The sequence below is a fragment of the Hippopotamus amphibius genome, chromosome 2 (genome assembly GCF_030028045.1).
Source record: "Hippopotamus amphibius kiboko isolate mHipAmp2 chromosome 2, mHipAmp2.hap2, whole genome shotgun sequence".
Lineage (NCBI taxonomy): Eukaryota > Metazoa > Chordata > Mammalia > Artiodactyla > Hippopotamidae > Hippopotamus > Hippopotamus amphibius.
In genome coordinates this window covers 137,796,978-137,941,156 of record NC_080187.1, presented here as the reverse complement: position 1 = coordinate 137,941,156, position 144,179 = coordinate 137,796,978, and the positions used below count along the sequence as shown (strand labels likewise).

General features: G+C 46.8%; 1 protein-coding gene and 1 non-coding gene across 2 annotated transcripts; both read left to right on the top strand.

The window, feature by feature from the left end:
- The first annotated feature begins 56,630 nt into the window (after positions 1-56,630).
- Positions 56,631-112,926, top strand: ST8SIA2 (ST8 alpha-N-acetyl-neuraminide alpha-2,8-sialyltransferase 2). Its single transcript, XM_057723738.1, has 6 exons — positions 56,631-56,728; positions 88,796-88,858; positions 90,912-91,040; positions 95,334-95,591; positions 98,627-98,920; positions 112,568-112,926. The coding sequence occupies exons 1-6, from the start codon at positions 56,631-56,633 to the stop codon at positions 112,851-112,853; spliced, it is 1,128 nt and encodes a 375-aa protein (XP_057579721.1). The 3' UTR covers positions 112,854-112,926.
- On the top strand, positions 77,846-77,981 carry LOC130847275 (small nucleolar RNA U109). Its single transcript, XR_009052056.1, has one exon. It is a non-coding gene; the product is annotated as a small nucleolar RNA U109 (small nucleolar RNA).
- Positions 112,927-144,179: the final 31,253 nt, after the last annotated feature.

The following is a 144,179-nucleotide window of genomic DNA, read 5'->3' as shown; positions in this document are numbered from 1 at the left end:
ACTACTGAGCTCACAAGCTGCAGCTACTGAACCCCGCGTGCCTAGAGCCTGTGCTCCACAATGAGAAGCCACTGCGATAAGAAGCCTGTGCACCACAGTGGAGAGTAGCCCCCCCTCACCACAACTAGAGAAAGCCGGTACACAGCAACAAAGACCCAACACAGCCAATAAATAAATAAATAAATAAATAAATAAATAAATAAATAAAAATAAAATTATAGGAATTAATTGTTCCTTACAAGATGGCTTCTCACCATTTACACACTGGTCCAAGTCACCACAATCCCTTACCTGGATTACCAATGAGGGATAACTCAATGCAGGGGAGAAGGACATTGGGTTTTGGAATGGAGCAGGCCCCTCTCACGAGTCCCCATGTGTGGTGTGATAATCATCTGCTCTTGTATCCGTCCTCCTCATTGAACTGTATTTCTAGTACCTGGCACACATGTGCATAAAATAAATGTTTAATTCATTGCTGAGTTGGAGATCATTCTACTTATTATCTGTATGCTTTGGGAAGTCAGGAAACCTCAGTTTTCTCATTTCTATTATCAGGATAGAAATGATAAAATCATGTCCCATATTTGCGATAAGGGTTAAATAGAACAATGCAGGGGGAGAAGCACCCAGTGTCTGGATCTGATGTGTGATGATATGTGTGTATGGGTGGAGGTCAGCTCAGGGATAACCCCAAATCTATCTAAAAACAGAGCTGAAGACACCAACTGGTCTGGAGCAGAGCTGATGCTTCAGCCTGGAGGAGATCCACAGGGACTAGTGCACCTGCCTAACACAGGAGTACAGATGCCTCAGGGGAATGCTGTCCCTAGCTTCCAAGGATCCCAGTGCTGATTAGCATGTGAACAGGGCCCTAATTAGACAAAAGCCCCAAAGGGAAAGGAAGGTGGAGTCTCTCCTCTGGTCCCTGGGCCTGCTCACCACATCTCTAACACCCATTTGATTCTACTCATTAGTGCATGAATGGGGCATTGGTTACCAAGCCAAGCTATTGTGCAGCCTTTCAATGGAGTGGCTTCATGTGGGGATTTATTGGTAATTAAGCCATGAATAAATGTTTTGCAAATGGGGTTTCTCCTGATGAATAGGAAGGGCTTTGGGAGCTGAGAAACCCTCAATGCTGGGACCATCCAGGCCTGCAATGTGTGCTTTCACTTCCACATAATTGTATGTTTGTCCACTTCAAGGCTGCCCAGGCCCCCGCTGGCAAATGACAACCAGTTACAAATGCAGGTCTACCCCTTGGGTTGTGTTCTTTCCTGGAAGAAGTGTGTGAAGTTTCTGGATTGTTTATCTTGGCTAGTACCAGCCCAGTGGCTCCCTCACGGCATCTCACCGGAGAGACACAGTGCACTGGCAGGGCCCATGGGGACTTCCAACCTCACAGAGAGTGCCACTTCTCCAGGGCACTGAGGAGGTACATTCAAGTTTCTCACAGGGTTTGGTCTGGCCAGGAGTTCTCACAGGGTGGTTACTCTTGCCCCTAGCAAGGTTCTCAACCTTGACACTATTGACATCTGGGGCCAGATGATTTATTGTGCAGAGCAAGCTGTCCTATTCATTGTAGGATATTTAACAGCATCCATGATCTTGAAACCAAGCAGGACACTGTGGGTCTCCTGGGCATGGAAGCCTTTCTGTGTCCCCTGTTCCTTGTTTGAAGGGAACAGACTCCAGCCTCCATGACCTTCCTGAGTTTCAAAGGGCAGATTCGAACCGTTGCTAGTCAGGGAAGGGAGGGGATGCAGAGACAAGGGAGGAGCAGCCAAGAAACAATGGTGCAGTCTTGAGGCAGGGTCCTGTTTCTGCCTCAAGGGATACACATAACAATATCTTTGAGCTCTTTTACAGAATTAAGCCCCCAATAAATGGAAGATATTAGCATTCTTCAGTCCAGAGAAGATCACAGTTTGATAACCTCATCAAGAGGCCACCTGAGGCCAGATTAAAGGAATTCAGGCCCTGCACACACCCTAATCCTTATCAGCAACCCTGCCCTTGAACCATTGCTATAAATCTCCTCACCAAATCCTCCTGGGTTGGGACACACAGTTTTGAGGGCCATGGGCCCACTGTGTCCCCCTTTGCATGGCAAAGCAATAAAGCTATTCTTTTCTACTTCACCCAAAACTCTCTCCAACATTTGATTCAGCACCAGTGCACAGAGGCTAAGTTTTTGGCATCAGTTTCCACCCACTAGATACCAATAGTACACTGAACAATAAAAATGCCAGCAGACATCGCCAAATGTCTCTGGAGGACAAAATTGCCCCCAATTAAGAACTGCTGTCCATACTAGAAAGGGTTTCCGAGTGATTTAGACAGAAATTCTGGACTTGCTTGGTGGGGGGGGGGGGGGGGGCGGGGGGTGGGGAATGTCTGTAGATTAACAATTTTTAAGGTTAAATTGTTTTAAACAATTTTTAAGGTTAATGAAGGAAAAATTTGTTTACAAAAATCCATTTATTCATGCCTTTGTGCATTTATCCTTGCTTCTTAGGCTACCTTCCTGTGCCAGGCACTGTTTCGGGTGCTGAGAGTTAGCAGAAAAAAAGACACACACGATCCCTGCTCTCATGCAGCTCGCCTTCTATATGGAAGGGGCAGACTGACTAAACAAGTCAACAAATAAATGGAATAATTTCAGGTTTAGTAAGTATTATACAGTTGAAATGATTGAGAGTAACCTCAATGAGGGAAGGAGTGGGTCACAATTTTAGATGGAGATCAGGGAAGCCTTGGATGATGAGATGGAGTCAGCCATGGGACTCTTCTGGGGGAGAGCTTTCCAGGCAGACAGAACAGGGAGGGCAAAAAAGAATGGGGGAGGGAGTTAGAGGGGATGGAGCAGCTTCAAGGAAGAGAAGAGGCTGCAGTGGCCGAGCTAAGGGCTAAGGTACAGGGCAGGATGTGGATAGGAGAGGAAGTTGGGAGACACCGTGATCTGGATGGTGTTTTATGTGCAATTACTTACTGCCACCATTACTCCTTCCTGTGGTTGGTCCCATGAGGACCTCCAAACCTTTCAGCCTACCACTCTCTTACTATCCACTACTCCAATTCTTTCTCTCCTTTTTTGACTTAAAGCCATGGCCTAGCACTAGTAACCCTCTTTTATACATCCTCAACTCCCTTCCTCTCTTTCTGACGCTGCACTTGCCTAACTAAATTTTAATCCTATTTAAATACTTGATGTTTGCCTTGAAAGAGCTAGATGTAGCTGGAGAGAAACACACAGAAGACTTGCCTGACTTGAAGGTATGTTCACAATCACAACTCTTGTCCATGCATTTAACCACTCTAGGAAAACTGAGTTATGGAGATTTAAAATGACATCTTGAAAGGCCGATGGTGAATAGTTTAGAAAGGCCCAACCTGAGAAAACAGTCTTCTGTAGAATACATTTCTGTTTCCTAACCTTTTCTTTGAAAGCAGAAGCTACTCTTGGCTATCACTCTACCAAATCTCAGATTCATTTCCTCGAGTAGCTGGAATGCAGAATAGCTTTGCAAATTGGTAATGTGGGATTTCTCCTCTTCTCCAATCCCCTCATACTTCATGATAAATCCCCTCTTACTTCATGACAAATCATTAAAGTGTTCTATAGCACATCACTGTGATGCCACATGAACTTCCATTACTGGTAAGTCCTCCATTGGTAGGAGGTTAGACGCCAAACATATTACTCATTATAAGATTAGTCACACATGCAGGGTTGGTGGTTGACATCTGTATTAGTTTCCTATTGCTGCTGTAACAAGTTACCATAGACCTCGTGACTTTGAAATAACACAAATTTATTCTCTTACAATTCTGGAGGCCAGAAGTCTGAAAACAGTCTTTCTGCACTAAAATCCAGGTATCCACAGGGCTGGTTGCTCATGGAGGCTCTGAGAGGAAAATCCATTTGCTTGCCCTTTTCAGCATCTAGTTGCCACCTGGGTTCCTTGGCTTGTGGCCCCTTCCTCCATCTCCAAACACATCGCTCCAATCACTGCTTCCATCATTATACCACCTTCTCTTCTGACTCTGTCTCTTTCTGCATCCCTCTTATAAGAACCATGCTGACTGTATAAGGTCTACTCAGATAATCCAGGATAATCTCCCCATCTCAAGATTTTTAACTTGATCACAACTACAAAGTCCCTTTTGCCAAGTAAGGTAATATTTATGGGTTTCAGGGATTAGGACATGGACATATTTGAGGGACTATTATTCAACCTACCAACAACATCTGTTCAGAGGGCATCTAAACCTGAGACTATTTCTCCGATAATATCCCTTGGCTTTTTCTTCAGGTCCAGTCACATTTAAAAAATCATGTAACCATGTCTCAGCCATCAATCAGAAGTCTGTCCAATAGTCATTTGCACTTCATATGGGTTACATCCTTTACTGGTAAGACCTAGCATCTGAGATTTGATTTTTCCCCCTTCATTTTTGAAACTGAAAATCGTAAATGTCACTTTGTTAGCAGGGTCTCAGTATAAATTAGAGAACATTTGTTCTAAGCACAGGGCTTAAATTAGGCCTTGACTTTCTGGATGCTCACTCTTATCGCCTCTTTTGCCAATCAGCTCTGGCCACTATACCAATGATGGGAACTAGAGCAAAGACAGCACTGCATACAACCGCACATTAGGCATGCCAGAGCAGCTCACAGTGTTTGTTTCTGTACCGGGGCCTGCAACAGATAAATCCCACGAACCAGATGACATTGAACATGTCAGGACTGACAATTCTCTGAGGCTGAGACACCCCAAACCACGGGAGATTGTAGCTATTACTGTGTCTTCTGGATAGGCTACAGTACAGGGAAGAAATGAACCTTTGGGGAAGCATGAGTTGGCTTATACCTGTGGAATCCAGGGACAGTGAATTTATTCATTCATTCACTCACTCATTCAATCAATAAATCATTCCTCACTAATTACAAGCTGATAGTACCCACTCAGTGCTGGTGCTGCAGAGATAAGAGGCAGTATTGTAAACATGAATTTAAGGTCTCATGAGGCTTGCTACTGTTTATTTAGAACTTGTTATGGACCAATCACACAGAGGCAACTTTTTGGAATGTAGTTCCAAATACTCCAGAGAATTTGCACCAGTCTTCTGATTCAGGAGGAATTGGTGGGTGGAGTGAATAGGGAGGGGATTCAGTCAAGAACAAGTTAAGTGAAATGTGGGTTCTGTCAGCCCCTGAAGCCTCTTTGGGGGCTTTGGGATATGTGCGTCACATCACCTCCCTCCAGGGTTAAGCAAGTGCTGATTCAAATCCCTGACTGAAAGGATTAAAAGGACAAGATTGTGTTATCTGTAGAGCAGTCTCACATTCAGTGTGTTTTGTACAATCGTTTCAGGGGAGCCCTGGACCAAGCTGTCCAGGGACAGGCCATCATCTGAAGATGGCCATTATCACAGGTCAAAACTCACATCTCAGAAAACGTGGTCCTATATCCGGGAAGCAGAAGGTAAGATGCATTTTATTCACATCACAGAGACAGAAAAACTCCCTTTCAGAAAAGGTGCTGCCAGGATCCGGTGTGCAAGGGTCACAGGGCAGACCCTTGTTGATTGTTGAGACAGGAGTGAAGACAGGGCCAGCTATTTTGAGCAGCAAAAGTGTAGTTATTTCCATGCATGGCCATTGATAATGGTAAATTAGACAAAAGCAAAGTGCTTCATGATGCCTGGCCAAATTATACTTCTGATGTGATCAAATTCTAATGTCAGCATCTGAAAGTCTAGAAAACTGGCTGAAAAATGCACGCCCCCCACCCTCAGTTACACTCCGTCTTGGAGGTCCTGGGCTGTATGGGAGACATGGTGATCTCTGGTCACTGACTGAGCTTCCCTCTGAACTATGTGTCCAGCTTTGATTGATGCCACTTCTTTCGAGAGAAAGAACAAAGCCAGGCCCACCTACAGCCCCCATCTTGGGATGGAGTCTCAGGGGCTCGACTTGGGGAAACTAGACAGTTTACCTGAAATAGCCAAAAGCAGAAAGATTTAGACTCTGTGCAAGATACATATGATGGGAAAAAAACTATGAATGACGGGGGTAAGAGGAAGCTTTTCTTATTCATTCATTCGGCATTTCATAAATATATTTTGAGCACTTACGCTGGGCCAGACTCTGCAACTAGTGATGGGAATTCAGTGGTGAACAAAACATGGGTCCTGCCTGTGAGCTCTTCTGGCTGATGGGCATCACGGTTTAGCATGAAAAGCCTGGGTCACTGTAGGGATAGCTGGTGGCTGCCTGTTCAGCATCCATTCCCAGCGCAACCCTCCCAAGCCATACTTCACTTTATTCTGGAGGCCCGGGGTTTGAGTAGGTATGATGCTCCTTCCAGCTCTGGAGACGGGCCCTGCTAGCTGAGGCTAATCACCACATCCACAACTGCAATCAGGCAACAGGGCCCCTGCCTGGGCCCCACACGTCAGCGTGCCCAGCTTTTGACCCCAATTCAAGCATGCGTTTTATTATAACGTGAGAGTCTGGGGGACTGAGGGGACAGACCCACAAGAAGCCTACAGCTCCCCTTATAGACGAGGCCCTTGGCATCCGCGGTCCACTTCCCAGGCCTGCACTGGCCTCTTGCCCACTTCTGTCCTCCCAGAGTCAGAGCATGCGGGCAGTGGGCAAATGCCTAGGCCAGATGTGGAGCTTAAACAGGAGGGCAGGTGTATACACGTGCATGTGTGCGGAAGCCCTTCACAGTGCGGATGGAGCATGGGGTGGACAAGCAAAGGGGTGGGCTGTTGCCTAGAAGCCCCTCTTCGTACACTTGCCGGGAAGCCATAAATGTTCATATAAGCCTAAGATATCCCATCTTCATCAACCCTGCAAATGGCTCAGGAGTGGGCAGGGAACCCAAGTTAATTCAATCAGGTGAACTTCAGGAATTTTGTGGATTGTGACAGGAGGAACCTTCTAGGACTAATCTTGCCTAGAGCCAGCCCTACCTCTGAAGGTTTGGGGGTTTGTAAGTCAATCAATCCCCTTTATCATTTAAGCCAGTTTAAACTGGAATTTCAATAGGGTATCAATCCCACATCTATCAGCAACAGCTGAGCTATTATGAGCCCACAAGTCATTTTTATCTCAACAGGGCTCAGTTTCTCAAACATACAATGAGGATGATAACATAAATGTTGCTGGGTGACTAGAAGGAATGAGAGAAACCATGAGTGGAAAAATTCGCCTAACCTGGCATAAAGTAGGTGTTTAGTAAATGTCACTTCCCTTTGGATCAATGTGGACTAGAGAACTCAGGTGAAACTTCTAGAGGAGTCTACGGCAGTCACTTTTGCATGCCACAAACCTTAACTAGGCCCCTCCCAGTCACCAGGTTCCACATTAGGGGGTAATATCCCCTAATGAATGAATGAATGGTGAATGAGTCAGAGGCCCTGCCCTTAACGGGCAGACAGGCTCATGGACTACAAAGGAGAGAGACAAGTCCTCAATCACATCGGCATGGGTGATGCTGTACTCATCTGTCATTCCCAGGAACTTCTCAGGGCCTGGCACAGAGGAGATGCTCCCCAGTGTCTGTTAAATGAATATGATGTGAAACAAATCAGGCCTTAAAGAACAGGTTGGATATGAATAAATAAAGAGAAATTTCATATGCATTTTACTCTTCTTTTGCTTTTTATTAACAGGAACCTAATTTCCATGGCTTCCACACACAGAGATTTCCTCTCTCCTGTGAAATTCAGAGATTAGATTCCAGGGCTACCATGGTGGCTTCATGGAACCCTTGCTTTTTCTGTCTTTCTACTTGGCTGTGTGTAGGCTTTCTGTCAATGTTTCCCCCAAAGGTCCTAGAAGGCTGCTACAGCTCCAGCCATTCTACCCATATTCCAGGTAGCAGTTAGGAGGAAGAGGAATAAGTGGAAAGACAAAAAGGGGCTTACCCCAGCTGTCCTCCTTCTCAAAGTTCCCTCCCTCTAAACTTCCACTTAAAATCATTAGCTAGAACTTAATTCTGTGACCACACCTATTGCAAAGGAAATGTTGTCAGCTAGGCACAGCAGTGTCTCCATAATACAGATCTATTGGCAGTAAAGACAAGGAGGATGGAGGTTGGGGAGAAAACCTGCTGCTATCACCCATGAGCACCATAAGAGCAGAGGTGAAGGTGATTAAATACAGATGCAAACTCATCTATAGGATGGATAAACAAGGTCCTACTGTAGAGCACAGGGAACTATATTCAATACCCTGTGATAAACCATAAGGGAAAAGAATATAAAAAAGAACATATATATGTATATATATACATATATATTTACTGAATCACTTTGCTGTACAGCAGAAATTAGCAAAACATTGTAAATCAACTATACTTCAATTAAAAAAAAAAAAAGATGATTAAATAGCCCATGACCAAGAGCAGGGAGAAGATAGATTTGGTTGGAGTGGAAGGAACAAAGAGGTAGTAAGTTAGGATTTCAAACTTTAGAATTAGAAATATCTAGAGGGCTGTTCCAATGCAGATTGCTGGACCCCACCTCCAGGGTTTCTCATTCAGGAGGTCTGGAGTGGAGCCCTCAAATTTTTCATTTCTAACAAGTTGGTGGATGATATTGATGCTTCTGGTCTAGGAACCACATTTTGAGAACCACTTTTGGATGAAGTTAGGACTTCATCCTCTGTGCAACATGCACCCCCTTAAAGCTTTTGAGTTGGGGAGGAAAACAATGAACTAACTGATTTATGAAGGCTTATCTGTCAGAGGACTGTAGGATGGGCTGGAGAGGGTAGAGATAGAGGCAGAGGCTGAGGCAGTGGGAAGGCAGGAATGAAACCAGCACGGGAGTTGTGTTTAGCTAGGCTTAACTGCATTATTTATGGCAATCCCATGAAGATGCTCACCTCCAAACCCCAACTTTATCAGCTGTGGGGAAACCAATCAAGCTAGCTGCCTTATGCCCAAAACAATGCTGGTATTGAAGGTGTATTAATATTGATGATTGGTGCTTTTTTAAAAAAAAAAAAAAAAAAAACCAAAGATGATATGATGATATCCCTGTCTCCATGTCCTACCCAAATGAAGCCCAAAGAAGTTTATATTGAAAATGAGAAGCAGCTGGGTGGGACTCACAAACAAATTATCAGGTCATGATTAGAAGACACAAGACGGCAGAGAGACACTAAGTCAATGCATCCTTATTCTTTGAAGAATTGAGTCTCCCCTGGTTTCTGTATGTTTTGCCCTCACCTGAGTTTGGGGTTTGCCGTTAGGACTGAAATACACAGGGAGGCAGGATAGCCAACTGAGGATTTGAACCACCTCGAGTTTAGCCGTGGTCCTCACTGTGAAGCAGGGTGGTGGCCAGTCTCTGGGAAAAGGCATCTTCTGGACACAGCTTGACAACCAGAATGTGGCTAGGTTTCAGCCCCCACTTGTCCACTTGGCCAAAGCCCTCATGCAGGACACAGCCTGTAGAACGGTAAGAGGTGGTCAGGCTGTGAGAGGCAATGTACCCTCAGGAGCCCTGGGTTTCTCCTCTATCAGATGGGATGGTAGGTAAAGGTCTCAGAGCTGTTGGACAGATTACGTGAAGTAAACCATATAAAGGACCAGGCATGGGGTTGGTGACCAAGAATGTCAATTTCCTTCCAGATTTCCTTTTGAATCAGTGAGGGCAGCCGGGTGGGTTAAGCCTCTTGGGCTACAAGGGAATCATCTGTTCCTCCAAATCTTGGCACAGCTGCCCCTGCTTGGCATTTGCAGTGGCGTGCCTGCTGCCTCTCCGCCAGCATCTCATTGTCTGGCAGGAGGAAAAAGCAAGGCGAGGCGCAGGACCGGAGACCAACTGAGCTCCCGCGGTCAGCACATTAGCTGATACTGCCAGCTTCAGGGGTCGCCAAGCCCCTGACTGCGAGCCTGAGATCCCAGTGCCTTCCCTCCCTTTTCATTAATTTCCTAAGCTCCAACGCCACCGAGAAATGCCCCGCCAGGTGCGGGGACGTCTTGAAACCTCTTTGCCCTACGATCCAGTGCATAGCAGGGTCCCTGCACGCTTGGCGCAGGTGCTGGAGAGGACAGGAAGGCAGGGGCACGGGCATCATTTCAGCAAGCCCTGTAGGTGTGAGGCGATGTGGAGAGCTTTCACCGCTGATGACTCTCTTTCTAAAGGGGCCAGCCAAGAGGCTGAAGCACCAAATCCCAATTAAGTCACAAAAGAAGTGGGAGCAGGTGGAGGATGAGAGGGGAGGGAGGCTGCCGCTGATTCTCAGAGTGCCACTTACCCTACTTGCCCAAGGCTGAGCCAGGCTTGCTGGATGGGGACTTTTCTGCTCTCAGTCCAGGAATAATTGTAACAAATGCTGAGCATCAGTCACGGGCTGGGCATGGGCGATCCAGAGAGGAATGAGACCTGGTGAGCAAGCTCACATCTGAGTCTGGGAGACAGACCTGCAAACAGCCCCTGGCCTGCAATATGGCAGGAGCTCTAATAGAGCTCAGTGGGGGCGAGGTGAGTACAGGAAGGAGGGGATGTCTATCTCTGCCTGCAGCGATGGGGAGGCTTCAGAAAGGAAGGGGCACTGGGGCTGATTCCTAAAGGATGGGCAAGAATTTGCAAGGCAGAGAAGGTGGGAATGGCTCTCCAGGGGCAGGAATAGCACGTAGCAGTCGGAGTCCTGAAAGGCGGTGGGGGTGGAGGAACAAGTAGGGTGATAAGGGCAGCAAGTAGTGAAACTGAAAAGAGTCTCATACTCTGACAGTCACGTCGGGGGAGCAAAGGAGGGAGAGGTCTCGTGGACCAAGAGCAAAGAGGAAAATCCTCACGCTGCTCTGTAACACACAAGCACGCATGCACGCATGCACTTTCCCCATCCCCATTTCATGGAGTTCCGGAAGGGCAGGATGGTAGGATAATGAACTTCTAGGAGTTGGGTGCTTGATAAGATTCCCAGGCTAGCAAGTGGGAGAGAGCAAATCCTAAACTCTGAGATCAGTGCAGAGGGTAAAGAGCTGGGAACAGGAGCTTACGTTAAAAGATCTGGAACAAAGCAGTGGAATAGGAGAAAAGAAGCTGGGCAGGAGGTAAGGATATCTAGGATTTTGCCATGCCTGGGGCTCTCTATCTGCATCTTATGCTGTATCGGTGACATGGCCCGATCCCCCACTAATTATCTGGATTTGTTTATTATCAGAGATCATCTGACCCGTGTCCCTGACCCATCCCTATATGTAGTTGTTAGCGCTGGTAAAGGAAGCAAGCAGGGAGCTACCAGGAGCATAAGGTCTAGGTCTTGTAGGTACAACGGTGTTTGAGTTCATGGTTATGGGTTATATAGGGTCTGGCCCAGCTCAAGGCTTGGAATGATGAGCGTAGGAACTAGATTCAGGGCTTGGAATAGATGTGCGATCATTCTCCAGCCAATCAGAGAAAACCAACATCATGCCAGTTTGATTTCCCCCAAAACTATGTGATGGAGAAAGACTACACAGGTGAGCCTCACCACTGACGTGAAGAAACATGTACCCGGGGCTTCTGCAAATAGGAACTGATTTTTCAGTGGGTATAGTGATGTCTAAATAGTCCAGATGGTGTCCCTGAGACCCTAAAGCACCATGGGCTGGGGAAAGATCATGGCAATTCAACCTAGTAAATATTGCTTGATGCCTGCTCTGAGGTAGCACTGTGCTTGCCACTGAGAAAGAGAAGAACAATACCAAGTCAGGCCTGGCTTTCCTGAAGCTTACAGTCTAGTTGGAAAACAGAAAATTAAACCTCACTTACCATCGACCCATGCTAAGTCTATGATTGAAGAAGCATAGGTAGCCTTGGAAAGCTATCCCAGGGACACATTAGGGGCTGTACAGGTGTGAAGGGTGTTCCAGGCAGAGGAAAGAGTATAGCACAGGTGAGAGATCACAGAGACTGGCACAGGTGAGCAGGGAGAAAAGTGCAGTACAGCTGGATGGAGGGCATACACTGGGCTGGGAGGTAGGTGCAGGCCCAAGTGGAGTCCCAAAGCCAGGATCAGAAGAATGGGTTTTACGTGGAAATTATGGGAAGACACTGGAGAAAGTAAAGTAGGGGAACAGCATCACCTTCTGGGGGAAATTACTCTGCCTTTTGGAAAAGGGGGCTAGAGGGTTGCAAGAGGGCAGGCAGGGCTTCCCTTGAGGGATTACTGTGTGGTTCAAGACAAGAGATGATTGGACCTAGATTTAAACATAGCAATGGAGGTGGAAGGAAGTTCAAAGACACCAGAGTCCTTTATAGAGATGTAAATTCTCAGGACCCACCCCAGACCTACTAAATTAGAACTTCTGGGGGTGTAGCCCAGGAGCCTGTGTTTTAACAAGCTCTCCAGATTGTTCGGATGCATGCTAACTTTTTTGAGACCCACTGAGTTAAAGGGTGATCATCAGAGACAAAGAAGCCTTTCCTCCGAAAAAGAGATTGAGTACCAGTAGCCAGCAGGATGTGTGGAGATCCAGGAAAATGTGTGAACTGGCATCCAAAGGAGGTGGTATTTTTGTAAAGGGAGTAATACTGCCAAAAGGTCAAATAAGGTAACGTCTACATCATTGGATGTAGTGACCACGGATGTTGGTCCTTTTTGCCCTTGACTAGAGCTCTTTCAATGGGGTGGTGGGATTACGATGGATTGTGGAGACCCAGGAGTGGGTAAAAATGAGGAAGTGGAAGCAAAGAGTAAAAACCACTATTTCAAGAAAAGAGGTGGACTTCCTAGGTGGCGCAGTGGTTGGGGGTCCACCTGCCAATGCAGGAGACACAGGTTCGAACCCTGCTCCGGGAAGATCCCACATGCCGCGGAGCAACTAAGCCCATGCGCCACAACTATAGAGCCTGTGCTCTAGAGTCCATGAGCCACAACTATTGAGCCTGTGTGCCACAACTACTGAAGCCTGTGAGCCTAGAGCCCGTGCCCCACAACAAGAGAAGCCACAGCAATGAGGAGCCCACACACCACAATGAAGAGCAGTCCCCGCTCGCCGCAACTAGAGAAAGCCCGTGTGCAGCAACAAAGACCCAACACAGCCAATAAATAAATGAACTAATTAATTAATTTTAAAAAAAGAGGGAAGAAGGATGGAACCAGCAGCTAGAGGGGAGGCATGGAGCCTAGGGAGTTTGTTTTGCATTTATTTCTACTTTTAGGGCAGAGATGACTTCAGAATATTTGAATGTGGAGGGAAAAGAAGCAGGAGAGAAGGAGAAGTTGAAGACATGGGGCCAAAAGGGGGATAGAGCAAGGGTGCAGAAGAGGCAGGAGGGAATGACGTCCAAAGCACAGGGGATGGAGTGGCCTCAGATGCAGAGGGAAAGGAGAAAAGTTCATTAAGGTATAAATCCGTTAGTAGGTGTGAGGAAGTCTGAGGACGTTTTGAGTTTTGAGGATGTTGGCTTGTGATGTCACTTTTCTGTGGAGGTAGAGTGTAAGTGAGATCATCTGCGGAGACAGGGTGGCTGTGGGTGTGATCAATCAAAGGTGCTGTGAAGAATGGGGACAGAGAGCCGACAAGAGAAAAGAGACATCGTCCTGGGAAGTGTCATAGCTCCACTTCTGGTTGAATATTGGGAATTCATCTTGGCCCCTGTTTGCAGGCTTGTGTGATTTTTTTCTTCCTTTCACAATGCTCAGCAGAACGGGCTAAGAGTTGCAGTGATGCATGCCTGGGGTTTTGCCAAGAAGGTGAGATGAAGGGGCTTGAGTTGAGGATGCTGCTGGCAAGAGAGTGGCTGACACTCTGGGTGGATCCCGGACTCTGGGCAGGAAGGATGGGAGTTGCTGATGGACAGAGGGAAATAAATAGGCCAAGTGACAGCTGTCGGAAAGAGGATGGGTGTAACTAGTGACACACGTGAGCAGAGATGGGGTTGTGATGAGACAATGGAATGTCTGAAACGTTGTTATTTCAGAGGTGGACTCTAATAGAAGCAGACCAGAGATACACTGGGAGGAAGGCAGTGTGTGGGAGGCCAGGGAGAAAGAGTGTGAGTTCAGGTCACCGATCCAAACAGGTCCAGATAAAGGGGCACAGTGAGGCCGGGAAGCTGAAAGACAGAGGGGCTGGGCCGTGGTCGCTGAGCTCTGGGGGGTGGGGGGCTGCCGGGGGGCCCCCTCAGAGGGGCGTGACGGGGTGTTCAAGAGGCACCCTCTTGATGGGAAGTACCAAGGCCCCCGGAGATGTGCTGCTCTCGCCTGACGCCTGACCATTGCCACAACGCACCACTGTGCCTGCTGTTAATGACAGCTGGTGTGACCTATCCAAATTTACATACCTGAACCCCCGTTTTAGAGACAGCAGGGATGGGGTGGAAGGAAATGGGTCATTGGCTATGAAAGGTAGCAATTTCCCAGCTCTTTCTCAACTCCCATTTCAAGGGGTTTCCCCTCCCCCTCCTCCCCCCCCTCCCCCCGCAAGCTAGCACTGAGGGCAGAGGGAAGCTGGTATAGCCTCACAGCAGTGAGGCGGGGTCCTCTGGTCACCCACCGTCCTCTGGGTCCTTGTGTGCCCTGCCGGGGGGTCCCTCCTCTCCCCTCCTCCCTGGGTTTCCTGTGCTGGTGCTTGCGAAGGGGCAACCGCTACTGTCTGTTTCTTGGGAATCCTGCTGAGGTCCAAGGTGACATCTGGCGTTCCTGCCAGTAGCCCCCACTTAGGTCCCCGCAGGCTGGGGCTACTTCCCAGTGATAGTCTAGACACTGGGATCTCTCAATATTTTCTGTCCCCCGCTAGGGGAAACAAGCAGGAACTTCCGGAGCCCCAGATGCCATGGGAACCAGGGAACAAGGGAGCTGAGCTCTCTCTTGGGGGCAAACGTCCCCAGCTGCCAGCCCGGCACCTTCTGTACGGGTCCATGCTGAGAGCAGGCCTTCCCTGAGAGGCTGCAGTTCTCCTGGGCTACCCTCTGGGAAACAGGGAGCAAGCCCTCCTGTTCTGGGACTCACCCAAATGATCAAATGTTTCTACAAATCCTCCTCAGTTTCCTCGAGGAGTTGGAGGGGGAAGAGAGCAAGGACATTTGTTTCAGACCCCTGGCTCTTCACCCTCCCCCGTTCTCTGCCCCCAGCAATGGTGGGCGCTCCATTTCCTCTTCCTGGCTCACAAGTCTTCCTTCCTCTGCATATTTGATCTTCCCTCCCTTTGAGCAATGAGAGCAGAAAAGCTAAAGGAAGAAAACTGGATTTCTGAGAAGATGGAGAACTTTGAGGGGTATTTTGAAAATATTATTCCAATTACACGAATAACCAGTAATAGTGTTTAGTGACTTATATATACTGTTTCATAAAACTGCAGAAAATCCCTGTGAGGTAGTGCTGTTATCAGCATTTCATAAATGGGGAAACTGAGGCTTTGCAAGGCTAATAACATGCCCAATATCACACAGCTAGTAAGTGATGGAGGGAGGCCTCCAACCAGGCCCATGCAATCTGCAGCCTGAGGTCTTAACCACTACTTTACTACACGGGCCTCAACTAGCCCACCCAGCCTCTGTCTCCAAAATTCAGAAACCATGGATCTCGTTTTCACTCTCTGTCCCTGGAGCCCCAAAGGTGGCACTTTCTGCATTTTCCCCTAACAGCGACTGAAGGAGGTAAAAAAATAGTTCACCATCTCTCCAGTGTCTGAACCATTGGGAAGGAGGATGGGGTTAATATGCATGTAGGTTGACCCAGATCAGTCGTATCAATTGTTAAAATATTGAAAATTGAACTGTTAAAATATTTCTATTCCAGCCTGTAAATAGCTGCTGTCTTCCAGCTCCATCTCCACCACTGCCCTGCCCAACTGCCATCCTTCAATGTCTCATTCTGGTTTGTTGGAATCCAAGCTACACACATTGATAAATATATTGAATATTAGTCCTAAAAGCAGAAAAGAGAAATTTTACCCTGCAAGGATTGGACATATATGTGTAAATGCTACCTCGAGCTATTGATGGTACCATAAAATAGCCATTGTCTATAACATTAGTGAAATAACTTGTGTGAAAGCACAGAACATAAAACCTAGCACATAGCAGGTGTTCACTAAACATTAACTGGACTATAATCTAAGTTACGTTGCTAAAAGTCTCCCTTGAGGGAGAGTTTGGAGCCCAGCAATTCCCAGAGTTGATGGAACTGATACTCATAGCAATTTTCATTTAAGTCCCTGAAGCAGAGATATGAATCAGATATGGCTAGAACTGGAGCATCTGAATAACTTAGCAAAAGGAAATTGCCTGGCCATCAGAACCACTGGACCGGAATGGAGACTAGCTAACAGGCAAAAGCGAAGTGAAATAGGAAAGAGATTTGTACCAACAGCAGAAGCCAATTGTACTCACCATGAGGTCCTCCCCGTGGACAGATGTTGGGTCCTGTCACTTACTGGGTGCTTTATCCTCTTTTAATCCTTAAATCCACTGTAGAAAGAGTTCCAGCATGCCCATTTTTTTAATAGTAACATTTTTTTTTCATTTATTTATTTGGTTTTACTGAGTCTTAGTTGTGGCAGGTGAGCTCCTTAGTTGTGGCATGCACATGGGATCTAGTTCCCTGACCAGGGATGGAACCCCAGCTCCCTGCATTGGGAGCTCAGAATTTTAACCACTGCACCACCAGGGAAGTCCCAGCATTCCCATTTTTGATGTTTGGAAATTGGAATTTAGAGAGGGTTGATAACTTGTCCAAGATCCATGGGTATCAAGACATGGAATTGGAGTAATCCCACTACTGGGCATATACCCAGAGAAAACCATAATCCAAAAAGAAACGTGTACCATAATGTTCATTGCAGCACTATTTACAATAGCCAGGACATGGAAGCAACCTAAATGCCCACCAACAGATGAATAGATAAAGAAGGTGTGGCACATATATACAATGGAATATTATTCAGCCATAAAAAGAAATAAAATGGAGCTATATGTAATGAGGTGCATAGACCTAGAGACTGTCATACAGAGCGAAGTAAGCCAGAAAGAGAAAAACAAATACTGTATGCTAACTCATATAAATGGAATCTAAAAAAATGGTACTGATGAACCCAGCAACAGGGCAAGAATAAAGATGCAGATGTAGAGAACAGACTTGAGGACAAGGGGTTGGGGGGGTAAAGGGGAAGTTGGGACAAAGTGAGAGAATAGCATAGACATATATAGACTACCAATTGTAAAATAGATAGCTAGTGGGAAGTTGCTGTATAACAAAGGGAGACCAACTCGATGATGGGTGATGTCTTAGAGGGCCAGGAGAGGGAGGGTGGGAGGGAGTGGTGGGAGGGAGGGGATATGGGGATATATGTATAGATACAGCTGATTCACTTTGGTGTACCTCAAAAACTGGTACAGGAATGTAAAGCAATTATATTCCAATAAAGAGCTTAAAAAACAAAACAAAACAAAACAAGCAAACAAACAAAAGACATGGAGTTGGGAATGCCATCGACTCTATCTGGATCTATAGCAGTTAGTCTGAGCACCTCCACCATGAGCTCAGGTGTTTCCCTTATACACTGCTGTGGTTTGTTTTAACAGACCCTTAGAAGGAAATCACAAAAGTAATGGTCCAAATATCCACATATTCCTAATTAGACATGTTTTTAGTAGAACTCACCTGCAATCCAGAGAGTCCAGCAAGGTCTGTGATGATGGGAAGAATAAAGAAGTGCAAAGAACCAAACACACACACCTACAGCTGCCAAGAGAAACAAGAAAGGAAGGTATAAGTTGACAAGACCCGTGACAACCACTCACTGCCTCGAGTGCTTCCATGCAGGTGGAGAATTGGATGGTGCCAAGGATATACTTTGCCAATGGATGGCATCCCTGGATGAGCAGGCTTGGTCTTGGTGCAGAAAGGAGCTGTGAACAATGGGGCAGATGAATGTCCGTGGTGAGGCTGGTGGCTGGATCAATGCAGTGGGAGCTTATGTTCCTGGACTGTGCGTGTTTGCAACAGGGATCAACACAGAGTGGGTGGGCTGAGGTGTAGACAGGATGAACTACAGGCTGGAGTCAATGTGTTCGCACAGCATCTCTGATGTCTAGCCTTTGCTGGTGTGTGTGTGTGTAGCTCTACATTGTCATCAAAGTGCTGTCTGAAACAGGATGGCTTTTTAATTGGATGAGGATTTTGAAGATCTGGGTCCCTGGATCCCACTCTGTCCATTAGCAGATGAAAGGGTGAGGTTACTTTTCTTTTTCTTTCTCCCTCAGTAGAATTAGCTACTTTCTAACTGGTCTCCCAGAGGCTGGATACTACTGTGTCCATGCTTGATTCCACTGCCTCAGATGCCTTTGTGAACACAGATCTGACTATGTTTCTGCTCAGAAATTATCTGAGGCTCCAACTGCTATAGTTTGTCCTCTGATGATATTCTGAGCATGGATATGTGGCCAAATAAGTTTGGGAGAGATGCTACAAATCAGATCCTCTCTTTGTGTTTCACAGTGTACAGTAGCATATTAAAGGAGTCTTTTTTCCTGTGTTTTGCGTTCTTCTTAATGAACTGGGCTACAGAAGTGTATTGTACTTCCTTTGCCCTTTAAAATATCTGCTAAAATCTCAAGACTATATCTCTTAGTATAAGCTTTGGAAAAGACCTGCCTAAAAGATAATATCCAGATTGAGTAACGACTTTCAAAACCTTCCATAATCTTGACTTAATATTCTTCAAACGTGGTTAAGAGTTCAGACTCAAGAATCAGATCCCAGTTCAAAACCCAACACTGGCATTTAATCCTGTGAAACCTTGGCCTTAATTCCTCTCCCATGCTGTGTCACGGGTTCCTTATCTATAACTGGTAATGACTGTGCCTTCCTTGAAGGGTTACTGTAAGGGACTGCATGAGAGAATGAATGTAAAGCTCATAGTAGAATATCCAGCCTACAGAAAGGACTCATGAATGAATTTCTATTATTATAATTATCTTTGATCCAGAAAAGAATGAGGCCATTTCTGAGCACACAGTATCTGGCTTCCTCTAAAACTTCTGCAGAATCGAGTAATCAAAGACTCCTGATAATGATAAAAATGGTGAAAACAAAAAAAAATGGTGAAAATAACTGACCAGGAGGCTGAATACATATGAAGACTTTTAGGGGTTTTTCAGCCCCATAAAAATAACTCGGCTACATGCCATAACTTACTATGAACATCACTGATTGTGAAGATTAGAAGACAGAAGATCTGCATTCTCAGGTCCTGGCCCTACCTATAACTTGGTGTGGGACCCTGGGCATGAGTCTTGGCCTCTGAGGGACTCAGTTTCCCCTTCTGCAAATGAGGACATTGGGGGCAGATGTCTAAGATGACGAAGCTCCCTATCAGCTCTAAGTGCAGGGGGTAACCCTCCTTCTCTGTTGCCTCAGACATGTGTTAATTCACTCCCAGTGTGGCATTTGCTGTCACTCTAAGAGCATCACACTGAGATCGACACACCAACTGTGTTGCCTTATATCACAAAGGACCACACTGGACCATCCGTTCCCCAGATCTGCCTGTGTGACTCAGGTCATAGCAGCAGAACCTTGCTCTGAACGTGAGGGTCAGCCAAAGGAAAGGCAGAAAGAAAAGGTTTTTCCTTTCTACTGATTTGGTATCTTTGTTTTGTCTGTGGTCCACTTGGCACCAATAAATGAATCCCTGAGGTGGCAGCAGTGATTGGAATTTTGATTTTATGATCTGACCATGTGGTAATCTCTGTAGAGGGATGATGGAGTCTCTGTTGGGTGAGACAGGTGACAGAGTACCTGGTTTGTTGGTCTATTTGACTATTTTAAGCTCTGACCAATTAAGAATTTCAGCCCACAAGGAAAGAGATCAGCTCTTTTAAATCTGGACCAGTGAATTTTTGTGTTTCTGTATTTACTTTTGACTTCTGGCTAAAGTTGTAGAACTGAAGCTATAAATTCTCTACATGACTGTTTGTCCATAAGTGAAAAAGGCCTTAACTTCTCATTTGTAAGAGTATAAAATGTTTTCCTACTTTTGGAGGATATTAATTATGTTTCTTAAATTATAGGAGCACCCTTCTGACTTGTTTATAAATACAAATCATCATATAAGTGGAGTATTCCTAAAATTCCCAGGAAATAGAAACATTGAATTTCTGATGCTTCAATGTGCTAGACTTGAAAAATCCATCCTACATAATTTGTTAGCTCAGGAACATTTAAGTGAACCAAACTCACATAATTACAGTAAATTCTGGCAAATCACAGTTCAAGAAGCACTAGCTATGTCTTTTCTCGGATTTGTCAGTGTTAAGTGTAATACAATAGTACTCGTATTGAGGTTTGTTTTACTTGGGTTTGTTTTCTCAACAAAAAAAATCTGACTCTCCTAAATTTGTATAGGTTTACTAATCAAATAAACTAACATTACTCCCAATGAGGTTTAAGATTATGAAAAATGTACATTTGCATCCGACTAAATTGTCATCATCTGATGAACTTTTCATATCAACAGTAATTATATTTTGTATTGAACCAGTTTAGGCATGATCTCCAACATCTTTAGGTGAAGTAGAACCTTGGACAAATATCAGAGTAAGCTAATTAATGGATAATTCTTAGATACCTGGATATTTTCAAAGTAAGATAGAATCAGACCTTGATTACAAATTACAATTTACAGTTTATGTGCTTTTGCTTCTTATTTTTATAAGCTATACAGCTAAATCTTTGTGTCGTGTTAATAAACAGGTTCATTTTAAAGTGCAAAAGTGGTGTCTGTGGATAAATAAAATTGTGTTGTATGTATCACAAGTTTTGTTAGTCAGCTAAGGTGCTCGTGTACAACAGACAGTCCTCGGTTACCTACCTCCAATTTTCTCCATGAAATAGAAGTTAGTGACTTTAGTTAGAAGTCATAATTAATATGGATGGTTGAGGCTAGACTAGGAGCCACAGTGACAGAAATACAAGTGCCTGTGTGCTTTCATTTTTTTAATGCAGGTCTGTTCCAAGATGTGAACGAGGATAAGGGAGGGACACAACTTAGAAAGTGAAACCTGTTTGCCTTGGTTCATAACACCCGGCTCTGAAAAGAAGCCATGAAAACGTTAACATTTTGACATAGTTCTCTCGGCTTTGAAGGGTTGGCTTCCTTGATTTACTGACCAATGCCATTATCCATAATATAAAAGAATATTCTTTACCTTCTGTGTAATCTGCCTAGATAGTAAAGATTTTTTTGTCTTACCACAATAATTTTCTATGTCTCTGTCTGAATTTTATGTTTATTATGTCCTTAATTACTAAAAAGCAGAGGTTCATCACATAAAAAGAGCTCAGATGCTTTATAAGCCTATTTTAAAATATTTAGTAGTCACTTTGATAAATAGGTAGCCAATTATCATTTTTCAAGCATCCAATGATCCTATCTTAATCAAGTATCCGAATCTCCTCTGACAACTCCTTAGATTTTTGTCTTCCCTAGATTGGATCACAATTTAGAAAAAAATAAAAATGTTCAGGGTATTTTCTACACCTATCTTTGAAAATTCCCAGTAGAACACTGGAAAATTACAAAGATTTATACTTTCACCTTATAAAAAGAGAGGTACTGAAAAACTAGGTTTGTTTGGTGTGATTCACTGATTCTTTGGTTGGATTCACTATTGTAAGGGATGCATTTGAAGAGCTGTCAAATCAGGAGGGCTGCTCTGTCTCCCCTGCCTGAGACATGGTCCTGTTTCCCAGTCTGGGCAACAATGAAAATGGCCTGGTTTCCTGCTTCTGTCATAGAGCTTCTATAGGATGAGGGGTTCAAAGGATTTGAGGGAGGAAGGTGTTCAGTGATTAGAATAAGCATGAAGACGAAACTTCTCTTAAGTTCCTTCTTTCCTCTCCATCTTCACAGGACTGCCTTTTTCCAGATGTTTCCTTCTATATGGAACCAGAGTGACCTGTATAAATCACAGACAGGCAGACTCACTTGGATGGATGAGTGGGCGGGTAGATGGGTGGGTGAATGGGTAGGTGGGTAGGTAGGTGGGTATGTGGATAGTTGGATGGGTAGGTGGGTGGGTAGGTGGGTGGCTGGATGGCTGGGAGGGTGGGTAAGTGGATGGATGGATGGATGGATGGATGGATGGATGGATGGATGGATGGATGGATGGATGGATGAATGGATGGATGGGTAGGTGAGTGGTTGGATGGGTAGGTGGGTGGGTGGGTGAGTGGTTGGATGGGTAGGTGGGTGAGTGAGTGAGTAGTTGGGTGGGTAGATGGGTGGTTGGATGGCTGGATAGGTGGGTAGATGGGTGGGTTAATGAGTAGGTGGGTGAGTGTGCTACAGCAGGGACTTGACCTTACACAACTGTGAGCAGTCCCTGTAAGGCTGTTGTCTGTCACTGCACTTGAAGTCCTCAAAACTGGCAGTCAGGCAGGGAAGTTGGAGGTAATATGAGGGAGAGCAAGGACAAGTTGGAACCCACAGGCTGGACTAAAACCTGTGTCAGCCTTGATGATCAGGCCACCTGCGGAAGCTGGCCTTAGTCCACAGGGAAAATTCAGCTGTTCCCACACACCTTAGGAAATTTTGTGGGTTTCTCAGGTTCTCTGCACGCTTTTGTCCAAGACACCATTTTGCTCCCATTGTAGCTTATCCCTGAATTTATCTGAGGGTCCTACTGAGTAGGCATCCCCCTGCTCAGCCTGAGGGGATGGTTCACAAGGACCCACACCTCTTTCCTCCTCTCTGAATGTTCTCTCCTCCCCTCAGGCTGTGGAGCTGTGGTCTAGTCTGTGTTTTCAGAAGGAAAAGAGCTGCTTGGCAAACAAACATTCTTCCAAAATTTTCCTGCCATTCTCTGGGGCAGTGGCTTTTTAATCTTTAAAGCCAAGTATACGATGTCTTTTCCTCCGGCTGTGTTGTGGTCATCCCTTTGTAGGGAGGTGGGGCGATCTGGGCTTACACCTGACTGCTGGGGCTGAGGGGTACAGAATGGGTGAGGGAGGGCAGAGAGAAAGCAGGCAGGACGTTTGGAGCTAATGGAGAAATTGAGTCGCATGGTACTCATCAGTTAATGCTCCAGAATTTTCTCTACCACAAAAATACTTTAAAAAAAGGGAGGGATTGCCTGGGTAATAATTTCAGCAAATACCTTACTCCTTTCCAGTAAAGAAACAAACCTCTTCCCAATATACCTACTATACCCACTGCCTTCGAATCTGCTGAGACAATGCCCTTGACTGTGAAAATAGCACACAGGCATGGTTGTTGGGATTGGAACCCACCATGGACCCTGAGAATCACTGCATATTCTTACCAAGGGTGCCAGGGATGCAAGGCACTGACTGGTCTTTACTTGGGCCACTTCTGATTAATCTTAAGTCATGAGATAGCATCTCTCTCCCCAAAGCCAGCTTTCTTCCCTTCCTTATAAAAGGGATGAATCCTCCAAGCACAGTGTAACATAATACATTACCTGTGAAGCAACCACCCAAGCCCACGTATGTCACTTCCTTTTACCTCCATGGGACTGCAGGTCATGGAGAACGGTACAAACATTAAGCTCTGGCTACAGATTTTGCCCTGGGTAATAAAGACCTTTGTCTCTGACCTGGGAGTGTCATGTCTTCTGCCAGCATCCATGGGACCGTGATGTGTTAGCTTGTAAGTAGGATAAAATCCCAGACCATTAGCAACTCTTTTCAATGGTGGCCTCTTCATGCCTTCTCCCAAAGGGTGCATGGATCACACTGACCACCACCTGTGTGTCTTAGTGTGACAGTGACAGGAGAGAACTATTTGATGGTGTCCTGGCCCACCATTGGTGCCTGGCTGATATGGGTACATTCTTGGTGGTTTTAGGATGAAGTTATCTACCAACGCACTCTGGCTCCTTCGCCTGCTGCTAGCAAATGCTCGCCATTCCCAGACTCCGTGCAGCCTTTCTAGATGAGATTTCAAACCTAATTAAGCGTAGCATTATCATTGTTTTTATCACATTAAGTTCCCACTTGGCCCACAGCAGCAGAGACCACAAAGTCAGCGCTGCATCTTTAAACGGAAACAACAGATTTTGGTTCAATTAAAAATTCATTAAAATGCAAATTAGTTTGTAAATTTTTTTCTTTCCTCCTGATGATTCCTCACCGTGGCTTTTTTTTTTTTTTTTTTCTCACTGTGGCTTTTTAATCATAGCTGGCACTGAAGGAAAGGTGAACCCATGACTAGAATGGAATAGAAAGGGAGAGCCGGAACTCTGGACCCCTCTCACTGGGGCAGGATGCGGATTCTCTGAGAGCCTTATCCCTTCTCCTCCCCCTCCTTCCCCGCTCCATCACTCCGTTTTCTCCCCAGAGGGGACTAGTTTCCTGGTTGCTCCCCCAGGCTTGACTGATAAACTCCATCTTCCTGATTTCCATCTCGCTGAACCTTAAGGGAAACACCAGGATTAAATGAATAATTAACCTTATCCGCCTACAGCCTCTGGCCATCCCGTCATATTTTGATCATGCTTTCAGGGAGCCTTCTCCACTAACAGGAGGTTGAAATGTGACTAGGGATCCCTGCAGTGATTTAAAATGACAGTTAACCCTCTCAAGTGCTTAGATAGGTAACCTCTTTGCCCAAATCCTACAAAATCACAGAGCCTACAGAGAGACATGTACAAACTAACAAAATATCTACTATGTAGAACACCTGTAAGGCTTTGCCCTCACTCTCTGACCAGGCTACACAGGAACCTAGTAAGCCCCCTACTGTTATGCCTGGCATGCCGGGGAAACTGAGGCCTGGAGATTTGGGGAGATACTTGCCCAAAGTCACATTACTAGAAAGTATTAGTCAAGACCTGAACCCATATCTCTTGGATTCCAAAGCCAGTGCTCTTTCCATTATATGAATTCCACGATACTTTGTTTCCATTTTCAGGGAGCTGGTCCAGCTTTTTATTTCAGGGATTGACTGGCTGTTACATCCAATGGCTCCTAAGACAGGTTGGATGTATGTATACACTGATGCTAGCTCTCAAGAAAACAGTGCCATGGCTCCTCAGACCCCAGGAGCGATGCTTTCTCGGTGCTACTGGCTGTGGGAAGCAGGAAGCTACTGCAAGTTCATTAGATGCCCCTGATTGCTGAGAACACATTCAGGAGGTATGGTAAATGCAACTTAATTGAGAACTAATTAACTTGTTATAGTTATCTCGTTACACGCCAATTAAATGTCTAAATATTCTTTTCTTCTCAGATAAAGGAATAGAAAGGAAAATCGGGGGTGAAACTGAATCTCCATTCAGATGGTAGGGCCTGCGTAGATAGCAACCCTGCTGGGGCAGCAATGGGACCTCGTGGTCCTGAAGCAGGAGTCAAGCTCATTAACATCATTTTAAAGGAAGATGTTCAAAGGCGTTGGGCAGATCCTGACTTTCAGAAGAAGTCTCCATTAAATCTGGTGTGAAATGGGATTTGTCCCCAAAGGCTCCAAGAGACAGGACCTGGCAAGGACTCTTTCTCCCACCCAGCTTCTCTCTAGCTATTTAAGGTTATGGGCATTTTATCCCTTTGTTTGCTGTTAATCTGTCCTTTTCTGTGAAAATCCAAGGAGACCTTCCACCTAACCTCGTGCTGTTATAAGGAGTATATTGCCAGGGCAGGGCTCCGTTTCAGCCCAGCTCTCATGTAATCATTTGCGCTTAATCTGTTTTCAGCCACAACATCATTTAATCCTCTCCTCTGCTGAGTTTCCAGAAGCTCTTCCAAAGAGCATCACCAGCAGTGGGGTTGCTGAGAGGTGCCTCCCTGGAGGACCAGGAACGAAAGGAAAGCTAAACGAATAAGTCTGCTCAAGGCACTTTACTTTCAGTCCTGATGTTTCCTGTTTAATTGTGTCTTTTTTTTTTTTTTTTTGGGGGGGGGGGGGGCGGTACACCAGTGTGTCTTTTTCAATCACCGAGAAAAGCAAAGCTGTTTCTTTCGGTCAGAAACTCAAATCAATATCCAGTCCTGGCAGACAAGGGAGTCGGTTCTCACTCTCACTGGCTCGTTGCCGTCGGAACTGATGGGCCAGTGAGTTTGGGCCGCCTTATTGAGATTGGTCGGCATTGCATGAGGAAAGGACGTATCTGGCTTTTCATCTTAATGAAATGAGGGCATGGCTGTTTGGAAACACTCCGCTTGACTCTCTCAACCCCTCCAGTTTGACAAAGAGTACCCTTTCCAGATCTTTCTGGTTCCTTGTCTTGCTGAAGACAGTCCCAACCACATCGTTCCCGTTGTGGGAACGTTTAACATTCTTCCTTTAACATCGTTTAACATTCTCCCTTTCTCACAGCCACTGATTATCTTCTGTTCTGGGGGCCAAGGGTGCTAACTTAATTTGCAGCATCCCTAGAGAGAAGTTAGGATGCTGAAGGCACGTTCTCTAAGGGGAGAGAACCTTGTTTGCCCTCAGGCTGGATAAAGAACCCTTCGTTCTGGCCTTTGTGAAGACAACAAAAGAATTCATGGAAAACGATGGGCCCACCCTGTGGAAAGAAAACCACTTACTATACAGTCAGCGTAGAGCAAAGTGTAAATAACATGCAGTGAGATTCTGATAGGAGTTTCCCATTTCGTCTCACTACAATACTAGGGCAACCCCTTTCTAATATCACTAAGAAGCTTGCCTGTCATCTGATTCATCTGGGTGTTTTGAAGTTTATTTTACCACCTAGGTTTGGCTACTTTATATCTGCTGTGTCTCCAGCCTCCTTCCTGTCGCAGTTCAGTCTGTGCTGGGACACGGCTTCTTTGTATGAAGCCCTCACTTGCTGCTATTTGCAGAAAACACTCCATCTCTGCTTATGCATTTGTTCAAAGTTCACTTTAAGTACAGAGTATTTATCAACTGTATTGCTCTGCAAAGCGCCTGCCGCCGGTTACTCATTATGGGGGAATGGCTTCTCTTCCTATTTTGCATGGCCCAGCAGCTTTCTGTCTGTGTTTCTCTCATTTGAGCGCTCTGTTTTCCTTGGCCAGCTGCCTCTGTTCTCAGCCTGCAACCTGATGACTGGCGGCATGTTTCAAACCCTCTACTCCTTGCGGGTGGGGAAGGTAACGACCACTTTGGGACTGACATTTAAAAGAGCTCTTCTATCTGGTGGAAATATGGTTACTGTATTAAAATCCTCCTGGCAGAAGCAGCATCCTGGTGAGGGAGGTTTAACTGAAGCTTTGGGGATGGAGGTAGAGGTGGGGGCCACAGGGTGGTGTGGTTTTTGCCAGACAGTGTCTCTCTCAACCCAGGCTGCCCTTGGGAATCCCCTGCACAGTGTTTGCAATTCTGACACCTCTGTCCCACCCCAGAGTTTCTGATTGAATTATTGGGGAGGAGGGAGACTGAATCATGGTCATTTCAAGTTGAGACTGAGAACCACTAGGCTAGAGGTTGGAGCCCAATCAGAGTCAGCAAGAAAAAGTGAGCTTCCCTTTCAGGGGAGAGCAGATCTCAACTTCAAGTCCAAAGGACCAGCAACAGGATTGGCCTCCACACTGGAAAGCCAAGAGTTCAAAGCGGGGCAGAAATGGAGCACAGTGTAAGGAAAGCCAACCAGGCAAGAGATGCAGGGATCCAGAGAGGCCTCTGCAAGGACTGTGGCTGGTGGGACTACAGCTCAGCCTTGAAGGCCAAGTTGTCTGGAGCCCCCAGTGCTCAGCTTGGCTTAATGTCTGAGGAAGGACCTGTAGGGGCCTGTGACTTCCTGCTTACAGCTCTTACATGGTACTTGGCACCATTCTGGCTGCAGCAGCTAATGGTTGAACCATTTCATACCACTGCTACACAGATTATATGACAAACATAATGGTGTAGAATCATAGTGTATTAGAGCTGGAGGAAATAATGTAGTCCAACCTCCTCCATTATATCAAAATCAGATCAGGACCTATTTCTTCTCTGCTCCACTATACAGACTTAAAAGACTTAAGTCAAATATTCCTAGAGGCAAGCAGAAATGGTTTGCATTTTTAGTAAGAAAGTTTCAATATCATCAACTCTATTATTGCAGAGTGGTGGGAAATGGGATAGCACCCCTAAATCAACTATTCCCAAACTTCAGTGTGCTTGAAACATGCCCAGGGTTGGGGGGGGAAGGTGTGCATGTTAAAAATGCAAAGTCCTCCAGAGAGTCTGATTCAGTAGGTCTGGGGCAGGACCCAGGACTCTGCATTCTTAATAGGTGAGATGCCCTATTATCCCGGGAATTCTGATGTACACTGTACCAAAGCCAGGTTTTAAGAAATACTGGTTCTCTGTGGTAGCCTAGGTGGGAGGGAAGTCCAGAAGGGAGGGGCTCTTTGTATGTGTGTGGCTGATTCATTCTGTTCTGCAGTGCAGGCTAACACAATGTTGTAAAGCAACCATACTCCAATAAAATTTAATTTAAAAAAAGAAGAAGAGATACCGGTTCAAGCTGTGAGAGCATCACCCAAATCCTGGGCAGGAGGAGCTTGGGTGATCTACACTGGGCTCAACTGGGCAAAATCTCTGGACTGTGGGTTGTCTTTGGGTGAGATTTATGTATGTTTCATACTCCTTAGACCAGTGGCTACCTGGGGTACATTCTTCTCGTGACCTGTCACTGGAGTGTGAGAGGCAAGCCAAACTAAGCATATTTAGGGCTTCTACTCATGTCATACCCAGTAACATCCCACAGCCAAGTCCAATATCAACAAGATGGGGAAAAAAATACTCTGCTCAATGGTCCAAACTACCACAGGGCTCCCTCCCAGACCAATGAAATAAAAACTGCTGGGGTGGGGTATGGGAACAGGAAAGCCCCTAAAATGTGCAGATAGGGTTGGGACTGCTTCTTCTAAAGGATGGTTCAGGTCCCAGGCAGTTACCTCTGTGTGATGGAACTACAGCCCTACATACTTGGAATAAAACATGAGAAGTAGCTCTGTGGTAATAGGATTGTTAATTAATGATAGAGAAAGTAATAAAAATCAAGCAAAGTGCATTATTTGTTCATATCAGCCCTTCATGTATTTGGATTCAGTTACCATGTTCTGCACAGCCGACCCCCAGCTGCTCTGAGCTGTATGCGGTCAATTTCACTGAACACTGTCCATGTGCCAGGCCATTGGTCTCACTCTTTCAATGCATTCTAGACAGTTTATGTGCACTTCTTAAAGTGGGGGTCCCCCAGAAAATCCCTCAGTGCTCCTGCTGTGGCCTTGGCTTGAAAGGAATAAAATCAGTCCCCTTGTCCTTGAGACCAAATTCCTGTCAATTCAGCCAAACTTCCAGGGAGGAAACAGCACCCGCTCACCCAGGTCAGGTGCAGTGACCCTGGCTCTGTGTCAAGGCCAGTCGCTCAGCCCTGCCTTTTGGTGTGGTCCCAGCTCTGCCTCCAACTCCCTGAGTTCTCTTGGACAAGTCACTTCTCAAGACCCCAGTTTCCTCATCTGGAAAAAGAATTCTGGAGACAGCCATGCCCTTCCCGCTCTGTACTTGGTAAATATGGGATTATGCAGGCCTGAGCATTGCCCTAGAGGACTGCTGTTATAATCAGGGGGCTTGAAGGAAGCCCAGACACTCACCTGGGGTTATTTCCCAGCAGCACTCTTGTGAAATGCTCAGGCAAAGGCTCGTGCCGCTCCAGAAAAATTAATTGCTTTGTTGCTGCTAATGGAACAAGCCACTAACCACATCCTCCCACATGTGCAGAGACTGGACTCCCAGCAAAGAAGCTCCCAGTAAGGAAGAGCTTTAACACAGCCTGGAGCAGGGCTGTGTAGGATGTGGTTACTTGGCTATGCGCCCACCTGCTGCAGCATCCAGGGAGCCTGCAGGCCTCACTCCCTTTGGCAGTAAAGCTCTGCCTTTGTAGGTACTTCTCACTGCTCCCTGCCTTCCCTTATCTCCCTGTACCTGAATACTTGGGATGGTGACATGAAGGTCAGTCATCCAACTGCCCTTACCCTAACCACGTCCCTGGGTGGCCTGTCCCTGCCTCCCTCTCTGTGCTTGTCTCTTCCTCTCTCCCCTGTCTTTGCCATATACCCATCATATCACCCTCCTGGACATTCCCAAAACACATCAACTTCTTTCCCTCTTTCCAGCCTGGACTCCTGGGGCCACAACCACACCCCCAGGACAGGTGTCTACTTCTGCACTAGCATCCTATCCCAACACCCTATGTTCTTTCTCCGATGTCAGCACCATGACCCTCTCTCCAAGCATGGGCTTGGAGTGATTCTCAGCCCCCTTTCAACAGAATCTATGGATAAGCCTCCCCCTGACAAAAAAAGGAAAAGCAATCCAACAGATTTATTTCTTTCAAACTCCAGGTTAAAAATTTGGAGCAGCACAGCATGTGTATGCACCATGGTCTCAGTTTAGACAAACTTACTAGATTTAGGAGGCTTATTTTCTCTTAAGGAGCTGTGCAGTGGCTTAAAAAGTGTATGATCATAAGTTTCATACTCATTAGCGTCATTTCTATGCTGCCAAATGCGTAATTCTGACTCACAGTTCCCACTGAACCTCTAAGCAAGAGGATTTATTTTATTGTTTCATTTTATTCATTGCTTTTCCTTCCCTCTCAGGGTTTCCCTAGGGATGTGTTATGGGCAAAATTTCACTTGTGATGCTGTTACAGTGACGGGAGCTGGGAATCTGGGTACCAGTCTCTGATTGGCTGGAACCTACATTTGGGTAGGATGAGGATGGTTTTTTGTTTGTTTGTTTGTTTGTTTTTCTTTATTTTGTTTTCCCTTATATGTCATTTATTGCTTTTCTCTTGCTGCTTTTTTTCAAGAACTTTTATTGAGATACAGTTAACAGACAATAAAAAGCATATATTTAGAGTGTACAATTTGGTATCCCAACCTCCGAATTTATTACCCCCCAACCCTCCCCGCTTTCCCCACTTGGTGTCCATATGTTTGTTCTCTACATCTGTCTCTCTATTTCTGCCTTGCATTTCCTCTTTCACAGTTGTTAGCATTTGCCTTATATATTGAAGTGCTCCTATGTTGGGTACATATATATTTATAATTGTTATCTGCTCTTCTTGGATTTAACCCTTGATCTTTATGTAATGTCCTTTCTTGTCTCTTTGTAACATTTTTTATTTTAAAGTCTATTTTATCTGATATGAGTATCATTACTCCAGTTTTCTTTTGATTTCCATTTGCATGGAATATCTTTTTCCATCCCCTCACTTTCAGTCTGTACGTGTCCCTAGGTCTAAAGTGGGTCTCTTGTAGACAGCATATATATGGGTCTTCTTTTTGTATCCATTCAGCCAGTCTGTGTCTTCTGGTTGGTGCATTTAGTCCATTTACATTCAAAGTAATTATTTATATGTATGTTCCTATTACCGTTTTCTTAATTGTTTTGTTTTTGTTTTTGTAGGTCCTTCTCTTCTCTTATGTTTCCTGCTTAGAGAAATTCCTTTAGCATTTGTCGTAGGGCTGGTTTGGTGGTGCTGAATTGTCTTAGCTGTTGCTTGTCTGTAAAGCCTTTGATTTCTCCATCAAATCTGAATGAGATCCTTGCTGAGTAGAGTATTCTTGGTTGTAGGATCTTCCCTTTCATCACTTTAAATATATCATGCCACTCCCTTCTGGCTTGCAGAGTTTCTGCTGAGAAATCAGCTGTTAACCTTATGGGAGTTCCCATGTATGTTACTTGGCATTTTCCCTTGTTGCTTTTAGTAACTTTTCTCTGTCTTTAATTTTTGTCATTTTGACTATTATATGTCTTGGCATGTTTCTCCTTGGGTTTATCCTGCCTGGGACTCTCTGCGCTTCCTGGACTTGGGTAGCTATTTCCTTTCCCATGTTAGGGAAGTTTTCAACTATAATCTCTTCCAATATTTTCTTGGGTCCTTTCTCTCTCTCTTCTCCTTCTGGAACCCCTATAATGCGAATGTTGGTGTGTTTAACAGTGTCCCAGAGGTCTCTTAGGCTGTCTTCAGTTCTTCTCATTCTTTTTCCTTTATTCTTTTCCATATCAGTGATTATCACCATTCTGTCTTCCAGCTCACTTATTTGCCCTTCTGAAGGATGAGGATGTTTTTAAGGAGGGCTGTGGCCCCAGCCAAAATGCTTCTAGCCAGGACAAAGGAAGTCTTACTTTCTAGAAAAAGTCACACCTCTGATTCCAGTGTCTAAACCTTAGCCCCAAGGTATTAGGACCTGCTCCTTCATATTTTGGTAGCAGGTATTTGCCTGCTAGCTTGGACAAACAATGTATTTTTCTTTTAACCTGACTATCCCCAAATTCATAAGTAGTCCCCATCATGAATAAGCAGTTCATAGAAGCAACATACAGAAAGATATTCACTCTCACATATAATGAAATAATTTGCCTTTAAAACAACAAAACAGAATTTTTTTCACCTGTCAGATGGCAAAGATCCACAAGTTTGATACAACACTATATTAGCAGGTGAGGAGAACATTTTGATGGGAGAGCGCATTTGCATAGCTCTTTGGCAATGGCCCCCAAAATGTAAAGTATATATGATCCCTGATTTAGCAATTCTGCCCCAGGACTCCGTAAGAGCTACAGTGGCCCATGGGAACATTTCTGGAAAAAACTCCATGCTTGTGCAGACTGGACTCACTGGGTTCACCTCAAGTGTGGAGAAAAGGAAATCCTCCTACACTGTTGGTGGGAATTTAAATTGGTACAGCCACTATGGAAAACAATATAGAAGTTCCTTAAAAAAACTAAAAATAAAGCTACCATATGATCCAGCAATCCCGCTCCTGGGCATATATCTGGAAAAGATGAAAACTCTAATTTGAAAAGATGCATGCACCCTAATGTTCATAGCAGCACTATTTACAATATCCAAGACATGGAAGCAACCTAACTGTCCATCAACAGATGAATGGATATATATATATATATATATATATATATATATATATATAATCTCCATTATAATGGATATATTGTATAATATATATATATACATATTATAATACATAATGGAACACTATGTATATATAAATAATATATAATGGAACACACACACACACACATATATATATAATGGAATACTACTCGGCCATAAAAAAGAATGAAATAATGCCATTTGCCTCAACATGGATGGACCTAGAGATTATCACACAATATAAGACAGAGAAAGACAAATATTATATGATATCTCTTTTTTGTGGAATCTAAAAAATAATGCAAATGAACTTATTTACAAAACAGAAACAGACTCACAGACATAGAAAACAAACTTATGGTTACCAAAGGGTAGGGGAGGGATAAACTAATAGTTGGGATTAACAGACATACACTACTATATATAAAGTAGGTAAACAACAAGGATTTACTGTGCATCACAGGGAACTATATTCAATATCTTGTAATAACCTATGATGGAAAAGAACCTGAAAAAATATATTATATATATATCTGAATCACCTTGCTGTATACCCAAAACTAACACAAGATTGTAAATCAAGTATAATTTAATAAAAAATAAAAATTTAACCTCAAATCTCAAAATGCACCCCAACCATGCTTAGCAATTCAACCACTCCTTCCTAGTCCAATGATGTTCTGTTCTACCAGATGACCAGATCATACAGGCCCCTCACTTCTTAAACCTCCAACTTCTTTCCACAGCAGACCCCTCCTCTGTCTTCATGGAGAAAGAGATGCAGATACAAACCGTTTCCCCAAGTTAAAGAATTGTGATAGGTCTACCATGGGGAGGGAAGGTAGCATAGGATTTGGCCACAGTTAGCCTCAGAGGTAAATGGGTTTACATGCCACATATCAGCATACACCTTTGGTCAGGTTATATAAACTCCCTGAAATTCAGTTTCTTCATCTATATAACCAACACCATGGAGGAAAGAGAAGACTCAAGAATGACTCCTAGGATTTTGACCTAAGCAACTGTATAGATGGTGGTACCATTAAATCAGATGGCAAAGGTTTAGGTCAGAGGCTCTCAAAATGTGAACCCTGGACCAGCAGCATGAGCATGATCTCACTCCCACCCCAGACCTACTGAATCAGAAACTCTGTGGTGGACCCAATGGTCTATTTTAACAGCATGTCCGGGTATTTCTGATGCATGTTAATATGTAAGGATGTATCAGAAGTGAAAGAATTTGAGGTATTTTAGACAGGGAAGGATTTAAGGTAGTAGGTGCTTACAAAAGCCTTCCAAGGGACAAAGAACACAGGACAGGGAAGGGTGCCCCTGCTAGCTTGGTTTACCTCCAGCTTACAGAGAGCAAGGAAGTTGTGGAAGTTCAGGAAACCTCTTGCAACAATTTCAGCTTCAGAGGTAGATGATTCATAGGAAAATGCTGGAGGCCACTGCAAAAGCTTTCATTTGCTCAAGTCCAGGAGGAACAATTATTCCTGCTTCTCTTGTTTCCTCCAAATCTCATACAAAGATTTCTTGTTGGTAGAGTCTAAACTGAGAACCCATCGTCAGGGATTTGGGGAAACAGAGTTGCTGGATTCCCAGCACCTGTGATGGGGGCAGATGGAAAGGGGAGGATGCTATTGGGTTCCCCACTGGTGCAGTGGGAAAAAACAAGAGTCTGTTTGGGTTGCTGATGAGCCATCAAAATGGAGATGTGAAGCAAGCAGCTGGGTTTCTAGACTGAACTTCAGGGGCAAGTCAGGCTGGAGATCTAAGTGTGAAAGCCCTCAGCCTGTAGATGATAGCTGGTCTTGAATCCTCAAGATGACATCGTTAGAGAAAGTGTGTTACTACAGAAGATCTGAAGAGACACAATTTGGCCAGAGGAAGAGGAAATGGTCAAAAACAAGAGAAGAAAGGGCCACCCAAGAAAGTGCTTTGTCTGGAAGCCTAGAGGGGCAAGTCTTTGAAGAGGAAAGAGGGGCCAATAGATGCTGCTGGGAGGTCTGATAAGATGGAAATAGAAAATGGACCCCTTAGTTGGCAAGACGGAAGCCATTGATGAGGTAGCTAAGAGCCACTTCAGAGGAACGGTGGGGCAAAGCACTCTTGGGAATTGGTTGGGGAGAAAATAAGCATAAAGGAAATGGAGACAGAGAATTGACAGCCCATTCAAGGACATTTGGTATGTAAAGGGACAGAGAAATGGGCCACCACCAGGATCTTGGTTATTTATAGGAAAAAACTGAATTTCAGAGAGTTTATATGATTTGACCAAAGTCTCATACAAATAGGTGGTATTTAAACATTTATCCCTGAGGCTGACTGTCACCAAATACTGTACTATCTTCCCTCACCCAGACGCGCCCTTCACAATTTTTCGTGTTCTTTCTTCCTCTGGGTTTGTTTTCCCATAGTTAATGGAAAGAAACTAAATTCCCTACTTACTCCTCAAAGCCTCTTGTCAGGAGGTGACTTTTCTTATTAGAAAAGAGATCTTATTAGACAGAAGCAGCCATGAGACCCCAGGCAGGTCTTCGTATCTTCAAAGCAAAAGACTTCTACTAATTCACTGCCAAAAGCACTTTCACAGAAAGAGAACATTCAAAGGGATAACAGGGAGAAGAAAGATAGACACTCCCACCCTTTGATTGTTTCAGGTTAATAAATCAGTATTTGTGCAAATGGATCGACTCTAATGGCCACATGAATCTAAGCCAGGCGCAGAAAAAAGAACTCCAAAAATGAGTATATGTGGAAAAGTCATAGCCACACTGGGATGGGGCTACAATCTGCCTGTCACTGTCTTCCTAAAGACATCAGATGGCATTACTTCCAGGGCCTGGGCCATCCGTTTGGCTGTGAAATCTAAATTCATCCTGTATTGATGCCAAATGCACTTGATGTAGTCAACCCAAGAGAGGATGAGAGCCAGTTGTGGTTTCCACAAAGGTGCTAACATTATCCACTGATCCACCGACTTACTGAATTTACCCCTTTCTAAGTAGATGTTTGAAATCTTGACCATATATGCCACCTTGCACCCTAGAAATTATAGCCAAATTAGTTGAAACAAATAATGAAGTCAGCAGAACTTGATATGATTTGAATTTCATCTTGAAATAAAAAACTGTCATTTTCTTTTTTTTTATTAATTTAGTTAGAAAAATAATGCATGAACATTCTAGGAAAAAAAAGAAAAATTACATTTTAGCAGTGCGGTGGACATGGAGATGCTGCCCCCAGATTCCCATTCAAGGAAAGACTTGTTGCCCCAGATGCTGGGTGTGCAGTCAGCAGGCAGCTCCAGATGTCAGATCCTGCAGTGTCTGCCGCAGCTCCTGAGAACCACCTTGCCCAAGAACATGCCCTTCCCAGGGGAGTTCATGCCCAGTGACTCATCACTGATGCCAGGTTATTTCAGCCCAATAGGGGACAACACTGATGGGGCCATGCATGCTTCAAAGCTCTCTGGGGGGTTGGCTAGGGCTTTACCAAGCCCACATGATAATGTTGTTCCTTCCTTTGCCCAATCATGTTGCCTCTCGTAGGTGTTGGGCCCCATTATAAACTTCCATCTTGGCATCTACTTGGAGAGAAACCAACCTGGGATAATTGGTACTAGGAGTGGTCCAGGAAAGCAGGCAATAGGATGAAGTCTTGGAGGATCACTGGCTGCTTGATTGGCAGTGAGGACCCCACAACTGGTGATAGGTACAATGCAGAGAGTTCAGTTGTTATAATCTCACTGTTGATGAGTTGAAACGGTGAGCCAGCTGAAGGGAATGCATTAGCTGGTGCAACTTAGCAAGAATGTACTGGGGTGGGGGTGGGGCATAGTAGCTATAAAGACAATGGATTGGATGGCTAAATTGTGAAGCACCATTGATACCCTAGAAAAAGTTCACAGAAAGCTTACAAAAGTCAACTGTGAAAGCCAGAGGACTTCCCTGATAGCCAAAAAAGAGGCTTTCATCTCCCGTAGTGAGAAGACAAAGAAAACTGAGGCCCAGGCTCAGGACTTCATTGAAGAGTGGACAAGAGTCACCCTAGCAAGGACCCCAGAAGATGGTGCCGACTTGCCACAAGGATGGCACCTAGAAGCATGGAGTAGTAATGGCTCAGGCTAAGTGAAGCTGAAATGCCAGAACCACATGGCCGATGTTGGAGAAAAGGATTCAAAGGCTCAGAGAAGTGGATGAGCTGGAATGGATATACAACGTAAAGCCAGAAGTTTCAACACATATTCCAAGGAAGTCTCAAAAAAGATACCATTTTCTAATGCCAACGGTTGGAGAGCACCAGCATCCCTAAAAAGTTCAGAGGTGGCTCTGCCCTGTAAGCCAGGGCTGGTGGAGGAGAGGCTGTTACAGAACTAGGCACACTGAGAACAATGGGGATGATGGAACCCTCGAGCAATAATGCCCAGGTGGACACAGTTATTCCGAAGAGTGCACAGTTATTGTGATAGGAGTGGCATCCAAGGGGGCTAGACTCACAGAAAATTCCTTTCGTGGAGACAAGTAACAGGACAAAATGTCACTAGAGGTGAGATAGATGGGCATCCAACAGTGGTACCATTAAACTTGTACCACCAGAAGAAAGCAAGGATAGAGGAGCAGAAGGCTGAAAGCGGTCACACCAATAAAATATCACACCCACATATCCATATTCTGGATCTGAACTAGTTTTCAGACTCAGACCAAATGACTGAAGAGATGACTTAGTCCCAGGAGGAAGGAGCCTACAACACCATGGCAAGTACACACAGTAATGACTTGCACAGTCCTTCCCCAAAGAGATCTATAGCCATTTACTCAGGTAGCAGTACACGGAGGAAAGGGGAACAGTTAAACATTTGGAGGACTGTTGGACATAAGTCTGAGCTAACGCTGATACCCAGAAACCTAAATCATCACTATCCTTCCCCCTCAGTTAGAGTCGGGGGGACCAGGGGACCAGGTGACAAGAGGAGTCCTGGCCGAGAGCTGACTTACAGCGGATCCATTGGGTCCATGGACCACCTAGCGGTCACTTCTGCAGGCTGCAGATGCGTGTTCGGGATTCATGTATTCGGGGCAGCCCCCACATAGGATTCTTGATCAGTGGGGTGGGAACTATCTTAATGGGGAAGGCCAAGGGCAAGCCTTGGAATGCTATCCTTGTTTGGAGGATAATTCTCCATAATTCTCCATAATTATGACATTTTTGCTTAACTTCTGAGCCAAGCACCCTGTATGACTCTTTCTACAACAGTCTTAGAAGGTAGAAATAGTGTCTCCAAGATAGAGACCCTCAGACATATTCCAGGATAATAAAATCTCTCTCTTTCCAGAAGATGTTCTTACCTTCTAGAGTAAGAAGGCTAATCTCTCTCTGGAGCGGGGTATGGGTGTGTTTGCCTGCAGCCTCATATAGGATTTCGTGTTTCCTAAACTCAATATTCCCTGCCTGTGACGTAGATGTGTGTGTGTAGCATCCACTAAGCTCACTCCACATCGCCCCATGGAGCTTGCAGGGCAATGGGAATCCATGCAAACATTTTGTGTCATGACAAATAAATAGGTTGTCTGAATACATTCTGCCTCTTTGTTCTCTCACCAATCAAAAGTGTGAAAGGGCAGAAAGCAAACCTTATGAACTGCTTGATCATTTGGCCTGACACAGCATCCCCCTCCAAAACAAGAGAGCAAATCAAAAAGAGGATCACATCCTGGAAAGGGTGGCAGGAATTGCTGACACTCTTAAAGACCTAAAGCAGGGGTTGGTAAATTGCAGCCCACAGGCCAAATCTGGCCCACCACCTGTTTCTCAAAATCAAGTTTTATTGAAACAGAGCTACTTGTTTGTTTACATATTGTCTATGGCTGTTTTTGCACGACAGCAGCAGAGTTGAGTAGTTATAATAGAGACTGTATGGCCACAAAGCCTAAAATATTTATTTATCTGGCCTTTTGCAGAAGGGTTTGCTGACTGCTGATCTAAAGATGTCAGAGTATGTGATCTCTGTAAATGCCTCAGTCTGGTCCCTGGAAGAAACCAGATGGATCCTGAAAGATGGCAATAAACTACCACAAACTCAACCAAGTAGTGGCCCCAGTTGCAGCTGTCATGCCAGATGCATTGACTTTGTTGGCTCAAATGAACATGGCCTCGGGTACGTGATATGTGGCCACTGATTCGATAAATGGATTCTTTTATACTCCTGCTGGAAAAGAGGATCTGAAACAGTTTACACTCACATGGAACAAGGAACAATATGCATTCATAGTTTTGTCCCAGGGATATATGAACTCTCCCTACACAAGAGATATGGATGTTTTGAATGTCCCACAAAACTACATATTCAGTCTATACTCTACATTGATGATATGGTGATCATTTGGGTCACAGAAGAAACCACTGGCTACACACTGGATGCTTTGATATGACACGTATGCTCCTGAGGGTGAAAGGAATAATCAGAGTCTGCCACACTGATACCATTTTTAGCGGTACAGTGGTCAGGGGCATGCAAAGACATGTCCTCCCAAGCAAAAGGTAAAGTATTGCATCTTATACCTCCCACCATGAAGAAGGAAGGAAGCACAGTGCTTGACAAAACACTGGTAGATTTTGTCAAGTTCTGTCAAGTTCTGTTCCAGCTCATAGACGGGGTGATATTAAATACTGTGTACTGTAGCCAGAGCCAGAAAGGACTTTGCAGCAAGTCTAGGCTGCAGTGCAAGCAGCCTTGCTACTTGAGCTATACAACCCAGCAGAATCCATGCTATTGAGTTGGTGGTGGTAGGAAAAGATGCTGTGGGAAGCAAATGGTAAATTCCAGTGAAATAACCACTGTGCAGAACCCAGGGTTCTGCAAGGTCATAGTCTCTGCAGTGGAGAATAATACACCTTTAGAAAACAGCTCCTGGTAGAGATGGAGCACCTGACCATGGAACACCAGGTGACCATGAGTCCAGAACTTTCCATCATGGTCTAAGTCTGTCATCATGTCCTCAGGTTGGACTGGTCCAGCAGCAGCCCAATGAAAATGAGTGAAATGAAACTGAACAATAGTTGGCCCAGAGGGCACAAGCAAGCTGTGTGAACAGATAGCCTAGATCCTCATCACATCACTCTCAGCTCAGCCTATGCAGGAGCCTGTATGACCAGCTGAAGGAGGAAAAACCCAAGCTTGGTTCATAGATGAGTCAGTGTTATGGGTTGATTATTTACGTCCACCCAAAATTCATGTGTTGAAGCGCCAACCCTCAATGTGATGTTATAAGGAGGGGGGGCTTATGGGAGGCGATGAGGTTTAGATGACATCATGAGGGTGGAGTCCCCAAGATAGGATTAGTCTCCTTATAAGAAGAGGAAGAGACACCAAAGCTTTTTCTCTCTGCCATGTGAGGATAAAGAGAGAAGGCAGCTGTCTGCAAGCCAGGAAGAAGGTCCTCACCAGGAACCAAATCTGCCAGCACCTTGATCTTGGACTTCCAGTCTCCAGAATGGTGAGAAACAAATGTCTGTCGTTTAAGCCACCCAGTCTATGGTATTTTGTTATAATAGCTGAGCTGTCTGAGACAGTCATCCTGATATGTGAGTACAAGCTGAAAGTGGATGGCCATTGCAGCTGCTCTAGAGCCTCACTCAGGGGTGGCCTTGAACATCAGAGGTGACGAAAACCCTTCCAGTGGGCGCTGCTTCTTGCAGTGCACCTCATCATTCGCTTTGGACAGTAGCAAGAATACATGTGTGAATAGTCCGTCTGTGTGGTCAGGAGTCTGGACAGAGAAAGATTTGGAGATTTAGGGCAAAGAAATCTTGGGTAGCTGCATGTAGATGACCATATGACAGTGGACACAAGGTATGAAGATCTTTATATCACATGTTAACATCTGCCAGAGAGCGCCCACCATGGAGGAGGCACTAAACTACCAACAGAACAAGATGACTCAGCCAGTTGAATCAGCCACCCTAGGTCACTGGCCACCTTAGAGCTGGCACAATGGGCACATGAATGAAGTGGCCAAGGAAGGAAGGGTGGAGGCTATGCATGGTCCCAACAGCATGGGATCCCACTTGCCAGGGCTGCTTAGCTACCGCTGCTACCCCATGTCTGTCTGCCAGCCACAGAGACCACCCTGAGTGCTGATGTGGCAACATACCTCAAAAACTACAACAGGCCACTTCTTCCTGAAGAGCTGGAGACTCCTTGTAAGAGGAACAGACATATATCCCAAGTACATGTTTGCCTTTCCTGCCCACGTGGCCTCAGTCTATCCAAGGGCTTAAAATGTGTGAGCCACCAACATGGGACCTTATAGAACACTGCATCATAACACACTTTGCAGCAGAGGAGGTGTGGAAGTTGACCCACATTGAATCACCTGGTCATATCACATAAGACGCCACCCAGAAGCTGCCAGCCTCATAGAGCCCATGGTATAGCTTTCTGAAGGCTCAGTTAAAGCATCAGCTTGGATGCAATACTCCCTAAGGATGGGGTGCCACTCTCCAGAATGCAGTATACACGTTGAGTTAAAGACTTTATACAGTATTGTGTGCCCAGTAGGAATAATGCATGGGTCTGGGAGCCAAGAGGTAGGAACAGGAATGGCTATATATAACACCCCTCCCAGTTACCCACTGAAGAACACTGTGCTTCTCATGTCTACAAAGCTGGATTCTTCAGAGCTACAGGTCCTGTTTCTCAGTGGAGGTGCACTTTTGCTGGGACCAAAGCAAGAGTCCCACTGAATTATAAGTTATGACTACCAACTGGCCACATCAAACTCTTTAGGTCCAGGGACCAACAGGCAACGTACAGAATCTCTATCTTGACAGGGGTAATTGTCCCTGCAAATGAGGAGGTAGAGCTCCAGGGGACCTACTGGGTGGCTTTTGGTCCCACCTTGCCAATTGTGAAGGTAAATGAATAAGTACAGCATCCCTGGCCCAAGAAATTCCTGGTGACCAAGGACTCAGACCTCTGGGTATTTTAGCAGGTGATCCCCTGAGACCAGCAGGAGTGTTAGCTCAGGGTGAGGGGACTCTAGGCCGGGTAGTGGTGGAGAGAACACCGAGTTCCAGGTGGAGCCCTAAGATGAGCGGCTGTTAGTTCTTTCTAATCGTCCTCCTTGAAGTTTCCCAAAGGAAGCGGGGAGCTCACTGGAATCTTGGTGAAGCTGCTCAAGAATGCATATGAAGAAGTGGATCTGGGTAGTGCAAATAGTGGACTGTGGACGGAGAGATGTCCACCAAGATTGCTGTGGAAGAAAGGTTTCTGCTGCTGCAGCTGTGGGAGTGCTGTTGGTAGACCACTTCTAACCATCACCTCCTTCAGGGTTGGCCTCAGCTGCAGAGTGACCTTACCCAAAGGCATGCCTTTCCAAGGCTAACACATCCAATTACCCACTGTGGGAAACATAAGCCTGGCCTTTTCCACCCAATGGTGGAAACTCCGATGGGCCAAATATGGTCAAGAGTTCCCTGTGTGGTTGGCCAAGCACAACTTGTCCCAACACGCATAGCAGCTCAATATCCCCCAGTCCAGCCTTGCTTCCCTTTCCTCTTTTCCATTGTGATCCACACAAGAATGAGTTGCTCAGGACCTGTCAAAGGAGGATATGCTGTCCGGTGTAGGAGGTGTGTTCTGCAGACAGCGCCCAGCTGTCAGCTCCTTACAGGTCTGTATCAGGGGGCAGAGGTCACTTCCTTCTCAGGGCAACCTTCACCCAGTGGCTGAGCAATAGGGCTACAGAGGCCCAGCCATTGTGACCCCATTCAAGACACATCTGATGGACAATATTGTCTCCAGAGCTCCCCTCTGGGTTGATGAGGCTTTACCAGACCTGCACTGTAGTTCACCACCTCCGTCTACCCAATCCCACTCCTCCTCCTTTCGCAGGTATTGATCCCTAAGAAGCATCTTATAACCGAAACTCTGTTTTAGTGCCTGCCTCCAGAGAACACAAACTGCAACAAAGGGGAGGAAAAATATGTGAATTAAAGTGACCCCAAATCGCAACCCACAACATAAACAGAGAGCACGTCTCAGAGATGGGATCACTCTGTCGTAAGTATGTGAAATCAGCCAAACACACTGTAAACTGTTAAGTCACCCTTCTGTTTATTCAACGTCAGTGTCAAAATCTCATATTTTTCATCAGAACAAAGTATAAAAGCTTGCCAGCATCACATCTAAGTGATTTGTAGCCCCCAAACATTTTAAGAATGCTATATTCACGCCATTCAGACATACTGACATCCAATAGTTTCTAGTATATACCTCCAGACCTCTTACCCTAGGTATTAGTTATCTATTAGTACCAAATTACCACAAACTTGGCAGCTTAAAACAATACACATTTATTATCTCACAGCTTCTGTGGGTCAGGATTCTGGACACCCTCTTTCTTGGAGTTTCCAACAGGCTGCAAACAACACATTGGCCAGGGCTGGGGTCTCATCCGAAGGCTCAACTGGGGAAGCTCACTCAATAGTTGCTGGCAGGATTTAGTTACCCATGGGCTATTGGACTGAGGGCTTCAGTTCTCCAGTGGCTGGAGGCTGAAGGCAGCCCTCAGTTCCTTGCCAAATGGGCCTTTCCAACATCGTGGCTGGCTTCATCAAAATGTGCATGCCAAGAAGGCAATAGAGAGAGTCTGACAGCAAGACAAAAGTCACAGTCTTTTGCAGACTAATTATAGAATTGAAATCCCCTTAATGTTACAGTGTTCTACAGGTAAGAAACAAGTTACTCAGTGGAAGAGGATTACACAAGGCCATGAATATCAGGACGAAGACATCCTTGGGCACCATCTTGGAAGATGCCCACTCCACCATACAAGGACATACATGTTTATGCTTTCAAAGTGGGATCATATAGCTTTACAAACTTCAACTTACTAAAATGCAACCGAACCTCTATATACACAAAAGTCACCTATTTATGATAGTTAAGGACTGCATAGTACTCCACTGAATAGCTGTCACATGATTTATTCATGAAACCCTACTGCCAGACAATAGGCTGTTTTCGATTTTCCATTTCTATAAATGATGTTGCTGTGAACATCCTTGTAAATACACATTTCCACACTCGTTTATATGTTACTTAGGAAAACATTTCTAGAGAGGGTGGAATTGTTGGGCTGAGGATATACTCTTTTTAAAGACTTTTATTATGTTATGAGATGTTTTTGACTGGTCTCCATTTAACGGGCTTAGATTGACAAAAGGCCTTCGTTCCTCTCTGTAAATTGTACTGCTACTCCCAGGGCGTGCCAGCTGTGCAGGAGCAGGCCTCCTTTTGGTAGGTCTGCCCACTTCTGTTCTTACTGACTATCAATTCTGCTATAGAACAGGTGTCCCATATAACACGACTTCCATTGTATCACTAAGTTGCCCTCCAGAGAAGTTGCTCCAAATTACCCTCCTGGGAACAGTACACGGGATTATCCCCCTCTATTTAAAATCTGTTATATGAGAAGGCACTGACCCATCTTCAATAAAGTGCACACATTCTAGGTTCTTTTCCTAGCAACGATGTGAGTTTCATGCAGATCCACTTCTTAGATGCCCCTGGAGCCAGGCACAGATCATCTAGTCTGTGTGAATCAGACTCGATGTTAAAACAACAGGGAGTGGTGGGCCCTATTGATAGCTGAAAAGCCTGTGGCCCACTAAAGGCCTTAAGACTCAAAAACATTTTACACTATTTTGCTGGCCCAAGAAAATATTTTCATGACTCAGTAAACTTGGACTGTGAGTTTATGATCCATGATTTATACTTGAGAGACACGGTGAAAAAATAGTTATTGTCTCTGAACGTGGAAAAAAGTAAAGCCAATTTTCTCATATAGGTGACCCTTAAGCCTTTATTTCAAAAATGCCACGCGAAATGGGCCAGCAGGAACTCCAAGATGGAAAAAGGGCATGAAAATTCATCAGCATCCTCTTCTTGGGAAGCAAAACTAGGTGTCATAAAAAGCGTAAATGAATGAACAAATGATGACAGCTTTTCTGGAGACCGTGTTCCCTTCCTCCTTACCTGCTTGACAGGAGCAGAGCTCTCTCACTTTCAGAACCTGGGAGTAATGAGAGATGCATTTATAAATACACCCACACTTGCTGTGAATCTCAGTAGCTTCACTCCACATCCCTGGAGGACTGACTATAGGAATCCATTAAGTTAATGAGGGGTTCGGTGCAGCTATATCTGTGCAACATGTGACAAGCATCACCCCATAATTGAATCAGGGATCTTTTGCAAAGACTCTGAGAGAAAAGCTTTGGCTTCAAGTTCTTAAAAATCAGAGCGGTGGACACAGAGCCGCGCACATAACGGGAAGATGTTTACTAGGACCTCGTGGCAGGTGTGTGAGCTGTGAGGACGCAAATGCTGTATTAATTTCACCCTCTTCCTCCTCCTTCAAGGAAGCGGATTTGCTGTTTTATATCCTTTCTTTGGCGGAGGGGAAGGGATGTCAAGGGAAAGACTGCTTTTTGGTCTAATTATGTCAGGATACCTGGGGAAAGTGGGGACCTTTCATATTTTTAACTTTTTGATTTAAACAGCTAGAAATGCACATCTTAGTGTGGTGCTGCCCAAGTCAGGAATAGTGCCAGGTGTTGATTTATTATTGATTTTCATTGATGGTGCCAGGTGTCATTCTATTATTGATTTTTGTTATTGTTTGAAGAACTGCTCAAATTTAATTTCTTCACCAAAGCCAGAAGGGGCATTAAGAAAAGGACTCCTCTGAAGAAATAAACTGGATTTTCCAACCAGATTTTGATGACCCACAACCACTCCGCCTCCTTCACTTGCTGGCCTTGGATACTGACTTCCAGAGATACTACCATGTCTACTTTTTCATCTCAATTCTAGTTACAATATGATTGAAACTAGCTTCTGAGACAGGTCAGTAAGCAAAATGTAAGATTCTTGCCCCTTTAGGCAATTTTCTCCTCACCATATTCCTACTCTCCCAATTTCCCTTTGGACTCTCCCTTGGCGCAGTATTTACCTGGCACTGGCTGAGCCCAGCCACACCACTTCATTTTGGGTACCCCACCCCATCTTGCACAGTTTCACCTGATGATTCCCCTCAGCTATCACAGCAGGACAACAAAAGCATCGGGGAGGGGGGGAGAAGCTTATCAAATGAATGGAAATGAAAGCATCCAGGATTGACTGCATAAAAGAAATCAAAGGACTGATAGAAAAAAAGTTCCTCCTTTTGTGGAACAGCCGTAAATTCACAAGTTGTATGAATGCAGAGTAAGGACTGATTCTGCAGGGACTAGTTTACAAACATCAAAACTATATTCCTATCCACATCTTCTTTGAAAATACCTTTTATAATATATTTTGTCAGTGAATGAGGATCACTTTTGAGTGGTTAACCACTCCCTACGGCAGCCCTCTCTTTACTGGCTTCTGAAAGCAAAACTGTAAAAATGGTTTTTTATTATCTAGCAAATTATGATGAATCATCAATATTATTGATACTTAAGAGTTTATCCTTTCAAACGGCTGCAGCGACCTTGGAACGATAATTCCTGCTTCATTCAAAGCATCTCCCTCTCACAATGGCTATCTGCGTACTGTCGTCCTGGGTCCTGGCTGGCATTTTGCCATCTGAAGGAAGAAAGAACCAAGTGCAGTAATCTTCTTAGTATTTACCTTTTTTCTTTAGCTATACTTTGGAAATAATAACAAAAATCTTTGTTGGATGTGATGTTTACATTTCTCTATTTTTAAAAATAGGTGCTGCTTAGTGATTTCTGATTCGTCGTTATTTGCGGTCAATTCCACTCTAGAAATGAAGGAAAAGAAGTTCTTTTCCTGCCAGCTTCCTCTTTCCCGTTGATTTCCTCGCCCAACACATGCCCCTAATGGAGCTTGAAATGAATGCAACTTTGCTTTTGTTTTCTCCCTTTGTTGGCATACCTCTGCCAGATGCCAGCTGTGGCCTGAGCCTGGGGCACTCAACCTGCATGAAGGAGTCTGCCCCTCCCAGTGGCTGGTACACAGAAGGTAAGGAAGGGCAGGGGAAGATGCCATTCCCTTTGCTAGGCCTGGAACCACAAGAGAGTCATGTCCTTTGAAATAAGCTGAACTACAGGGGGAGAAAATGTTTATAAAATGCATAAAAGCCAAGAAGTCACCAGTTCAGGTAGAAAAGTAGGATGACAGTTCTGGGAATGTGAAGAAGCGTTTGTTATAAAAGACCAGAGGAACTCACTTATATCTTAAAAACTACAAAATAAGAAATAGAGTTACAGGTGTAGAAAATAAACTTATAATTACCAGGGAATGGGGGGTAAATTGGAAGATGGGGATTGACACACACACACTATATAAAATAGATAACTAATAAGGACCTATTGTATAGCACAGGGAACTCTACTCACTACTCTGTGATGATCTATATGGGAAAAGAATCTAAAAAAGAGTGGATATATGTATATGTATAACAGATTCATTTTGCTGTACACCTGAAACAAACGCAACATTATAAATCATCTTTACTCCAATAAAAAGTATAAAAAATATAAGAATTACAAAATTCATCCCAAATGGTCCAAATGGGAATTACTCCCACAGAAGAAAAGGGAACAGGAAGGACATTGTAAAGAAAGTCTTCCGAGTTCTCCAGCTGTCACTGGGTGTCCCTTCCTTCCTGACCTTCCCTATACACTCAAGCAGCACAACACACACGCAGCTGGGTCAGTGGACGTGAAAGAGTTTGGCCAAGGACCTACGGGCACTTAGAGAGGTAAAATAACCTGTAGTGTGGCCCTTCTGGATCTGAGACCCCAGTTGTTTCCTTTTGGAAGAAGAGAACTGAAAAAGTAAACTGGCCTTCCTCATCTCTCCCGGACCCATACACTGCTATATTGGAAAAATCACGTGGCATTTCTCTGACTCAGTATGCAAGTAACTCAAGTGCTCACCACAGTGGCTGTTACGTGCCCAGTCTACCTCCAAGTGATGTAAGATGGCTAGAGGCTGCTCCCAGGGCCACTCAGGAATATTTACTAAACAGCTTTCAGACCAGAAGAGTAACCCAGCTCTCATCTGTCATCTTGGTGAATTTCCAGAAACCTAAGAAATGGACTGTGTTTCTCCCATTGGATCAAGGTTGTAGCTGGGGTTCTGTTCCTGACCAAAGACTTAGAAGCAAGTGAATCATAGCTGTCACCAATAATATGCTAATATAAAGGCAGGTACACAGCTACAAATCTTCATTCAGGATTCTCAAAATTATCTCCCTGTTGGTAAACTTTTAATCTAAGCTTCAATTATATGTGGGATTCCAATGTACTATGAAGAATATTTGTAACATAAAAACACTCAACTCTACTTGGTGGTAAAGATAGTCTTTCCAAAAAAATGTTCACTGTAATAAATGTTGCATAATAAGTAATGCCCTTTTAGAGTCTGGAAGAGTTTGAGACTATTTGGATTTAATAAATTTCTAAAAAAAAAAAAAAAATGTCTGGGGAAACAAATTACTGCTTTCTTTCTCATCTCAATAAATTTCCCCCTAGCAAAAAAAGAGGGTATTTCAAAATGTGTAGTGGTCACACAGCTGCATTTAAGGTGAGGATTATTCTTCTCAAAGAGAGCTGTGCACCGTAAGATGCCTTGAAGACCTGGCCAAGAGCTTTATTTGTGAAGGTTTGAAAAGAAAGAATGTTTTTATGATCTTCATGTTTCTTTCACCCTCCACCCCTCATTTTAACAGATTCTCAGTATTGTTGCCAGCATGAAACTACCATCAGCAGAACCTGAGCAATGGTGAGGAAGAGGGGAAGAGGCCACCTTGATCCCTGGGAGTTGCAAGATTTGGGGCACCATGTGGGCATTAAGCCACTGCCTTCTCTCCCTGCAGGTGGCTCTCTGAATCGCCCCTTTGCTCCAGAAGCTGAGGCTGGGCTGTGATGTAGAACCAACAGAGAAATCCAAGTTAAGTGATGATCAGTGATGTCAGGTGGGAAGGATATGAGAGGGAAGACACTTCAGGGCTCCCAGCACTAGTGGGGCAAGATTTTGTAGGCAGTGCTTTCCTTCGTTGGAAATTGCAATGTGAATATTAGGTAGATGCTTACAAAACATCAAAGAAAGATTGGAAATTGTTTGCAAAACCAATTTTCTTTACTTAATATGTGTGCTTATATTGGGTTATTGAGAAAGAATATTAGACTTCGGCAGAAAAAAAAATTCAGTGCAGAGAAAATAGGCACACAAATTTTAACGCCATTTTTCTTGATTACAGTCATTTATGATCATTGAAGAAAATTTATAAAACAGAGAAGTGTATGTAGAAAAACACAGGTCACCTCAAGTTTCACCATCCAGCAATAATCACTGCTCACATTTTATATATACCTTTCTAGTTTTGCACTATCCTAAATAACAAATAAAAGTCCATATGTGATGAGCACTTACTTTATGCTAGGATTCCATGTACTTTAGATACATTATCTTATACATTATGATTCTCACTGAAATTCATCAGGTATTGTTATTTTCCCACTTGATATTTAGGAGACTGAAACTTGAATCAAAATCATATAAGAAACTTGGTGTACCCCCAAAAAAATAATAAATAAATAAAATTTAAAAAAAATACAGTATAAAATTTCAAAAAAAAAATCATATAAGAAGCTAAGTGCTGAACAGTGATTTGTGTGATCTCGAAATGAACTCTAAACCAGAACTACTCAGTGTGGTCCATGGAGGACCAGTGCTGGTGTATGAATTGTCTGTTACTGATCCCTGCTGAGATAAGTACGGAAAGTCAAGAGAAGCGTGTAGAAACTTTTATAGCAATTTCACATTTGCAACATCTCTGTGTGTGGTCAGTGGCTCCCCTCGATGAAGAGGGTTTGAGGATGCCTGACACATACAGTGGGGAGCCCATGGAGTGGGCTGCATACTAGTCAGGCAGAAGGACAGTGGTCTGCAATCAATGAGAAATTTAAAACCAAACAAAAACCCTGGCCCTGCACCATGAATAGTTTGAGGAGCACTGCTGTTTTTAAATGCAGGTGTTATTATTCAGCTGTGGGGAGGCAAATGCAGCAGCAGATCCATCGAAAATATAGTTTGCTGCTCACAGTTCCAAGAGGAGGGGGCACAGCACGCTGTGCAGGGCCACCAGGGGAAGCACCAGCGTCAGTCAGGAAGCAGAAGGTGCAGGAAAAAAAGGTGGGCAAGAGCCTTTACTGTGGTTTTCCTGGAAAGGAACAGGGCAGGCAGGATAAGCAGGCTTCGGATTGGCTGGTGTACATAATGTCAACGGGTTCTGGGGCATAGGGGCTGTCTCTAGGTGTCTGGTACTGGCCTTAGGGTGTTTAGAACAAGGGGATAGTGGCCCAGTCTGTGACAGCCCCATAAAGAGGAAGTGTGGGTTGAGGTGTGGACCATGGATTGTTTAGCTTGCACATAAGAGGCACCATTCCAGGCAAATCCTTGACCATCTCTAGGAACTGACTACCCTGTGCAGGGCAGTCTCACCAGGGTCAGCAAGGACCCAGATACCAAAGCATTAGAATCAAAACATCTGCTTAATACAAACCACTACACTGCCTCCTAGGGTGAAAACAATGAAATAAAGCTAGGGAAACAGGGTGCTAAGAAACAGAAAATGCAACAACATGAAACTCAGCTACAGAAACAGCTCTGCTGCCTACACACACGCTTATTTCTGGTCAGCAACTTCCGGCAAGTCCTTGCTTCACACAATCATCTGAAGTCAGGCTTAATGAGGGTTTGTGTGCAGAGTTAGAGGTGGGAGAGAAAAAACCTGCCATGGTCTTTTCCATCCCCACTGTGGCAGAGCCTGCCAGTTGTCCCCCACATCTGTCCTTCCCTTCTTCCACGGTAGACTTCTTAGCTGAGCACATAGAAGGCCAGAATAAAGATTGGTTCACGCTTCCCTTGCAGCTGGGTGTGGCCACATGACAGTATTCAGGACAAAGGGGCAGAAGCATCATGTGGCCAGTTTCAAGAACCTTCTTTTTGTTTTTGTCTCTTTCTTCATTCTATTGCTTAGGACCTAGATGTGATGGGTCACAAGGAAAGGACCTCACCATAAGGATGGGAGAGAGGAAAACTAAAAGGCCCCGAGTCCCCAGGGACATTGGGGACTCTATGGCCAAACCAGCCCTGGCTATCTGCTTGGAGACTCCCACATGAGAGAGAGAAAACAAACAAACAAACTTGTTTTAAACAAGCCATTGGCATTTGGGGTTTACTGTTGCTTACAGCTAAATTTAATCCAAACTAATACACTCATAAAACCACTGGTCTCTGGATCCTTCCGCAACTTTCCCAATCTGCTTTGTCAACCTGACTTGGGAACTGGGAAGAGAAAATGTACAACCATAAAGAATACATTTGAAGAGAAGTAGAAGAGGACTCCTAAATGGACATTGTATATGAAACCCAGTTGAGGCCAAGGGGCACTCCCCTTTAACCAGTGTTTTGTGCTAAGATCCCTGCAGGTGGATATTCTGATGAACACTGCCATGGCTTTGAAGACTCTCCCATCTGGAGTTTACTTTAGAAATGGTATTTCACCAAGCCTGCTCACCAGGTTGATGTGACTGTGGCAGCTTCCTGGTGTCACTGGTCACTTGTGCTAGAAACTGCTGATTGTTAAATAGGGCCATCATTAAACATTAAAATGTATAAACTTACATTAAACAAATCATATTAAAAACAAAGACAATACATACTCAGAACGCATCACTTCCTAATTTTATTTTCTACGTTTTACCTATGTTCTTGAGATTATTTCATGTATGGTCAGTACATGGTAGAAATACTATATCAACTCTTCTCAATGTTGCCTTCAGTAAGGTGATGGTTGTGGCTTGAGATTGGCCATGGCTGGTACAGGTATTGAGTTGATTTCTACCACAATGGATAACAGAAGAGAAAGAAAGGTCCACATCCCTTGCGAATTTACAATCTCATTGAAATGTCATGAAAAACTAAATAAAATTGGTATGTGCAGGAGAGCTGGATTCTGTTCTCAGTTCTGAAATTAGCAGTAGGGCTGTGGTCAAGTCTCTTGGTCTCTGGGTCCCAGGGTTTTCCATTTGTAAAATCCCCCAGGACTCTAAGCGGCACAAGAGCAAAAACTGTGCCTACAGACCCCCACTACATCCCAGCCCTCTTGGCAAAGTTCCAGACTCATGATAGGTGATGCAGCAACCCTTGATAAGTAAATGAATGGCCAGGAGCTGTCTCTACCAATTCTTCCAGCTCTGAAAATATGGAGGTCCACGATCCAAACTGAGGCCAAGAGAAGTGATACAAGACTGAGTGCCAGGGATGGCTGACTCAGGCCAGCTTCCTCAGATGCCTCAAGGGGGGGCAGGGGGGAGGGGATTATACTGGACTCTGAGCAATGTTAGGTGAGCTGACTCAGAGAAAACTGATTCCATGACCAGTGTTAATTTCGCTGAAGCACTAGTCAGAACAAAGGAAAGACATTCTTTTTTTTTTTTTTTTTTTGACCATGAGAAAATATTTTTAATATGTATATCTGGCAAAGGACTGGTATCACAGATGCTTTTTTTAAACTGTATGACTCTATTTTGTTGTTCTTATTGTTAAACCCTTTTTTTTAATTGAAATATAGTTGATTTACAAAGTTAGTGTCAGATGTACAGCAAAGTGAGGTTTTTGTTTATCTTTGCCATCTAGTACCTGATTTCATGCTTTGGTTCAAAACCACCTTTAATATCATCTGAAGGATCAGAAAAATCCCAGCAAAAATTGAACCATTTCCCCACTCTCTGATATCACTTTCAATTCCCTGTGGAGCACATTCCCAAATCCCTTCCAAGATCTCTTGCTGATAATCCCAGAAACATTTACAGCAATTGCCTGGATATATTTCCTTCCTTTCTTTGGCTAATATACAATTTTGCCATTTACAAAAGCTACAAATGGAATGCAAATGTGTCCGTTTACTTTTCCTTGTTACCTTGGATTCTGATTTTGAAGGCTGAAAAGTTGTATTTCTGAGAACATTCAAATTTAGTGTAAATTTCAGAAAAGAAGGCAAGTTCTTTCAGCTATCGGGGGTGCACAAACAGCCTATTAGTCTGTTTCAGCTATGATATTTTACCTCTTTACACCCTCTCACCCCACACTGCCCTAAGTATAGCTGTTCATAGCTTCTGTTTCAGAAATGATGAAAAAGTCAGGTCATTACCACTTTGCAGTTTTTTAACATTCTAAACTGCTTTCGGAGAGTTCAAGGGTGTTAGGTACCAGGTCAGAGTTTTGAGGGAGATAACTATTGTTTATTATTGAGTTTTTAAAACAAGTTTAGATTGACTGAAAGGCCTAGGCTCTTCCACATGGAAAGACAAAGATTTAGATTTACAACCATGGTCTCTCCAGTGATGAAGGGTATGCAGGGAGTGAAGATAAATTTGTTCCTTGAATCCTGACTTCCCAGAACTAAGGGGATACAGTAAGAATCAAAGGCAATGCCAGCTTACAAATCCATTTAGAACTGCCTGGAGTGTTGGAGGGGGCCTTGGCAATCTGATCCCAGGAGTTGCTGAGGCCTGGGGGAGGCTGACTAAATTAAAATTTCCTCTCTGCCAGGTGAACCATCTTGCGTAATTTAGCCTCTATGAGCCTCAGTTTCCTCAAACGTAAAATGAAGAAGGTGGTACCCATGTGAAAGCATCACCAAGAGGATTCTTCATTATTCCCCAAGAAGTGGTTCTGGTGGGAAGTCTACATATCTGGGGGTGACAGGTAGGGGGATTTAGTTAGACATGTAAATAGTACATGCAGTTTTGGGATTATGCGAATTTCAGCTCTGGGTGGCGGTCCCCACTCCTAAGGTTGGCCCCTGGAAGGTGAAGCACGCCCTTAGCTGCCCCATGACTGGGTGTGACTCCACTTGGCCCCTTCAGCATTCTGCAAAGCTTCCTGCTCCCCTTTCCCTCATTAATACACACATCCCAGGGCCTGATAAGGTGCCTGGACAGCTAATAGGCTCTGTTAATTTGAGCTAAAATGTTAATGGGTGGTAATGACTTTTAATTTGCTGCCACTCCCATAAACTCCTGTATTTTAACCCAAATATTCAGTGACTTCGCTTAAAGAAATTATTACTGTGGGACCTTCCAGTTTCTCGGACAAACCAAGGTAGGAAAAAGTAATGTGCTTAAACAGAGGGGTCAAAAGGAGAGGAGGGGTCAGGATGGCCAAGTCAAGAGTGCGCCCACATGGCAGTTTACCCAACATCAGAGGATGTGACACTTCCAATCCAATCATCCTTCCTCTTTCCAGATCCCAGGAACAAACTCAGTTTTCAGAGAAAGCTGCAAGGGGCAGTGAATGTACACAGATCACTGTAAAAATAGCTGGCCCACGCGGATTCAAGCCTAAGTGCTTACAGACAGCTTGCCAGAGTCAACTATCACAAGGGTTCCCTATTATTCTCCGAGTAAAATCCCATCTCAGTGACTCTCAGTGCAAGGACAGCCTTCAAGTTACAAAGCTAGTGCTATTTCCCAGCAGATGTACTTGAGGGATGATCCTCTGTGGGTCTGGTTACAAGGATTTCTCTGTAAGGGATGGAACTGTTCACCAAGTTCCTACTCCTCCTGGCCATTCATAATGACTCCTCAAGTGAGTCCAAATGAGGACGCCTCTGAGGCTGGGATGATAACATGGGTCACCTAATACGAAATGGAAATAGACTCTGTTGTAGCAGTGCTTATAGCAGTGACATTTACCTGACCTGGGATGAATTTAGGATCATGGCAATCTCTCCATAATGTTCAGCATAGTAACAGTGTAGTTGGTAGAGAAGCAGAGAGCCAAGGAGAGAGAGGCCGGACAGTTTCTTCTTGTTTTTGGGGGTGACCTTATTAATCAATTATAAGCTATTCAAGAGACCATCGCTGTATTGTAAGCTCACATCCCCTACCATAACTACAAACTTGCAGTTCTGCCTTCCTCCTGAACCATGAACCACTAGAGGGCAGGAAACACGTGCCTCACTCTTCTTATGTTATCCCTAGCCTCCAGCACAAAGCCTGGCACAGGGTAGGTGCTCAATAAATATTACCAAGTGATGGAGTGAATGGATAAGTGACTGAAATATTGACTGTAGCATAACAGCTACATCCCAGTTCGTCCTCTCCCTATTCCGATACCCTGACCATTTATCTCAGAAAAACAAGGCAAAACAATCATAATTGCAACTCCTACACACAAAGAGGCAGAAGGACTCAGCACCGCCAGTGGTTTGGAGGGGAAATCAAAAAGGCCCTCTTACCAACCCAGGGTTCCTCTGAAGGGGCGTAGCCACGGCCAGCTCCTCTCCAAGCCCCTCTGGGATCTGACTCTGCACGGGTGGCCCTGGGGGCACAGCCAGTCTGCCTCTCCCACTCATTTGCCAGGACTTTACAGAGAGGACATTCCATATAGCTTCTCACTTTCATAACCAGCTGATCATTTCTAGGAAGTTTCCTGATTTCAGGACTGTTACAATTAGTGCAAGAAAAAGAAAATTTGGGTAATTATCTAATTCCAGTAAAACTTAATGGGGCCCTTCCCACCCCAGGCTAATGGTTGGTGAAAAATGTAATTTGAGTTAAGCTGTTTAAGGCTGGGAACGAGTAAAATATTCAGCACGGGGTGGGGCGGGGGATTACCCCTTGTGGGAGCCATATTTTCTAGCAAACCTTTAGATCAAGATAGCACTCTCGATGGGGTATTGATTTTGCCAGGAGAGGGCAAGAGCTGGGCGGATGAAGCCCAGCTCAGAATCAGCACCGTGAGAGCCCAGGCAGGGCGGGCGCTGAGTCTGCCATTGTGGGTAGAGCAGTCACTCCGGCAGCAGCTAGGGTTCTAGCCAAGGCTGCAAGAGCTCAGGCAGCTCAGGAAGCCTCTTTGGACCTGATCTCTTTGGATCTATCACTGGAGACCAAGATGACCGGCTGGAGGGGGTTGTTTCTCGCGGGTCGAACACCTCGCCCACAAATTGCAAACGGCATCTCTGCCGAAGTTGGCCTGTCTTGGGTATTTCTTCTCCTCTCCCCTTCCTCCACCACCCCTCCTAATCCTTCAACTGCTGAAACATCTGCCTGGCTGAAACGGCCTCCTCACCGCGAGCTGGGGGCTGTCCCCAGGTGTTGGTCTTTGTGTCGGGAAAACTTTGCAAGAAACCGAGGACTCTGGACAAAGAGCGAGCGAGGGAGGGCGTTTGCCAGCCGGCGGGGTACGCCGGGCGGTGCGCGCTCTTCCCTGGGCTCAGCTCGGTACCCGGACGCACGCGGTGCCCCGAGCCCAGCCCCCCTAAGCGGGGAGTGGCAGGCTCCGGCCACAACCCAGCGCACTCGGGAGCTGAAAGAAGCCAAGCGGGAGAAGCAAAGGCGAGAGGCTGGACACTGGAGTTGACTGGGGTGGGAGGAGGGCAGAGGCTCGGAGCGAAGCTGTCAAACTGCGCGCGGAGCCCCGCGCGGGGCGGGGGAGGGGAGGGGAGGGGAGTGGAGAGGAGGGGCGGACGGGAGCTGAGAGGGAGCGAGCGGGCTCGCAGCGCCTGAGCAACCCTTGTCTGCCGCTGTCGCCACCGCTGCCTCTGGCCCGGACTCGCCCGGAGCGCAGGGTGTCTGCCCCGCTGCGCGCCGCGCGCGGAGGCTCCGGAGCCTGCCGCTGCGCCCTCCAGCCCCAGCTCCTTGCGCCGGCCCGCGCGGGTCCCGGTGGGCGCCAACCCACCATGCAGCTGCAGTTCCGGAGCTGGATGCTGGCTGCGCTCACGCTGCTCGTGGTCTTCCTCATCTTCGCAGACATCTCGGAGATCGAAGAAGAAATCGGGTAAATAGCTGCGCCCGGGCCCGGGCCGAGCCCTGGCGGGATCTCTTCCCACCCTGGTACTCCGCATCCTCCCTCACACCCTCTTTGTGTGCGCCGCGCCCCCCTGTTGCTCCGCTGGAGAGGTGGGGGACAATTTTGGCCGGGGGTGGAGGTGCCGCGGGCCCGGGACTGTTTGGGGAGCGGAGGGTGGGGGCGCGGCTGCCGCGGGGAGTCCCCGGGCGGGGAGCACTGGCAGGCTCCAGCTGGCCCACGTAGGGGGGCAGACTCGCCCACCCTGCCCCCCTGCCTCGGCATGTCCGCGCGCGTTGTCGCCGGGGTCGAGGGAGGGCGCCGGGGAGTGTCTGGGGCGGTCGGAGGGGCCGAGAGTGGAGGAGGCAGGAGTTTCTTTGTCTCCAGCTCGGCCGCTTTCTCGCCTTAGCAAAGTGGGCAGGGGGCGCGCGGAGATCTCTGTGCTGGGGGGAGGGGATCCACGGGCCGGGGCGGACGGCGGGGGCTCTTCACGGGCTCCCGGGAGGGCGAATGTCCCCAGTACATACAGACACGCACACGCTGCTCCCGCCGGCCCGGGAGCCCAGTACTGGGGATTCGGCTGGCACTGCCAGAGGCGGAGCGCGCAGGGGTTAGCTGAGATCCCTTCCCCACCCTCACCTGCCTTTGGACGCTCAGGTAATTCCGCGGCGCCCCCTGTGTCCCCGGGTTCTTGTGCGCGCTCAGCGCGGAGACCGAGACCTTCTGGGAAAGTCTGTACCGCCATCCGCTCGACTTCGGGGTGGGGGTGGGGGGGCAGGCACGCGGTCAAGCCCTCGCTTTTCTCGCGATCTCTCCAGGGGTGGAACCGCGAGCCCCTGCCCTGGCGCGGGACTTGCAAGAGTGCGCACTTGCTGCGCGGGACGCACCCACTTTGGGTCCTGGAGGCTGAGACTCGCGCCCCGCCCCGCAGCCGCCCGCACGCTGGGCCGGCCCCTCTCCGCTTCAGCGCCACAAAGAGCCTCCAACCAGCGGTGGGCAGGTGCGGGGTTGGGGGCGGTGGGGGGAGACAGGGTTCTAAAGGGCCCTTTGGAGAGCCTACTGGCCCTGGGCAGAGAGCAAGTGAGGTCGCAGAGTGTGCAGAAAGTCCCTTCCTCCGTGGGGCTAGTTCCAAGCCATGCGCCCTCCGCTAGTCCCACGCCGCGTCCGCCCCTCCTTTGTCCCGTTTGTTGTTCCATTCACTATCAGAACTAGCTGAGGGCCCTCTAAGCTGACAGGTCCCTCAGAAGGGACATGTCAGCCCTGGTCCAGGATGCCAAGGAGGCCCTAAGGACTAAAACCTGGGGCAGGCGCCACTGCCTGCTCTCTCCTTTTCTCCCTGCCCCTTCCCATCTTGGCAACCCCAGAATTACACCTGTGAAGTCCGCTGCTCTTCACGACCCCCCTTTCTCTGCCTCTTCCTCCTCCTCCTCCTCCTCCTCCTCCTCCTCGGTTTCCCCAAGAGCTCATAAAACTTTCACAAATACTGTTCAGTGAATACCCAACGTGCTCCCACGCGGAGACAGAGTAATACTACTTTCCGCAGCTGTTTGCCTCAAAAACGTGGATCGGAAAGGAAATCCGGCAAGACAAGTCTTGGGGTGATGGAGGACGTGGTGAGGAGGGCCTTCCTCTCGGCTCCCTTACTCTTCCCCCAGAGGTGGGCTCTGCCTGGCCCAGACCACTTGCTGACCTTGACAGGTGAGGGAAGGACCTGCAGCTACCCATTGTTCTGCTATAATGTAGGAGCTGCACGCATTCAAGCATCCCTCGCTTGTCCATTCACTGAACTTTTCCTGAATTTCTTCTACAGGCCAGCTACTTTTAAGTTTTAAAATGCAATCAGGAGATCACTTCGCACATAATGCTGTGCTTTCCTGCCAAATGCATTGTAAAGCCCCCACTGCCCACATTCGGCTGTTCCAACAGGGTATCCAGAAATAAGCTCCAAAGCCTGAGCTAAGAAGGGCATTTACATATATATTTAAAACCCAGGGCTCTTCCGCTTGAATGTGTTTCCCAAGATCTATTTCATTGGGGGGTGGGGGGGGGGTGGGAGGGGTGAAGGGGGGGTTGCACACTGGGGAAAATTGTCAAACAGGTCAAATGTGTTATCTTCTGTGGCATTATCCCCCCTTCTGGTGCCCCTCACTTGACCAGTCCTAACCCAGGCCTGATACACCCTTCTCCCTTCAACTCCTCCTCCAGTCCCACCCCAAGCCTACCCCACACATAGTTAGCTCATCTGGGATTTTCCATGACTGGGGGAGGAAGGACAGAATCCCAACAGCCCCCATATCTGTTTTTCAAGCCAACTTTCAAGCTCAGTCACTTATTTAATCCTTGGAAGCACCCCAACTTTGAGCAGCCAGCGGGGGCTCAGTGCAGTAAGTGCCCTGGCACAGTGGCCAGTGAGGAGTGCCAGGAGTAGGGCACTTGTCTTCCTCATCCTATGCCTTGCCTTCCTGGGAGACCTGGAATCATACTGCAGACCATGGTGCTATTGTTGCTAAGGACCTATGCATCCTTCCCCAACTTGATATTGACCTGTGCTTGGGAAGATTGCAAATTACCTGCCAGTGCCAGTCTCTGGGAGAAAACAATGGTTCTGTAGAAGGATGGCTGTTTCTGGAAGGCAATGGAGGGACCCCGTGATCTGTTAGGAAGGAAGAAAGGGAGGGAGGGAGGAAGGGAGTAAAATTTTACTCTTTTTTTGGAATAAAATTTCCAAGGATTAATGAATGAGAAGTAAAAAAGGAAAGACAATTTCATGTGTATTGTCTGGAGAAACAAAACTGAGATACATTTTTGCTAAGCTCTTGATTCCTTTTTATTATAAAATAAGGCTTTTGATGTGGTGGTCTCAAAAGTTCCGTCCTGCCCAAGGAATCGTATAAGGGGTTGTGAAGGGCAGGGCTTTCTTCCAGGGGCTATTTCTCTAGAGACATGTCTCTTCCTAAGTGATGATTTTCAAAGTTCCATTTCTAACTTGCTTGCTTGGGGAAATGCTTCCCTGGGGCTGAATGAAAAAAGAAAATGTAAAAAGATGAGTTCTCTGCAAAGCATTCAAAGAGTGAATTCAAATTGTAAATCAGAGATTGGATGGAGCTTAGCTTTGGTAAAACAGCCCCCCACCCACTCATGCAGCACCCCGTATTTTAGAGTCAGTCGGACCAAGTCGTAAGCTAAGCTCTTTCTCTGATTATCCCCTGGACTTTAGTCTTGAGTGTAACCTTCCAGAGAGAGTGGTGGGCACCCCAGAACCTGACACACAGAAGGCATTCAGTAAACACCTATTGGATAAATATCCTTCTGGGGTCTGGCCCAGTGATGGTCACACGTGGCATCCTTAGGGAAGGCTGACACTCACAGAGCCTAAGGATGGGAAGGGGGTGTGGGGTTCCCCCTAAGAAACTTCCTCTCTTTTTACAATTAGGGTAATTTTGACCCTGAGAAGTAGCATCACTTAACCAAGATCACACCCTGGCTAGTTAGGGACAGGGCAAGCCTGCACACGTCTCCTCATTTATGACCCAATGTCCTAGTCCCCAAATGAGCACTCTAATCATAAAAGATTTACAGGACTGGTTAAAGAGGGAGTAGCTACTAGTAATAATAGAAATCGTGGCAGTGGTGAAGATGAAGTTGATGGTGTTCATTAACATTCATTGGTTTATTAAGCGCTTTCTATGAACCAAGAGCTATTCCAAGTGCTGTGTAGACATTAACACATGTCATCCTCATGGCAACCCAATGGTCACCAACTGGCGGTGCCAAGAGCTACTGCTGGTTGAGCACAAATAGTGCCAGACACTGTTCTTACTGCTTTAAAGCACTAGCTCACTCAGTCCTCGCCAAGCCTCTTGAAGCTAGGTATTGTGGCTCTCTTTAGTTCATCAGTGAGGAAACTGAGGCTCAGAGGGATTGTACCACTTGTTCATAATAAAGCAAGTGACCCTATTTCTATGAGAAGCCAAAAACCCTGCCTTGACTGCCCTGCTAGACTGCCCTGTCCTCTGAATTATTTGCCCCCTGCGGTAACATTACAGAATGGGTCTCAGAACTAGCCTTCCTAACTCATTTCCCAGCTTTCTTCCAAAGGCCCAGTTTTCCTAAGAGCCTGGTCTGACGTAGTAGTTACCTACCCTGCTCACCCCCAGCAGTTTAGAAGTAGAGAGGGTGAGTGATGAGGACTGGAGAAGGACTTGGGGCTCATCTCCCCAAAATGCCCTTCTGGTCCAGTCAAGTTCAGTGTGTTGCTATGGCCTGGCTTGCCAGACAAGCTCACTGGTCATGGGCCTGAGCATCTCAGACCCATAGGTGGGGCCTTGGGCTAAAGCTTCTGAAGGAGGGAAAACTCCCATTCCATTGCAACCCTGATTCTGATGTCTGTGGAACTCGCCTTCCTCACTTCTACAAGCCATATGATTGGGTATCCAGGGACCTGGACTAGGGGTGATAGTAAAGGTGCTTAATAACTGGTCCCTCTCAGGCACTGACCTATTCGAACGGACAGCTGACTGGTCAGAACAGATGCCGTGCAGTACACCAAGGCCAGCATCCCGGTACACCCCAAACATCAGACACTGTCTGGGGATGTAACAGACAAGGAGAGGCTAGCTCTGATCATTAGATCCGTGAGCTGGCAACTACTGCCATCAGCTGAGAATGAGGTGAGGTGCACCTTTCAGTGGTTGAGTCCAGATGGATGTAAAAGGAAATGACCTTGGCCAGTTGCAGTCCAGGCACTTCGTAAGAAACACACATATTTGCACGATATGACGCAACATTTTTTTAAAGCCCATTCTTCGCCCCGTTCCTCATGTACTTCACTCAAGTATAAACATGATTGGAGGATAAAATAGGACAGAAAGAAAGTCTGGTTTTTAACTGACTTGCTCCAAGTCCTTGTTGCCAACTGTTCCTAGCATCACATTTAAATTGTAAATAGATATCCATCTTAGAAACCAATTCACCACTCAGGGCCTCTTTCCCCTTGTAAAGCAGGGTTGCTAGGTTTTCAAATTGCTTAGGTTTTACAAATTGGGGATGTTGTAGATTGCAACTTATAAATACTTCTCAGAGAGGGTGGAATTCTATAAAGGCCCCCATTGCTTTTTAGCATGGCATTCAAGGTAATACATAATCTGGCCCCTGCCTCTCTCTTCAGCCTTCCTGAGCTCCAGCCATTCTGTATAGCTCATGGTTGCCTGGAATGTACCGTGACTTCATGTCTCTGTGCCTTTGCACATGCTCTTACTGCTTTCTGGAACAACCTCCTTGCACACACTATTCTTCCTGACCTCCCACGCCACCTGTCCTTCCTTCCCCTGCCTCCTCCTTTAAGGCTAAGGGCTCGTATCACCTCCTTTGCAAAGCATTTCAGACCCCAGACCTCCCTTGGACAGTCCGGGGGAGCTGCCTCTGCTGTGTGTACCCATAGCATCCCATCAGGACAGTGTCCAATGGAGATGGACTCAATGGTTATGTTTTATTTTCTCCCTTATCCCCGCCCCTGGTGGTAAATATATGGTTTAGTAAATAGAGCCCGTAAAGTATTTTTGGAATGAACAAACTCGGGCCTAGCACATGGCAAAAATAAGCATTCAGCCCTTCTGCCCGCAAAGGTCTACACGATTCTAATAAGTATTAAACACCCTCCACTTGCTCAGAAAGCCCCTTGCTTTTCCCAACATGTGTATCCACCGTGGAGGCCACAGCCCAGTTAAGGGCACCGTTTCCATTGTCTCAGAATGTCGTGGAGCAGGCCAATGGGAATAAAAGGACCTTTCTAGTCTGCAAGAGAGGAGGACCCAGTGGTAAGTTTCCCACTGCCAGTCCAGATACAAAGCAGAGATGTCGAGCCCCACCTCCAAGCCTCTGTCCAGCTCTTTTTCTCCAGAGAGCTCTTTCTAGCCCTTCCACCGCCAATAGTGCCAGTGCCCCCGCCATCCTCCTTCTGCCTGGAGAGGACGTGCCTGCTCTGTCCATCTTTATCACCTTAATGGCTTCCACACTGGCATTAAGAACAGACTTAACTTGGGGCCAATTCTTTCCCTCCAAGGGCTGGTCCCCAGAAAGGATGCTGAACAGAAAGGATGTGTTGTGTGTTGGAAACATTGAGAGAGTAAGAAATGAGAGGTCAGGTTGGTGTGTGTCATCTCAAAGACTTTCCCTATTAAACACTTTTAAGTGGTGCTATGATTTTCTAACACTAATCAAACCAGGGAATCGTGATGGGTCGGCCAAGACTTGTAGCAGCTGTGAGGACCCTCAATGGGATTCAGGAGCCTTGCACCTCTCAGCTGCCTCAAGCAAAAGCGAGTTCGAGAGGCAGATGAGAGGATACAGTGAAAAGCGTGAGGGAGGAGCAGGAACATGAACACCGCTAAGGAGGTGGGTCAGGTGGCCACCTCGCGCCAGGGGATGAGGACAGGTCCATCTCTCCAGGAGGAGCCCCAGGGTGAGATGCTTGGGTGCTGTCTGCGCGCAGGGAACCCATCCCCTGTGTCTGAGTGACTGTCGGTCTGGGGCTTGTCCTTAAGTGTGGAGATTAGTCACTCTCCTGGGTGGCAGCTGGGCTGGTTTTAAATTCTCCCCAGTCTCCTGCAATTCGTCACTAGGCTAGGAAGCCGCCCGGTGTCCTGACGGGACCTGTTTGTCCCAGCATTTTCTTAGCTTCAGCTGTCACAGACTCCGCAGTGGCAAAGGGAACTGCTCCAAGGGTGTCTGTATCACACATGGCAGGGGGCGGCTCCTCCGGACACTTCCAGCACTTGGGATCCTGATTCACTGCTCTTGGAAACCCAGCGTCCTGCCTTGCTGTGTGGGTGTATGTTTGAGTTCCGAAAATGCTCTGCAAGAAGGAAGCGCTCAGGTCTGTCACAGAGGTTCCCCAGCACTTTGCTATTATTATTGGAAGAACACGGAGACATGCAGCTCTGCCTCCTGGTCCCCCTTTGAGGCGCAAGACTACAATTTCTCCTCTTCCTCTTCGTTGGTGGCTGGAGGTTGAAATGACCCTGAGGTCAACACTTCCCAATGCTGATCTGCAGATGGGTTGGGATCCAAAAGGAAAAAGAAAAGAAAAAATAAAAACAAAAAACGCATCCTCCCCACAACAATTATGTTAGTTTCAAGTTTGCCAGCTGTCATTTCCCGAGAACTCTTCTATCTTTTGAGGTGATGTTCTTTTCTTCTTTTGGGTATTGATGTCCTTTCTTTCCTGATAGAGGGTGATGGTCGATAGTAGTTGTGACGTTTTTCCTAAACTGAGTCCCCAACCCCAATTTTTTGGAAATGTTATCCCTGAAATCTATAGTCTGGGGTCTGAGTCTACCTTGAAGAGTAAACAGAGGGCATCGCTTCTAGAAACAGGGGCTCATTCCTCATACATCTTTTCTTGGTGGAGGCTGATGCCAAGCAGAGAATAACAACAGTCTTTTTTTTTTTTTTTTTTTTTTTTTTTTGCGTGTCTGCTGTGTGCCACGCGATAGCCTAAGCACTTTAGCTCTGTTCTCACCTGTAATCTTCCCAACAATCCTACGAGGCCCGTATTGTTATCTTCATCTTACCATGAGGAACCTGAGGCATGGAACAGTTCAGTAACTTGGCCAAAGTCACACAGCTGGCCAGTTGCAGAGCTGGGATGGGAACCCAGATTCCAGGGATCAGGAGAGCTCTCCAAACCTGACACACGAAATGACATCCAGTGGGGAAAGCAGGTATGCTCATATGTCCAAAGGATAAAGCTTGAAAAGAGAGAGGTCTGTAGGAGAGAGAAAGCTGGGAAGCCCAACATTGCAAGAGAGCTCAGCAGACAGCAGACTAGGGGCAGGGCCAGAGTGGAATCTGGCAGCCCAGAAGGTGGATGAAATTCAGGGTGTTCAACTCCACGGCATCCTGTTTTGGAATGGTGTCCCCCCCCCCCCCCCACGCCACCTTCCCTCCTTCCCTCCCCTCCAGCCCCTTTCTTGTCCCCACCGGGTCTCATCAGAGTGGCTCTGGAGCGTATTTGTTTGACCAACTCATTTTAGGACACACACACACACACACGCACACATTGACGGAAGAGAAAAACAACACGAACAATTAAGGCCTGGAGGAAAGACAGAAGGGCTAGTGCAGTCGGCTTCCTGGAACCTGGCAGAAGAAGGAAAGAAGCAGGCGGGGAGGGGCAGCCTTCTCCAGGGAGATAGTACAGGCCCAGGGAGCCCGTTTCCTGGGAGCTGACATCGTGCTGAGAGCTGCATGGGGCACTCAAGCCTCACAGCTGCCATGTTTGCTCACCTGCAGGTGAGGAAATGGAGGTGCAGAGAGGTGCCGAGACTTGCTAAGGTCACACAGCCAGTAACAAGGACATGAGGTGCCAGCCAGGTGGGCCCGACACCATCACCCACGCTGTTCTTAGCAACTTATGTGTCCTGGAATCACCAGGCTGCCTGCTCCTGGTCCTCCTGCCTCCCACCTCCTGCCCTGGGCCATTTTCTGTACCACGAAGACAGTCTGCAAAGGGAAGCTGGAAACAATGGGACTTCAGGAAGGACTCGTGGCAGGTCAGATGAGCCTCCCAGGCACTGTGGCCACCGCGCCCTTGGGTGCAATGTTTCAGCCAACGTTGAGGAGGGGCCGATGCCCTTGAACTCTGTCCAGGGAGGTGTGGGCGCTTGCTGTTAGGTTTCCCATCTCCGATTTCAAGAACAAGAATATTGCCCGCGCTTGGAGGAGCAGTGCGCAGGATTAATTCACACCTTCTTGCTTAGGAAATGCCAGCGTCGCTTAAATAATGAAGCGGGGAGGCTAAGCTACCTGGAGGAAATGAGCTAGTACATTGATAGGGCAGGTGACTTCTGTTTGCTCTTCTCCTGTAAGCAGCAAAGCCCCTCCTACTGCACCTCTGAGGGTCCTGAAGTTTGGGAGTTGACTCTAAGTGGACTCCGCCTGATGTCCAAACTATACCCCAGTCCGTAGGTTTAGTTCCCAGGAGAGGCAAAGAAAAGGGCAAGAGAGAAACCCACAGTGGTGCCCAGGTCCTGGCCTGGGCAGGGAGCCTCTTAGACTGAAACATAAGGACACAGCTCACTGACAAATAGCCTCCTAAAGACGGGGGCCGTCCAACCTTGGGGGTGGAGGCTCCACAACCCCTTCCCCAGTGGGTACCGCCACCAAAGCTCTACCCTCCAGCATCAACAGAATGACTCCCTTAGGTCTTCACTGTAAATCTCTCCCAGCTGCCAGCCTGGGGCCTTCCTTTACCCCTGTCAGCAAGGGCTGGCAAGTCTTCCGTACAAGCCAGCCTCACTGCTCATGCCTTCGGACACTGGGCCACTCCTTTGGTGCCCCTGGGAGCTGCTATGGAAAGACTGAGGCTCTAATCGCTGATGAAACACTTACTACCCTTGTGACCTCAGGCAGGTGGCTTCACCTCTCTGACTCTCAGTTTCCTAATCTGTAGAATGGAGTTAATAGTGTCCAGCGCACAGTGTTCTGAGGAGTAAGTAAAATATAAATGATGGGAATGTAAAATGGTGCAGCTGCTGTGGAAAACAGTAAGGTGGTTCCTCAAAAAATTAAAAATAGAATTACCATCTGACCCAGCAACTCCGTGTCTGGAAGTCAAAAGCAGGGATTTGAACAGATATTTGTACACCCATGTTTATAGCAGTATTATTTGCAATAGCCAAAAAATGTCCATCAATGGATGAATGGATAAGCAAAATGTGGTGTGTGTATATATATATAGTAGAATGTTAGCCTTAAAAGGGAAAGAAATTCTGACACATGCTGCAACAGGGATGAGCCTTGAGGACGTTATACTAAGTGAAATAAACTGGACACAAAGTACAAATATTGTATGAGTCCACTTATATGAGGTCACCAAGAATAGTCAAATTCATAGACAGAAAGTAGAATGAATGGTAGTTGCCAGGAGCTGGGGGAGTGGGGAGGTACTGTTCAGTTGGCACGGAGCTTGAGTTTTGTCAGAGAATTCTGGAGGCTGGTTGCACAGCAATGTGAGTGTACTTAACATTACTGAACCGTACAGCTGAAAATAGTGAAAATGGTAGATTTTATGTGATGTATATTTTACCACAGTTACACACACACACACACACATACACACAAATGAAAGCAGCCAGAAGAGTGCCTGACAGGTGCTCAAGACACATTGATTTATTTGAAGAGCATAGTTGTAGTATTAACGAAGCAATATCCACGTGAGTACTATTTAATTCAAAAAATAATATAGTACCAAAAAGCATGGTGGGGAGGGAGTAGAGGGAGAAAAAGAGGAAGGGACGTAGACTAGAATTAGAGAAACACAAACCATTTCTTTGTTGTGAGTACATTTGGATACACTTGCTGGAGGGGGGTCCCAAATTCCCAACACCTGGGATTTAGGAACGTGGAAAGTGCAAACTTATACTTTTTGTGGACACTCTGGAAATACTTGTTGGCCTGCCTTCCTGTCTGACTTCAGTGGAGCGGCCCATACGGTCTTGTAAAAGTCCAACCTGCATGGAAGTCATGGAGTGGCTGGGGAGGGAAGCAGGGGGAAGGGAGGTGGGAGACCAAGGGTGCAGACAGCCCGGACCACCCCTCCCTCCCAGATGCAGGTTCCCAGCTGCCCCTTTTCTTACTGCCTGCATCAGAGTAGCTTTCATTCGTGTTCTTGGCTCAAGGGTGAATCTGAACAGAGAAGAGAGTCCCAAAATGCTCATCCCCAGAGATTTGGCTCCTGCTGGGCTGGGACCTGCTGAGATACAGCTGTCTTTCCCCTTTCAGGCTCGTGCCAGACAACTCCCATAAGACAACTGGAGTTGAGCGAGTACTGTGGTTTCCAGGGCAGGAAGTGCCAAAGCGGGGGGTTGTTACAAGCAGTGCTGGCCCCACCCCAGAGTTTCTGATTTGGCAGATCTGGGGTGAACCCTGAGAATTGGCATCACTAACAAGGTCCAGGGGATGCTCATATCTCCGGTCTTTCCCAGGACCGCCCTTCGAGAACCATTGGGCTGGAACCTTGTTAATCAGAGTGTGGTCCTTGGACCAGCAACATGGGCCTCACCTGGAGTTCTGGTAGAGCAAAATCTCAGGCCTTCTCCCCAGACCCACACCTGATGAAATTGAATCTGCATCGGAACAAGACCCCGGGTAATTTGTATACACACTCGCTGCTACAGAGCCCCAGCCTGAGGCAAAGACCTTGGCCCATTGAACCAGGGGACACTTGTGTGAGGACCCCTGTTGCCCATCAGAGTTGGCCTTGACCCTCAAGTGGATGTCATAAAAAATCAATAATGGTTATTATTACTGCTGGATGCCTGTGTGCATGCCAGGAGTTTTCATATGTTATTTCACACACTGATTATAAAACCCCAGGAAGAAACCATTTTATGGATGAGTACACTGAGACTCAGGTAAATTACCAGCTTGATAAACACAGAAAAAAGAACTGAATGGTATCAAGGTCTAGCTGGCCGTTTCCGGGGTGCCGAGGTTTAGGCCTGCAGATTAACCTACTTGTCTCCCTTCCCCCCTCCCACAAATGAGACCTGAGGCATGAAGTAAGGCAAGGAGAAATTTTGTTTTTAAATACACTTTATTTTCCATCTTTCCCATGAGGCTTTTTTTTTCTTTTTTTAAATCTTGATTTCAGAGTTAACCTTTTCTTTGCAACTTTCTTGGACAAGAAGGTCTTAAAAACTTTTTTTGGTTTGTTTTTTGTTTGTTTATTTGTTTTGTTTTGTTGGCCACACCATGTGGCATGCGGGATCTAAGTTCCCTGACCAGGCATTGAACCCATGCCCCCCGCATTGGGAGCATGGGGTCTGAACCATTGGACCGCCAGGGAAGTTCCAAGGGCAAGGAGCAATCTTAACCAAGGGTTGAAGTGATTTATTAAATGAGCTTAAGGAGGCTTCAATGTCTGTACCAGAATAACCTTGACTCAGTGCTGGAACATATGATAGACATTTCCAGAGAAGCTGGTCAGCCAAGTACTCCTTGACTGTGTCATTAAGACTCCTCATGAGCTTGGCTTGGATGTGATCATTCACACAGCCAATGGCCCCACTTCACAGCTGGCACACACGGTTACAGTTCCCTAGAGTTCTTGGGGTCCCTGAGTGGTTTTGGTGGCCTGCCCAGCCAGCAATCTAATTCCAAACTCCATTCTCAGTTATAAAAGGCAGAGAGATTGATGGGGGAGGCCTCTAGGGGCGATCGAAGGCAAGTAGAGGGGAGCCTTTTAAAACCAATGTGCTACTTCAGATAAAGACAGCCTCTGGGCAGGCTGGAAGCCAAGAATTTAATTGTATTTATTTTTTGCCATCACTTGCTATTTGGGGCAAGGGATATTGGTATTCTATTTCTGGTAGCGATATAAAGGTTCCTTTGATGATAAATTCATTTAAGTTTTTAAGTGAGTCGATTTAAAGAAAACTATTAAGTCAATAGAGTGGGATTAGCAAAACACATGACGGTAGACCCCCAAAATGACTGAAGTTGATGCCGTGATGATGTGCTTGCTTTACTTCTCTTTGTGACCATTATCTGCCCCCTTGGCAGCAAAGGCATGACAAGTCCTTGTAAAACTTCTATAGAGAGTAAGTGAGTTAATCTTCCAAAAAAGTACCTAGTTACAGAAATGATTTCTCATTGTATCTGGGAAATTGCCTGGTGAGCAAAAAAAGAATCCCCCAATGAGACGATCTTGTGGATGACTCAAAAGGCAAGGATGCTTGAGCCCCCACAACCCCCAGCAGCACCACTAGGTGAGACCCCCATCTTACAGTCTCCCGGCACTCTGTATTTCCTTTAACTGCTCCTCACAGTCCGTATTTCTTACCTGTGCCTTTCCTGCCTGCTAGATTGTAGCTTTAGGATGGCTAGGACCATGTCAGATCTGTGCTACGTTGTACTTTCAGCCCGTTGTGCAGTGCCTGGCAGAGAGTAAGCACTGGTTTGGAGAACAAAGGAAGGGAAGGAGGGAGGGCAGGAAGGAGGGGGTTAGTTCCAGAGAGAAGCTCAGAACGGCTCCTGCCACCTACGTTCTGCAGTCATTTATATATGCCTTTCCATGGCCAAAGGAGAGAAAATACAGTGGGTTATATGAGCCCCCATGTAATTGTCGGATTTGAAATCCATTGAGTTCCATCTTGTTTGTAGATGAAACCCCCTTTTCCCTTTTCCCGATTCTATGGAGAAAGACCAGCCCACTGTTAAAGTTTTCTTAGCAGGGTGATTCACGGTGCTATCCAAGCTCTTTGTGGCCTGGTACAGAGAAGCCAGAGGGCTGGAGGGATGTGGATGTGGCCAGAATTGGGAATCGGGTGCACTGGCTCCTGGCAGCCTGAGATCGTGCAGATAACAAGGAGATTAATAAGGGTCTGCAACCTCCTCCATCCTGTAGTATCAAGGAGGGTTTTTAAATCGATGCTGGTCTGGCCGGCTTAATGGTACCTAATCTTACCTTTTGAAGCTGGAACACTTGAGAGTTGAGATCAATTGAGATAAAATAAAGTAAAATGTGTTGACTTTTGGATTTGGGGTCTTCATCAGAGTCCTGTTATGTAGTGCTGTTTTTATTTTCTGTCTCAGAAATAGGCAGAGATTAGCCACTGGAAAGGGTTGTTCTGCCTGGACCAGGTGATGGTATATTTACTTCTGTTCTTCTTTTTTTCATCTTTCACAAGATGATTCTCCATGAAGGAAAGCTCCATTTCTGTCCTGTTCATCTCCATATACCCAGGGCATGTTGCATAGTAAATGCTCAATGACTGTATCTCAAATGCAGCATTTCAGCGTAACCAGCACAGTCTCTGCCATGTCTGCTGGAGAAGTCAGTCTGTTCCCAATTAGGTGAAGAAACAGAAGCCTTACAAGGCATCCCAGTGTCACTGGAGAAAAGCCTCAGGAAGGCTCCCTGGTACCTGGTTTCTGTGACTGTTACCATGATCCCTGTGTGGTTATCACAAAGCTGTGTGAGTAAAATGCATCTGATTCGTCACACACAAGGGCTCACAAGCCCTGTCTGAGATGCCGGTGACAAGCGAAGTGGTGAACCCAGAATGGAAAAAATGCTCGAGGAGTTTGTGGCCTGATGGAGGGGAGTGCTTGTGTGATGATGAGAAATGTGTCTGGGGTGAGTGAGAGTTGGGAGATATGACACCTCAAGGGCAGGCCTCAGTTTCCCCATCTGTCAATGAGGTTCAGCAAACCCACAGTTCTTCTCTAGCTCCGAAGCATCACCGCTGGGTACCATCCCTGTTGAGTGAGTCCAGACTCACTGGAAATAGCTAATCCTTTTGCTATTTCTAAATGCCTTGCCCTGAAATCTTAGAGCAGGGCAATAAATAGGTGCTGAGCTATTTTCACCTACCACCTGCTCTACATTTAAAAGGGAAAAAAGCCACTCTAAGGGAGGAGGGAGGCAAACTTACACACTGAGGATCTGCTACATGCTAGGCATCGTGGTGGATGCTTTCACATCTCAACAAAGCCTCTTGATGAACTGGCAAGATAGGCTCAATAGCATCCTTATTCCCAACCTCTCAGCACCACTTGGAGAATCATTCTATTACAGCAGGATGGGTGTTCCAGATAAATTATGCTCAATATGCCGTGTTTTAGAAAAGCATGTGAGTGTGTGTAATGAAATATAGAAAAGCTGGCATCAGTCATAGCTCAGTTGGAGCATTTCAGAAACTTTCTTCCTTTGGATATCAGGAAGATTCATTATCACCAGCAAGCATCTCAGCCTAGTGACAGTCCCTGTCCTCAGTGGTGAGCCCTGCCATATCATAGAGACCAAAATTGACAATATTGTGCTGATGGCTGGTGACAGACCTGTAGGAGCTCCGAAGAGTGAGTCCGCATATGGGACAGAGGGCAAGAGAGACATTTTCTGGAGGAGATGGGAGCAGGGTGGGACTTGAAGGAGTGGTCCAAGACTTAGCTGGAAGAAGAATGAATCTGCTGATCCAGTGGGGAGAATGGCCTGAGCCAAAGAAGGTTCAAGTGCACATCAAAGAGCAGTTCCTACCTTTGGGGCTTGGCTGGAGTGGGGGATTCAGGAGGACCTGAGGGTGGAGGAAAACAAGATAGGACAGGGGGTGCACAGCCAGGTTGTCAGGGGCTGGGGGACTCACACTTGATTCTTTGAGGGGTTGCTTTGGTCTAATCTGGGGTCCAAAGACCTCTAAAGAGTCTGTGATGGATTTCAGGAGATCCATGAACCTCTTGAAATGTTAGGCATTTCTCTGGGCAGAGGATGCATACATTTTATAGGATTCTCAAGGAAGTCCACAAAGCTGAAGAGGAACTGCTATGAGACCCTTGAAAAGTTTTGAACAGGAATCTGCGGACTGTATGTTCCTGGAAGGGCGGAAGCTGAGGACACTACCCAGGTCATCTATAGGAGCATCACGGGGGGTCTGGGCTGGGGGGCAGGGCGTATAAATGGAAAGGAAGAAAGGGTAGGGAGTCTTGGTTACAGAGAGGGAATGACAACACTCTGGGATTTTCAGCGATGGCTGATCCCACTGTGGGTACTGGAATCCAGAGGGGAAGTTGTGCCTTAAGGTCAATGGTGAATTTCACTTTAAATGTGGTGATTTTAAGATATGGAGTTCATCTATGTGTAAAAATCATTGAATCACCAATGGTTGGAGCATAGGGACAAAAGAGGCCGGCCAGCCCATTCCCCTGTATTTTCCAGATACAGCAATGAGACCCCAAGATGGGGAGGGACTTGTCCATGGTCACCTAGATGGTGGACAACTGTGACCAGTATGTAAGAGAATAATATTTAGGAGAGAGATCAGTGCTGAGATGGAGATCGGAAGCTGTTTGGAGGGAGACAGTTGAAGCCATGAATGTAGATGAAATCTTTAACATAGTAGAGACCCCAGGATTAAGCTTTGGTCTTGCCCTCATTTATACAGTTGGAAGGAGAAACCAAGGGAGCAAAGGCCATGGAGAAGGACAAAGAAGTGAGAGGAGAACCAAAAGACCAAAGCAGGGACCAAGGTTGGGGGGGGCGAGCGTCCCTGGCGGGAGGGTCCATGGGACGAGGATGCTCCAGGGCCACTCGCTGGGGCGTCAGCGGACTCCGGGTGACATTGAGAGACCTCTTTCCTTGGCGTGGTGAGGCGATGCGAAATTTCAGAGAGGTCCCTGATAAAGGGACTGTGATTCCAATCTGGCCTCGCTAGAGATTTGAGGAGCAAAGAAAAGCAGATCAGGAGCAAGGGGCAGAGACCAGGCAGGAGAAGAATATTTTACAAATAAAAAAGTGTGTTTGTAAAAATAAGGTAAAGAAACAATGAGGGGAGAGAGGAAAGAGGGAGAGGTTATATGAGACAGCCACAATCTTGAGGTGAAAGTGGGACCAATAAACAGAGGTGGGGGATGAAGATTCAGAGACCATCTTATGGGGCAAGGAGGGCCCAGAAGCAGCATGAATTTTAAACAAGGGAAGACTGGGACCCATTAACCCGACAGGCTCTTCTTGCTTTGGGGCCGTGGCTTGTGCAGACCCCTCTGCCTGTTGCTCTTCCCACAGCCCTTCCGAGGCTGCCCCCCCCCTCATATTTTAGGGTTCTGACAAAATGCCATCCACCCCAAACAGCTCTTCCCTGCCCACTCCCTAGTATACCCTCAGTTTCTAATCACTGCTTCTCCTGGATTTTTCTTAGCATCACCAGTGTAAGGATGGGCGGCTAGGATTCTATTCCTTTGCTGGAGTGTTTCCTGTGTATGTGTGTGTGTGAGTGTTTCTTATCTCCACATTTCAATTTTAAGCACCTTCAGACTGTCTTCATCCCCCACTGTGACCCCAGAGCCTAACCCGGGGCTCATCACATAGTAGGTACTCAATTAACGCACGCTAATTGGAACAAAAAGAAAAGGCAGACAAATTCAGCCATGACCTACTCTCTCTTCTCAGAAAAGTTTAATAGGAACAACAATAAAAATAAAATAAAAATAGCATCTGCCAAGCTGCTTATACGTCTTCATTATCTCTTTTACTCTTCACAGTTTACTCATTTTAAGGGGTGAGAAAGCTCCTTTTTTAAATACTCCACTAGCAGAGGTGGAGTTAGGGATCTTACCAAAGCCCGTGTTCTTTTTTTGCTGCCTCATTTTCTGACAGTGCTGCATCAAAGAGGCATTTCCATCAAGAAAACAAGAGGCTAGATGCCCTTCTTCCATCCCCTCTGCCAGGTGATGGGTAGGCTCTGTGTATCTGCTCCCCACGCCCCCACCCCACAGCATCGCCCGGTTCTGTGCAAGGCCTTCACGTGCAGGTGTTTTACTGTCTAGAAAAAGGGGTTAAATCTCCCTTCCACCTGTCCGTCCACTGCAGTCACATGGGAAGTCAGCAGGTACAGAATTCTCTTTGCCTCTTAATGATTCTAAACCCCAAGGAGGGGCCGGGGTGCCCCCCCCCTTCACCCTAGTCTTCTCCCCTGGCATTTTCTACAGGAAGGTGATGGTGGGAGAAATGGGAAGAGGGTGAGGCTCTGAAGCAGCCCCTCGATGCAGAGCCCTCAGTGACAACTGGAGCCACTGTCCCTTGGGCACCGTCCAGGGCCACCAGCCCGGACCCTGGAGGCAGGCAGGCCTGTGACAGTGGTGCCGCCTCAGGCCCCAGCCCACTCTGGGGGGCGGACTGATGCTTGGGGCAAGAGGAAAATCAAGGGAGGGGGGCTTCCTGTTAACCCATCTTTTTTCCTCTCCCTCGTGCTCGTTTAGAACAGAAACCATGTTCCCAGCCCTCTGCACAGCCCGAACTTCCTGTCCGAAGCTGCTGGGAACTTTCAAAGCTTTAGGGCCAAAGTCTCCTGGAATGAGGAGTAGGAACCAAGTAGGATGGGACAACCCCAGGTCCCTTGCACACTCCCCTTGTCCTGACTGGCTTCACACCTCCTCCTCTTAGCTGTGGCAGGTGACGTTACAGGCATGTCTGGAGTCAGGTGTAGTGTCCCAGGTACGATGACCGTCTGGCCCTGCTCTCTGGCTCCTCTTCTGGGTTTGCTTCCGTTATAGTACGCCCCCATTTTGGCTGAGCTCAGGTGTTCACCTCCACCCCACCCCCACCCCCACCTCTTGCACCAAGTTCCTGATTTGGAGATAATCCATCAGACAGAGCCAAGTTCAACTGCTGCCTCCAGCCCCTCCTCCCTGTAAACCCTTGGATATGATGCTTAACATCTCTAAGCAAAATGGGGGTCATAAAAAGGCCCATTTCATAGGGCTGCGATAGGGACAAAAGGAAAAAAATCCACAGTGAGGACTTGGTCCGTGTCTGCCCCCTGGTAAATGCCCCGGCAGTGTTAGCTCTGGAGATGGTCACTCCTCCAACTGTCCATCCGAACAGATGCCTGCTCAGGTCCCTATTCATGTATTATGTGCATGGTCCCTATGCCCATCTTTAGCCCATCCCCCGCCCACTACCAGCTGCAGTGAGGCTTGTTGGGTGAAGTCATTTTCCATGCCCTAAAGCAACAGGGCTGGAGTTCACTTTCTCCACCCCGAGCGCTGTCTCTGGGCTTTTCTCCAAGGTAATCAGAAAGCAGCTCACAGGGAGGACCCAAAGGGCAGAGCCTTGGACTCGTACAGAACATGGGGTGGGGAGGGGGGATGTGGAGGCCACAGCTGACACCTGAGATGTGAGAGCTGAGTATCCTTCCAGAGCCAAGGCTGGCTTGCTTTTAGTAGTCTATCAGTTGGTGATTCAGTCAGCAAGTCCCAGAAAGCACAGGGAGAACAGAGGTCCTGAATTTTCTTTTCCAGAATTTTTGTCTTCTGAATATTGTATGTGGGGCAGGGAGGACAGTGCCCCTGGGTGTTCCTCTTGTGCTATGGTTGATTTTATCAATAAGCATCTTGTCAGTTGTCATTGAAAGGGAACAAGGGACTAGTAACCCCTGCCACTTTCTGTGCAGCCTCAGGTCCTGTAGCCTTGCTGTGCTTGGCATAAGAGGGGCTTCTGAGTCAGGGAAGGTCATGGAGAAGGTGATATGAACTGAGTTTTGCTACCTGAGTAGAAGTGGGTCTAGGGATCACAAACTCAAATGTCTTCAAGGTCTAGGCAGGTCACTGTTAAATAAGTGAAACAGTTCAGTGTATTGGGGAGTGATGTGGACTGTGGGAAAATAGAGTTTATACCCTTCCCCCAACATGAGGCACGGCTGCTTCTCCTCTCCACCAATTACTATAGTTCAAGGTTGCCAGAGCTTCTGATTGCTCAAAAGAAGTCAAAACTTTAAGATATTTTATAATGATTAGTCCCTTGAGTTTTTATTATTGGCCTCTTAATCTTAAAAGATTTAACATTATGCAAGCCCCCCAAATACATATGTAGGCCAGATACGACCTGGGGCTGGCAAGTCATAAACTCTGAATTAAGTAAATGGAAAATAGAATAAAGGATTCTGGAGAGAGAGGATAACGTTCAAAGGCACAATCCTGTGGTCCGACTCACGCATTCCAGAAACTGCCCATTGCTTGGTGGAGTTAGCAGGTGGATGAGTGAGAAAGATGAGGACAAGGAGGGCCAGCTCAGAAAGGGTCTTGTGTGCTCTGCTAAGGAACCCAAACTTTATTTTGAAAGCAGCGGAGGAACCAGGAGAGTTTCAAGAAGGAAGCACCATGCTGCACTTTACATTTTGGAAATCTGGGCCCCACGTGGGAGCAGTTGGCAAAGACTGTCTCTCTGCAGACAGGGAGCTAAGATAGAAGCCACAGCAGGGAACCCGGGGGAAGGCATGTGGGCATGGCACCTGCTGTCCTCAGGTGGGAGAGTCTGAAGTCTGGGAGATTTTGGAGGGAAGACCTGGTGAGAGAGGGTGGGGAGTGTCCATAGCACACTGATTCTGCATGACTGGGTGGGTGCCATTCCCTGAGAGAACCCTGGGAGAGGGCCAGGTGGGGGTATGAGTGCCAGTCAGGTCTGCGGTCTGTGTGGGGGTATCTGGGCGCTCCTGTGATTCTGGAGCCTGGAGCTTGCTGTGCCTGAAGGTGCATCAGGAGTTTGAGCATGTAGATGAACAGTGGAAGCTGGGGCTTCATAAGGGCTAAGGGTGGGCTCTGAGCAACCCCGACATCTAGGGGAGGGGCCGGGGGGGAAGGGCTGGGAGGGAGCAGCAGGGAAGAGTTTCAAAGAAAACCTGGAGGACTGTTGACACTTGATGAAGGAGGAGGGAATCTAGGACCTAAGAGACATTTCGGGGTCCCGTTCAGGAGAACTGATGTGTCGTCAACCCACTCAGGGACCAGGCCAGACTCTGTGTCCCATCAGGGCTCTATCCAGCACAGCCCCATGCCCTGTGGACGGGCCACACCCAGGTCTTGGCAACATGACTGTCAGATGTGCCTCTCGTGCTATTTAGCTGAGCACTTCTTTGCTGAAGAAAAGAAAATGCACTAATTTAATCTCGGGCAGGTCTCCCCTCTAGGCGGGCACAGAGCCATCAGGCAGAGCGGCGGAGGCGGCAGGAATCATGGTTCTGCCACGGAAAACACATTCCATTTCTTCTGTCCACTGCTCCTTATTTCTCCCTAATGGACCGCGCTGGTGGAAGGCAGCTTCCCTAAGGACAGCTGATCCGAGAGGGCTCAGCAGTGGTTTCTTCTGATCCCGAAGGCAGTAGCCATCACCTTCCATAACAACACTGCAACTGACATTCACATCTGCCCAGGGCTTCTCGCTGTAATCCCACTACAGGACCTCGCTTTGCAAAGAAGGACATCAAGCCCTCGAGAGGCCAAGGGCTGCAAAGCTAAAGCCTGTTGGGAGCCAGAACTCCAGCCCCCTCACTGATGGTCCCGCCATCCTCCTTCCAGTGGTGACTGCTGGTCAGGGGGAGGCGGCATTTATCCAGGCCCAGCAGAGTGGGTAAGGAAGCAGAAGAAACGTGACTTTAAAGTACCCCCCCAATCCGGCTGCCCTCCAGGGGTTTTCTCAGGAAGAGGCTGCAGCTGTGTTAACAGGGACATGGCCTCTGAATGCGGGTCCATCAAGAAGTGAACAAAAAAGAGAGAAGAAAGGCCGACTTAAGGCAGAGGCCTTTCAAGTCCCAGCGAGGCGGGTTCAAGAGCAGAGCGTGGTATGTCGGACAGGCGTTCTGCTTCTCTTTGAGCACGGATTTATCCACACTGTGTGACATGAATGAAATGAGAAATTTTCAGGGCTGCCAACCTCTCCGTTAAGGTTTTGCAGTCGTATATTTCTCATACAATAAAAAAGTGGAAAACGACAGCCAGGGCTTGCACTGTGTCTGCAGCAGGAGGCTGCAGTGACTGTCAATAGTGGACACTAAGTGACGGGCCAGTGGAAGTGCTGTGGCTTAAATGTTTCTGTCCCCTCCCCCCCAGATTCGCGTGTTGGAATCCTAATGCCCAATGCGATGGTATCTGGAGTCGCGGCCTTTGGGGATGATTAGGTCATGAGGGTGGAGGCCTCATGAATGGGGTTAGTGCCCTCATAGAAGAGGCTTCAGAGAGACCCCATCACCCCTCCCGCCACGTGAGGATACAAGATGTCTGTGACCCAGAAAAGGGCCCTTATCTGGCCATGCTGGCACCCTGATCTCAGACTTCCAGCCTCCAGAACTGTGAGCAATCAGTGTTGTTTCTAAGCGTCCCAGACTGTGGTATTACGTTCTGGCTGCCCAAATGGACTAAAAGAGGATCGAATGAATTTTCATATAAAACTGTTTCCGAAGCGTAGCTTTTAATGGCTAGATCACATTTTATCCTTATTGGTGTGGTGCCAAGCAGAGAATCTGACTTGAATATCTTCCCAGTTAGCTCACCAAGTGTCTCACAACTACCTGTTGAGTAACCTTTGCTTCCTCTTACGTCTCTGGCACCTCCTTGACTTTGTGTTAAACCCATACATGCAGCAGGTGAAGGGCAGGGTGCAGGAGCCAGCGTCCTGCAGGCACACGTGGTTTGACTACATGCAACTTGAATCCCTGCTCTGCCAGTTTATTTGACGGGGGTGACCCTGGGCAAATCACTTAAATTTTTGAAGCCTGCATGTCCTATTTTTAAAACCAAAATATGAAAATTAATATGCTACTGGTACAGTACCTGGCACACAGTGGAGCTCAAACAAATGAAGTTATTGATAATTTTTGCTGTTCTCTTGGAATCCACATACCCTTCCTAGGGACGTGTTTTCTTAACATATCTGTTGGGGACTGGGATTGTCACCTGGGAATAGTGAAGCCATTGCTCTTGGGGGAGTAAATTTTGGTGGGGAGGGGGGTGGCAGGAAGCTGTTGAAAAAAAGATATTCAACCATATTTTGTATTTGAAAATCTTATAAAACTAATATTTTGTAAGAAAAATATTTTCTACATTTTGATAGAAAGTAACACTGGACAAAATCTTGTTTGGTGTGAATATAGAGAAAAATTGAGATTTTTAATTGGGGGGCACCCTCTGTCGGGGGAACGTAAAGAACCAAGGAGGGATTTTATGTCATTGTTAATGGAACCTTAAAGTGTTGAGAGGAGATGATTTAAAATAATGGATTTTCAGAGCCAGAAGGAATCTTAGAGATGCTCTGAGGATTCTAACCCTTCTCTTCATTTGGCATTGTTTATCATGTCTCTTCCCAGTAGCTTATTTCCTCCAGAGGGAGGTTTATCCAGGGCCACAGGATAAACCTCCCTCCGGAAGCCCCGGAAGGAGGAACCAGGAAGCCCCGACTTTACTTATCCAGGAAGGTGGACGTGCCACCGTCATCAAAGGTTGACAGAGCTCAAATGAGATGGGGACAGACATACCCATCACAAGGTGTTCATATAAGATCGCCTTTGATAGAGCATTGGGGACCTGAACCAGAATGGAGTGGTATGCGGAGAAAGTGAAGCGAGGAATCACAGAGAGTGTAGAAGTTTGGAAAGTGCTGGCGAGAGATAGAGAAGCAGCTGAGGGGCGTGTGGAAGGAAGATCAGGTCGTTTGTTGAAGATGAGAAAAGCAAAGATATATACAAATGCTAGTGGGGGTGAGTCAGCATCATGGCAGAGTCATAAGGCTCTGGTCTGAGCCAGCCTGCTGGGTTCGAATCCTGTCATCCCTACTTAGTAGCTGTGCAGATCTTCTGGGAAGGATTTTCCCCTTCTCTATGCTTCTGTTTCTTCTCATGTAGAAATGGATCATCATTTCTGCATCCTCGGGCTATTGTGAGACTTAAATGAACTAATATAAAATTTGTAGAACAGAGTCTGACATATACAAGGTCCAAGAAAAAGACCAGAATTGCTACACAGCTGAAAGGAAGCTGTAAATATACGGGGAAGAGAGAAGAAATAGTTGATAGACTAAGAATCGCCAAAGGCAAGAATAGATGCAATTCAGAGCACAGGTAGAGGTACCGAGTTTGGATAAGAGGACAGCTGGCTTCTCTGTTGTAACAAAGGATGGGAGGAAGCAGATTCCTTCTGTTTGTAAATACTCACTGACCTCTTATGATGTCCAGGCACTAGGGGTGCAGCCATCAACGAGACAGACACAGCACCTCCATCATGGATCTTACGTTCCTGGGGCCGAGGCAGACTGTGCATGCACTTCGTGATACGGTGCTGAGAAGATGAAAGGAGATGGGACTGGGGAGGGCCACAGAGGGGGAGTAGGACAGCAGATGCTGTATTAAATGGGATGGTCAGAGAAGGCCACTTTGAGAAGGTCCAATTTGAGCCAAGATTTGAAAAAGGGGGAAAGGGAGTAGTGAGCCATGGGGTATCTGTTGGAAAAATGTTCCAGGGGGAGGGAAGAGCCAGTGCAAAGGCTCTGGATCTGCAGCACTCCTGGCAGGTGTGGGTAGGTGGGCAGTGGTGGTGGGAGTGAGGCTGGGATTTCCCTTCTTCCTCCCTGAGCCATGCTTCTGGGATGGGGGCTGAAACCTCTTCTCTACGACGTAGGGATGGCTTCGGCTTTTTTGACTCATCTATTCACTTAGCAGTCCTCTTTAGAGCACGTTGGATGTGCAGGAGATGCGTGACCTCTGCCCCTCCATGGCAATACAGAGATGAGCAGGACCCTATCCCAGGCATGGCCCCAGTCTAGGGGCTGGTGGTGAAGCCACATGCTAGGTGAAGCTCAGTGGCAGCTGAATGTAGGGAGAACCTTGCTGCAGCTGTGACCAGGACACCAAGGCAGGTCAAGGGATGCTGGCTCACTATAAAACAGGGTCTTCAGAATGAGGGTAGGAGGGACTCTGAAAAGGCTGTATAGCCACAAACTACTTCCTGGAGAATTATTCTCTGCTGACAGCTTTCACCAGCTCCAGCTCAACCAACTGCATAGACAGGTATCGCCTCTGAGTTTTAACTGCCATGGTTTCTGGGGTTTTGAGTGGTCTAGATTTGGAATGCAGCATTCTCTTGGAAATCTTTGTATTATAAAGTCTCTGCTTTATAAGATGAATACAGATTGGAGGAGGACAAATACTGCATGAGTTTGCCATCCCAGTTCAAGTATCCTTTCTGGATGATGCCTCGGTTTACTCTGAATGTGTTCGGTACGGATGATAAATTATATGGTCTCTCTCCTGGCCGTTGGTGACAGTTTCATGATGAGAAAGAGAAAAGATCAGGAATACGTGTAATGGTAAATGCTTGGCATCCAAGTGGCTTGTTTACTTTTCTGATGTGCAGATGACTAGTATAAGAGACTCAGGAAATTGGCTGGCACCAAAGCCCTCAGTTCTCACGGATGTTTTCTGAGGTTGAGCAGATGGAAGAGCCAAGAGTGAACTGGTACCTTCTTGTACACCCATGGAAGCTGATAAACAAACAGAAGTTTGCTGAAATCACAGCCAGCGGATACATCAAACCAAGCTAATATTTAACATGAAGGAAGAGGGGATGGAAGAAGGAGGAGCTGAGCATTCAGTGAGGAGGGCATAAGAAGCCCATGAGCTTGTTGACGTAACCCTCTTGGTAGCACCTACAACACCCACGGAAGCCAAAGATCTCAATTGTCATGGAAACGCCATTGTCAAGGCTGAAACCTACACTGGTCTCTTCAGAGCTCTGTGCCCAGCAGTGTTCCAGTGTCTGCGAGGTCCAAGGGCTCCAGCGCAATAAGACCTGCTGAATAGGAAAAGGCACCTCAAAGACTGTTGAGCCCTTCAGTGAAGCTGTTAGACCTGCCCTGAGGAGCCGGCAGCTGAGTGGGTGGACCTGGAGGAGGGAAACAAACCGTGCCAGACATGGGTGGCACTGGGAATAAAGCTAAATTTGGTGCAAACATCATACCAAAAGTGTCGCTTGCTGCCTGTAAAGCTGAAGCTGCTGAGAGAGGACCCCCTGTACCCCCTGAGTCCTGGCTGGCAGTCCAGAAGTGACCGGCCTGTTCCAGTTTTCATTGTGATCCAGGGTAGTTCTCACACTGGTAACAGGCTGGCAGTGCAGGAGCTTGTGGTCCTCACTGTTGGTCACACTTAGCATCAAGGCTTAATTTGCCAGCAAAAAATTTCAGGAAGTTCCTAGCCAAGTAAGCTCTGGGCAGGAGAGCCCCTGAGCCATTCAGCTGGGCCCCCAGCACTTGAGCCCCCAGCACGTGTCACCCGGTGGGACTTCTGCTCCTGCCCTAATCACAGGTGCTCAATGATCCAGACACAAACACTTTGGAGGGGACTTTCCTTACCCCATCTCTGCGATTTTCTAGCTCCAGAGAATGGCCACATCCAAAGCCAGGCTTCTGACACATGCTACTACCTGGATGAACCTTGAAAATATTATATTAAGTCAAAGAAGCCAGGGGGACTTCCTAGGTGGTGCAGTGGTTAAGAATCCGCCTGCCAATGCAGGGGACACGGGTTCAATCCCTGCTCCAGGAAGATCCCACATGCTGCAGAGCAACTAAGCCTGTGTACCACAACTATTGAGCCCGTGTACGGAGACTACTGAAGCCCATGCACCTAGAGCCCGTGCTCCACAACAAGAGAAGCCACCGCAATGAGGATCCCATGCACCACAGTGAAGAGTAGCCCCTGTTTGCTGCAACTAGAGAAAGCTCTTGTGCAGCAACAGAGACCCAATGCAGCCAATAAATAAATAAATAAATTTATAAAAAAAAAAAAAGCCAGGCATAAAAGGACAAATATTGTATGATTCCACTTATAAAAAATATCTAGAGTAGACACATTCATAGAGACAGAAAGATGAATAGAATAGAAGAATAGAATAGAATAGAATAGAATAGAAAAGAATAGAATAGACGAGAATAGAATAGAATAGAATAGAATAGAATAGAATAGAATAGAATAGAATAGAATAGAATAGAATAGAATAGAATAGAATAGAATAGAATAGAATAGAATAATAGAATATCAGGGCTTGGGGGAGGAGGGATTGGGGAGCTATTGTTTAATGGGTATAGAGTTTCTATTGGGGGTGATGAAAAAATTCTAGAGATAAATACTGGTGAGGGCGCCACAAGATTGTGAATATACTGGATGCCACTGAATCGTACACTTAAAAAGGGATAAAATGGAAATTTTAGGTTATGTATATTTTACCACAAAAAAGAAAAAGTCTTAAAAAAAAAACACCCTTGGACCCTGTTGGAAGCCCTCGCCCTGTTCATGTGACTGACCTCAAATCATCCTTTTCCTTGCTTTTCTCCCCGCCATGTGTCTGTGGGGCCACATACTTATAATGTGTCTTTAGAGGATCCAGAGGCAGGAACCCCAGTGGTTTACGTGCACAAGGTGAAGGCACACGTTCAGTATCCTCCCAAAGCTGTGAACGAAGAGCCATCTGCAAATTTGTGACTTGTGCTTTAGTTTAATCTTCTATTCTCGGGACTAATCAACTGTTTAAGTTGTGTCCAGACTCTTAATTAAAGCTGTCAGCTCTTGAAAGTTCATTTACTGAGCCTGACTCTCCAGTGAGGAGCCAAGGATGCGGGAGATTCTAACACAGCTATGAGATCCCAACACACTGGAACATGACCTTACCTATAAACAACTGGGCTTGGATGAAGAGGCCAAACAGAAATTCAGTTTACAGGTTTGCTCATTGCTTTTCACTGAAAACAAATCTAACTTTGCATGTAATTATTTTTTTTAGCATGCCATTTTTATTTTTTGTCTTAGTTTACTGCTCGGAAAGAGTATCACGTCCATGGTAGAAAGGAGACTGACATCTTAAAATGTAGAGCTTTGGAGTAGTCAACCTCCTTCCTCACTATGGCTGAAAATATTGGGCAGGGTCAAGTGGACAGTGGTTATTACTAACATTATACCTTGTTTTACAGAGTTCTTTATAGTGTGCAAAGTGCTTTCCCATATATTCTCGCATTTGGATGATCTCAGCATCTTTGTTTCTATGATTTCAGAAGTTGATGAATTATCTTTAGCAAATTTTTCTCACCTGATCACCATCTGCTGTCACTCAACCAAGCAGGTATCAGCATCCCCCCATCACAAGGGATGTCAGCTTATTATAATAACAATGGAGGCAAAACCTAATTAGAAAAAAAGTCCCTTGCCAATTCATGCGATTCATTTTGAGCCAAACATCTGCAGCCTGAGTTTCTTCGTGAATGACGGTTTCCCCTGTTCTTTAGGTATCTGAGAGGTGAAACTGTGTCTTGTGCAGGTATAAATAATATGTGGGAACATGGCATGCAAACTGCAGGGAAGACTTCAGAGGAAAAGTCCTACTTAACATTGAAGTTAGGTTTGATTCACTGAGCCCCAGTTGGGCAAAGTATTATGCAAGGCTGAGAAGGTGAACAAGACAGGGTCCCCCTGTTTTAATATAGGCTTTATTATTATTTAGGTATGGTCAGGCCAACAGATCAGGAGATGACTGCCATTGAAAATGTAGTTTGTTATACTTCCAGATCCCAAGAGGGGTAGCACACCACACCGCGCAGGGCCACATGGAGTAGCACCAGGTCACTCAGGAGGCAGGGGCGGGGGAACTGTGGACAAGAGCCTTTATCGTGGTTTCCATAAGAAGGAAGGGTGAGGCAGGGTAAGCAGGCTTAGGATTGGCTAGTTTGGATAACTTCAGCCGACTATGGAGCATAAGAGCTGTCCCTGTTTGTCCGGGACAACTGTAACCCATGATTATGTCAGACCGGACAGATGCACAGGTGTCTGGTACCTAGCTCCAGGTGATTATGGCAGGTGGACAGTGGCCCAGCGTGTAAGATCCCAATAAGGGAGGGGGCGGGGATGTGGTTTGCATTTGAAAGGTGCCCTCCCAGGCCAGTTGTTTACTAGCTCCAGAAATTTGCTGACCCTGAGAGGAGCCATCTGTCCAGAGTCAGCAAGGCCCCAAATGTCAAAGCATCAGATAAAGAAAATAAAAGACATGGTTAATGCACACCATCCAGGGGCTTCCCTGCCAATGTGGCAAACAGCCAGGGCAGCTGAAACCAGAACCAAATCTCTAGACCTTGGTTTCTTCAACTATAAGAGGAAGAGTTTAGACTATGTAAATGACAAAATTTTCTTTCAAGTCTCCCATCTGTGATTCCATGAAATAATTAAATATGAAAAGGTGACACATGCTATAACAGAATGCTTTGGGAGGAGAAGGAAAGGTGTCTGAGAATTGAAAATTGGGGTGGTTTTTAGGGGAAGCACAGGTGTTATTGAGCTTGGGGTTTAGCGTAAGAAGGTGATGGGATGGGTTGGCTGGTGAGGGAGAGCAGGGGGAGGGGATTCATCTTCTCAGAGGCAAACAAGAGTCAGAGCAGAAGTTCTCAAACGGGGGCACGTTTGCCTCTGCACCCCAGGGGACACTTGGCAAGGTCTGGAGGCATTTGTGGTTGTCACAATTTGGGGGGTATGGGGAGGACTGCTCCTGGCATAAAGTGGGTAGAGGCCAGGGATGCTGCTAAACACCCTACAGTGCCCACCCCTCAACACCAACATTGAAATATCAATAGTGCTGGGGTGGGGAAACCCGGAGTCAGAGAAAGGGTTGGTATGAACAAGTGCATGGTTTGTGGTGCCCAAGTCAGCAGGACTGGGTGCTCCCCAGGACCTGGCCTGGAGGCGGGAGAAGAGAAAAAATAGTAGGAAGCAGTTGCTGCTCAGCATTGAGTCCTCTCCAAGCCCCTGGTTACGTGAAACCAGATAGATGCACAGATGCAGGGCTTACCTCACCTAGAGCCCCTCGGATTTCAGGAAAGACGCTGAACACAGTTTGTTGAGGTTTGCTGTTTGTATAAGCCGAATTTTAAATTTTTATGAAGTCACATCTGTCTGCATTTTCTCTTAGGATTTCTTCTTCCACTTCTGAATTTTAAAAGTCCTTCGCATATACTCCTCATCAAGATTTGATAAATATCCTCTTCCATTTTCTTACCAATTTCATATGGGCTGCCTTCTTTAAATATTTAACTGTTTAATTCAGTCTTTCCCTGAGGTGCTATAAGTATTCTTGGTGATAATGTAAGATGATTTTAGGAATTCCATCGATAAATATTTTTGTGGTGATGCTTTTGTGTTCTTTGCAAATGAGTATATAATCATGATATCAAACCCATAGTTTCACAGATGGCGTTGCACAGGTTAAGAAGTTTTTAAAAGATAAGTCAGTTTTAAAACTTAAGTAGATAGTAGCATGGGTGATAAAGTACGGCAAACTGCTGATAGGAATATGAGAATTACTAAAGTCTGAGAAACACTAGTTAAATCCACTTGAAGTTTATAAATCAGGGGACACTTACCTGATTTCCCTCCAACTCACCTCCAGATTATTAATCAGCTACTTCAAACCATTTATTGAATTTCTCGTTGATAATGATTTTTAAAAATCATACTTCAGTTCTCATGTGCAGCATTTCTGGATGGTCTTTTTTGTTCCATTAACCTTTCATTAGTCTTGAGCTATGAGCACACTTTTCATTACTGTACTTGACTTAATATCTGGTGCAGCAAGTCTTCCCTCCCCCCAAGGAGTGCTGATTTTGAGGACGGGGTCAGGGTCAGGGCATGTGAGAGGTCAGTGACATGCGGACAGCAGCGTGGTCAGGAAAGCCCTTGGGCTCTGACCTTAGTGGATTATGGTCACAGATCAGAGCTGGCCAGATATTCCCAGACTCTTGAATTAGAAGTGTGAGAGTTCAACCATCCCAAGGGGAAATGAAGAGGGACAAAAAAGAGATATTACACATTGATTTAAATGTGAAGAACCAATGATACTCTGTGTCGTTAAGAACTAGACTGGGTGTGATGAAATCTGAGACCTGAAGGTAGATCTGGGATGAGGCACTGGGTGAGTCACAACACCCTTCCTATTGCCTGGTCATCCGGCTATGAGGCAGAATACTTCCTGTTGCCAAATAATGTTGAAAAGACATTTCAGTCTATCAGGAAAAGACACACATGCATGCACACACGCACGCACGCAATATTATATCTACATGAATGCAAATCCTAAAGAAAGCAGATAGAAAAATCCAGATTTAAAACCAGTGAGGAGATACGCCTTAACTTCTCCCAAAGAGCTCATATTAAATCACAGGATCTTGGAGGGCCGAGACGGGGAGGGTCGGGGGGAGTTGCAGGAGGGAGGGGATATGGGGATATGTGTATAAATACAGCTGATTGACTTTGGTGAACCTCATAAGCTGGTACAGAGTGTAAAGCAATTCCAATAAAGAGCTTAAAAAAAATAAATCAACTATACTTCAATAAAATATATTTTAAAAAGTAAAAAAAAAAAAAAATCACAGGATTCTTTAAATACACAGTTTTTGCAGTGATTTTAATTGTTTCTCTGGAGTGTTCCAAGACCTTGACTGAAAGGCTAGATGGAACTTTTAAAAAATGATAGATGATAAATGATAGGTGATCTTATTTTGACACGGACGTAGAGAACAAACATATGGGCACCAAGCGGGGAAAGAGGGGGTGGGATGAATTGGGAGATTGGGATTGACACATGTACACTATTGATACTATGTATAAAATAGACAACTGATGGGAATATACTGTATAGCACAGGAAACTCTACTTAATGCTCTGTGGTGACCTAAATGGGAAGGAAATCCAAAAAATGGGATATATTTATCTGTATAGCTGATTCACTTTTCTGTACAGTAGAAACTAACACACCATTGTAAAGCAACTATACTCCAATAAAAATTAATTAAAAAATAAAATCACAAAAAAATAAAATATTATATAGCTCTCCAAAAAAAAGGGGAAAGTATGAAGAAATATCTCCTCAAACCATATATCCTATAAAATCATTTAGTTTAATAAAAATAATTAGTCTCATATACAGCTTTTAAAAAACACATACAGAGCACAAAGCAGGCTGGGTACCACGGGCAGATGGATTCTTCTCTCCCCTGGCCCAGTGTGATTACCAAAGCAGGGTGAAACTTCATGGCCCAATAGCCCCCATCCTGAATGGAATCTGACAGAATTGAAGAGATGGCGGGGCTGGAAAGGGCCTCAGAATGCTTTTTCTCCAAAAACTTATCCTCCAGAGGAAAAAGCAAAGGACCTCATTACTCACCCACCTTTTTTGCTGCCCCACAATGTGACACAACTTAATATTATTTTTCCTGCCACCAAAGAGTAAATCATTCTCACATTTGGTTGGAGGTCCTGGTTGGGTCAGTCAGGCCGCCTCTGTTCAGCTTCTGAAGTCTCAAGTTTGGAGAGAATGTGATGGACATCTTACTACAGGTGAGTGAAAGCAAGAGAAGACCTGGGCAGATGCTGAGTCAGGCAAGAGTAAATGCTGAGTCATGTGAAAGGGTGCTAGCCTGTGGGATTAACCAGAGGAGATCCATCCCAACGGAGTTTGTCTCAAAGCTCAAATGAAAGTCTCAAGTGGAAATCTTGGTGGAAATTGAAACAATGTTCAAGCAGGAGGCAGGGGAGGATCTGGGAGGTCTATTTCCCTGTAAAATGCTTAGGTTTGTGGCTGGTCCAGGATGTTGCCGGTATCCTCCCTCTGAAGTTCTCCAAGAGGGGGCTGCAGGATCTCCCCGCCACTGAAGAAAGCTTTGCAAAGAAGAGCTGGGTTTATAAATAATGCATTTCCTTTGTCTTGCAGGAATTCTGGAGGCAGAGGTACAATCAGATCAGCTGTGAACAGCTTACATAGCAAATCTAATAGGTTTGTAAATTAGATTTTGTGTTCATTTGTTTTTGCTGTAAGGCAGCTATTAATCTGCTTCTCCTGTTTGCTGGATGGTGCCCTTCTTACTTAGCAGATAGATCTGTTTCGTTTCACTTTGGCTTTGCATTTCCCTAATCACTTTTGGGGGGGGGGGGAGGGGGGGCTGTCGATAGAAGAGCCCATGAAATGGCCCAAGGTCTAAGACTGCAGAGATGGAAAATTCAGGTGGGTAAGAATCGCTTTCTGAAAAAGAGCCCACCCGCTTGGAAGCACGTGAGCTACCAATGAGCTTATTCATAACTTGAATTTTTGCCAAATAATGGAGACCCCAAAGGGAATCAGGACTCTCACCCAATTTCATTGTGGTGGATGGCTTGTCCAGGAGGTAAAGATGGAAAATAGAGCATTCAGGAACTTTGCTGAGACCTCTTAAAAATATTTAAGAAGTCAACTCAGAAATGTTACCTTTGATTACTGAAGGCGCACTCTAAATTCTAAGAGTGTTTCCTCGAATGACAGCCTTTGGCCAGAGGACAGCTTGATGCAGGAGAATGAGCAAATGCTTTGCAAGCCAACAGCCCTAGGCTTGCCACTGGCTCTGGTTGGACCATGCCTAGTCCGCATCCAGAGAATGTCTTCCTCTTCTATACCCTCTTTCGATAAATGGGGAAACTGAAGCTCAGAGAGATAAAGTGATTTGCCTATAGTCACACAACTTGTGAAATCTTTCCACTACACCCTCTGCTTCTGTTCATGAAAACAGCAAAAATTGCAAAGGGTCAGGTCTTCTGTTTCCTTTCATAGGCTCCCTTCAAGCCTGCAGGCTGGAGGAATATGTCTACCTTACTCAAAACCCTTGAGTTTTCTATTCTCTGCAAGAGTTACATATTTTTGAATCCCAGACAAGTAATATCAGCCAACAGAGTCAGAAATATTGGGAATGGAGGTATGTGGGGAGAAAGTGCACCCCCAAATAAATTTCTTCTCTACCTACAAAAAGCGAAATAGAGCATTGGGTTGAGAACTGTTAAAAGGATTTCATCTTTTTTAACTTGGCTGTTCCAAGATAAATGCAAAGGACATAGATGTTTGGTTTGAATTCTTTAAAGCTCCAGAATTTGGTATCACAAATCCACTTATCATTCTAACTGAGAGAATCTGCTGTCAGCACAGACAAAAGGAACTTGCAATGTGACCCACATGCATCTGTGTGCTTCCGGCAGAAGCAGGCTGGCTCCTACACTGCCTTTAGAGATGTAATTGTAACCTAGTTTCTCAGAAACCTACTAGCATAGATTTCAAGCATCTGAATTCACGCGGGGCCTGTAATGCCTGAGTCAGGTGGAAAAATAGTATGCACCTAGAATTACGATTGGCCCCGGGGCATTCAGAGCCAGTCAGCAACTTCATCCATCCAGGCTCCCCCAGGGTCAAAATGAAATTCAAATTCAACAAACACTTATTTATTGAGCACCTGCTATGTTAGACCACTGGGGAATATAGAAAGGAGTGAGGGAACTTCTCTGCTTACAGTCTAGTGGGAGAGAGCTACAGAGCACGAATAACTCTGGAACAAGGCAGATGTTTGAAGTGGCATCTTACAAATGAGGGATAATGAGATAAGGCTACATCCCATTGCCCCAGTATGAGTTTTTGTTTCCTCTTTATTAAGTTTGTAAACCATCTTATGATACTTGGTTGCTAATGTAACTGCTCTCCGGAGTTTCCCAAAAGCAGCTTGAAGAAGTATTACTATTCTGACACTGATGGCTAGGTTGCACTGGGAGGAAACATTGCGGGGTGGGGGTGGAGACAAAGATAGTTCATTACCCCCTTCCTGTCTCCCAGAATATATGTAGGTAATACCTGAGGGAGAGCGTTGGTGCATTCTAGAAGATAAATAGACTTCCTTCCCTTCCCAGGTAATAACTGCAATTTTGCTCCTCCGAAGAAGTTTACATTCAAGTGCAAAAACAAAACGATTAGACTTGTCATTGGCTTGCTAACAGATCATGTATCCCCTCTTCCCCTTTTTTCTCCCCCCTTCCAGAGCTGAAGTTGTAATAAATGGCTCCTCGTCGCCAGCTGTTGTTGACAGAAGTAATGAAAGCATTAAGCACACCATCCAGCCAGCCTCGGCCAAATGGAGACACAACCAGACGCTCTCTCTGAGGATCAGGTAGTGGTAATTACCTCTAGGACAAGAGACAGACTTGGCCTTCTTCGGCACAAGCCGGCAAATTGCCTCTCTCCATCATCTAAAGAAGTCAGGATAGAAATAGAATGTTTACCTCCCACTGAGGCAGGTTTCATCTCTAAGCGATCAATTGGCAATAAAAACTCCAGGCAAGCCCGGCAGCACAGCACGTGTGCAGCGACTCAGGCCGGGGAGGCGGCAGGAGCAACCGGCTGAGGTCCTGGGTTTGGAGGGAGTGAGGCTCTCGGGTCAGCAGCAGTGAGAGCCTCGGGGTGCATGGAGATCACACATGGCTTCTTCTCCCAGAGGATCCCAAAGCAGCAGTCCTTGCGTGGCATCCATCCCCACTTTCAGTGGTGATGGTCCTCCCATTTGTCTTTGGAGAGCTGTCCCCTTCCACAGTCCTTGTGGCTTGAGTAGGCAGCCCCTCTCTGATGACATGAAAATGAAAAGCCACACCTGGGCATCAGGTGACCCAGGAGCTGATGGGACACCTAACCGCAAAGGGAGAGGTCTGTTTTAGCCAGAGAGCCGCTCTTGACTTGATCTTTACAGAGTGATGTTTCCAGAGCAGTGTGTCATTGTTGGGTGGCGGGAATGGGGGACTGCAGGGAAGAGATTCCAATGTCAGCACTTTGGCCACTTGACTTTGACAGAGCTGTGATAGACCCAGCAAAGATGGGTCAGTATAACCCTTGCAGACATTGTGCTGGGATCCAAGGTGTGAATCAGACATGCTAGCGGGAGACACAGATGTGACAAAGATAGAGCACTACAGGGTGATGTACGCGTTAGGTGGTGTGGCCTCATATAAATAGGTGGACATAGATCACACTGAGGAGAGTGCTTCATTTTGTAAGGGGACTAAGAGGGCTGGCCAGGAAGGCCTTGCCAGGAGCAATGGGTTTTGAAGGACAATTAGGAGTTTGCCAGGCACGCCAGGCTGCCGCCTGAAGTCTGGGGTTTGTGCTCTGTGTGGCTGAGCACCCGTTGGGGGGAGGGAGTGGGGGTGATGAGGTTGATGCCGTAGCCAGGACGGGACGGGAAAGCCTTGACCATCACAGCCCACCTTCCCGGCCCATCATCACAGAGAGGAAGCTGAGAACAGGGGGGCTGGGGCACAGCGGTCAGCCTTGACCACAGCCACCAAAAGCGTCACCACACCGAGTGGGGAGTGCCCCCCCCCCCGGTTCTTGAGGCTTGGGTTTGGGACCTGAGGAGGTGCGGGGAGCAGAGAGGCGTGAGATTGGAGTCCTGGCAGCTGGGAAAGCATCCAGAAGAGCTGACTCCTGTCGCCACGGTTCTGGCACCCCTCATTCAGGGCTCCCTCTGAGGCCCCCTGGGTGGGCCCTTGGCCTTCATCTTACGCCCCAAGAGCTGCCAGCCTGTGTTAGTCACCCCTGGTGAGCAGCCCCGAGGAGCACTAGTCCTGGGGTGGCTGTAACAAAATTCCACCAACTTGGTAGCTTCAGACAAAAGAAATGTATCCTTTTATACTTCTGGGGTCCAGAACCCTGAGCGCTCCCTCTGAAGTCTCCAGCGGAGGATCTGTCCTTGGGCTTTCCAGCTTCTGCTGGCTCCAGGCATTCCCTGCCGTGTGGCCGCATCGCTCCAGTCTCTGCCTTGTCGTCACGTGGCCTTTCCCTGTGTCTGTGTATCCCTGCTCCTGTCTCTGATAAGGATACTTGTCGTTGGGTTTAGGGCCCATCAGGGTAATCAGGATGACCTCGAGATCCTTAATTTAATTATATTTGCAAAGATGCTCTTTCCAAATAAATCACCTCACAGGTTCCAAGCGTTAGGAGGTGGACATATATTTGGGGGGCCACTGTTCACCCTACTACACCACCTGTAAGTGAAACCCTCCTGCCAGTACAAGCCCACCTGCAATCTCCACTCACCCTTTCTCCCACCACTGGGTAGAGAAAAGCATATCTCCCCCCACCCCGCAACCCAGTTTCAGAGAAAACCAGACTGTGGTCTTGGTGGGGAGCCTGTGAACACAGACATCTCTGCAGGAACAACGTGCCTTCACCCAGGGGGGAAGAGGATTTCCTTCATCTTTCTTCAATTAGTCACCAAAATTATTCATAATATTCTGTGAGTGATTTGGAATGATGTTTAATAATTGGTAGCAGGACTTTCTAGGTGGCACAGTGGTTAAGAATCCGCCTGCCAATGCAGGAGACACGGGTTCCATCCCTGCTCCAGGAAGATCCCACATGCCACAGAGCAACTAAGCCTGTGCGCCACAACTGTTGAGCCTGTGCTCTAGAGCCCATGAGCCACAACTATTGAGCCCATGTGCCACAACTACTGAAGCCCATGCACCTAGAGCCTATGCTCTGCAACAAGGGAAGCCACCACAGTGAGGAGTCCACGCACCACAATGAAGAGTAGCCCTCACTCGCAGCAACTAGAGAAAGCCCATGTGTAGCAACAAAGACCCAACACAGCCAACAAAAAATAAATCCAATAAATAAAAAAATAAATAAATGTATATAAAAAAATAATAATTGGTAGCAATTTCTCCTAATTAGAAATTAAGTCACTCAAAGAGGAGTTTATCTATGGGCTTTCTGGGGGCTCTCTTTGCTTTTAAATACTCTGGGGTAATTGCAAAGCTTTCAGCAATTTCCAAACCATATTAGTTTGTAAAGTTGCGTATCCTGGGTAAAGCACTGTAAATAAAAACGATGTTTTCTGTTGTATCTCTGTTTTCCATCAAGAGATACAAATTATTTATCAAGAGAGGTTTCCCCTGCATGAAAGCACCAGACCCAGGTTATTAATAAGGCAAAACCAGTGGAAGAGGAGCATCGGGCCCTGTCAAGCATTCTAGCTGCCCCTTAGCAATCCCAGAGGCTCGCAAACCCGGACCCACCTTCGCGTCCCCTGCAGAGCCTTTGAAAGCGTGCTAAGACCTGGGTCACACTGAGAATCAGTATTTCTCAGGCATCAGCCTGGAGCTTCTGAATTCTTTATAGTTCCCCAAGTGATTGAATGTGTATCCTGCCAGGATGCATCACAGGTGGTGACCGTCTCAGATTGCACAGGCTCTCAGGGATCAGTGTTACCATCTGTGCAGTGGGGCAGCCACCTTGCAAATCCTCACGTTCGCAAAGCATGTGAAGGTCCTGTCCCTCTGGGGTTTGGTGGAAAAGAAGAATGGCATCAGTGTGTCTGTTCTAGATGGGGACTCGTTCACTGCAGGAAATGAAATTAATTCCAGCTGATCTGGGTACCAGATTTCTTTCTCTTGATGACTGGAATCATTTCTAAAAATTTGGGGGGCAGTTTACACAGTTTTTAAAGTAAAACCTCCAGTTAGGATCCTCACCTACCTGGGGACAGGAGTAAAACTGACCTGGTGATTCTGAGAAGATTCCTATCCTTTCTCTGACCACATCCCATCCCTTCTATGTCATTTGCTAGATTATTCTGGAACTTTCCCCCTAAATCGAAGTCACCTTGGAGCCTAGAGAGCTGCACTTTGATCACCTTTGTTCTGAAAAAACACAAAGCAATGCTGCTTTGTGGGACTAGAGAGGTATCAATATTTACAAACTCCAAACTAGACAGCAGTGAGGAGAGCCAAGGAGACATGGCACAGAAAGGACCAGTGCACGGACGGCAGGCCATGTTCTCAGTCCTGCAAAGGAGGAGTGGTTGACATACTTCACAGTGGGCACACCTCCATTCACCCCCTGGGAGGCCCCTATGCCCAGAGAAGTATCAATAGGATGCTATTGATAGGGCCCTGTGCCCAGGGAAGAAAATAGGTTACTGAGGAATGAGGGACACCTGTCATCCCGGTGTCCAGTCCCTAATACAGGACTGCCTGTCAGATGGTGGGGAATCCCTGAATCCTGCTCAGAGCGGGGAGTGTGACATAGGATGACCACGGTCTGGGGTTGCTGAAGACGCGGGGACACGGTTTGTCCCTGGGGCACAGCGCTTTCAGTCTAGGCAAACCAGGACAGCGGGTCCCCCTTCATTCCAGGGCCCTTTGTGATGAGCTCACATGGAATCCTAATGAAGTCACTTCCCCAGGTAGACATCCTGTCTCCTAGAAAGAGGGCGTGAGCACAGCCACCAGACTGGCCTCTGGGCCGTTTTGCCAGTCTCTGCCTGGAACCCGTTCTCGGAGGTCAGATGCTCCTGTGTGCAGGGCTGCAGCAGCCCTGCAAGGTGACCGAGGAGAGGAAAAGCCGGGTTGGCAGAGGGCAGCCGGCAACAGGAGACTTTTTCCTCATGTGTGTTTGGTTTTTGTAGGAAGCAAATCTTAAAGTTCTTGGATGCTGAAAAGGATATTTCCGTCCTTAAGGGGACCCTGAAACCCGGAGACATTATTCATTACATCTTCGACCGAGACAGCACAATGAACGTGTCCCAGAACCTCTACGAGCTCCTCCCCAGGACCTCTCCACTGAAGAACAAGCACTTTGGGACCTGTGCCATCGTGGGCAACTCAGGGGTCTTGCTGAGCAGCGGCTGCGGGCAGGAGATTGACAGGCACAGCTTCGTCATCAGGTAACCGCAGTAGGGGCTCTGGACCCAGGGTGACAGGCATATTTAAGTTGAGCATTGCCAGTTGTCCCAAGAGGTTGAAACAAGACTGGTTGGGTTAGTCCCCTTTCTCAACCTTGGCTGTGTGTTAGAATTGCTTGGTAGCCTTGAAAAGATCCAATGTCCAGACTGCACCCCAGACCAATTAAATCCGTCTGAGGGGTGGGATTGTGTAGCCCAGGGAGCCTGAGGGCTTCTGGTGTACAGCCAAGATTGAGGACCGCTGATCTAGAACAGAAACAGGCAGACTATGGCCCACAGCCTGTTTTTATCAATAAAGTTTTATTGAAACACAGCCACACCCATTCGTTCTCACATCTTCAATGGCTGCTTTCTCACTGTGATGCAGAGATGAATTAGCTGGGCAGAGTTGAAGAATTGCAACAGAGAGAGCATAAAGCCCACAAGCCTAAAATATTTATTATCTAGCCCTTTATAGAAAAAGTTTGCTGACCCCTGGATAGAGCCCAGTACAAAAAGTTGGTTAAAAAAAAAGTCCCTTGGGCTGGCCAGTTGTTGGCCCAAGTTTGTAAAACTCTTTTAAGGTGTACTATACTGGTATCTTTATTATCCTGTAGACAAAATCTGGGAGGCGAGGGGCGACAGAGAAACTCGGATTTGTACTTGACCATCGTTCTCTCCAAAGTATCAGCTCTCATTTTCCAGTCGCCTGGGGACACATTTGGACACAGTTACCCACAGCCCTGACACCTGACCCCCAACCCAACTCAGAAACAAGGCCTTGCTGAACCCTGGCCAAAAGTAGGGCACACAGAGCCTCGAGTTTCATCCCAAACAGCACCCCAGCCCTGGCAGAACGGCGTCTCACGTTTCTATCGGGACTCCCTTGTTGCAAAGAGAGACTTGCCCTGGGCTTTGGGAAGCAGCCTTATCACAGAGCTCCTTGGATCGCAGAACATGGGATCAGACGGTGTGCTGACTCCCGTGTCCACTGTGATGGACGAGCCCCCACAGCCCAGCAGCCACGCTTGTTTTAGTTTGTTGTGCTTTGCCAGGTTCTGTCTGTGCCTAGCGTACCCAGTGGCTCAGTCCCATTTCTCAAAGCTCTCCAGTCAAAAGATCGGGGGAGGAGGGGAGGGGGGAGGGGGGAGGGAAGTGGCAGGTTTGTCTGATTAGAAGCCAGAGAAGGGCTGAGGATGGGTGAGGAGGGCGTGAAAGCTTCAGTCAGAGAGTAAAAGCTGCCCCTGGCAGGGTCTGTTCACCTCCTGGGGAGCCCGGCGGCGTTGAAGGCGGCCGTCTTCCTGACCTGGTTTCCATGGTGAGCTTTCCGTGCTCCACCCAGCCAACCCCCAGGATTTCCAGAGGCCACAGCAGGTTCTAGCCAACAGTTGTGTTTTGTGTTTATTGTTTGTTCGTTTGTTTGTTTTGGTACTTGCACAGCAAGATGAGCGGTATGTTATTCAGAGTCCAGTCTTGGCTCTGCTGCCCATTTGTCACGTGCCTTGGAGTATGTCACTCCCCCTTCTGGGCCTCGGTTTCATCATCTGTAAAATGGGCGGTTGGGCTGGCGGCCTCTGAAGTCCTTCCCTTAGGCCCTAGCCCAGCACCTCTGAACATAACGAGGGTACAAATCACCCAAGCTTATCAAGATGCAGGGCCATCAGGTCTGGGCTGGGGCCCGAGACTGCATTTGTGACACCCTCGTGCCGATAAGTGGACCGCACTTTGAGAGGCACGGCCACCACGTGCTTTGTCTCTCCCAGGACTCGCGTCCACAATGACCCACACATACTTAGAAAAGAGGGACCTGAAATGCCACGGAGAGAGCCACTTAGAACAATGCGTGGTTGTCCTTTGACCTTTACTCTATGGCTCTCACAGGTCTGCATGTCTGTGGGGCAGACTTGTGTGGTCTTTCAGGACGAAAGTCACATGGCCCCGTTGTGTACAGACCCCCACTGGATGCCAGGTGGCAGCATCCCTGACACACAGGCCCTTTGCTATTTCACTCTGATTGCCTCTCTCCGCCCATCTCCTCCACACAATATGCTGCAGTCAGACCAAATCTCCTGCCTTGCCCTAAATACCCACACTGGTTCATACCCCTAGGCCCCAGTGATATATTTATTGGGCCTAAAATGCCACAGCATGATGTTTCCTAAACTGCCTGGTTGTAAGACTTAACTGAAGAGCTTGTAAAAATAGATATCAATTCCTCAGCTCACCTGCTGAATCTGGATCTCCAGGTGAGGGACCTGGGAATTCTGTATTTTTAACCACTGCCTGAGGTGATTCTACGGCTCTTGCAAGCTGGAGAAACACTCTCCTGGGCGCCTATCCGCAATGGGCTTCTGCTCTTCCATCCCTCCAGGCTTCCCGCAGTGGTCACCACCTCAGGAAGACCACCTGGTGCTCCTCCCCTCCGCGAGGATGGTAGCAGTTCACATGCGCTGAGCTCTCGCTGTGGTCCAGCAGTGTTCGAAGTACTGGGCATCTGGGGACTGCTTTAATCCCTGGGAGGGGGTGCTGTTGTGAACTCCATCACAGCTGAAGAAACCATTGTGGCTTTCCCTTAGCCAGGAGGAAGCTCTCAGAGAGCACAGAGAGGTTGAGCAGGTTACCTAGAGTCACATAGGTAGAAGGTATCAGAGCCGAATTCTGAACCCAGGAGTGTGTCTTCAGAGCCCTCACTCTGTCACCTAATGTGACCAGGTCACACCAGCCTATAGCATGGTCATCTTGTGGGCTGAGGGCTGGCTTACTTGCTTCCTTTCTCCTCTGCAAGATCCTGAATTCCAGAAGGCAGGCATTGTACAACCCCGGGGCCCAGCAAGATTCTATGTATGTGCTAAGGGCCCAGTAGATATGTGTGGCAGGAGAAGAAGGAACAGAGATGACAGGAGGGCCCAGTAAGTGCAGGAAGATGCCCTGGGTCTTTGCTTGGGGGTGAGGAGTCCTCGAGGAGAGAGAAAGGATGGATAAAGTTACATGTAAGCAGCAGTGCCTCACAGGCCCATCTCTGCCTTTTTCTGCGGCAGGTGCAACCTGGCCCCCGTGCAGGAGTACGCCCGGGATGTGGGGCTCAAGACAGACCTGGTGACCATGAACCCCTCCGTCATCCAGCGGGCCTTCGAGGACTTGGTGAACGCCACATGGCGGGAGAAGCTGCTGCAGCGGCTGCACGGCCTTAACGGCAGCATCCTGTGGATCCCTGCCTTCATGGCTCGGGGCGGCAAGGAGCGCGTCGAGTGGGTCAACGAGCTCATCCTGAAGCACCGTGTCAACGTGCGTACTGCATACCCCTCTCTGCGCCTGCTGCACGCCGTCCGCGGGTGAGCGGCCACGGGGGGCCGGGGGGCTGCTTCGTGGGCAGTATCCCTTTCCCAGGTGCATCTCCAGCCCAGTGCTACCACTCCCTAGGTGTCTGACCTCCATCACTCAGTTGTCTGACCTCTGCAAGTCACCTGGCCTTTCTGAGTTTCCCTTCCTGGAGATGTGGGTTGGCACACGGGTGGCACGTGGCATGCCACTTTTGACCAGGTGGTAGCACCTGCCCAGAGAGCTGTCAGAATGATCCTCGGACAGCTACTATGTGGAGAAGAAACCATAGGGGACAGGAATGGAAGCAGGAATCTTTGTTGGGAAGCTGTTGCAGGAGTCCAGGTTGGGAATCACTGTGGCTTCCACTGGGATGGTGGTAGTGGATATGCAACAGTTTCGTCGGATTTGCTACAACGTTTGGAGTCGAGGCAGCAGGATGTGCTCAGGGATTCTATTTAAGGACCTCAAGGGGTGAGAGAAATCCAGGAAGACTGTCAGGGTTAGAGTTGGAGCAGATGCTTGGGCAGTGGTGCCATTTTCTGTGATGGGAGAGTCTGGGAAAAGTCCGTGCGTGTTTGGGCGTGTTGAGGAAGAGAGCTCTTGCTCGGGCATATTAAGTGTGAGATACCAGTTACAAATATCGCCCTCCACACTCCTGACTCCCAGCTTGTTCCTGTATCCGATGGTCCATCCAACCACCTGGCAGTTCACAGTCCTGCTCTGGTGACATAAGGCAATTTCTGGGGGACATTGGAATGATCTTCACTGGGGCCTTAGCCTAACTCGATGTGACCCTGGGAAGCCCTCCGAGCCACCCAGAAAGGACTCTTGCTGTCCTCATGAAGAGGACCCCCGCTCCAAGGCACCCAAGCCTGTGGCCAGCACTGGTCTCCTTAGGGTGGGTATCAATACAGAAACCCATTGCCCCGAAGAAAGCCCTAGAGAGACATTCGTGAGAGGCAGCCACGTTCATGGCTGATGGAGCAGAGTGATACCTGTATGGACCAGGGCTTGCGGGGGCCGCATCCTATATCCTGGAAGTTGACCTGTCAAGCCTCCCTTTCGCCCCCACTTCACCCCTCAACAGAGTGGGGCTGCCGCAGCAACCCCCATCTCATGGATTTAGGCTCCATGCCTTTCATGTTGTTTCTTCCTCGAAGGAGGAAAGTCTTTATGTGTTTTGGAGGTCAGAGGATATAAGGGAAGGAGATGAACTGCCCTTTGGTAAAGAGAGAAAAAGTCCCTTGGCTGGGGAATGGGCAACCGCCTGGAAGAAACTATGCAACCAGAGCTATTTCCAGCTATAATTGACTCACTTTCACCTGTCAAAATAGCATTAGGCACCAGTAATAAGCCCTTTAAACAAACAGGCTGTTAATCCTGAGATTGCAACATCTTCCTTTGCAGGAACTCCCAGGAGGAAATACTGCAGGAGGGACAGATGGGGGGGGCTTCTCCTTTTAGCAAAGGGAGGAGGTGATGAGGATGAAGGCTTCAGGGGCCTTGGAATGAATTTCTACCAATGGCCCCCTCCCTCTGTGGGAACACTGGGCCTTGTACGGTTTGGGTCCAGTAGGGCATCACTGAGAAGGTGGGCGGTGTCTGTATTGAGAGGACGGGCTTGCCTCTGTCTTGGTGGGAACTTACCTGGTGTTTACTTCAAGAGGAAGAACGGGCTGGTGAGGGATGCAGAACAAAGACACCTGAGAAAAGACCAAGGGGTCATAGAGAAGAAGGCTGAGGAGGAACCTGGCTAAGAGGCAATCTGGCCTAGCAGCAAAAACATGGGCTTTGGAGGTAGGGACACCTGGGTTCCCATCCCAGCTCCGTTACCCCCTTGGTTGTGTAACAGCCTTGACCAGGTGGCTTGCCTCCTGAGCCCTGCTTTCTCTACGTATGCACTGGAGAGCACTACCTACGACAGAATGTGTGTCCCATGCCAACACAGGGAGACAGGCCATCAGTCAGTCATAGCCACTGTGATCAAGCAGCTGCCACCAGGAGAAAATATTTGCAAATCATACCGACCAAGGGATTAGACTTGTCCTGTAGACTCAAGAGGTGGGAGCAGGCCCAGAAGGTGAACCCACAGGGAGGAAAGTCCATGTAAGGCTGCATTTAATCAAGGATTCTATAGAACAGTGGACTAACTCAGATTCACCCATCAGGAGTTCCTCACCTCAGAGTCCCATTATGGGTTGTAGTTTGCAGAATAATCTTATTTCCTTATTTAAAAACCTATTGTCCCACAAACCCCTCATTTATGAGGTGGGACGGGATAAACACTTTTTTACCGTGGTAAAATATACATCACATAAAATTTACCATTTGAAACATTTGTAACTGTACAGTTCAGTAGTATTAAGTAGACTCGCATTGTCGTGAAACAGACCTCCAGAAATTTTTAATCTTGCAAATCCAAATCTCTGTACTCATTAAACACAAGTCCCCCTTTCCTCATATTCCCAGCCTCTGGTAACCACCATTCTATTTCTGTTTCTATGAATTTGGCTACTTTAGATACTTCATATACGTAAAGTAATATAGTATCTGCCTCTATGCGACTGACATTTCACTTAACGTAATGTCCTCAAGTTTCATCCATGTGGTAGCATGTGTCAGAATTTCCTTCCTTTTGAAGGCTGAATCATATACTATTGTATGTATCTGCCATGTTTTGTTTGTCCATTCGTCCATCAATGGACATTTGGGTTGCTTTCACCTCTTGACCCTTGTGAATAGTGCTGCTACGAATACGGGTGTGCAAATATCTCTTTGAGATGCTGCTTTCAATTCTTTTGGATATACGCTCAGAAAGGAAATTGTTGGATCATACATAGTTCTATTTTTAATTTTTTAAGGAGCCTCCATTCTGTTTTCCATAGTGGCAGCACCATTTTACAATCCACCATCAGTGTACAAGAGTTCTAGTTTCTCCACATTCATACCAACACTTGTTATTCCACTTCTTCACATTCTGGCCAGCACTTAGTTTGTTGTTTTGATAGTAGCCCATTTTAACCATTTTAAACTGTACAATTCGCTTAGAAGAAATTCACCCTTATAGGAAAACATAGGGGAATCTCTTTATGACTTTGGCAGTGATTTAAGTGTGACACCAAAAGCACAGGCAACAACAACAACAAAATGGATAAAAATGGACTTCATCAAAATTAAAAACTCTTCATGTGCCAAAAAGACACTATATCAAGAGAGTTAAAAAACTACCCATAGAATAGGAGAAAATGTTTGCAAACCATATATCTCAGAAGGGATTAATATCCAGAATATATAGAGAACTCCTATAACTCAACAACAGCAACAAAATCAAATAACCCAACAATGGCCAAAGGACTTGAATAGACATTTCTCCAAAGAAGATATACAAGTGGCCAATAAGCACATGACAAGGTGCTCAACATCGCTAATCTCTAGGGAAATATATCAAAACAACAACGTGTTACCACTTCATAACCGCTAGAATGGCTGTTACCAAAACAGTGGAAAATAACAAATGTGGGGAAATTGGAATCCTTGTGCTTGCTGATGGGAATGTCAGGTGGGAATCAACTCTGAGACACCCTGGTGTCTTTTTACAAATAAGGAACTCGATGACCAGACAAGTTTGATGGTTTGTATGAGGTCACCTAGCCAATACGAGTTACAGCCATGAACTAAATAAACCACATGGTCTCACGTTAATGTAATGCACCAGCTGCAGCAGACACTCACACCCACTCAGTTCTGGATTTGGGGGTGCTATGAGCTCAGGAGGCTGGGAGCTGCCACACTGCAGAAGTGGTGTTAGGAGACTGCAGTGGGTAGCAGCGTGTCAAGGCTCCATGTGCACAGTGCCGTTGTCACAAACACAGAGCAGCTTCACCGAGCAGAGCAACCTGGAAGGTCAGCACACCTCAGAACAACCTTATAAGATAGATGCTATTTCCATCCCCATTTTACTCATAAGGAAACAGGCTCAGGAAAGTGAAGAGAATTGCCCAAGATCACTCAGATAGGGAGGAGGGGGATTAGAATTCACGAGTAGAGGCTTCAAAGGTCTCTGCTCTACCCACTGCCACCCACTTCCCATGTCCTTGACAGACAGACTGACCACTGTCTGTTGACCACTGATGCCCCAAAGTCACTAGTTAATTAGATTAATGTTGACTTCATGGAGATCTCTAAGAACAGGTCACTAGCCTCCTTCCTGTCCTACCAACTGTCTCCATTTTTACCAATGACTTACATGAAGTCATCAGTTGTCTGCTTAGCAAATTCACAGGTGATGTGACTTTTGGGGAATTCCCCATAGTGAATCCAAATTTTTCAGAGTTGAATCCAAATTTCTCTCGATAGGCTGAAACAATGAGGCAATCTAAGAGGAAGAAATTTTATTTGAATGAATGCAAAATTCTGCACTTGGGTTCCAAACAACTGTACAGGTACAGAGGGATAAACAGGGCCAACCATCAGCAGGTGTGTGTGGTTGCTCAAAGGGCTAATGTGATCTTAGCATTACACATCCACAGCAATGGATGGATGGGTAACATCTTTGAGAGTTAGTAATGGCCTTGGTCAAACTCCACTTGAAGAACCACATTCCGTTTGAGGTACCAGGCTGGAGAGGGGCCACAGTGGCAAAGAAATTCAAAAGTTGAAAGGATTTGGGAAGAGAAGTCTCCAAGGAGCATCCTTTCTTCATTCAGCAAATACTTACAGGCACCTCAAGCGTTGTTCCAGGCCTGTGCTGGGGGAATAAATCAATAAATCAATAATCAATAAATCAAGACTCCTGCCCTTGAAGGGCTCACAGATGTGGGCTGTGAGGCTCCAGGTGTTGAACTAGGGTTGGGAAAGGATCTAGAGGGAATCCGGTTTCCTCTGGACACTGGGAAGAACATTCCTACAAATAAAAATCACCTGAAATGAGTGTGGTTGCCTCTTAGGAATGGATGAATTCCACATTCTTTGAGCTGTCCAGGCAGCAAGAGACGCCCCTTAATGGGCTGTGGAGAGAGAAATCCGTATTATACAGTTACGGTGTTAGTTTGCTAGGGCTGCTGTAACAGTGTCACAGGTTGGGTGGCCTAAAGAACAGAACGTATTGCCCTACAGTTCTGGAGGCAAGAAATCCTGCTGGGGGCTCTGAGGGAAGAATCTCTTCCCGGCCTCTCTCTTTGGCTTCTGGATGGCCATCATTTTCCCTGTGTGCCTGTCTGTCTCCAGATTTAAGGACATCGGTTACATTGGATTAGAACTCACTCTAACAAGTTCTTCTTAACTTGATTACCTCTGTAAAGACTCTTATCTCCAAAGGTCACATCCTGATGGGTTGGGAGTTACAGCTTCTACACAGGCGTTTCGAGGAGATGCAATCCAGCCTGTAACAGCTGGGCTCAATAGTACCCGTGCCACGCAGAGAGCCTTTGATTCAACGCACCTGTGCTAAGAGACGCTCTACCTGCCATGTACTCTCAAGATTCCTGCCCATCTATGGCAGCGATCGGATCTGGACATTGCAGGGAAGGGGGCAGCGTGGGCCAGAGACCCCGAGGTGAAGGCCTGCCCTCCGCCGCTCACCGCCCCTGACCCAGCCTGGCTTCCAGGAGCTTCTGGTTCTGCTGGCCACAGGGTGGCACAGTGCCCTGGGTGGCTGTTGGCAAGGGGCGTGAGCAGTGGAGGGGAGGGCACCGAGTCCACTGAATACGGCTGCAGTGAGTGGGCAGCTCTGGTCGGCAGCTGGTAGTGACTGGCTCTAATTCAGTCACCACAATAGGGAAGGCTGGGACTGACAGAGAGGGCAGCCCTCGGGCAGGAAAGCAGCTTGCTGGCTGGCCCGTGTAGCCGCCCAGCCCACAGGCCTGGTGCACAGGAGGCCTGTGAATTGGTGCTTAATTAGGCATCAGGAGTGCTGAGCCTAGGCCCTCGGATGGCACTGATCCAGCAGGCACTCCTGCCAGGGCTGGAGCCTTGCTGCCTGGCAGCTGCGAGCAGAACCTGAGGCCAGAGGGAAGGTCCTGGGGGTGAGAGGAAGCAGGGTGCAGGGCATCAAGGGAGAGACCAGCGCAGGCTGGAGGGGGCCCCTCCCAGACATTCCCATCAGAGTCCACAGAGCGTGTCCCCAGGACTGGACACAGGAGCTGAGCCCCATTCTCCTCCAGTGGACATGGAGGGTAGAAGTGTGTTCCATGGTGGTGTTACCTAAAGAAAGGGAGGAAGGTCTGGGGTGTTGAAGCACAGATGCATTTGGTCATTTGCAATGGACTGTCTCCACTTTTTTTAATATAAATTTATTTATTTATTTATTTATTTATTTATTGGCTGTGTTGGGTCTTCATTGCTGTGCTCAGGCTTTCTCTAGTTATGGCAAGTGGGGACTACTCTTTGTTGAAGAGCTCAGGCCTCTCAGTGCAGTGGCTTCTCTTGTTGTGGAGCACGGGCTCTAGGCACATAGGCTTCAGTAGTTGTGGCAAATGGGTTCAATAGTTGTGGCTTAGTTGCTCTGCGGCATGTGGGATCTTCCCGGACCAGGGATCGAACCTGTGTTCCCTGCGTTGGCAGGCGGATTCTTAACCACTGTGCCACCAGGGAAGTCCTTCCGTTTTTTTGTTTTGTTTTGTTTTTTGTTTTAATAGAAATGCACATAGTCAAAAGAAAAAGCTGAATAGTATAGAAGGATTTCAAGTGAAAAGTGAGCCCTCGTCCACAGAGGCAGCCTGTACACTGGTTTTTCTATGTGTATCCTTCCAGAAATATCCACTTTCACACTTAAGGGAGCACGTTTTAAGTACCGCACTTTGCTAAATTCTGGAAATTATTCCATATTGACACGCACCACTTCGCTCTCCTTCACAGCTGCCTAACACTCCACCGTGTCTGGACCATAATTTCCATTAGCAGAAGGCATCAGTGGGCATCACAGGCTTTTCCAGTCTTCTGCCGCTATGATCAGTATTTCAGCGATCATCCTCGACTGGCATCTACACACAGATGTAGGCTTGCTTTTTAGATGTGCTGTTGCTAAAAACGAGAGAGAGAGAGAGAGATGGGTATACGCTATAAGCTTTGTTAGTTTTCCCAGAGATTGCCAAATTGCCCACCGTAGAGGTAGGTACCAATTTACACTCCCACCTACGATTATTGAAAATGCCTGTTTTCCCATACCCTGACCAATGTGATATATTATCAACATCTGTTATCCCTGCCAATCCGGTGATAAATGGCATCTGATTGTTGTGTGAAATTGGATTCCTCTCATTATGAATGAGGTTGAATATAATTTTTCTTTTTCTGTTTCAAGTGGCCTCAGTTTAGATTCCAGAATCTAGTCAGAAGCTTTCAATCCTCAGGAAATGGTCTTGCTGGGTCCCTGCAGGGCCTCCAAGGACAGAAGCGATACCAGTGTGGGAGCGGCAGTCTCTTGGCTCCCGGAGGGCCTCCCCACTCCCCGTAGCAGGAGGAACCCCTCAAGTAATCAGCATCATGGTTTTTCCTCCTTCCTTTTGGCAGCATACTATCTAGGATGCTGTTAGCCTGCCTTTCACGTGTGCTGACCCAGTGACTGCCTAGAAGGGTTTAGGGTGAGGCTTGGCTCCTTCACCTCGCCTGCCAGTGCCCCCGAAGGGAGATACTGGCCCCTACTTCCTCATCTTCACTCGTTGTACCATTAAATAAAGATCTGTGAAGCACCCACTCTGTGGGTGAGCTGTGCTCAAATCTGGAGTTATATGGAAGCAGGAAGTCAACCCACTCGCTTATAGAAGTTTAAATTGTAGGGAAAGAGAAAGACAAGTAAACAAGCCATTATAGCATAGTATGATCAGTGCTGGGATAGGAAAAGAACAACATACAGGACACAGAACCATCCAGGCTGGTCCTGGAAGGCTTCCTGCAGGGAGTGGCATTGAAACTGAGACTGTAAGAAGGAGTTGCCAGCCAAGAGAAGTAGGAGGTGGTGGTGTCCTGGAAGAAACCAGAAGTTCCCTGGTGGCAGTGTGGCTGTGCATGTGCCAGGTGGTGGGAGGGATTTCAGGCCCAAATCTCAAGGGCTTTACAAGTCAGGCTGAAGCTACCAGATGTTATCCTGTGGACCCCGGGAGTCACGGGAGAGCTGTTGGTGGCGTGGTCATACTTTAGGCTAGCCTGGCTAACTTGAGTGAGAACACTGGCTTGGGTAAGTGAGGAGGCCTGTGGACAAGGAATCGGCCTCAAGCATCCTCAGGGCTTGACCAGCTCTGCACAGAAGCTGCAAATTCTAAAACACTCCGCCCGCCCCCAATCTCACTTCCACAAATCGGGAAGCTGCGTCCTAAGATGCCCCCCAAGACACCAGAGCTCTAATGTGCTCCCAAGGAAAGGCCAGTAATGGGCTGTGGGGCCCCTGGACCAGAGCCTGAGCTGGTGATGTAGATGGTGAGAGCCCAGGAGTCTGAGAATCCTGTTCTTGGCTTTGCTGCTGATCCTGTGCCAAGCATCACCAAATATCCCTCGATGACCACCTGTGAGGCATTCCTGTTCCTTAAGGACGCTATGAGCTATATCCCACAAAATGCTTTCAGCTTTTTAGAGAAAGCCCTTTTGGTCACTTTTTCCAGCCACCATGCTTGCCACATACTGAGCACAGGAATCCAGGAAGAAGGACAAATGTGCTTTGGTGATGATTTTGGCCATCCTCATTTATTGCCATCCATGCTCGTAAAATATGGTGCCCAATCCTCTTGGCAATTGGGGTAACCAATTTGAAAAATAATTACTGCCTTCTTAGAGACTACTTTGCCTTCTAATTAAAACCTCCAGACGGGGATATTAAAGGTGCATTGTCAATACAGCATGCCGGATGCACCCAGCTAACCTCATTTGGGAAGGCAAAATTAATTAGTTTGTGTTTTAACACCCAGCTGTTATCCTAAGGAAAGAAATCGTCTACAAGTCGGCCACGCACACAGTCTCTAAATTGGCCAGGGCGACTGAGGAGAGATAAAGGAAATGGAGAGTGATTTGTTCCCACATAACTCCGTCAGCTTCTAGAACAAGCGGCTCATTAAGCGGTGCCCGCGTGTCCCTGTCAGACCTCGCTCAGGAGTACTTGTTTACCCAGAGAGGCAGAATCGGAAATGAGAAGGTCCCTCCCTGCCACCGAGCCCTCGATTCATTCCGGAGCCTCTTTTGCTGTTAACACCTTTCCCAGTGAGCGATTCTGGGCAGCAGATCTGAGAGGCTGGGCGTTTCTATTCCTGTACTAGCCGGCCAGAGTCACAAAGCTGCATACACTGCTAGCTTCCCCCCTCTCCTTTTCTACTTCTCATTTTTCAATTCCATTTAAGTCCAACATTTACCGAGCTCCATGGAAGCCAGGATAATCAATTCTAATTTATGCTACAATAACAATCCCCGAAACCCTTGTGATTCAGTGCGACAGAAGTTTCTTTCTCATCCTCACAAAGTGTGACGTAGGTTGGTGGGAGCTCTCTTCCAATCAGTGATTCTAGGATTTAGGATTCTTTCATCTTAGGCTGACATCATCTTTCCAGGAGGCACTGAGGTTCTCCAAGGCAGGAGTAAGCTCTTGGGGAGCAGTTGGTCCAGCAGGGACCATTTCTTGTTGCAGCCTATTGGCCAGAATTGGTCATATGACCCCAGATCATTTACACGGGGAAGCTGAGAGATACAGGCAAACCCATGGAGGATTGGTTGGGCGATGCTGTCTCTGCCGCAGTGCATTGGATGCAGCACACACTGAGCCAGGTGCCTCTGATCGCCCCACAAAGGAGTGTAAGGCATGGCCCCCACTCTCAGGGAAATAACAGTAAAGTTTCAAGCGGGAGTCCAACCCATACAGTAATGAAGGATTAGCCCGGCTTGATAAGCACAATAGGAGCCGTGGAAACAAAGCTCATAATAATAAGGGGGGAATGACTAACTCAGTTTGAGCTGAGAAGAGAGTGGAACAAAGGGAGCATTTCCAGGAAGACGTGATTCATGTGCTTAATTTGGGGGAAAAAAAAGAGAGAGTTCATCAAGAGGACATGTAGGGGAAAGGCACATCTACGAGGAGGGCACAGCACGTGTCTGGGTAACCTCAGACCCCTCTGCGAGCTACTTGGACGTTTCCCCACGGATTCAGTTCTTCCCTGCCCTTCTCTGGGCAGAGCATCGATGGCCTGAAAAGAAATTCATTTCTGAAAGCCTTACCATGCTAAGGCCTTGCAGTCAGAAAATAAAGAAACGGAAAATCCCTAATCTGGCATGTGGTCATTGTTAGGGCTTGAATTTCTCAGGGAGTGAACAGTCTGTGAGATGTTCTCATGCGGGGACGGCCTGTGGCTCGTGTGTCCCTGCATAGTGTCAACAGCAGCTGCAGCCAGCTCATCTCGAGCCCTGACCCACACCCCACCCCCACCACCGGAATCACCATGGAGTGAAAAAAGCCGAAGAACCAGGACTGGTGAAGCTGCATTTTATCCACGCTCTATCTAACCAGCTGCATGAGGTTTGCCTCTTCTCAGGCAAGTCACCCTGGATTCTCACTTTTTCCTCTGTAAATTGAGAGACGAGGACAAGTTCAATCCAGGAGACCCATGGATTACTCACAGATATGGTCTATTAACTCATCCCTAGGGACGTGATTTTTTTTTAATATTTTAAATTAGTTGCCAACATTTAAAATTTTGGAAAATTTACATTAAAATCCAGATTTCTGATACCTTTGAAAAAATCAGAAAATAATAAATGACCATACAGGACAACAATAAAACTGGCTACCCATTCAGATGCCACAGTCCCCACCACTCCCTATTGCCTCGGCAACACAGAGGCCAGTGTCAGTTTTCCTTACACATGTCCCAACTCCCAGCTCACTCAGTTATATTCCCTGCTGGGCTGCTGAGCTAGATGAGTTCTTCAGGCCCAACTGTCTTTAAAACTCGATGACTATCCCTTATGCTTACTTTTCCCCCCTCTTTTCTCTAAACAGTCTCATTCTTAGCTTCTTTTGGCAGAACCACCTGCCAGTTAGAGCAGAGCTTCTTAGGCTTGGCTGCACATTTGAGTTACTGGGGGAGGTTTTAAAAATCCTAGTGTCCAGGCTGCACCTGGATGTGGGGCCCAGGATCAGTCCTCTTAAAGCACCAGGTGATTCCAGTGTGCAGTCTAGGTTGAGAACCACTGAGTTAAAGCTGAAAGTGCAATGGACCAGCTCAAGAGGGGGTGAGTTCCCCGTTATTAGAGGTGGTTAAGCTGAGGTGGATAAGCACTTGGCTATTCTTCTGGATTTTTCTCCTTGTACTCTCCCTCCCTTTGCCCCCCACCCCCCAGTGTCCTCCCAAGCTCAGCTCAGCCCCACTGAGCACTTAGAGTATTGAGGAGGTCTAAGGAAGGGTTCCCTATCTAATAAGCCCCAGCCTCGGCATCAAGCATCTCCCTGAGCCAGCACCATGCCAGCTACACATCAGCTGGGATGAAACTTCTCAACCGTGCGGGGCAGCAATGATGAAGGTCTGCAATATGTCCACCAACGCTCTTCCTATTATTTTTTTTTTATTGTGTGTGCGATCACTGGAGCTATTTTTCTCTTCTCTGCCTTTGCCCCTCTGTCTGATTCCAGGTGGGAAAATTCAACTGCAGGGAAGTTTCTTGGCTCAGACAGGATGAACAAGGAGGAGGTACAAGGAAAGGGGTCTTCAACTGACAGGCTTAGGAAACAACAGCAGTTGTGAAAGGGAGCCACCTGCCCAGAATCACGTTCACTCTGATTCTGGCCATCGGGGACCATAGCCTCCATCATCAGTGTTGGGGGGAGATTCAGATCACCCTGGCCTGACAGATAGGATGGGGTGGGAGGGAGCCTTGAAATAAGTTTTATTATCTCAAATAGTATATGATCTACTGAAATGATACGGGTTATGAGGAATCTAGAACCTTGTCTGATACAAAGTCTAATGCCTCCCTCAAAAAAATAAAGGAGGGAGCTTGACTCTCCTTTTTTAGAGCTGCAGAAGGGACCTCTTGCAAAAGGAAGGGTGTACTTGGGCTTAGAAAATCTGCCCCCCAGACTTCGAGCTAGAAGCACTGCGAGTAATGCAGAACAGCTGTAATTTTCAGCCGTGTGTAAGTGTCCTGTCCTGCATCCTCTTGCTTTCTGGCATGAATTTAATTGACATATGTGACTTTATATAACCTTGGGCATCACGGGGCTGGGCCACCATGGGGAACCGCGCTGCCCTGTGCTTCTGATGGGGAGTAGCTGTTTTTCGCAGTGGCAAATGGGAGCTCGTGGGATGGGCGCTCATGGAGTGTGTTTGAGTACAGAAAAACACAAACAGCGCCTGGCGTAGACACAGTAGTAAGGAGTCTGTGATAGGGAAGCACATCTTTCCACCAAGGCATATGATTACATTTAAAGAGGTTCAGCATAGGATAAGAGGAAGGTTTTACTAGAAATAAGGAGGTTGGACCACACATCTCAGTGAGTTCTAAATCCAAGCAAGAGAAACACGATGATAGAAAACAAAAATGATGGCAAAGAGAGTGGCTGTTTTCCCACTTCTAGAGACATTCCGGATTGTGACGGAACTTGGAGGCTGTCTTGGCGATCCCTTGGTCTGTGTCCCATCGTTGCATAAATGTGAAAAAGTGGATCCAGCAGGGAGGAGTGACTTACTCAAAGGCACACAAGTAGCTGTTGACAGAATTATCGCTGCAACCCCCTCTCAACCTCTGTTGCTTCATCTGTGAAGTGGAGCTGGTTTCTTCCTGACTGCTTTCTTGGTTAAGGTAAACCCAGGCCCTCCACGTACAGAGGTAGCTCAGCGTCTCACTCAACACAGGAAGCCTTTAGCCTAAGGCTCTGCTTATCCTCCCCGCACCTCCGGGTCTCCTCTCATCGTCCCGACAGATTCCTTTACGGAACCCAGCCTCCCAGGGCAGGCCACTCTTTGCTGCCCCCTCTGCCCTCCAGGGAAGCCACACGTGCTCAGAGATGGGCAACCTGCATCAGAGGGGGTGCGAGGCGGGGACCTATGGGCAGAAATGGGAAGGAAGTCTGATACGCTGAGGAGGCAAGGAGGTCACCCCCTGCCAAAGTCAGGCGTGGCAACAGGCAGTGGGCACCGTGCAAGAGGTGGCCCTTTATCGGGGTCGGCAAACTGTGGCCAGAGCACCAAGCCCAGCCACACCTGTGTGTGTCGGCTGCGGCTCTTTCATGCTCGAACGACAGAGGCCAGGAGTATGGCCGCAAAGCCAACAATTTGTGCCACCTGGCCCTTTACAGAAAAAGTCTGCCAGCCCCTGCTTTAGATTTCAACAGTCCCAAGCTCAAGTCAAGGTCCTGCCCTTTCTACTTAGGTGACCTTGGGCAAGCCACTCTCATCTCTGAAGCTCCTGTCTGCATCTGTACCTACTCACAGTCTTGTCTTGTTTCCATCAAATCACATATGTGAAAGTATGCAGCCTAACAGCAATTCCTTTACTTAATAAATGGTAGCTGTCTTTCCTCTGTGAAGGGAACCAGGAATCGGTCACTCGATGGGAATCTACAATTCCTGTGGTGGCAGGAGGCAAGCTGTGGAGCAGGATAAAATCTTCCCCTTCCTGGAAAGGATAATTCACAAACTCATGTTTCTTTCTTGTTTCTTTTTTTCACTCTTTTTTTTTTTTTCCAGATACTGGCTGACTAACAAAGTTCACATCAAAAGACCCACCACGGGCCTCTTGATGTACACCCTGGCCACGCGTTTCTGCAACCAGATCTACCTCTATGGCTTCTGGCCCTTTCCACTAGATCAGAACCAGAACCCCGTGAAGTACCACTATTACGACAGCCTCAAGTACGGCTACACTTCCCAGGCCAGCCCCCACACTATGCCCTTGGAGTTCAAAGCCCTGAAGAGCCTGCACGAGCAGGGGGCTTTGAAACTGACTGTCGGCCAGTGCGATGGGGCCACGTAAGGTGGGCGTCCCATGGGACTCAGTGGCTCACATTTCCTGCCAGCTACCACCACAGGCAGATGGGAGTCGGGGTGGCACAAACTCTAGAACAAGCAGGCTAGTGGTTTTCTTTGTTCAAGTGTAAAACAGTGACCGGAATATATATATCTATACCTGCATATATATATTGACCTGAGTATTTATAACTGTGTGGTGTTCATCTAGCATTAGGCAGATAAGCCACAGGAAGAAGGTGCGGAGAACCCACCTGGACCAGATTGAGACTCAGTGCATCTTTGGGGGCAGAAGGACTCAATGTGAAAAGAAGCCAGTCCCATGACTTTGGATGACACACTGCCTCCCGGGTTGGAGGGATCTTTGGGCTCATGGATGATGGGAGAAGCACTTGTTGACAGCTGCCCCGAGCCTCTGAGAAATGTGGATTCTGGGTGAGCCAAGACCCAGAGGGGACAACTTGACCCAAGTCTAAAATTGTGCGGTTCCCAAAGAAGAGGGAGGTTGGAACGTTCAGCCCAACACAGGAGCACAAGGTCACCAAGGAACAGAGGCCACATAATAGCTGAGGACTTGGTTCCATGAACTTAGAGCTGAATTGCCCACAGGACGAACCACAGTTGACCTACCTGTCCCAGACCGGCCTCCACAGCTCTGGAGAGAAGGCTGGAGAAGACACGGCGGACAGGTCATATTCTGGCTTTACAAGAACCTCCAAGAACTGGGACGGAGCCTGCAGATGACACTAAATTGCTAGGGTGTTCCAAATCATGTTTTTGAAAAATCACAACTTCCTACTACGAGTTGGTGCTCCAGCCCAGAATAAGGCAAAAGAGTGTCCAAAATTTCCATAAGAGTGGTTGTTCTTTAAAGCGACTTGAGTCCATCAAGGAGGAAGGGACCCTGGGCTTTCATCCTGAGGGTTAGCCTGCTTCCCGCCCTGTTAGAATGTCACAGGAGGGACTGTACTATTCCCTTCTGCCACCAGGGAAGCTGCCGCAAAAGCTTGAAAGGGCACTGCAAAGATAAATGTCATCCTTTTGAAATAGATATGGTTGCCTTTCTGGGTACCTTGGGAGCCCCAGAGTGTGAGGCCTGGAAGAATGTTAAGTGCCGAGCTCCATTGCTCTGCAGGCACTGTGTTTGCTTTCTGCGCCATGCATTCGGGGGGCCTCTGCAGCCAGCCTGCTGGGTTAATGTCACTTTCCTATCCTGGTAGTCATACTAGCTAGCCCTGAGCTCCAACACTGAGGTTTTCAGCTCTGCAGGGAGAGGTTCCAATGTCCATCCCCATCTCCCTCTTTCCACAGAGGCAGTGATTTTAGAATTTGGCAAAATCCTTTTCCCCCCTATTAAGATTAAGAGTTAAGACATTTTTTAAACCCAAAGCCAAATGTAGTATCCAAATACTGGACATAATCTCCCTAGGGAAACCTGGGCTCAAAGCCAATAACTTAGGGGCTGAAATCACAGGTCGTGTGTAGACAAGCATTAGCCAGCTTGTTTTGTCGGATTCATTCCCTTGCCTGATAAATAACAGTGTTTTAAAATATATTTGAAAGATAAGTAAAAAACCATTCTTTTGAAGGTGAAGGGAGTTAAGAAAAGGGATCAAGATCCCCTCCCAGGCACATGAGACTGGACATAATTAATCAATGGCAATTCAGAGCAGGACATTTGCTCTAAATGAATGCCTGACGGGAAGCCAGTGGAGGCAGGGGGAAGGTGCTCAGAACCTACTAACCCGCATGCGGACACTCCAGCTCCAAACCGCGATCACTGCGTCTCTGTGTTTCTTCCCTTGTTGTTTCTTCTTGTTGACGCTTGAAGTCTGAGATTTGGGATTTGCATTATAAAATGAATATTTAAAAAAGCAACAGCCCTAACAACCTCTGTGGGAACAGAGTGGTTTGGACTTCTCTCAAGAAGTGGAAATAATTAATATATTTTACACTTCTCCAGGGCCTTTCATCTTGAGGATCTCAGAGGCCTTGGAAGACATTTAAATGTTGAAGCTTGCAGAGCCCTGGGGAACAGGCAGGACTGCCAGCGGGGCCTCCATGAATTAGCCAAGGTCTTGGGTTCCAGAAGGTTCCAATGGCGAGTGCACAGAGGAGCCCGATGTCAGGTCCTGGAGTCAGCCCTGCGTTCTGTGTACCCACCAGTGCCCCTCCCTGCAGGGGAGTCAAAGGGCCAGAGCTCTCTGGAAAACATGGTTTTCTTTCTGTCTCTTCTTGGTCTTGGTTCCTTACACTGAAACTGATGGAGTTGGAGGGGAAGGAACTCGTACCACCTGCCTCTGGGTTCTCTCCAGAGAAGCCTGGGGACCTAGGACAGGCCACACATCACCATCCCCAACCCACAGGTCTAGTGCTGCCCAAACACTTTGCCCGTGTGATGGCGGGAGCTCCAGAGGCCTCGGCTTCCCCTCCCCGCTCCCCCTTCTCCATCTGGGCACCATGATCAGGAGGCAGCCTGTCCTGGCCTCCTATTTAGAGCCTGAGGTTCCACGGCAGCCTCTGACACAACCCAGCTAGCCTGGGGCAGCCCCGGGGAGCCCCGGCCTCTACCTGGTTCCTGGTACCCTGCTCCACTGCCTTGTAAAGACAGTGGCCACAGGCCTCCAGGAGCAGGTGGTCAGTCAACCAGCCTCCTTTTAACCATCAGTTACTCCCTAGTCACCCCACCTTCACCCACCCTGAAGCCCCTCCAATCTTCTGCATTCTCCTCAAACCCCCAAATGACCCCCGCCATCAGCCTCCTCCACTAAAGAGAGGGAACCATCTGAAATGAGGTCTCTCCTCAAAATCTCTTGATCTCTTTCCTCCCCTTTCACTTCCTTCCTCCCATTTCTGAGGACATGACATCCATCCTCTCACCAGTCCCCAGCCACTCTGCCGCCTCTGTCCTCTCTTTCCATCAACAGGCACTCATTCCACCCATCCTGGCCTCCTGTGGCCTCGTCCCTTCACCACCCGACTGGGGCTGGGGGGTGGGGTGTCGCTGGTGCTGCCACCGTCTTCCTCTCAACCCCCTCGTGGCCCCCATGCTCCTGGGCGCAGAGACCCAGCTGCCACGTCAGAAGCCCCTTCTCGTCACCAAGCTTTCTGCACGGCTTGGCTCTACCCTGACCCCTCCTGGATGTTCCCCGTCCCCTTGGTGTCCAGGAGGCCACATCCTTGTGATTTTTCTCCTCCTTTGCTGATGCCCCTTCATTGCTTATTTATGTATTTATTTATTTATGTATTTATGATTTATTTATTGACACCCTTTCCTTCATCTAAAAAGTAGCAGAGGTAGGTCCAACCGTTATTTCCCTCTCTCCCCCTTTTCCCACACTTAGACCATCCCTGCCTTGGTGTCCTCTCCTCGGCCCCCTTTCATCATATCCGTACACACTCCATCAGCAACCTCCTGCCTTCCTTTGGAGCCACCCTCCACTTCGTGCAGCCCGGTGCCTCCCCTGAGCTACAGGCTTGATTGTGTGCTGCTCGGTGGTCATTCGTCCCATCTGCTCTGGCAACACCAGAAACTCAACATCTCTGAGGCCAAATTCATCATCTCTGCCTCCCCTTCCTCCACAGTCTCTCCTTTTTCTGTTAGAAGACCCATGATGCTCTCAACCACCCAATCCTGAGACCCTAAAGTCATCTTCGTTTTTCCTCCAGGCATTCCCTTGCTAGTCTTGCATTGCCCTTGCCTTCTGGTCGCTCAGGCAATTTCAGCAGCAGTCTCCTCTCCCAGATTTCCTCTGGGCATGCTTGCACGTTCTCCAGTCCATCCTAAACATTCATAGAGATTTTTCAAATCTGCAGCCATTCACAAACTTTTAAAATATTGTGCAAGTCTTTGTCCTGACATTACAGACCATCCAATAAGGCCCCATCCTTCCTTTACACCTCGCACAGATCCATCTAGAGTAGTCGTCATTCCTGGAAGGGGTGCCCAGTTTTCCTGTCCCTGTACCTTTGGTCTTGCTGTTCTCATCCCCTGGAACACTCTCTTCTGGTTCCTTCAAGGCCCACGCAGAAATCACATCTTTCATGAAGCTCCCCCGATCTACTGACCGCCGGGATCTCTCCCTCCGCTGAACCACCGTAGCACTTTATTTGTACATTTCTCATGGCACTTACCATATTCTGCCTTGTATTATAGTTATTGTGCACTTGTCTTATGACCGTTCTTAGACTGTAAGCTCGCCGAGGGCAGGGACCGTGTTTTATTCACCGATGTCCATCACAGCACCGGGGGTGGTGCATAGCACACAGCAATTGCTCAATAAATGTTTGTTGGATTAAATCCTCAATGCCTATCAAGGGCTGTATAATGAAGAAAGTCATTTTGCATCTTATAATGTCACAGGAGCTTCCAAAGAATCATGTGAGTTGGGAAGATGCAGAAATCATTATCCCCAGTGTATAAGTCATAAGACTGAGGCAAAAACCACATGAAGCCACATAGCTCACCAAGAGAATTTGCGTCCAGGTCTTCTGGCCCCCACTCCAGGGCTTTTTCTGTTCATCCTTGCAGTTGGGTCACTGTAAGCTGAAAACTGACCCTAGGCACCGTCCTGGCTGTCCCCGGTCTGGGGATCAACTTCACAGAGACGGGCGAACCTCAGGGTGAACCCCAGCTCGTGTGCCTATCAGCACAGGCAAAATCTCGCTTTTTTTTTTGGAGAAGACAAAAGCCATTCAGGTTTTACCAGGCCCAGGGGGTGGAGCTGTGGGACCTCATAAATCATTCCTGCTGCTGTTGTCACAGGGTAGAAATCATCTGTCCAGATGGCAAAGAGACTACCAGCTCCAAGGGGCTGCTGTTTGATAAATCTCTTCATGCCTAATTAAAGCTCCCCTTCCAGAATGAATAGAACAGGAACAGGAATGAATGATGCTGGTCAGATGGGACTCCAGACACGTATGCTGCCTCACGAATGCCCTTAATAGCATCCCTAATGACACTGACAGCCGGCCCCAGCCCGCCTGTCTCTCACCAGCACTGCTGGATGTCATCATCTCTTCCCATCTTTATCCCCATCCTTTTGTTTTCTCCTCTCCAGGGCACTTTACCATGGCCTGCACCAAAATTGGGGTGAACCTTGGAAAGCCAAGTTGCAGCTCTTCTGGGGGACCTGAGCCCTGGCCTGGGGCAATACAGTGAGGTAGCAGGAGGGGAGGAGGCAGGGGGGCACTCTATGCTACAGAACAAGGGGCTGTTCTGGTGATGGTCCGTCCACAGCAATGGGAGGTTTCCATGGTTACTGTCTAGAAGCAATGTTTTTGTTGCCCTTGGGCTTCACTACAAGGGTAGGAGTTTCATGTCCATCCTCAGTGGTTCAGGTGGTGGGGCTAGTTTCCACATACAGTGCATTGAGCTCTCCAACCCCAGATCATCTCGTGTGTTTAGAATCACCCCAGTTGACTGTAGCCAAAGTCCAAAAGAACCACCCAACGAGGACACTGAAGGTCCTTTGTGGCCTTTCGCAGTCTTCCTTGCCTCTTCTTCTGCCATCTCACCTCCCCCTAGAAACTGGGGTGGGAATTGCAGTTCCCAAGGGCTTCTCAGAAGTGTGTCAAGAAGACCCCAAATACTCCAGCCATGACAATGTGTTCAGATATTAAAGAGGCTTCTCAAAAACTGATCCAGCCCCAGCGGTCAGCAACCAGTCTTTGGGGAAGTAATAGGATGTGAGGAGCAGACAGCCAGGCAGTGGGGAGATGGCCCTGTGGCCCCTGTAGACCCTGCAGGTCAGGCCCAGCCAACAAGGAATGCAGACTCCAGGGCACAACACTGAGGTGAGTCAAGGTGAGGTTGGTGCTGCAAAACACCCCTTCAATTTAGTTCAAAGCACCTTCATTTTCTAGAACAAGGTTGTCACAGTAGAGCTGTGGGACAGCGTCTCTAACGGGATGGCTGACACAGCACTTACTGGAAGTTGGGGTGAGCTGCTTCGCTCAAGGAAAGCCAAGATTGTGCTTTCCCATCCTGACGGCCAGGGTTGGAGCGAATGTAACTCAGCGTAAAGTTAAGTTCCCTACGTAAGAGCTAGTTCCGTTCCTTTCGGAGAGCGCGTTCCTGAGTCCAATTTGTTCGTAAGTCCAACAAAGTTAGCCTAGGTACCCAACGAATACAATCAGCTATAAACCGCTGCTTTTATGCTTGCATCCGGACATCCTGGGCTTGAAATAAAAATACTGTACTACTGTACTCTATATGGTACTATGCGGTAAAAGTACACAAAAGCACAACCACTTGTAGAGGACGCACATACGTGACAATGTACACCAGACAGGCAAACTAACTTACGTTAGTTAGTTAGTTAGTTACGTTCACATGTTTGAAAGTTTGCAACTTGAAGGTTCGTATGCAGGGGACTTACTATAACAACCGCTGTGGCTGCTCGTGCTTAGGAGCATCTCTGGGTGAGAGCTCTGGGATGGGTACCAGATGATCCAGAAGCCTGCCATTCAAGAGCCCAGGAAACATGAATGAGCCCCTTGACAAGGGCGCCTTCTCAGGTGTCAAATGGAGAAGATACTTCCCTACCTCCTTCCCAGAGTTATTGTGAAAATGCAAATAAAGGATGGGGCAGAGAGAGAAGGCAGGTGGGGGTAGGTGGGAGAAAATGAAATGCATGCAACTGTGAGCTTCAGGATTCCGCTTGTGTAACTGCCCTGCTTAAACTTGTCAGTGGCTTTCCTTCACCCTTGGAAGAAAATTCGAAGCATCCTTCCATGCCTTATGTAGTCTTGAATGCTCCTCTCCCCTCTAGCTCACTACATTCCAGCCACACAGGCTTTTTTGCTTCTCCTAGAACTTCCCAGACTCATTCCAGCCTCAGGACCTTTGCACATTCTCTCCCCTCTGGCTGGAAAGCTTCTTCTCCAACTCCTTGCAAGATGCCTCTACCTCACCTTTCAAGTCTCAACTCTTTGCAGGATGCCTCTACCTCATCTTTCAAATCTCAAATTGAATGTCACCTCCTGGGGAGTCTGTCCCATGTCTCTCTCAGCTAATCACTCTCATTACATACACATTATCCTGTTAGGTGGTTTTTTTTTTTTTTTTTTTTTTTTTTTTTGGCACACGGACTTAGTTGCTCCGCGGCATGTGGGATCTTCCTGGAGCTGGGATCGAACCCGTGACCTCTGCATTGGCAGGCAGATTCTTAACCACTGCGCCACCTAGGAAGCCCCTGTTAGGTGGTTTTTATAAACCATCTGAATTATCTCATTTGTTTCGTAATTCTCAACCCTGAGAAAGTTCATAAAAGACCCCCATGCCCAGGCCACAATGGGGACAAGTAATCAGTATCTCCAGAAACGAATGAGGGACATCAGTATTTGGGGGAAAGAAAAGAAACAAACAAACAAACAAAAAAACCTCCTTCTAGTGCACAGCCAGGATTGGGAAACACTGACATATTTGCGTCCTTGTTTACTGTCTGCCTGCCCTTCTAGACTGTTCAGTGGGGACTTGTTTTCCACAGTAGCATCTTGTGCCCTGGGTAGCAGAAGTGGCCACCCTCCAGGGTTATGGTTAATGTCTCTTCTTGGGGCGCTGGCAACAGACTACAGTGTGACCACTTTCCTGGCCCTCTCAGCAGGCACAGACCAGCTCTAAATTCTCATGGTGACACTTTGTCCCCTGCAACCCCCCAGGTAGATGACCAGCACCTCACCCCTTTAGCTAAGCTGGGGGTGGAGTTTTTCCAGTCTCCTTCCACCTACTCAGAGACCTTCACGCCTCTTGCCCTACAAGGGAGGCTCACTCCCAGCCCCACTTCAAAGACCTTGGCCCGCTCCGCTGTACACTGGAGCCACTGGGGGAGTTTAAAACCCACTGGTATCTGGACCGTACCCCTAGGGACTCTGATGTGACGGGTCTGGGGTGTGGCCTGTGCATCTCCAGAAGCTCCCCAGGTGGTGCTGAGGTGCAGTCTCAGCTGGAAAGTGCTGACCCAGACTCAGTTCCTGAACCTCAGCACCTCTTCCACGACAGCCCAGCTCAGGCCTCTGATTGGAGGCTGTGCTTTTATTTATAGCTTCTGAGGGTTTCCTTCCTTGATTTCAGGTTGGCAGGATTTGTCATTGCTGTTCCTGTGTCAGTCACCTTCAGGACTCAGGATTGCTGTGTGCTAGATGCAGGAGGAGAAGCCCGGCTGCCGTACTGTTTGCCTTCCCTTCCAAAATGCAAGCTCCATGAGGACAGAGGCCCTGTCTGGTGTGTTCTCTGAAGCATCTCCAGCTGCTGGAACTGTGCCCAGCACAGAGAAGGCACTTAGTAAACCCATACTGCACAAATAAAAGAATGAGCGTGAACTGTACAGGTGTGCGAGTGCTTCAAAGGAAGACTTGTACCCCGTTGGAACCAAAGTTGGGAGGAGTCCCACCTAATGGAAAGAACACCAAGACATCCTAAGGAGGAACAGAGATTGCTCCCACTATCTCAGCTAGGCCCTGCATTCTGGTGATTTCTATCACTTATCTTTCACAATAGCCCTGTGTGTTTCATTACCCCCATTTCACAGATTAGACAACCAAGGTTCTCAGAGGTTAAAAACTTGCTCAAGATGCCAAAACTCATGAGCGGATGGTTTGATGTCAAAGCCAACACTTTTAGCATCAGCCCACCCTGCAGACCCCTCAAGACCACTTAATTCTCTTAACCTTCTACCATGTGGTCATGGAGAGAGAACAGGACCTGACTTCCTTCCACCCAGACTCCTCACAGGCTCCTCATTGGCTCTTCCCATCAGCAGAACTGCTATAGACCCAGAACACATCTTGCAGCGATGTCAATTGTTAAACTACTTCCTTGCCAATTGGTCAAGAGCTATGGCTCCCAGCCCTCAAGTGCCCTCTGATCCACCACTGTGGATCCACCACTCTGATTGGTCAGGGCCCCTCTGAACTGTTAAATATTTTGCATATCATCCCTGCTCCCACACCCTCCAGGCAAGAGGGCTGCTTGGGCATTTTGGACCACTGGGCGAGACGCCAGAGCCTCATCACATTGGTGCTTTTGTGGAAGCCAAGCCTGGAGAAGTGGCTGCCTTTCCTCCCTCTTGTTTTCCACGGGCACATCCTTAACTCAGAGAAGATGATCTGTATGGCCCTGTGAGTAAAGATTGCAAATTCAATTCTGGAAACATGGAGAGGCCCACAAAGAAGGAGAGGCATCTTAGGACTGTCAGGCAAGACCAGTGATGGGAAACAACTCTTTTGAATAGTACCTGTGAGGGCTGGCAGGCAGAAGGGTGATGGGGCACAGATAGGGTGGCAGAGGACCAGAAAAGAGCAGATGATGTTTCTTGAGCCCTAACTAAATGCTTTACATGGACTCAGTCATTTAAACCTCACGGCCACCCCATTCAGGTGGATACTATTATTATTCCCACTTCACAGATGAGGAAACTGAGGCAAAGAGGTTGGTTAACTTGCTCCAGGTCATAGAGCTAGGAAGTGATTGAGCTGGGATTTGAACCCACATCCTTGGGTTCCAAAGGGGTTTGGGAAGCCCCTAAGCTTCACCTTGATCAGCATCCCTTGATGCCCTGGAGGCTGCACTAGACTTGCTGGTGAGTGATCCAGCCGGTTCCTATAGGTGCTGTTCCCACACCAGTCTCAGCTGCCAGCCCCTCCCCGCCCCGAGCTGTCACCCCCAGGCCCACCCAGTGGAAATGTTCATTAGTGCAGTGACAGTGACAGGCACTGGCTACACAGCCTCAGGCCCTGTGGCTGCAGCTGCTGCCCTTTGAACGTGGCAGGGAAGCTGGGACTAGACACTGCCCCCTGCACGTGCTGAGGCATTTGGCCCGGTATCTGGGAATGAGATGGGGGCGGCCAAACCACGGGCTGCTAGAAACATGTGCGATCACCTTCTGGCAGAGGCCAGGCTGGAGACGAGAAATAAAACCCATGAAAGAGAGGACAGAGAGGCATGAATGAGGAGGGGAAAAGCCACAAATACAGGATGGGAACGGTGCTTCCCTGTGGCCTCTGCAAGATGTTACCAGCTGTCCTGGTCAGGACTTTTGCTCCAACAGCCTGCCTCGAAATTAGGTATTAATACCAGACTTGGTTACAGCAGGGAGGTGGCCTCCAGCTCTCCCCAGCATCGGGAAACTTGGGGACCTCAGACAGCCCAGCCCTAGCCTCTCCTCCACAGCGTTCTGCCTGCAGCATGGGGTGGGTCCAGCCGCCTCCCCTCCCGTCTCTGCTTCTTCATCAGTAAACTGAGAAAAGAAAACCTCCTGGCTCAGATGCTCTTGGAATTGAAGCTAATGAGACACCTTGAGTCCTTCAACCATAGAAGGCAGCCTGATAGACACAGGGCAACTCGCTGCCTTCCTCTTCCAGCCACTCTCCCAGGCCCAGGGGGTAAGGACTAGTGTACGAGGTGTTCTCAGCACCCACCCGGCTCAGCTCGCCTCCTTGCCTGTCTTTGTAGCGAGTGGGAGGGCCTGGCAGGCAGTAGGTGCCCAGTCATGAAGGAATGCCTGTTGAATGAATGAACAAGTGCTTCCCAGCTTCCTGAAAACATTTCTCTCTGGCTACTCACCACGTGGGCTCTCCAGGCCTCGGTTTCCATACCTGAACAAAACAGGTAGGTTTCTCTGCCTCCCTCTACCAGAGAGCTGCAGGAATGGTCATAGTAATGAAACAGATAGCTGAGGGTTTTGAATGCTGGTTGACACCCCTAATTTACTGTCCGAACCCTTCAATTCCCTCCCTATTGCATTCCAGAAGAGGCACTTTTTTCCAAATGGCTTGGTATCCCTACAACACTCTGAGTCAAGTAGTCTTAGAGTTGTCCATTTGTTGAGGGTCTAGCATGTATCAGCCACTGCACTGGGCCCTTGCCTAGACAATCTCCCTCCTCCATCAGCCCTGTAAGTTCAGGATTATTATCCCCATTTTACAGATGAGGGGGCCAAGGCCCATGGCTCATCAGATGGCCAGTAAGTAGCCAAGCTAGGGTTTAACCCAGGTTGAGAATTCCTTCTATGAATCTCTGCCTCCCTATCTGCACAGCAATTGAAACCCATTCATTCATTCACTCACTCACTCGTTTGTCTCTATATCCATTCATTTAAGAAACATCAGGGAGTCCCCAGCAGGTGTCATCACACATGAACACACTATCCATGGTCCTGAGAGGCTCACAGTCCAGGGATGGGAGTGAAGGAGGAAGGGTGGACACATGATACAGTGTTGTAAGGGTTAATGTAGAGCAGTGAGCAGATTGCTGCTGAGAGAGAGAACGAGAGAGAGCAGAAAGAAAGAAGCAAGGGACTCTACTTGCAGGAAGGTACATCTGGGAGGACACTTGGGGGCATGCTTCACAGGGGAGGGGCCATTTGAACTTCAGCAGTAAATGAGTGTTCCCCTTGCTGCTAGTCCTCTAATTCACCCACATCCCCTACTTCCTCTTCAACATGTCTATTCTCTATGACAACTTCTACTACTGAGGGAAAGCAGAACTTGGAAACAAGCCCCAGGGACTGAGTCCATGTGCCTATGAAGACAGCTCCCCTTTCCTCTACACACACAGGGACACTCTGGCCCCTACCCTCCCAGATTCCCAAAGCTTGGTTACCATCCGTCTCTGGGGCAGCTGTGGGCTGTAGTCCACACACACAGTGCCAACCCCCACTCAACAGAAGGCACCAACAAGAACAGGTAAGGAGAAGGCTCCCAGTGTGCTTAACCACATCTGCTTCCAGTCATTCATTCAATTTCATGGACACACTGAGAGCCATCAAGGAGCTAGCCGTGTTCCAGGCATTGTGAGAAACACAACACCAGCCCCTGGGGACTCAAGTCTAATGGAACAAATGCACAACCAATGGCAGAATGAAATAAAAGGGAACTGCCTATCCAAGCTGGGGGGATTCAGAGCAGATTTCACAGAGGAGATGAAAGATGAGCTGGGCCTTGAATGAGCGGAATTTTGATAGATGGATAGACTCTCGACTACCCGCTCTGGGAAGTTTCCATCCTCCTTGGTGACAGCAAAGGACAGGGGATGGCTCAAGCAGCCGGCTGCCACACTGCTGCCAATTTCTGCCAACTCACAGAAGCTACTAAAGGAATCAGCCCTGCCAGCACTGGTCCAGCCACCCCTCTATATCTCATTGCTGCCCCCGGGCAGGCCACCCAGATTCATGAGATCCTTGATTGGTGGATAACGGTCTCTGCCATGCCAGGTGGGGTGGAAAGACAGGCAGGTGCCCACTCAGTAGGCAGCTGAGGTCCACTGTGTCAGCTTATTTCTTCCAATCCAAGCCCACTCCTCATGCCCTCATCTTCTTCCCACTGCACCTCCCCCCAAGGTGTGGCTAACAAGACCTTAGTGTTCCACTTCTAATCACAGTTTCCTTGGTTGGTTTGCAGCTCTTCTCACTGTGATACCAGTCACCCATCCAGTCCCTGAGGAAATGCTACAGTGTCTCCCAGGATGGCTGTTAACTACACAGGCCATTGAAACCCAACCTCTCTCTCCTTGTCTTTCTCTTGCTGCTCACCAACAGGAGTCAAGCAGACAGAAAGGAGGAACTGAGGATGAAAGTAGTGGCAGCTCCATAGATCACTGGGCTGGGTGAGCAGAACTCAGCTCTTTTTCTTGCAGGAGGCCCTCTAACCATAGCAACTGCGGTGGGGGAGAGGCTGCTGAGTATGCTGCCTGCACCCTCTACTCCACTCCATCAACAGTCAGCTATGCTCTTGGACCTCCGCACCTTGGCCATGCACTGTACGTCCCTCTTCCTAATCTCTTCTCCTTCTCCCAGTCCCTACTGTAAGGGATCTGTTCTCTTGGTTTACTTAACACCTTTAATTCTACCCATGCAACAGACAGAATATGTCCACACATATATAAGGACAACCTATGTCTTTATAAACACCCTAAATAGTTTGTCAAGAAATATATTATCAACATATTCATTACTTATCTCAATGTATGTGTGCCCTCCAAAACAATCGATTATCTGACCAAATCTACCCAAGGGTAGAAAAGGTTGGAGTTAGGGGTAGCCAGACACCTTAATGCATTTCCTGTATTCTGGCATGGGAATTCAAAATTATACATGAAAATGCCCAAGCCAGCAACCACAAGCTGCCCTGACTTTGTCCAAGATGAGAGGGCTGTGAGTCTGCTCCCTCTCATGTCCCGAGCCACCGGTGTCGATATGCCCAGTCCACAGATGTAGCATCTCCATTTGCCTATTCCTTGTGGCCTCTGCTAGCTGTGTCCTCCCTAGCTCATGTCCATTCTGTACTGCACTCTTCCATCTGGCCCAGCACACTGAGTGGAGCCCGGAGTTACTGAGCTCTGGCTCATGTCAGAGTGCAGAGGCAGGAATTTCCTGGACCTCACCCCTTAGGTACTCCACCCCCAGCCAATCAGATGTGAGCATTGGAGGGAACAGCACTCCGAGGAAAATGGAAGCTCAGATCAGAGGAGCCATCTGGACAATTAAAAACATTGAAATTGCTTCTCTCAACCCCAATCTGGTGTGGGGAGTCTTGAACAGATCGTGGAAGGGACACATCCTTGTTACTTGATGAAATCTCTTTTCATATTTGCTCCTGTATCTGGACTGATTTTGTTGTGGAAAATAGAATAACAGACTCAGAGCTTAAAATAAGGTTTTGTCTTAGCGAATCCTCCTACACTGTTGGTGGGAATGTAAGTTGGTGCAGCCACTGTGGAAAACAGTATGGAGATTCCTCAGAAAACTAAAAATAGAATTACCATATGATCCAGCAATCCCACTCCTGGGCATATATTCAGACAGAACTTTAATTCAAAAAGATACATACATCCCCATGTTCATAGCAGCACTATTCACAATAGCTAAGACATGGAAACAACCTAAATGTCCATCAACAGATGAATGGATAAAGAAGATGTGGTACATATATATAATGAAATACTACTCATTCATTAAGAAAGAATGAAATAATGCCATTTGCAGCAACACGGATGCAACTAGAGATTATCATACTAACTGAAGTAAGAAAAAGAGAAAGAATGACAAATACCATGTGTTATCACTTGTATGTAGAATCTAAACTATGACACAAATGAACCTATCTATGAAACCAAAACAGAATCAGGGGCATAGAGAACAGACTGGTGGTTGCCAAGGGGGAGGGGGTTGGGGGAAGGATGGAATGGGAGGTTGGTGTCAGCAGATGTAACCTTTTATATATAGAATGGATAAACAACAAGACCCTACTGTATAGCACAGAGAACTATATTCAATATCTTATGATAAACCATAATGGAAAAGAATATTTCAAAAATGTATAACTGAATCACTTTGCTGTACAGCAGTAATTAACACAGCATTGTAAATCAACTATACTTCAACTTTAAAAAAAAAATAAGGCTTTGTCTTTATTGAAAACCTGAATGGAAGAAGAGGGTGAAAAGAATTCTCACAAGTAGAAGCAGACTGACAACTGCGCTTCCACTGCTGAATGCATCAAAATTATAGGCTTTCTGTTATACCAAGGCACAACCCGAAATCCTCTCTGAGAAGCACCTTATGGTCTGCATGGGAGGAAAGTCTCATGCTTTTCCTTAGATAATAGGAAGACAAATCTTATCATTTAGCCAACTCTGAAAGGGCTATTTGAATGGGGTGCAGATGAAATTCATTTAAAAAGGGTCAGGAGGTTTGTCCAATAAAACATTAAAGAGATCTCATTTCATTTCAATTATAGGTTTCTTCCTCCCACCACAGGTTATGTGGGTGCACTTCTGTCTATCATGGAGTAAATCTCTTTATTTCAATCACCTCTTCTCCACCTACAGTCTCATGTACATCAGTCTTAGGAAGATTATTTTTCCATTCAGATTACATTTTTCTTTGTTCAATTTATTCTGCTTGAGATCATTCTGCTGTCAAGAATTCCTTGTCTAGTGGCAGGGAAAGATAAATGATTTAAAATTTCACTTTTTATCCAGATGCTTGTGACTTCCCATCCTCTCTTCCTCAAGCTCTCCTGGTTAAACCTGAGCCAAGTTTTCCCAGTTCTCAGCCCCAGTTGTTACAATTCTAGCCCCTAGAGTCTTTCAGATTTGCAAATGTTCCTCTTACTAGGAAAACATAAGAGCGTTCATTCTCACCAATCTTTCTGTATTTTTAAAACTCAGATATGTTACTAAGATGCAGCCAGGAAAACAGAAACCTCTCTCGGTATTTTGAACAGGAAGGGATTTAATGCAGTGAATTAGAGGTTGACAATACTATTGGATAAACTGAAAAGACAAAGTCAGGGACAGCCAAAGTAACTTTTAGGAAATGAGAAAGTACAGAGACTCCAAAAACTGCCACCAGTGATCTATGCTTCCCATTGCCCCGAAGTGGGTCAACTTTAGGGCATGGTCCCAGAAACCACTGGTGAAAGCTCATGTCTGCTGTTTTCTGAAGTTCATGTGACTTTCCAAAAAGTTGCAGGTGCAATAGCGACTACTGTTTTTAATTTCTGCTTCTAAATCACACCTGAATGCCTCCCATTCTGAATCTATATCAGAATCCTGCTGATAAGGGATGCTGGGAAATGTAGTTCTCAGAATTCCAACCCCACAAATACAGCAGAGACTTTATAAGCGAGTAGAGATGAATGTTAATTTCCCACAACTAACACACCAAGTGTCCACATTTCTCCAAGCACTATATTAGTGGAGATAGATTATAAATATTGATAGATAATAGATAGATAGATGATAGATAATAGATGATTAGATAGATTATAGATAGATGATAGATAGATGATAGATAATAGACAGATAGATGATAGATAATAGATAGATAGATGATAGATAATAGATAGATGATAGATGATAGAGGTAGGGACATATATTCCACATTTCCACATTTTTCACATGAAGAAATGGAGTTCAGACTTGTTAGGTAATTTGTCCAAGGACACATAACCAACAAGCGATAATTGATCTCACTTCTGAGCCCATGCCCTTTCTTTTTTTTTTTCTTTAAGAACTTTTATTGAGATGCAATTGACATACAATAAACTGCATATACTTAAAGTGTACAATTTGATATTTTTTTCTTATTAGTAATGTATATATGGCAATCCCAATCTCCCAATCATTCTCCCCCAACCCCATCCCCACTTTCCCCGCTTGGTGTCCATATGTTTGTTCTCCACATCTGTGTCTCTATTTCTGCCTTGCAAACCAGTTGATTTGTACCATTTTTCTGTATTCCACATATATATGTTAATATATGATATTTGTTTTTCTCTTTCTGACTCACTTCACTCTGTATGACAGTCTCTAGGTCCATCCATGTCTCTACAAATGTCCCAATTGTGTTCCTTTTTACAGCTGAGTAATATCCCATTGTATGTATGTACCACATCTTCTTTATCCATTCCTCTGTTGATGGACATTTAGGTTGCCTCCATGTCCTGGCTATTGTAAACAGTGTTGCAATGAACATTGGAGTGCAAGTGTCTTTTTGAATTGGGGTTCTCTGGGTATATGCCCAGTAGTGGGATTGCTGGGTCATATGGTAACTCTATTTTTAGTTTTTCAAGGAACCTCCATACTGCTCTCCATAGTGGCTGTATCAATTTACATTCAAGGAACCTCCATACTGTTCTCCATAGTGGCTGTATCAATTTACATTCCCACCAACAGTGCAAGAGCATTCCCTTTTCTCCACACCCTCTCCAGCATTTATTGTTTGTAGATTTTCTGATGATGCCCTTTCTAACCAGTGTGAGGTGATACTTCATTGTAGTTTTGATTTGCATTTCTCTAGTAATTAGTGATGTTGAGCAGCTTTTCATGTGCCTCTTGGCCATTCGCATGTCTTCTTTGGAGAAATGCCTATTTAGGTCTGCCCATTGCATGCTCTTTCTACAACATTCTCCTGTCACATTCTCCTAATGTTTAGGACACAAACTTTCATAACCTATACTGTCCTTCCTGCCATGCATCTTCAGAAACTGCCAGGAATAAATTTCTCCCAGTCTAGGGGCAGCCAGTTTGAGTGTCTTATTTCATAGCATTTCCGTGCAGCATTGTCTCCCGCTCTCCAGTGGTATTCTACCTGAGACGGTCCTGACGCTGGTCCATGTCTCCTCTACCAGCTGCGACGGATCCCTAGATGTCTGGGGTTTGCCCACTTCAGCTTGATGTTGTTAAGTTCCAAGCTGGTACACAGAGGAGCCCCAGCAAGCCTCCACTCAAAGTGTCAAGGTGCCTCTTAAAAAGTTCTGTGATGGCCTCAGAAAGTCTGCTAGTCTCCAGTCCAATCTTTCAGGAAATACTACAGAGTTTCTCAGGATTGCTGTTGACAGCGTACACCATTTAGGTGTAGCTCAGCTTTCTCCTGATCTTTTTCAGGGAGAATGGAAGTCTCCTGCCACCCTCTAATAGGAGTCAAACTAGACAGAGAAAAGGAGTTGAGGAGCAAAGCAGTGGCAGCCCCACAAATTGCTCAGCTGGGCTACAGGAGCCTCTACTTTTGCTTCTGCCCTAGAGGCAAAAGGTCTTTTCTTGGCTATGAGGGGCAGGGTCTCAGCACCTAATGATGTCATCAGTCAGGATCCCACTAATGTGACCATCATCTCCAGTTTCCCATCCTGAACAAGGACATTATTCTTACCCTGTCCGTGAACATGAAGGATGTACAGTCTTAAATCTGAGCCCCTCACTTACAAGAGGAAGAGATGAATGGCAGGCATAAATGCAGTGTGGTAAACAGTGGAGTGCCTCACAATTTGCTTTCCCAGTTAAAAAGAAAGTGGGAAAAACTAACAGGAGGATCTGCCCTGAATCATATCTGGAGGTGAAGGTAGAGGACAGAAGACAAGCCCATTCTATTGGGCTGGCCAAAAAGTTCGTTCGGGTCTTTCTGTAACCTCTTGCTGAAAAACTCGAACGAACTTTTTGGCCAATCCAGGACAAAGTGGTGCCTTTTCAAAAATATTTAAGGTGGTAAACTGACAGGACAGTCATTAAGACTAATGAAAAGATGTTGGAGGAAGCAAGGTGAAATCGAGATACCAGCTCCACTTCTGCCTATACCAGATGGTAACTCTGAAGTCAGCCTACTTAAAAAGGGCATGCACAATGGGGGGGTGGGGGAGGGGTCTAGCCTTTTTCTAGAACTGGGGCATAAAGAGGAGCCCTACCTGCTTATGACTTGGGCATTGTCCTTGCCAATCCTGAAAGAGAATCTTAAGAACAACGTGACTTTCCATTATGGAATTACAGTGAGGTTTCCCAGGGAAACATTATGCCACAGGCTAGATTCAAACCAAACTTTCCCTCCTGCATGTGCTAGAAGCAGAAAGCTGGCCTGGGTGGTGTGGAGGACATTGTTCTAGCTCCATAATTCTAGCCCCTGGTTCCTATGCATGGCATCAGGTGACTGCCATCAGAACTCAACTCAGAAGGGCCTTAGCTCCACACCAGGGAACTGGAAGATGTCAGATGTTTGCATGTAAATCTGTACATAAGCACTAGACCCAAGATGATTTATTGGTATCCAGAGTAGATTTAAAAGCAGTGTTGATTACCTGAGTCCAAATAATCTTCTAAACAAAATACCAGGGTTCAGAAGCTAAACCCTAAGCACAAAGCATTTGTTTGTCCTTCCTTTGGAAAGCACACACAATGGCTCATTTCTACTGGAGACAAAATAAAGCCTGTGAGAGCCCAATCCAAGCTATAACTTCAACATAATGTCCCTGTGTCTCACATCACCCCCTCCCCAAAATCTCCCTTCATTCTGCCATATTCTCTGAGAAAAAAAAAAAAGACCCAGCTAAATTACAATGTGTTTCTGGAAATCAGGTCTTTTATGACTCCCTGTAAAGAGAACAAAGTGGGCTCTCCTCAAGCTTTAAATAAACCATTAAATAAACTCTGAAAACATTAAGAGACACTCTGCCTCCTCTACGTTGAAAGGGTTTGTGATAAAGCCATATTATGCTTCTCTTTCACACTGAAGGTTTATGGTACCAGTCAAAGCACCATGTTTTAGGTCTTGGGGGCATATTGGGTGGATGAATTTGCGATCTGGAGGATGAGAAAGGAAACACCCTTTTCCACATACATTGGCCCTACTCTACCAAGCTTCCTTGAATTAACCATGGTCTATCATCTACAAAAAATGCTCCAAAGCTAGCAAATCTACTTATCACCCTTGCTAAGGAAGAGGAAGACAGAGTGAGTAAAAATGCCTTTTTTGCTTCCTGAATGGCAGTCAGACAGAGCTGTCCAAAGTTCTGATAAAAACAATTTGATGTTGCACGAAGTATGCATGATTCCAGGCATGGGCGTCCAATCAGAAAGGGAGTTTTCTAAAATTTGTGAGGATGTGTCTTCTGCATCAAGATGGGGGTTTAAAGCATCCGTTTCCCTCTACTTCCTTCAGAAACCCTATACAAATATTTAAAAAGGGATACAAATTCAGTAGCATGTGAAGAATGGAAGAGAAAACGAGAAATTGGGAAGATGAAAAGCAGATGGGTGAATGGGAACTGACTTGGCTACGCTGTAAGCTGGCTGGCAACAGGAAAGGTGGTGCCAGGTGCCCGTGAATTTGGATATGAAGATGAGGCTAAAAACAGGAAAATTGGTTAAAAGACTTTAAAGGAGTTTTGAGACCCTTTGATTTCCTCTCCCCTCTAAGAAACTGGATGATGGCTTCTCCCACACCTAATCTTGAAGCAGATGAAACCAAAGAATAGGCACAGGACAGAGGGACTCACATACAATGCTGAGACTCCCCTCACCCCCCATTCCAGCTTCCTTCCCTCTTCCAGAGACTGGCTACTAGGCCTCACTCTCTAGGTAAGAGAGTAGAAGAAACTTCTTCTGGAATATGACCAACTCAAGAGAAAAAAATCACAAAGATACTGACACCAAAGGCCATGCATACCCCTGTACACTGAAGCTCACAATCAAAAGGCTGGTGCTGAAGGCAGCGATGGTCAAAAAGCATTCCTCCTTCTCTCCACACTACCCAACCACTTTCAGTTAGGGGTAACTATAACTAGATCTGGCCAGTTGACTGTAGGCAGACGTGGTGCGGTACTTCTGGAATAAAACATAAGAACCAGCACACCACCAGCTGGCTATTTCCCTACGAGGTGCAAAAAGAGACAGCAGGACCCAGATGAAACAACTCCAGAATGACAGAACCTCCATCAACTCTGAGTGTGGAGTAGAGTTCCATAGCAACCTCCACTGCTTATGTTACGTGCAAAATTAATCTTTATTGCGTTAAGCCACTGAGAGCTGGAGATTGCTTCGAAACACAAGTCTAGTCTCTACTAATACAAAGCCACACACACACGCGTGCACACACACACACACACACACACACACACACACACAGGGTTTTCAAACACCATCTAGGTGTACAAAGGTAAAAGGCGAGCATTCAAGGATTATCAGATATCTGGTCCATCACCCTTCCAATTGTATCTCTTGGTCAAAGTCCCTTTTAAGGAATCTCAAGGACACATCTTCTTTGACTCATGGGAACTTCACCACACTGCCACCCAGCAGCCCTGGTTCTCCCAGGCCTGGTGCCTTAATTTCTAACTCAGACATATATCAGGTCACAGTCCACTGTGTCCTCCGATTCCAGATAGTAATAGCTTTCCAGGTGGTCCTCCAGATGGCTCCTCTCCCCTATAGGGTGTGATGCGACCCACCTCCCCTATAAGGTGGGTCACATCACATACCAACAATTCTCCCCCCAAATATCCTTTTTCCAATTTTCAGTTTTCATTACTTTATATACCTGAGATGGGTGATGGACTAAGGGTCAGGATACTGGTTTTAGGTCACTCCCTTTGTAAGCCCTGCTTAGCTGTCTAGCTCTGGCTTTGGAATATGAAGGTGCTTGGCTGCTTTGTTTTGTTTTTGGCCTTTGGCATGCCAGCTAAAAGAGAGACAGAAAGTCCTGTTTTATGTGCCATTACAGATAATGGTTCAGGTAGCTTACTTGAAAGCCCATCCTGCAGGGTCAGATAATGTCAGAGACCTAGATTTGTAGAGCTCCATCTCTAAGGACTCAGAAAATAAACATCTGGTAACTTGAGAGCCACGATTATGGCAGATTGAAACTTCAAGAACTGTAAAAAGATGTGGGCCACGCTTTAGCAATCTGAAACCAGATGAAGTTCCATTATCTGCCTCTTGATTCTGGTTTACAATCTCATTAAAATCAGGATTCCAGATTAGCTGCATCTGTGTTACCATGACATCAAATGGTTTGTTGCTAGAACTGTTCCCTAGCCAGGAAGTAAAACTTCATAGCAATGGGCCAACGGAAACAGGAGTTTCTACAGAGGCTCTCCTGGTGTTAGAGAATGATTTGAAAGCTGAAGTGCCCTTCTTCAGTCGCTAAGAGGTTTCCAAATGATGCCCAGACTTCTGAAGGTCAATTGGTCGAACAAACTGAATCACAGTTACAAAATGTAATTGCTGGAAAGGACCTTGGAGGCATTTGAAGCTGAATGAAATAAGTGGTGAGCACACTCACTCTCAGATCCCTGGCTCATGGCAAACATCTAACTCACCTCACCACGCTGCCCGAGAAGCCCAGCCTCAGCCAGTACCCATCAATGCAAGATGGCATGAAAGATGAAATCTATTGCCAGTTCTGCCTGATTCCCTCCTTGTACAGGTGAGCAACATTGTTGTATCACGTGCTCAAAGTCAAAAGCAGAGAAAAGACCAGGCTTCCCTGTTCCATGTTCCTTCAACCACTCCACCCCGAATAAATGGGAAAACGAGTGTTTCCCTCTCACATACCTCTGGTCGATTCTTCCCATCAAGTCTCTCCAAACACTCAGGGCTTACTCTAGTCGTAGACATGATTCAGATGCCATACTTACCAGTCTCTCTTGAGCCACAGTACTTCTGCTTTTCCATTCTGGGATTCCTCCCAAGAAGCATCAAATTAAGATCAAATGCTTTTGAATGGGCCAGTACCACTTAATTCATTATTTCTAGAGCCTCCTGACCTCAACAAAAAGTCAACGTTATGCTTTCAAGTTAAAAGCCCTAAGATATTCCTGGAAAAGTAAAAATGGAATCCTTCCAAGTGCCACATTATGGATACGCACTAAGCTCTGGGAACTGATTGTATTTGAGGTCTTGGGTCTAGAAGGAACCAAAGAAAACAAAAATCGTCCCTTCAGACTCTCATCTGGAAAAGATTTCTGAATCTTTTCCAGGTGAACTTGCCTACCTCTGTCCAGAATGGAAAGTGGTTGTAGGTTAGAGGTGAGCCAGAAATGCAGACATAGAGAAATAGTGCATTCTATTGCTGGATTGCATGTTACTGTTCCATATGAGGGTGGGGTGAGGGCGAGCCAGAGCATATGGTGCTCCATCTGTAAGATGGGGTTGGCTGGGTCTCATGAATGGCTTTTAATGCAAGTAGATTCAGCCTGATTTGGTCTGCCTCCAAAGGAGAAGAAGAGCCAGTGATTCAAATATTGTGTAAAACCATTGAAATTAATGGCACAAAACAAGACTCATTTGTATTCCGCCTAATTTAAAAGATGTCTGCTTGGTGTAGAGCAATGAATTAGTTATGGGGGTGTTTGGACTGAGTGTTCAACGCTCTCCTTGAAGGAACAAAATGCCTTTTTTTCCTTCTTTCAAGCCATTCTCTGTTAAGTAATTTTGTACCATTTCCCCCCAGGAAATCCACTAAGCACTTTGGCTTCTGTAATGGGCTGAATTTCATGAAGTTATCAGCGCTGGACACAGCTGATCCTACTTCAGCTTCGCAAGGCCAGATTGGGAGGGAGAATTTAAGAAGATGCACCTTCAAAAGTCGCCTAATGAAGCCATCTTGTTCATGCCCTTCCAGTAAATCTCCAAGAACCAACTGTCATTAGCATATGCAGTGAGCAGGAGACCTTGCCCTTCCTGAATGCAACTGGAGAGAACTTGGAGTTCATCCTTGAATAATTGCACTGGATTTCCATGCCACACATTCCACTGGAATATCTCCAAGGGCTCCTGTGCAGCCCAAGCACTGTTCAGTCAATGAACTAGCCATCCACTCCCAGGCTAATGAAGGTAACAGGAATGATGCACTGAGATCCTGCTCTGTGAAGACCCAATGCAGCCAATTAATTAATTAATTAATTAATTAAAAAGCTGCCAAGGTCAAAGAGATAGTGACTGGCAGACCAAGATCCCTGGTGTTCCTGCTCCAAAGGCTATGCTGAGATTGAACAGGAAAAGGCGGTGCAGCTGCCCCTGTGAACACCCACCTGAGCTGCTGCTTCTCTCCATGGGACAGCCCAGCGTCTTTAAAGTACTAGTTAACTCAAACTAGGACTCACAAGAAAAGCAATCACTCTCCAGACATGACCCTCAGTCAAAGCAGTGCAGGGCGGAAGCCTGCACAAAACCTCAATGGCATCATTCCCACCTGGATGGGACTGGTTTCCTCAATACCATATTATACGATTCAGATCAAGATCCCCTTTATCAAGTCCAAAGTTCACCAAGAACCCCACACTGCCCATCTTTCCCTTTGAAAGGAAGACCATGTGCTTTATGGTCCATTCTTGGCTGTCTTAGTCATTGGTTTTTAAAGCTTTTTCAGCATCATAGACCGTACCTCCCTCAAATGAAATTGACAAACGGAACCCCTTCATCTTAAGAGAGAGTAGGTGGCTCATAGCTTTCTTCTCCTGCAAAGGACAAACCTGAAGATTCTAAGGAATTTAAAGGTTCCAGACATCACCATTGGAAATTGAGTGTTTTAGATCCATTTCCCACCTTCTGCCTGTAAGGGTTCTGGTAGACCTGGAGTCATGGACACATTCCCCAGTTTCTTGCTAGGAAACAGTTATTGTGGAAAGCTATCAGGCTTATGGTTAACAAGAGCCATTATCATAATTGTGCCCATTAAGCTAACTGTACTACCTAGGTGATCACAGAAGGTGGAGTTCAAGGGAGCTCAAGCCTGAATCATTTCCAGGAGCGCATGTTAATAGAACCCTTCGGTCAGAAGCAGCCTTTTTTTTGCAGGAGGCACGTGGTGCGTGCAAGGTGATCATGCCTTGCTTATTGCTTGGTTTGAAGGAGTTCATTGCATCTCTTTGTTATGTGACTTCTGATGCTTTCAAGATAGAGGTGAAAGGTATAAGAAAATTAAAAGAGGACAGTTTTAACTCTCCAGTATCCATTCTAAAAGAATTTATCCTAAAAGAATAAAATATGGATTTCTTGAAAAAAAATTTTTGTGTGTGGTCCCTTCTCTTCTCTGTCTTCATTTCAACACCCAGCATGAGGCTTAGCACAATTTATTTCAGGTTCCCCTATCACAGAGCACACCCATCAGAGTTCTTCATCAAGAGGTTGTTTGTCAGCGGCCGACCCACCAAGGGCCAATGTCAGCGAATTTCGTGGGCACGATTGAAAAAGTTTAAAAGTGGTGTGAGGAGATGCTGAGCTGAGCTGGAGCTCGGCCCCAGGAAGAGGGCCCGGCTGCACAGGCTCAGAGCCATCTCCTGCTTCTAAAAGAAAATTCCCTACTGAACCCGGGTCGTGGAAAATTGACATTATGCGGAGTCACTGGCCCCCTGCCTCCACCACCTTCCCGGGACAAAGAAGACAGGTGGCATCCCCTGCAGCATGCCTCCTCCTCCTCCCCACTCTGCCCCTGCGCGTACAAGCCTGTGTTCCCTACTCCCTCCTTCTCCTGCATCGAATCTGTAAGTAAGCCTGGAGTGCTGCCCACTGAAGAAAGGGCCTTTCAGTCTTGAAGCATGTGTTGCAGACACGAATCGCTGTCCTCAGTTCAGGGTGCAAGTAATAAAACTTGCCTCATCTTTCTATAACTCAAGTTTATTTCTGTTTTGAGCCATCACTCCACAGGGCTGGGGGAAACTCTAACTCAATCAATTCAGAATTTCCTCGCCTCCCTGTGACTGTGCCTAAATCCTGGGGGCTTATTTGGTGCACAGCCTGTGGGCCGGGGTGCTCTCTGGTCCTTGATGTCAACTGTCAACTCAGGCATCCACCGGCACCCCGTTCCTTCCTCTCCTTCACAAGCTTCAGCCCAGCTCTCCACTGCTTCTGTGCCTGTTGGAGGGTCCAGGAATGATTCTGCTCTTCTGTGCCTCAGGGTGGGGCTTGTGCGGCGGAAGATGGTCACCCAGCTTCCGGGTTCTACCCTTGATGTCTCCATAAACACGTTTCCTCACCTTCCCTGAAGCACAGTCTCCTGTGGGACTCGGATTTGTTGAGTATCATATAGCTTGTCGTTACTGTGGAGGAGAAGATAATTGCAGTGGAGGAGAAGAGGCAAAGACAGAAATTATCAGGGGACAAAAACACTCAATACTTTAAAGAATATGACACTACCCTCCAGGTGACCCTCCAAGTGACCCTCCAGGTGACCACAAAGGAGCAGCCCAGGTGTGGTCCGTTTGCCGCCCTTTTTACAAGGTGATGCAAGAGAGGGATGGAGATAAGACAGCCTGTGGTCATGCTGGGGACCTCCTCCCTAGAAGGCAGGGCGTGAGCTGGAATGGGCAGTGGGGTATTTTAGGAAACAACATCCCCCCATGCAAATAGTGTTGGCTCCCCACCAGAACTCCTGGGTATTTGTGTGACAAGCTCCTAAGGCACTCAGATCTCCTTGCAGCTGACACCTTCCTTCATCTGACACAACATATACATCATGTGTTCAGGACCGGCATCCCGAGGCTCTTGGGGTCCTTCCAGTGACTCAGGGAGTGGAGCTTGTGGCTGCTGTTGCAGTGAAGGCTTTCCCATTTTTCAGCCTTCACATCTCAGGTCTAAGCTTTCCAAACCCGCACAGAAGCACTCACCTCCTGTCCACCAGGGGAGACAGTGGTGATTCCATGGCTGGAGTCCTTGAGATGGTGAGTTCAGGAGACTTCCGTTCAAATTCTTGCCATGACTCAACGTAGCAGGGTGACGGCGTCTCCTGGACGCTTCCCTTTATCAGTTTGTAAGCTCACAGTGGCCCATAAGAACATTCGTGTGAAATCCTCAGCATGGTGTCTAGCACACAGTGAGAGCTGACGACACGGAGAAGTCAGCTAATTCCATCATCATATAACCGGGTAGAGCTAAATGGGACTCCACGATTGATCTGTTTCTTTGACTTTAACCTTTGCTTTTTGTCACTTTTGTTATTGTAATCATGCATGATGACCTGCCTCGGGGAACACTTCGCATCTGCCAGAATGTTAAACTAAAGTGCCTCTGTTCAGCTCACAGGGAGAAATTTGCCATGCCCACCTGTGTGAATGGCTGAAATTAATATATCCCTTCACCAAGGCTGGTCATTCCCGGAGATCTTTTGTAAGACCGATGGCCCTTTTCACTTTACTTCCTCACAGCCTCTCCCTCTTCTAATTCTATAAAACAAACTGGCATCCAGACCCCAATAAGATGGTTTCTTCTAGAGAGACTAGTCTGCCACCTTCTCGGTGTGCCAGAGTCATATTCCTTGCCTCCACACCTCGTCTCCGGTTCTTTGGTCTGTTCTGCAGTAAGCAGAGCGAGCTTGGACTCAGTAACAGTCACAACCACCAGCTTCACCCCAGCCCATCTCCTCACCCCTCTTCCTGGACAGGCAGACCTAAGGGAGGGGTCCTCCAAACTCCCTCCCCTCCTCCAAGGAGCGGGACACAGGACCCCTGTCCCCAGGGAAGCCCTGTCTTTCTGACCTGACCCAGGGGGCCCTGATTTTGTCCTGTGTTTGCGGTGTGAAGGGCTGATTACAATACCCTCTCTTCCTCCCCACCCCACCCAGCCTTAGCAGGCTTCACTCTGCGGGGGGTGGGGACACGGTCTGTGTGATCCGAGTAAGCATCAGGGGCCTAAGGCCATGCCCTTCCTGTGCCAGCCACTCCTCACTGCGCAATCTTACTGCCTTTGCCATAAGCTGACCTTTCCCGGCCAACTCACTGCCCCTTTATGTCTGACACTGTCACCTTGGCCCTAGTTTATGGGTAAAGAGGTCTGCAAAACAAGGGTCTCTGACACTGAGTCCCAATATTTCTGAGACTCAGATGGCCAGAAGCCAGAGCCTGAGGCACTCATTTCTGGTGGCTTTGAGGCAGAAGCTGCAATTTTCCTTCTGGAAAGGTGCTCCCTGGTTCTGGGAAAGACCATTCTGGTGCCTCTTTTACAGGGTGCAGACCCAAGTCCCATGTAAGTATCTGGATGAACAAATCTGGAAGCAAACACTCCGATTGGGTTATGAATCTCCAGTTTTGATAACATAGAAGGAGATCTCTGCATGAGTTGGAGGATATCTCTCCAAAGATGATTTTGATGCAAGCTAATTTCTGACAGCTCCAACCTGCCAAACATGGGGGTGGGGGCTCTAGAACAAGGGTGGGAGTGGGGGTGAGGGGATGGGAACAGCAGACTGACTCAGGTGCGGAAGGAGAGACCTCACAACTTGGGCAAACCTGGGGCTCAGCAAAAAGGTCACTGTGGGGAGGAGAGCGGGGGCGGAGACAGGAGCCATGTGGGACCTGGGGGTGATGTGCTTTGCAGGAAGTGAAACCCCAGAGCCAATTTTAAGGTTTTATTTTCTTTCATGTAATTCCTTCAAGCCTTGGTGAAGTTTTTTAAACAGAACAATGTTTGTTTTAGTCCGTTAGAAAATAAAGGGAATCAGTGTTTAACTCTGAGGCCAAGGCAGATTGCTGGGGCCGGAGAGACCCCTCTCTAGGGGAGGGATCCTTCTCTAGGGGAGGGTCCCCATTCAGCACTTATGGCTGGATTTTCTGGGTGTGCGGGGGTGATGGGCACTGACTTTCCCGTAAAGCGTCTGATGCCATGGTCATTTGTTTTCAGATGCAGGGAGACACAAGAATGCATATGAATTCATGACTCACAGTTTATTTCTAAGCATACACTGTGTGCAAGGCCCTGTGTAAGGCAGTCGGGATACAGAGTGAAGAGAACAGTGGTGGTTCTTGTCCAGATGGAGGATCTATCACCAGGAATGGATGAACAAGAAATGATCATTCCACAGGCAATGTATTAATTGGGGCTCTGCTGAGTGCAACAAAAGAGAAGAACAGAGGGCCATGAGAGAATATTATGAGAAACCTAATCTACAACTTTGATTGTTTTATTGGAACATTATATTTTATTATGTTTTCAACAGCAGATTATTATATTATTTAAACATCAAATTTTATTGGCATTCCATCATAACAGCAATTGACATCTAGTAAAAATGAGGTTCCAGACACTGTCGCGGTTTTCCTGCTTCTGAGACATGCTTCCAGGATGGAATTATGGTTGTTCCCCCACAAACAGCTTGGGGGCAAGGGTGGCCCAGCAAAGAGGGCTGGTCAGGAACTGGTGGGTATGATGGGCTGAACTGTGTTCCACTAAAATTCATATTGAAGCCCTGAGCCCCAGAACCTCAGATTGTGACTGTGCTTGGAGACAGGGCCTTAAAAGAGGTAATTAAGTGAAAATGAATTCATTGGGGTGGCCCTTAATCCAATAGGACCGGTGTCCTTATAAGAAGAGGAGATTAGGACACAGACGCACACAGAGGGAAGAGTGTGTGAAGACACAGGGAGAAGACAGCCATCTGCAAGCCAAGGAGAGAGGCCTCAGGAGAAACCAATTTGGCCAACATCTTGATCTCAGATTTCCAGCCTCTAGAACTGGGAGAAAATATATTTCTGTTGTTTAAGCCGCTCGGCCTGTGGTATTTTGTTATGACAGCCCTGGCAAACTAACGCAGCGGGAAAGACCTTCCAGGAGGCGAGGACTCAGCCAGCAGAGCCCTCTCCTCCGCCTGTTCAGCATCCCCACTGCTTTTCTCTGTGTGTCGTGTGCTCCCCTCCCTTTGGCGGGTGGTGGGGGTGGGGGGGTGCCTCGGGGACTAAGGGCAGCACTGCCCTTTCTTTTTTTTACCTCTATTTTTCAATTGTTTTTAACTTTTTATTTTATATTGGAGTAGAGTTGATTAACAATGTTGTGTTAGTTTCAGGTGTACAGCAAAGTGATTCAGTTATACGTATACATGTATCGATTCTTTTTCAAATGTTTTTCCCATTTAGGTGGTTACATAGTATTGAGCAGAGTTCCCTGTGCTGTACAGCCACTGCCCCTTCCAAGAGCGGCCTTTATTTTCCCTGATGCCCAGTCTTCCCTTTCGCCAGGCTGACTGTTAGCCCAAAAATTGAGTGCCTGATCTACCCTCCTGCAGACTCTGTGAGTGTCACATATTTCCTGCCTTCTCTCCTCTTCCTTCAACCAGGGGGTGAATACAAAACAATCCCTTGAAAGTCCCCAGCAGCAGTTGTCTCTCCCAGAACAAGAGGCATGGAGTTTGTAGTTTAAAGGAGATTATCTCTTCAGATTTAATGAGAGCCACTGTGAAAACAGGGTCCCCAGGAAAAGGGGAAAAGCACCACAATAACAAAGAAAGAAAGAGAGAAAGAACAAAAGAAAGAAAGAAAGAAAGAAAGAAAGAAAGAAAGACTATCCATCCAATTAGTGTCTCTAACACAGCCTCATTATACATCCACTTCTGACATTTGCCAGTGGTGTTTGATTTGAGCAGCAAAAATGTCTTTTGAAAGGCAAATTGACATTGGCCATAACCATCCCCCACCCCCTCGCGTCCTCAGACTTAAGCACTTACCATGGCAGCTGGGATGTGGAAAAGGAGCAGAGGGGCCAGGAGGGAACCAGCTCCTGACAGAGAAGGAAGAGACGCTGGTGATCGGGGAGGGGAGAGGGCAGGAGAACATTGCAGCCACATGTGAATGACCCTCATCTTCCATGTCTCCGTGTGATTTCCTTTTTAGGGAACATTTAATAAGATACAGAAACCAGATTGGGTTGAGCTGAATGCAGGATCACCATGGCAACCTTCCTTTGGAGGTTATCCAAGTCAGGGAGTGACAGCAAAGCTGAGTTAAAGGTCATCCCTGACGCGAAAGATGGGCATTGATAAAGTATTTTAACAAGACCCACAGGAGCTGGTATTTGAAAGCTACCCACAGAGGATCAGCTAGGCCCTAGGAATGGGAGGCAAACAACAGCAAGGTGAGAAGGGGGCATCCTGTGGGGGATTCCATCAGAGACCGGCACTGGAGCTGTAAACACCTAGTCCTATACACAGAGAGCTCGTGTCCTTACCAAAAGCTCAAACCTGATGCAATTCACAATTGTTCAAAGGAAGGGGTAAAAACCATCTCAACCAGGTCTCTGGGTGGTAAAGAAATACACCTGTGCCACTCTGTGCCCAAGACATTTTCAGGGGTTCCTGAAACATTCTTTTCAAGCCAAATTTTTGCAAATGGAACAGTATCAACCTTCTTTACCACTCCCAGAGATGCTTTACTTAATCTCTTTTCTATCAGAACATCACTTTAAGATCTTAGAGTTAAGAACCCTTTGCACGATGCTGAAGCCACAAATCTTTGAGGAAACCACATAAATATGAATGTCTGTGTGGCTGGCCCCAAGGAGAAGATGTAAAAGCAAATTTTAAGCATAAGGAAATAACACAAAGTAACCCAAACTTTCTCATAAATGAGCAAATGCCAATTTAAATGATAACAAATAAACAGAGGTACATGAAAATAATATTTTGTTTATCAGATAATCAAAGATCAAGAAGTGTGGTAATACCTAGAGTTGATGGGATATGAGGAAACAAGCATTCTTATACACTCTTCGTAGGAGCGTAAACTGGTGCCCCTCAGTGGAAGACCATTTGTAAATATCTATCAAAATTTACAATGGACCTCCCTTTGAACTGGCAATTCCACTTCTGCACATCTGCACATCTGCTCTCATGCAAGGACACAGAAGTTCATTCATTGCCTTATTGTTTGTATTAGCAAAAGATTGGAAACAATGTAAAGGTCCGTCCACAGGAGACTGATAGAAGAAATTATCAAACATTCATAAAATGGAATAATAGAAAGAACGGAAGAGATTTATGGGTGTTGACATAAAATAATCTCCCTGATATATTACATGAAAAAAGCAAGTGAGCACTGAGCATAAGTATGCCAACCAATACTTTTCCACAATTACAAAATTTCACCATGTGCGTATATTAATTATTCAATTTAGAAAGTTAGGTTTAAAAGGTCATCTGGGATTTGAATTATGGAAAATTTGTCCCACATAGTGGACATTGTTGGTACCTCCCCAGTATCAGTTTCTCCCTTCCTCCCTCACAGAACCTCACCTTTGTTCAAGACTCCATCCATCCTTTAAGCAGCCCATGTGATTCGAGGGACATAAACCTACCCAGCTCCAGTG

What these genes read in the sequence shown, in the direction of transcription:
- ST8SIA2 (XM_057723738.1), top strand. Translation starts at nt 56,631, where the DNA reads ATGCAGCTGCAGTTCCGGAGCTGGATGCTGGCTGCGCTCACGCTGCTC. An exon ending in TTACATAGCAAATCTAATAG is followed by an intron (nt 88,859 to 90,911) that starts GTTTGTAAATTA and finishes CCCCCCTTCCAG; the next exon opens with AGCTGAAGTTGTAATAAATG. An exon ending in CTGCTGCACGCCGTCCGCGG is followed by an intron (nt 98,921 to 112,567) that starts GTGAGCGGCCAC and finishes TTTTTTTTCCAG; the next exon opens with ATACTGGCTGACTAACAAAG.